At 47.1% G+C, this 143,405-nt stretch overlaps 2 protein-coding genes across 2 annotated transcripts; one reads left to right on the top strand and one right to left on the bottom strand.

Moving 5' to 3' along the window:
* The first annotated feature begins 31,716 nt into the window (after window positions 1-31,716).
* CCDC149 (coiled-coil domain containing 149) lies at window positions 31,717-133,362 on the top strand. Its single transcript, XM_048211873.2, has 12 exons — window positions 31,717-31,822; window positions 65,627-65,788; window positions 68,197-68,235; window positions 82,957-83,064; window positions 98,220-98,336; window positions 99,126-99,298; window positions 100,010-100,082; window positions 101,564-101,648; window positions 103,747-103,891; window positions 111,976-112,052; window positions 118,047-118,163; window positions 128,485-133,362. The coding sequence occupies exons 1-12, from the start codon at window positions 31,775-31,777 to the stop codon at window positions 128,904-128,906; spliced, it is 1,566 nt and encodes a 521-aa protein (XP_048067830.2). The 5' UTR covers window positions 31,717-31,774; the 3' UTR covers window positions 128,907-133,362.
* A 263-nt stretch (window positions 133,363-133,625) lies between these two features.
* SOD3 (superoxide dismutase 3) lies at window positions 133,626-141,995 on the bottom strand. The gene is made up of 2 exons (XM_026514529.4): window positions 141,788-141,995; window positions 133,626-138,325 (listed from the first exon to the last, which is right to left on the bottom strand). The coding sequence occupies exon 2, from the start codon at window positions 138,307-138,309 to the stop codon at window positions 137,572-137,574; it is 738 nt and encodes a 245-aa protein (XP_026370314.2). The 5' UTR covers window positions 138,310-138,325; window positions 141,788-141,995; the 3' UTR covers window positions 133,626-137,571.
* Between the last annotated feature and the right edge of the window lie 1,410 nt (window positions 141,996-143,405).

The raw sequence follows: 143,405 nt of genomic DNA, 5'->3' as shown, positions 1-143,405 counted from the left end.
CCTGGAGGGAGTTATCGTGGCCGCTGGGAGCTCTGGCACCTTCCAGGGCTGATGAGAACCTGGGACAGCGCCTTCAGAAATCCTGGCAGTGGGAGAGGAGGTTGGAGCGAGCTGTGCCCCACAGCATCGGCTCTGCTGGAGACCCCCACCCGAAACTTCGCTCGGTGGACCAAGTGCTCTTCGTCCCTTCCCCAGCTGTCACCCACTGGCCAGTCCCTCTAGACCAATAGATGGTGGACGATGACAATGGGAAGGGGCCTGACTTCTGTCACTGGGGGAATGAGCCTTTTCCCAGAGGGGCAGGTGGATGTCTCAGAGCAGCTCAGAAGGGGCATTTCTATCCCCAGTCACGTCGTACCATCGCCTGGCAGAAATGCTCGAATCCAGCCTTCTGATCAAAAGGCATTTCCAAAAAGACAAATACTCCACGATTCCACTTACAGGAGGCATCCAAAAAAGTCAGAGTCATAGAAAGAAAATAGAATGTGGGTTGCTGGGGTTGGCGGGAAGGGGAAGTGGGGCAGTTATTGTTTAATGGATCTAGAGTTTCAGTTTTAAAAGATGAAAACGTGCTGGGGAGGTGGGCTGGGGGGGCACAAAGAGGGTCCAGGGCAGTGAGACTATTCTGTATAAAACCATATTAATTGGTGCATGTCATTATCCATCTGTCCAGACCCACAGAATGTCCACCGCCAAGAGTGAACGTGATGCAGACTGTGCCCTTTGGGTGATGATGACGCGTCACTGTAGGTTCATCTGTGGTAACGAAGGTCCCGCTCCGCTGGGGGATGTGGATAATGGGGGAGGCTGCGCAAGGGTAGGGGTGGGGGGACATGGAAACTTCGATATCATCCCCTGAGTTTGACCGTGAACCTAAAATGACTCTGAAAAAATAAAGTCTTCGTTTTTAACAAATTTCCCCCCAAAGAGCTCCGGAGATCTGTTTCACAACAGTGTGTAAATACGCTTAAGGCTACTATACACTTAAAAATGGTGAAGGGGGTAAATTTTAAGTTACGTGTTTTTACCACAATAAAAGACATCTTCAGAAGTCATTGAAACCTCACTACTTCAAACCCAGGGGGCTCCAAATGGCTAATAACAGGAGATGCAGGCGGATACAGAAAGCTGGATGCTCGCACACCCTACAGGTGAAGCTGTCCAGCCCCCGGAACACTTGCAGGAGAGGGGAGTCATGAGGGTCCTAAAGCCAGGTGGAGAAAAACCATTTGGGACGCTGGGAACCCGTGCTCCTGTGTCCAAGGGACAAGAAGGAGGAGGCCCCGAGAGACTGGGCCAGGTGAGCTCTAGGGGAGCTGGGGCGACTGGCACCGAGGGGAATGGGAACCCCCCAGAAGGGGATTGCAAAGGAAGAGAGGAGAGGCCTTGCCCTTCCTGGAAACTTCTCGTCCTCGAGGACCAGGGGAGCCACATTTATATACAGCGCTGACCCTCTGCAGAGTTTTGGAGGATACATCGGCAGTGTGGGCTTTCGTGAAGATTTGGGTTATTAAGATGTAAATTAGTAATCATAATTCCTGGCCCTTGAACGGCACCTCTTCCTGAAAGGCCTCAAAGAGCTTTACTATTTACTGTTCCACACAAAATGCTGCTTTCTCCAATAACACCGTGAGGTATAAATGGCCACAAAACCGATATAAAAAGAAAACATTTTAAATACAGTCACTATCGCAGGTGCATTTTGGATAGGAAATGTACTTGGTCGGATAAATTGTTATCAGCTAGGCTTTCCCTACTTTTCTCCCTTTTTAAGCCACCATAAAAACCCAGAGTAAGTTACCATGAAAAGCTATAATAATGCTAATTTTGTTCCCATTTCCTGGCTTTTTCCACTAGACTTGAGGCTCTTTAATATGACTTTAAAATTTTTTTCCATTAATAATACCCTTTCTTTTGGGCTCTGCTCTTTTGAAGTTGTATTATTATTTCCCTCTATGACTGACTGTGGCATATTTGCTGTTTAAAATCAACTCCTAATGCATGAAAGCACATTCCCAAGGGCCACGCTATCTACCCTGAAGTTTAAAAGCTTCCAAAAATGAGTGGGGATGCATCACTCTGAATGGAAACATTCGGGGCAGCTTGCCCTGAAACCTCCTTGGGAACAGGCAGATCTGGAGCGGGGGGGGGGGGGGGGGGGCGCATCTCAATGAGGAGGCGTGCGTCTGATCTGTCCCTCGCTGCCTGCAGTCCTGGTCACAGCCTGGGCACATGTGACAGCCACATGTGTGGTAGCGCCCACCGAGGGCAGCGGTGTCCCGCACACTCCCACCCATGGCCCCCTTCCCTCCTCCCCGGCATGGGAACGGCTGCTTTTTCTCCAGAAGGGGTCCCCAAGGGCGCACAGAGGCTGAGCTAGGGTATTAGAGAATGGGAAGGCTGAATTTAAGACATTCCTGGGGCAGCATCCAACTTAGACGTGAGAATGATGTCAACTCACCTTTGGCTGGGGTCTGCTCATCAGCGGCCCCAAAGGACCAGTACATGTGCCGTAGACCCTCCCCGAGCTGGGAAACAAGTTTGTGACCTTAACACGCTCAGCGTGCTTGGTGGGAAAACATCTGTTTATTGAAGAAATGAATGAACGCTGTATACGAAAAGTAGAGAAGTGGTTGGCATTAAGCCCCAGCACAACCCTACGAGGTAGACACTATCATCATCCCCATTTTATAGATGAGACACCGAAGATCGAGAGGGTAAGCTCTTGCCAAGATGTTAGGAGGGTAAACCCTTCCGATGAGCCGGCTCATGGCAGAGCTAAGATTCTAATCTCTGTCTTACTCCAAAGCCTAAAATTCTTCTCCTCTTCCAACCTTGTGCTCATGCCCATTGGCAAAATTCCCACCTCCACTTGATTTGGGAACCATCTTGAAGGTTTTTTACAACTTGGCCGCCAGTGTATGAAAATCGTAAAGTGACGTGGAGTATCGTAACCAAGACTTACATACCACTTACTCTGCACCAGGCACTGTTCTGAGTACTTTCGTATATTAATTCAATGTTCACAACCCTCCCAGGAGGTAAGGTTAGAACCCGCCTTTACACGGGAGGAGAATGAAGACAGGTGCATTGCGTGTCAGCAAGTGGCAAAAACTGGATTCCAAGCCGGACAGTTTGGTTCCTGAGTTCACGCTCACCAGTTTGGCGTTGCCGACTGTGATAGAGGCCCCTGTTCTGGTGCATTCCCTCTGCAACTCGTGGGGCTGAGGAAGGAGTGTCAGGGTCACGCCGGCATCAGTGCCCACAGGAGAGAGATGTCACGTTCCCATGGGCAATTGAGGAGACTTTAAGGAAGAGATGATTGACAAAGGTGTGGGTGGGGGTTAAAGGAAGCCCAGAATGGATGATGAAGTTCTAGAGACGGCAGTTGCTACCCACATCTGAAGGGGTGAGGTCGGGGCATGGTTCTGGAAGACAGTGGGAGAGAAAGAGAGGTGTGGTTGAAGGAGAGGGACACCAGGCAGGAACACAGCCACTGCCAACCAGCAGCCCAGCAGGGAGGGACCTGGGGAAATAAATATCTTGATTTCTGCCCCCGACCCCGACCCCAGGGGCTCCTCCTCCCGGCTGAAGCCAAGTGGAAGCAAGGGGTTCTCCTCAGCATCCCAGAGCTCGGGGCAGGGTGAAGAAGGCTGGTGTCATAATCCGTACAGGCCGCTAAACGAAAGCATCCGTGCACAGGTGGCTTAAACAGCAAACATCTATTTTTTCCAGTTCTGGGGGCTGGTGAGTCCAAGATGAAGGGGCTGGCGGTTTCAGTGTCTGGGGAAAGCCTGATAAGATACATTCAGTAAGATAAATCCAGTGACTAAAAAAAAAAGCTTTCTGTGATTGAAAAGACAAAAGAAAACAAGACTTTGGAAACCATGATGCTGATCCAACCCCCTTCTTTCACAAGTGAGGAAATGGAGGTAGAAAATAAGGTCTTGAACAGATCAGAACTGCAGCCTAGAATCCTAGTCACCTGACGGCAAATCCCTAATCTGTCCTCAAGAATATCCTTCTAACTTTTTCTTGCAGACATACTTCAGAGTCACATGTTCCTCCGAGCACTGGTGTTCGCGACCACTTGCTGATTTTTCGTGATAGGTCCCTTAAATCACCCGCTGTAGCCCACTGCCTGGCCACTCCGAGGCCTCTGAATTTACAGTTCCAGTTAAAGTCACGTCCGTGAAGGGGGAGGGAACGAACAGCTCTCCCACCCCTTCGAGCCCCAAATTGATTTGGCACTCGGAGTCACTGTTATATTTTATACTGAGTCTTCTGAATCAGTTCATTGAATTTTAGCTGTAGCTATTATAAAATCCTCTCCAGTGAAATTATTTGGCCATATTGCAGATGGTTCTGGCATGATCTATCAATGCCACTAACTATCAGCAATAAAAAAAAAAATCCTTCTTCTCTTTTCATTATAATGAATTTTCTAAACTTGGATTGAACCTTGCAAGGTGCTTTACTGGATTTTTAATTTTTAAAAGGTAGCATTTTGTATTTGTATAGAAAACACACAAGATGGGTGATGGCAAATTTTGAATATTTTTTATGCTGCAGGAAGGTTGCTGGAAGATTCGGGAAAGTTGGCTTGGATTTCTTGGGAGGAAAGGATGGGTTTGGGGGAGTCCAGTTGGACTTGGACACCTGGGAGGGGTCCGGTCAGGGGAATGGAGTTTAGGCAAAGGGCAGCTGTGAAAATCTGGCTGGGATCATTTCAGTGCACTAGTGTGTCGATAAAGAGGCATGATGCATCCAGTGGTTGCAAAAATATACATCATTGTCCTGCACAAGAACCCGATTTCCAGGTCAGAGCTCTGCAAGCCCACATTAGGGAAGCATTACAAAATGGTGTAGGTGGAGGAAGCAGATGGCATCACAAAGAGGCAACAATTCACAGTTCGGGGAGGAAAAGCCATGAGCACAGATGAATACTTAGACACCACGAATAATTCTATATTAAAAACCTAAGTCTTATACCCAAAAAAGTGCATCTGGAGTTAACATAAATGAGATTTTTAAGCAAATCTTTAGGTAATGATGAAGCTGGAGTTAATATTAACTTGCTCAAAAAAAATGTCAGACAGGAGACACCCCCCTCCACCTCTTGCGAGGGTAAAGTGGCCACATATTTACCAGTGCTTTGGTCTTTTTAGACAGACATTTAATATATATGTTCCCTCCTCAGGGGAAAGCCCTTTAGTTAGTCAATATTATGTCCTCTATCTGTTCAATGGCATCTATACAATGACAGTTTAACCAATGGAAAGCAACACAGAAGGATTGAAAAAAAAACACCAACTTCAGAAAGCACTCTTTGTTGCAATATTTGCATTACTTTTGTAATTGTTGGGGGGGACCCAAGGTGTTTCGATAGAAAAAATGTTATGTTTGAATGATAGAAAATTTAAAGTAAAAAAATTAAGTAATTCCACTCCACTTTCAGAGAAGAGTAGACACTTCAAGGACCAAATGAAGACAACAGATACTCGATTAGTTTGGCTTCTTTGGTTGCACGCGATGGCCGCCGATTTGATTCATTTAACAAAAAGGACTTACTGGAAAAACACGGGGGCCTCCCAGAATCTCCAGGAGGCTGGAGAGCTGGTTTGTAAAGTGCAGGGCCTGGCAACCAAACCCTAACACCCATCTTGTGGTGGTGCTTGGTCACAATGCCAGGAAGAGTCAATGCTGTATGTGTGTGTCTGCATTTCTTGCTTACAATCCGAAGTCCAAGAAGAGAGGGTGATTGGCCAAGCAGGGGCTCATGCCCACTCTGCCTATATTAGGTCAGAAACAAATAGGGCCCAGCTTCAGAGTAAAGTCTCCTGAAATGACCATTTCAGTGACAATGCCCCAAAAGCAATATGAAGTGCTTTGGTATGACCCCAAAATAGCACATGTCTGCTACAGAACCCAAAAGAAACAAACAAACAAACATGGCAGAACTTCCCTTTTCTCAAAAATATGTTATCACCCAAAATCTATACTTTCTGGTAGAAAGGTCCTTGACACTTTTTCCCTTTTTTCTAGAAGAGGAATTCTCAGCAACCACTGGTGCATTAGTTTTCTAGAGCTGCCATGATGAATTTGCATCAACTGAGGTGGCTTAAGAAACAGAAATTTATTCTCTCACAGTTCTGGAGGTCTGAAATGGAGGTTTTGGCAGGACCATGCCCCCCTCTGAGGGCTCTAGGGAAAACTCCTTCCTCGTCTCTTCCTAGTTTCTGGTGGTTGCTGGCAATCCTAGGTGTCCCATGGCGTGTTGATGTATTCCTACAATTTCTGCCTCCATCCTCACATGGCTTCTCCCTGGCTCTCTTTGTCTCTTCTCTTCTTACAAGGACACCAATCATTGAATTGAGGCCCACCCTAATCTAGTAGGACCTCATCTTAACTCATCACATTTGCAAAGACTCTAATGCCCAAAAAAAGGCCATTTTCTGAGGTTCTGGTTGGACATGAGTATCAGGGTGGGGGACACTATACATCTCAGTGCACCCAGGAAAATGCAAATCCTCAGAAATGCACATTCTTAGGACCCCACCCTAGACCTATTGAGTCATAAATTTTGGGAGTAGAGCCCAGTAATCCATGTTTAAACAATATGTCCAGGGGATTTGAAGCCCTCAAAAGTGTAAGGACCAATGTCCCAGAAGGAGCCACACATGCCTCTCCCAATTCAGTGCTTGGTCCTTCCAGAAAACATGGAAGGTTATCATTTTAAGGAGAAACAAGGGTCTGATGAGAGAGGGAATGTGGTAGTAGGGTAGCAGAGTAGGAGGAATATGGATATGTACTTTGAAGGAAGAGTGGACTTGCACTTGAACTCTGATAACTTTGCCAATGGTTGGAAGCTACTGTGTACCTACACTTACCAAAAATAACCATCGTCATATTCCTTATTGTCATCATCCCTTCAAATCACATATGGCAGAAAACAAAAGTCATCACATAGAAGATCTCAAAATTGTTTATTAGAGTCAAATGATGGTCCTTCTACCTTAGCAATAGATTTAATTTCTTTAAACTATGTTTTAGTCCTTACTGTTGTTTCTTCCTTCCAGAGAAATTAAGAATTTTCTTAATAGACAAAGGAAAAATAAATAAAATTCTCTTAAGATTTCTGCACTCTTAAGAATCCTCCTGGTTAGGGCTCTCTGTCATTTCTCTTCAATGTTAGTCATTGATGTATGGTATAGACTCATTCTCGGGGGTTGGCTGAATTGAATTTACACCATTTGAGGATCTTGGTTCAGATGAACTATAGCTATTTCACCGTGATTAAACTTTATGCTTCATATCAATCAATCCATCAGTCAAGGAGAAATTTCAAGCATATTCTCTGTGCTCCAACACTATGTAAAGAATTTTTAGAAAGGAATAAAAAGTACATACAGAAATATTAAATACCCCCTACATGCCCCTCCCCTCCTACACATATAATCCTTAAGAAGACGGTGTAGTATTTAGGTAAGAGTATGAATTTGGTGTCTGAAGACCTTGGATGTTAGTGCTAACCTCCCTCTTTCTGCTCTAAAACAGCCTGTGACAGAGACATTTACTGCTCACTGAATGCCATGTGCTACCCCATAAGTCCCCGCCTCCTTACAGTTAAGCAGTCATGTGACTGATTCTGACCAATAGGTGTTAGCAGAAGTGATATATGTCCCTTCCAGGCCAGGGCATTTGAAAGCCACTGTGCAACCCTCCCACTTTTCTCTTCCTCTCCTTCAGAAAGCTCTGAAGCGATATATTGAGGCAGACCTACCAATAGAACCTCCCTCAGCCCGAATCTCTAAGTGACCAAGTGAACAGAGACTCCTACTTACTTACAAGAACTGAGCAAGAAATAAGTCATCATTGGTTAAGCCATTGAGATGTGTGTGTATTTTTTTAAAGATTTCATTTATTTATTTGAGAGAGAGAGAAAGAGAGAGAGAGAGCGCAAGCAGAGGGAGGGACAGAGGGAGAAGCAGACTCCCCGCTGAGCAGGGATCCCAATGTGGGGCTCGATCCCAGGACCCTGGGATCATGATCTGAACCAAAGGCAGACGCTTAACCGACTGAGCCACCCAGGTGCCCCGAGATATGGGTTTTTAATGTTACTGCAGCACAGCCTAGGCTATACCGACTAATAGAGCCACTGGTCTACATTCAACCAGTAGTTACCCTCCCAGGACTTTGAGTCTTGAGTGAACACCTCTATACATGAATAAATGCTTGGAGAACATTCGTCATACTCATGGTTAGTTCATTAGACTGTTCCTGCTATGAAACAATACCACAGTGCCCCCTGCCCAGCCACCCAGATTCTACTTGTTCCTGTCCCTTTCCTAGCCAGGTTGTCCAGATTTTTGTCAATTCTGTGGGTCTCTTCATATCCCTTTAATAAGTTCACCTTTGTTTAATTTAGTTAAGGTGTGGTGTTTTTTTTTGTTTTTGTTTTTGTTTTTTTTTTTTGGCCTTGGTAAGAACTCCTCTCCTTGGCCTTGGCACCAGACAATGGGACTTTTAAGTGACCCACCTGTGCCCCTGATGAGACACTGCTCTTGCTATGGGCACTGCCCACTGCATGCCAAAGATTATCTCAGAGACCAGGCCTAAGAAGGGGTTTATAATTAGAACTGGTTATTTTCTTCCCCTGGGAGACCATCAGAACCAATCTCATTACCTCAGACACCCCCAAAAAGCACCAGCCTCCCAGGCCATTCCTGACTCATCTCATTCCCACACAGCTCTGGGTATTTCCTAATGTGACTCAGGCTGCCAACACCCCCCAGATTGTTCCAGCATACCTCTGAAACTCATGTTTGATCAGCAGCAAAATCCCACTATCCCTAGACTCTTCTCTTATTAAAGCCCGCCTTTCCCTGTGAATGTGTTTTCCCTAAAGTCCTCTCTAATCATCACTGGCTTTCTCCTAGAGGCACAGGGCATTCTCCTCAATTCTCCTTCTAGATCACTGCTTTCCAACCTACCCCAGCCTCCCCATCCTGCACACCCTTCAGCTCTTTGGAAGCACATAGACCCACTCCTTTCCTATTGCATTTACCTACCAGCCTCCCAGACATGTCTCCTTATTCAGGGAAGAGTTGGACCAGCTTGGTCCATTGTGTTTTCTCTCCAACATCCTTGGAGGCTTCAGTACCTATGGAGATGGCTCATCCAACACTCCGGCCTCTCGTTTCTATCCCCTACTTGTCTTTTTTTCCATGCCATCTCAGCAACCCGTTCCCAGAATCATATTCTAGACTTTGACATGATCAATAACTCTACCCTCTCCAGAATCTCTATTTCAAAAAGCACCCCACTCTCTAATTACATCTTCCCATCTCTCCAGCTCGTTCCTTCTATTATCCTGAGTCCAGCCAAACCTACAAACGATTTGCTGTCCATCACTTGCTTTGTGTCTCTACTTCCCTCCTTACCCATCCCTACAGCCCCTGTCCTGTACACATTCTCTGGAGAAGCATTGCAGGGCTTAGCAGCACAGGCTCAGAGCCAGACTGCCAAGGTCAAATCCTGGCTCTGTCACTTATATGCTATGTGTCCTTGGACAAGTTAATCTTCTGTGCCTCAGTGTATCATCACTATAAGGGGGGGGATAATGGTATCTATCTTTCTCAAAGGGCTGTTACAAAGATCAAATGGGTTAATATTTAATATTAATATTTAATACAAAGTACTTACATGTGTCTGGTAAATAGGAGCCACTATATAAGTGCATGAGAAATAAATTTTTTATACTGCTCAACCATTTCTGAAAAAAAATGCATCCCATTTCCTCCCTTTTTCACACTTGGCAAAAACCAAACTCTTGGATAAACTCTCTTCTCCATTTACTCCATATATGTACCTTAGCAGGTACAAATGGCTAGAGAAAAACACAAAACTGTATTTTACTCTAAATTTATGAATATATAACCACATACCTCAAGTGGGCCAGAATTCTGCCTCATTCCCTAATGAATAGGTTCTTCTACTCTATTTTTAAAGGATTCTCCTCTCACTGTAAATCTTTAATATCTCTACCAACCTTTAGCTGATGACCTTCTTTCTCCTTTCATTAAGAAACCAAAACAGTTAAAGAATGTTCTCATATTTCAACCACCATATCAAGTAAGCCATTTACATCTGTATCTACCTAATCTTCTGTTTCAAGCCAAGCCTTCCTCTTGGGCACTGGATCCCACTCCCTCTTATCTACTCGAAAACTTGGTTTATGAAACTATTTTCTTTCTCCCCTGAAACAAAAGTTTCTCCCCATCAATAATATACATTCCATTCCATGTAAAAACATGCTCTACTATTGCTCATCTTTAAAAAAACTTAAAATCACCCTTACCTGCAGCTTCTACTGACCCATTTCTCTCCTACTCTTTCAAGCAAAAGTCTCCGCAAGATTTGTCTATGTCAGCTGCCTCTACTTTCTCATCAGTTCTCCTCTCCCCTTTACTCATTGAACTTGCTCTTGTCAAGATTGTCCAAAATTTCTGCACTGGCCAAAACCAGTATGTCCTCGTCCTATTTGACCAACATGAGCAAATTGGTGATGACTGCCTTATTCTTGAAACATCTTTCCCTGGCCTCTGGGACATCACTACCTTTCTTGTTTGTTCTCCTCACACTGGTCAACTTTTTTTCTGTCTCTTCTTGGCCTCTCCTCTTCCTTACCTCTGGAAGCTGAGAGTCCCAGGTCCCATTCAGTGTCATGGTTCTGAATACCAGCTATACTTTGATGACTCTTAAACTTATACCTTCAGTTTCCTGTCTCCCCTGAAATCTAGACTCATGTATCTGACTGCTTAACTAAAATCTATATTTTGATTCTGAAGAGTCACCCTGAACTTAAAATATCTAAAACATAACTCCTTATTTTTACCACCCCACCCCAAACCTGCTCCTCTTGGGTCTTTTCCATTCCAGCAAATAGTAGCACGATTGATGCATTGGCCAGACCAAAAATCTTGAACTCGGCCTTAATTCTGTCTTTTCTCTCACTTCTATATCCAATCTATCAGCAAATGTTGCTGGGACTAACTTCAAAATATATCCAGAATCTAATATATTCTTGTGTGCCCATTGCTACTATTCCACTCTAAGCCACCATCATCTCTCACCTGGTTGACTGAAGGGGTCTCCCAGCTGGTCTCTCTCCTTCCGCCTATACTCCTTCTTTCCTCTCATTCATTTTTCACACAGCAGCTAGTGTGATCCTTCTGACACATGAGCCATTTCATATTACTTTTCTATGAGAGCTTTTTGTCACATTTGGAGTAAAATATAAAGACCTAACCATGACCTTCAAGGCCACTGATAATCTGACTGTATTTCTGTCTCCATCAGCTGCCTATCTACTCTATTGCTCATTCTTCTTTAGACACAACCCCAGGATCTCTGACCACTTTGTTAATCTTCAGACACGTTATGTGCATCCCATCCCAAGACCTTTGAACCTCCTCATGGTTCTCTCTGTCTAGAGCACACCCCGCCCCCAACACACACCCATCTTTGTCATGGCTCAACCTCTCTCCTCATTCCAGTCTTTGTTCAAATGTCATGTCCTAAGACTATCATATCTAACACAGCCGTCTCCCCGACTCTATTCACTCTCTGTTGTAGACCATTCCCAACGATAGCTGCCATCAATCCTCCCCACTGGGAGATGGAGTCTATTTGCCCACCCTTGAATCTGGGCTGGTCTTGTGACCTGATTTGACCAATAGAACACAGAGGAAGTGGCAATGTGCCAGTTCCAGGATTAGTCTTTAGCAAGCCGGGAAGCTTCCAGAATGCTTTCTCTGGGGAGGCCAGCTGCCATACTATAAAGAAGATCAAGCTAGACTACTGACTGATGAGACACCGTGTAGAGAGAGAGAGAGAATGCATGGAGGAGCATGGAGGCACCACACAGATGAATGAAGTCTTGGACCTTTCAGCCCAGCCCAGTGCCAGTGAATGTGGCCAAGTGCTTGACCCCAGTGGGTCAAACAAGCCAGCTGAACCATCCCCAAATTTCTGACCCACAGAATCATGAAAAATAGTAAGTCCTTGTTTAAAGCCACTAAATCTGGGGATGGTTTGTTACAAGGCGATAGGTAACTGAAAAACTTCCTAATATCTCACTCTGTGCTATAGACTTAATGTGTCCTTTCATATGTTGAAACCTGTTCTCCATCGTGTTGGGGAGGCAGGACCTCTAGGAGGTGATTAGGTCATGAGGACAGAGCCCTCACAAATGTGGGATTAGCACCCTGATAAAAGAGCCCACACAGAGCTCTCTTATGCTCCTTCCACCACATGACAACACAGCAAGAACATGGCTCTAATGAACCAGGAAGTGGACTCTCACCAGACGTCGAATCACCAGGCACCTTGATCTTGGACTTCCCAGCCTCCAGAACTGAGAGAAATAAATTTCTGTTGTTTTTGAACCACCCAGCCTATGGGATTTTGTTACTTCATATTCTCATGGTGTTTTGTTAGAGGAGTCTGAGCAGACTAAGACACCATTTACCTTTTTTTCCATTTATTTTTCTTCATAGCAAATATTTCAGCAAGAAATTACACAATTATTAGTTTATCTGCTATGTATCATCTGTTCTGCCTCCAGCATATAAATCCAGAAGGAAAAGGACTATGTCTGGCTCACCATAGCATTCCCAGTGTTTGGAACAATCTCTTGCCTATTTTAGGACTGGATTGATATTTGTGGATAAATTAATATACCAAGAACCCTAACTGATAATGAGCCTTACTTTTCTACAAAAATCATATCCATCCCCACAGAAACACTTTCCTTTAAATCCCAGCATCCAATTACATTTGCCTTTTAAACCAGAGATCTCTAACAGGTGAGCAGGAAAACATCGGGCTTTTTTTTTTTTTTTTTTTTTTTGCCCCCAGAGAATTCTTTGGGTCAAGATCGGCAGTGCATTCTAAGATGACTTGGATATTGTTACCACTCACTGGGTAGTGCAGAGCAATCCTGTGGGTTGGCTAATGACAAAGTACCACTTAGTCCCCTCATCTTCCCAGGACAGACTTCTTGTGTCATCTAGCCCCTCCCATTTAAATACATACAAGTCCCCATTTTAGGACAGAACATCCCAGCAGGGGCTGATAGTTCTTATTAATTCCTGAGATCCCACCAATTTTTCCATCAGGGCAACATGAGAACAGCCCCCTCTGTGTTAGTCATCAAAGATCATTTTCTAGAATGCTTCCTCCCTGACTCACTGGCCCTCACCGTGCATAAGATAGCGGACACTGCCACATCGGGGAATGGCTTTCTCTGAAATAGGTTTACTGTGATTTCTTTCATGCCTGGTTGGAACACAGAGTCATAATTAGAATGAGGCTCCTCTCCCAGGTCATTGTTCTGATGGTTCTAAATTGGTTCACACAATCCCATTTCTTTCTAAATGAACAGCACCTTTGCCTTTCCGATTGGAGACATGTGAGATGGACCACCAGGTCCCCAACACCTCCCTGTGACTACCACTTTCCCTGGTGTTTTCGGGTACTCTGCCCTATCCATTTCATTTGGGGAGCCACATTGCTGGGTTGTAATTTAATTTTTCTAAATTTAGTCTGTAGAAGGCTCACGGCCAACGGAAGGGGATTATAACTTACTAGGAATCCACATTTAAGCAGGAGAAAGTCCTCTCTGGGGATCTGGATTTATTTACGGAGTTTGGGGACTCAAATGAAGACCAACTAGACTTAGCAACCACACTTCCCCACTGCAATTTAACAGTCTCTTAAGCACAAAATCAAACGCAATATAAATAAAGTGGCTTGAGTGTCTTACCTTAACTTCTGCTGCCTTCTGTCTTGCTGTCCCCTAGATGTCCCCAAAGATCCCCGTCGTTCTTCTTGAAGAACTGTAGCTTTTTAAGGAGAAACAATCGCACCTCCTGAAATGCTTCCTGATACCTCAAGAGCAATTCAGCAACGCAGAAAGAATTATTAAAAGATCATATCTGTTGACTATCTTAAATAGAAAAGGTACTAGTTGTGTGCAATACCTTTCAGAAAACATGTTCTTGGCTTAAACCTGCACTTGGCGTTATGGGAAATAAAGAAATGAATCAATTTTATATCTTACTCTCTGCTAATAAGAAGTTAAAAAGACAAGCCATGATGTAGTAGACTAGTTCAGAGCACACACTGGGGAAGTAAATTGGCTGTGCTAGAATCCTGGCTGGAATCTGGTTAGGATACTAACCTTTCTGTGCCTCAATTTCCTCATCTGTATATTGGAGACAATAAGAGGAGGTACCTCATTGGGTTATTACGAGGATTTAAATGAGTTGATACAAGTAAACAGGAGACTATCTCACATGTAGTAAGTGATTTCTATTTTATATAGACAAGGATGTGTGTGTGTGTGTGTGTGTGTGTGTGTGTGTGTGTGTGTGATCTTCACACAATGTAGAAATTACCCACCGCAAGGGAGGCGCACATATAGTGCTCTCAGAATCCAGAGGCAGGAGACATCATTTGCCACTAGAAAGAACCAGGGAGGCTTCCTGGAAGAGCGGCAAAGATGGCTGTGCTCACTAAATATTACCTTGCTTTGCCCACTGCCCAGTTCTTTCGTCAGGGTCCCGTGACAAGTTCTGGCGAGTGGCATGTGTGTGAAAGTGCCAGGCTTATTTGGTCCCTTCCCTCCTGCTGCAGTCAATGAGAAGGTCTGCACCCCAGATCGTGCAGCTACAGATGGTAGAAAGTCCATCAGTGCATCAGCCTGAGTACCTGAGTGTTCAGCATGGAGTACAGACACCTCCTCTGACCAAACACACCCATTCAGGCCCCCCCACGGGTATACAGCATGAGCAAAATCTAAATCTTCCATATGCTAAGCCACTAGGAGTTTAGGCTTCGTCACTGTAACGTAACCTAGCCTGTCATGATTAAGTATCTCTCTCTATATATATACATATTATATGTGAATTATATAAATAAATAGACAAATACAAATATACAGTTAAAATTATATAAAATTCAAAGTATATATATATATATATATACACACACACACACACACACACACACACACACAAAATGGTGGTGGAACAACCCAAGAAAAAGAAAGGAAGTATGACAAAGTACAACATATCGAACAAATGTTTGTTTGATAGGAAAGAAAAACTGGGGTCAGATCAGGGAGGGCCTTATATTCCAGACTAAAGAGTTTAGACTCTATTCCACACGGGAACAGGGCAGCATTCAGCATGTTTCCTGGGATAATTCCGCCAAACAGGCGGCCCCAGTGAGAGTTTTTTGAAGAGCAAGAGGCTGTCATGAAGTCCAATACTTTCAGGTGGTACCTGCTTGAGCCAGAGAATCCCTCCCTTCCCCAAACAGCTCAGAACACTGAAAGTTTGTGCTATGAGTCGACATCAAGAAGAACTGGGTTTTATGATCTCTAAGAAATTCTCTCTCATGATTCCTAACCCATCTCCATAAACTCTCCCAGTTCAGGGTACCAGGAACCCCCTCTGCATTTGCTATTGGAACTGGAGTAATGTTTCAGTGTGACAGTTTCTAGAAAGAACAACCAGACCTCTCATGCTCCCCTTCCTGGAGTGGGGCTTTGCTGAGTGAGAGCATTTCTGAAAGTGGAATGGCTTTAAATACCTCCACAACCAATATTAAAAGACGGTACGTTTCCACCCAAATAGGGGGAAAAAGAAAGAAAGAAAGAAAGAAAGAAAGAAAGAAAGAAAGAAAGAAAGAAAGAAAGAAAGAAAACCCAATTGCCCAAGAAAACCAAGAATTATAGCTTTTGCATTCTTTCCCAGAATATTGAAACCTATTATATTGGTCAAGGTAATCATAGCTACCATAACAAATAAACCCCAAGCTGTGTAATGGCTCGAACATGGTGGACGTTGATTTCTTCTACAAAATCCTTAATGGTATTTCTGATTTGGAGGTAGCTTCTCTCTGTGTGATGATTCAAGAATCGTGGCTCCTTCTACCTTAGGGCTTTGTCATTGTCCAGATGTAGTGTCCAAGGGTCCAAGGTCACCGTGCTAACCACAATCTAGCTGGCAGGAGGGGAAAGAGAACGGAGGGTCACCTGTGGAGGCTTAACGGGCCAGCTCTTGAAGTGGTCGCCATCATTTCTGCTCACTTTCCATTGACCAGCACTCAGAGGGTCTCTTCTAACTGCAAAATCGGCAGGTAGATGTCATTTACCTCTGTGTCCAGGAAAAAAGAAAAGCTATTTGGAGAATAATAGCCAGCTTTGCCACACCTGGTATTGTTCCCTTTCCTCCCATATATGTTAGTGAATTAAACTTCTGGTAGCTCATTCTTTCGACAGATATTTATCGAACACCTATTGTGTTCAAAGCGCATGCGTGGTGGCCAGGGAATGGGGGACGCAGAGAAGACTGTGACAGAAAGCATCCCTGGAAGAGTTGATGAGACAGAAAATGACAAAAGCTCCAGGAGAGGTTCAGACGGGCTTTTTGGAAGTCCAGCAGCAGGGTCAGAGGGAGGGTCCTGTGGTAGGAGTGGGGTGCTGCTGGCCAACAGGAGCAAAGAGGCACAGAGCAGGTGATGAGGGTGTCCTCTCGGCAGGAAGTGGGAGATTCAATCCGACCAGAGCGAAGGGTGAAGGAGACGAGCGAGAAGTGTAAGCTGGACATGTTTGTTAAGGTCCACTGCCCTCAGACTCTCACCCATCGCAGGTGATGATGTGCCCTTCTGAGAAAGGCTATTCAATCACCTCTTTTTCCCCCATCTAGTTTTCATTAAGCAGGTACCCTGCTCCCTTTCCACTTCAATTAATTATAAAGATGATTATGGAAATGATAGTGGTGGTGGTGCTAATGATGAGGAGGGAGAAGAGATTTTGTAAAAATTTCCTAATCTCCTCGGAAATCTTTGCTTCACTCTGAAGAATGCTTGAGATCGTCATTCATGAGCTGCCCTGGGCCGATTTCCACTCCCTGGGAGCTCACGAGAGAAAAAGCGCCGCAGATCGGGGACTGATTTGAGAGCCCACTGAGCGGGGTGGCTTGGCAGTCAGTTTGGAAAACGCAGACGTCACAGAGCAGTACGCTGCGGCCAGCGCTGGAGGAGACCAAACATCTTCCCCAGACCATGGGACTGAAAACCTCAGCCTTTCAGAAAATAAAACAAAACAAGAAAAAAACCACCAATGCCTAAGGGGTAGAGCACAATGCTGAGAAGGGTGCTCCTCGTTCATGTGAATCAGACAGACCAGGGAGTGCATGACACTGTAGCAGCCTGACGATGACATTTAGCCATAATCCAGATCGTTTCGGTTGACCACCGATGTCCTGGAAGGGAAAGGGTGTGGGCTGCCCCGCCTGCTCTGTGGAGTGCCATCTGCCCTTCTTGTCCTTTGCCTGTCTTCCTTTCCGGACTCATTTCAGCTCCCAGACAGATTAGAGAATGCCGGGGAAGCAGCTTCTATGCTGTGAAGACCCTGAAACATTTGTCGTAGTTCGCAGGTGGGGCTGCCACAACAAAGTGCCACCAACTTGGTGGCTGAAAACAAAAGCGCTTATGTTCGCAGTTTTGGAAGAGGACTCAAAATGGAAGCACAAGACTTGCTAAGGCTCTGGGGTGGGAGGTTGCATGGCCGGGGTGATGGCTGTTACGAAAGTGGGAGAAATACAGGAGATCAATGCCAAGCCTTCTTCCATTGCATATACCATACTATCCACTCCATTGGCATCCTTCAAAATCAACTCGTGCCCATTTCCCTTGATTCTGCCTCCTCCCTGGGCCTCTACTCCTTCTACACACACTACCAGTCTTGCCCTCTTTTATGCCAAAATCTCTAATGTACGTATCTCCAGAAAAGCACTAGCTTGTTGCTTTGGATACAGTAAGCGTTGAGTGATGTTTCCCTTTCTTAGCTCTTCAAATCCTTACCACAACTTTTGGGATTTTCACTGCAAATCAAATCTGCACTGAGTTTTTAGGGAAGACCTGGTTTATGTGCAAAGACACAGAGATGCAGCAGAATCCTTTCAAAGAGCTCTCTTGCTGAATCTAAGTCATAGGAACAATGCATTTCTGGACGTTTTCAGACTCCCAGACCAGAGATAGAATACGATCAAGGGGGAACAAGGGTGAGCAGTTTTGTAAAGGTTCTTTTGTCCCATCCTTCTTCCAGACTCTCTTTATTCGTGGGGCAAAGGGAAGGAATGCACTTAGCATTCGTGGATGTACACAGGTGTGTCTGCCCTGACTTTTGTCCAAGCCAAGTCTTATGGAAAATATACCTGTTCTGTACAAGAACCATAAGGGACTCCGAGGGGATAGAGGAAATTCTGTGTATGCATGTGTGTGTGAATGTGTGTGTGTGTGTGTGTGGCGTGAGAGAGAGCATGTGCAAGCTTAAATTCGTGTATGTTGGACAGGGGAGGGAGTGGTGGATCAAGTTAACGTAAGAAAATTTAATCCGCATTGGACTGCTTAGCCGAATACAGAAGTAATACCTAGGGGATGACATCATTATACGGGAAGGCGCTTGTTTCTAAGTGCAGCACTTCAGGCTTGGAGAAGGTGTCAGCACCTGCTTTAATCAACCTTACAACTATTTTTATGAAGATTTACACTTATAGAAGTTTGAGTAGTTTTCTCGAGTTCCTTCCTTTTGCGTATAGTTTGGAATTTTTCCATGTTTTTGGACGCAAATAAATGCAGCTGTTTGCTCTGTGAGAGCAAGGGAAACATATATTTATGCCGCATTTGTAATAGAGAGAATGTTCAATTGAGACTGGATTTGGCTTCTTGCCTTATGTTTCAACTTTTCTTTTTAATAACATAAGATCCTTTATTCATGCAAATGATACTATTGACTCATCAGCATGGTTAAGCAAAAGAACAGGGGTCTGGGCATAGAAACAACTGAATTTCAGTTCAGCTTCATCAGTAATGACCTTCCTGGATGTGGCAGATTATATTTTCCAAAGATGGTCCCCAAATCTCACATCATTACATCTTGACAATGTGACCTTGATCCTGTCCCATCAGAAGAAGGAGTCTGTGTCCCCTCCTCTACAATCCAAATGGGCTTGTCACTTGCCTGTAACCAACGGAATACTGCAGAAGTGACCATCGTGCACTGCTTCTGAGGCTGGGTCACAAAAGACAATGCAGTGTCCTCCGCCTTGCTCCTAGAACATGAACGTCAAGCCCTGAGCTGCCATGTGAGAAGTTTGCCTCACTGAGGCCGCTGTTCCGTGACGTAGCTAAGCAGTATGGAGTAACCACTGACAGGCACTCGAGTCGAAAGTCCTGGTCTTTGCTGGGTGACGATGTGTGGAAGTGTTGAATTACTATATAGTACACCTGAAACGAATGGGACACTGTATGTTAACTACGCTGGAATTAAAATAAAAACTTTAAAGAAGTCCCGGTCTTTGAGAAAGACAAATACCATATGATTTCACTCATATGTGGAATCCAAAGAACAAAACAAATAAATAAACAAAGAAGCAGAAAATAGATTCAGACCTGTAAATAAGGAGAACAAGCTGATGGTTGCCTGGGGGGAGGGGAGCAGGCACAGCAGCAGGACTATAGTCAAGGATATGGCGATGGTGGCATATGGTGACAGGCGGTAGCCACGCTGGTGGTGAGCATCGTGTAACGTATAGAGAACATGGGAAACTGATGGAATGTGGTGTGTCAACCACAGTCAAATAAAAAAAAAATTTTTTTTTAAGTCCTGGTCTTTGCATTCTTGCAGCCCAGGGGCCAGACAGATGATTGAAGAAGCCTTCAGATGATCCACGCTCTCACTCATGAAATTCCTCAACACCTTCCAGGGTTTCCAGCTGAGGAACCAGACAGGCCAGAGACCAGCGATCTCCGTCATGCCCTTTCTGCCCTGCCAGCCTGCCATGTGAAGGAGAAATTCAATTCTTTCTCATTCAAGTCCCTCTTTATTTGGCTCTCGACTACTCAAGCTCAGCTTTGATCTTAATACACCCATCCAAGGCTCCTGGATGATAAATTCCCACTTTCAGAACGTGGCTAAGGCTCTGGTCCTACTTCCGGCCTGGCCTCCTGTGACAGTCTTCCCCACTCTCTGTGCTCGGGTTCAGGTAGGCTTCATAAAGTTTCTTTGTTCTCACACCGTTGTCTCTGCCAGGGCAGCCCTCCTTCTCAGCTCCTCCTCTTGCCCAGCTAACTTCAGGTCTTACGTTCACATGGATTCCCTATCATGTATTCTTATAGCACCCCTGTATTTTTCTTTCACGGTGCTTATCACCTTGGTGATGAAATAATCATTTGCATAACTGTTTGGTATCTGCTTCACCACTACCCTGCAGATCTTATGGGGACAAGGCCCGGGTCCTTCATGTTTCCTGCTCCATCCCCAGTACCCGAACCGGGCCTGGTACATAGTAGTTTACTCAAAGAGTATTTGTTGAATTTTATTGAATGAACTTGTAAGATAGCTGACCAAAGTTTGCAGGTTAGGCTTATGGCTGTAGAAGGAAGCAAAAGCTGAACCTGTCCATCCTGGTATCAACCTATGACCTTGGCTTCATGGTTATTATGCTCACAAATCAGCTGAGCTCACCCCACCAGGCTGCGGGCGTTCTGAGTTTGTTCCCTATAGGCCATCTTGAGTGTCATCAGGGACACTGCTGATAATAGAATCTCTCTCTTTAAAAAATTGGTTTATGGATGAAAAAGTCCCAAGTATATAGGATGCTGAGTTTAGCAGAATCTGTATGTAAATTGGTATTTTGCTGGTGATCAATCTTGTGCTAAAAATGGAAAATCAATAAAAAAAAGAAAATCTAAGGGGAAAAATAAGTTGTAGACGTTTTTGGTCCAATGAGTTTCCAAGTCCGAGGACACTGCATCTGAGACCAAGGTTACTGTCTGCTTCGAAGGAGCGTGCAAGGAAACCGGACGACCACCCATATACACAGAATATGGCGGAAGCTCTCAGTGAGAGAAGAGTTCCGAAGGCAATGCTTCCCCTCACCCTTCCTGGGAGAGGCCTTTGCAGTAGCTTCTTGAGACCGAGAAGGGATTCATCATGCACAACCAGCGGTCCTGGGATCTCTCGAGCTGCAGAGTTCGCAGAACTGTTGAAGGGACGAGAGCTGAGACAGCAGCGAGCTTACGGACCTTGAAGTAGCATGAAAAAGAATAAAAGTCAGTAAAACACACCTCAACTCAGATCCTTCAACTAGATATCAAAATGGGTTGGCACAATAGAAAGAGAGGGATGGCACTGGGCAAGAGCAAACGTCGCCAAGTAGTGGCAATTCAAACCACTTCTGACTGAAGTAAGGGGGAAAGCCTTGGCAACGGTGAAGCATTAACGGGGGAGCTAGTAGTCCTATACACCCTGAACTTTCTCCAGATAATTTATGCAGATGCTTAATTAACTTTGTTAGACAGAGATGAGGGAAGTCTCATTCAGAAAAATCGCTGTTAGAATTGAACTCTGCTTCGTCCCCCAAATCATACGTTGGAATCCTAACCATCAGTACCTCAGAACATGACCTTATTTGGAAATGGGGTCATTGCAGATGTAATTGGTTAAAAGGAAGTCATACTGGAGCGGGGTGGGCCCCTAACTAATGCAGTATGACTGGTGTCCTATTGAAAGGAGAAATTTGGACACAGGGACAGGCACATATAGAAGGAAGACAATGCGAAGTGACGCAGAGAAGTTGGTCATCTACAAGCCATGGAGAGAAGCCCGGGACAGATCCTTTACAGCCAATTTTGATTTCAGACTTCTAGCCTCCCCAACTGTGGGACAGTACATTTCTGTCACTAAATCCACCATTTCCATGTGGTCCTTTGTGACAGCATCCCAGCTTCCTAACACAGTAGCACAGCCCAACAGCAGAGTGCACAGGGCTCAGAGAAAGTGTAGTCCCGGATCCACCCTTACGAGCTACGTGACCTTGGTCAGTCATTCAAAAACTCCTTGACATGCTCAGCTCCCTCTTCTTTCACATGCAGGTAATCAGGAAGGCTATTCGAAATTTTTAGCAACCCCTAAGGTACATGGCCTGCAGAGGTGCCAGTCCCACAGGCGGCCGGAGGAGGGTGACTTCAGATGCATTAGTTCTTAAAGACTCACTCCAGGCTTGCACAACGAGATGGGCACGAAGCACTTACCTGTCGAGATGCCAGCACTACCACCACCACCCGGCACCCGGGCTCCCTCCACCCATTCAGCATCTGGTCAGCTCAGGCCAGGGAAACACATGGGGCTGGGAGCCACTATGGGGGAACCGCATAGGACTCTCAGAAAGTGATGAGAGCTCCCTGGTGGTGCCCGCCTGGGTCTCTCCTGGGCTGAGGTATTTGGTAAGGGAGAGGTATAAGGGTAGGTGGTCCATTCCAGGGGCACAGAGCGTGTTATTTAACCAACCTGGATGGAAGTATTTTACAATTTCGACTACCAGTCGGGTCTTCCTGGCTTCTACCTGCTGAATATCATTCAATTATCCCAATTATCTGGGATAATTCCAGATTCTACATGGTTTTGTGAAAATCAGGTGAGGTGACATGTGTCAAGTGTTTAGCAAAGTGCCTGGCATATGGCAAATGCTCAATAAAAGCTAGAGGACATTATTATTATTTTTTTAAGATTTATTTATTTATTTTAGAGAGCAGGGTGGGGGGAGGATAAAAGGGAGAGAGAGAAAGAATCTTAAGCAGACTCCTTGCTGAGTGTGGAGCCCAACTCAGGGCTCGATCTCATGATGCTGAGATCATGACCTGAGCCAAAGTCAAGAGCTGTACACTTAACCAATTGAACCACCCAGGCGCCCCATGTTTACATTATTATTGAGAAGGATGGTATTTAAATAGAACTCAAGGAACATTTATTAGGCCCCTGCTGTGTGCTGTGTACTGTCCCCGGCACTAGGGATCCCGAGACAAATATGATGGTGCAATCCCTGTCCTCAAGAAATGTATTTTTATTCTTTTCTACATCCCTGCTCTTCATAGTGAAGGGAGGTTGAGTCTTTCGATGTTTCAGTGCCTGTCATTATAGGTTCCATCTTCCTTTCCACACAGGTTGTACTCATACCGTCATCATTTGGGTATTTCTTTAGGGACTCCTCTTTGCCATGGTTGGGCTTGAGTGATTCTTGAACTGATAGCATCTAAAACAAAATGAAACAAAAACTTGTATTGAGGCCTGAATTCAACTGATTTTGTTTGCATTAAGATAAAAAGAAAAAAGTCAACCTTGGTTAATATATGCCCAGTGTTGTTGTTTTCAAAGAGGACCTCAAAGGATCATTTGTGATAAAAATCAGAACTGCTGCTGTGGTTGTGTTTCCAAAGATGGAATTCTTTGGAATTCATCTGTCATTATGTGCACACGGATGACTCCGTCCCGTCCTTATCTAGAGGTGGCGTCTCTTACCCTACTCTCTTGAAACTGGGCTGACTTGTAACTACTTTGACCAAAAGCTTGTGGTGGAAGTGATTCCATGGCAGTTCCAGGGCTGACCTCTTATAGGACAGGCACTTTCCACTTTGCTGTGGTCTGAATATTTGTGTCTCCTCAGTATCCAAATGTTGCAATTTTACCCCCAAGCTGATGGTATTAGCAGGTGGGGCCTTTGGGAGGTGATTAGACCACAAACACTCGGCTCTAATGACTGGGATTAATGTTCTTATGAGAGATGCCAAAGACCCAACTCGCCCCTTCCACTGTGTTAGATCACAGTGACGACTTGGCCGTCAAGGAACTGGCCCTCACCAGACACCGAATCTGTCTGCACCATGATCTTGGACTTCCTAGCTTCCAGAACTGAGAAATAAATGTCTGTGGTTTTTCAGCTACTCAGTTTACGGGATTTTGTTATAGCTTCCTGACTGTACTAAGACACACTTCTTCCTTGAAACACTTGCTCTCGAGAAACTCCTTCTGGGAACCTGGCTGCCATGCAATGAAAAGCCCAACATGGCGAGACAGGACTAGGTGTTCTAATCGCCAGCTTTAGCTGAGTTCCCAGCTGGCAGACAGCATTGCCTGCCAGCCTCAACTGCCAGCCATGGTAACGAGCTGTCTTGGACATCCGGTCCAGTTGAGCCTTCAGAGAACCGCAGGCCCAGCCTCTGTCTGGCCTCCACAGGGGAGACTCCACATGAGAACGACCCAGCTGATCCCAGTCAACCCACAAAACCCCAGGAGACAATAATAAATCAATGTTTGAGCCACTAGGTTTGGGGTGGTTTGTTGCATAGCAACGGGTGACCAGAATTCTGCTCTTTGGGAACTTCAAATATTCTCAACTTCAAAGCATTGTGAAGAGGCTGGAGCATGGGAATCAGAAGCTGGGCTCTGGCCACAGCTCTGGTCCTAACAGGCTCCGTGACCTTGGGCAAGGTGCTTCATCACTTTGGGCCTCTATTTCTTCCCTTGTAAACTAAGGGGTCCAGATCTCCGAGATTCCTCATACTTCTAATGCTTCACGGTACTGTAATCTTTCTTGGATGATGAACTAACCTTTTGCGCAGAGCTCCACCCAAATGTAAAATTCTGCTTAATTTCACAGAGCTGTAGACCCTTGAGGTCATCTGGCTCAGTCTGCTCATTGTATAGATGAGGACCCCAAATCACAGGGTGGTGAAGGTGTCCCAGCTCCCACATTCACTGCTCCAACCCACTGCTCCCTTTCTCAAGCTTTTGTCCGACTATTACTTCCTTCACCTTGGAAAGGACTCATTGCTTCCTCTTTTTCAAATGATCTGGGATGTGGTGAGTCAACTTGCCAACTCATGTTTGCTGTGTCTTTATGGTCTTTGATTCTGCCCTCTCACAGCTTTCTAATTGGACCTGGTTTTTCTTTTTTCTGTGTTTTTAATTTTTTCAAAGCATATTTGTTTTTGTTTTTTTAACTTATTTTTATAATGTAGGCTATATAGAACATAAAATTTGCTGTATTAACCATTTTTAAGTGCACCAAGTGGATCTAGTTTTCATGATTCATTCCCGGTTCCTGGGAAGGGTGACTATGTGACATAACATAGCCATAGAGGCGGATTCTGGAATATTTCTCCATATTTCTACAGCATTCAGCTGTTTGGGGAACTTGGCCACTAGACTAAGACCCTTGAGGACAGAACACAGCACCTCAACCTGGTTGTCAGAAGACCCTCCTAAGATCTCTTTTATCACCTTAAGATTGTTTTTCCTGGGCGCCTGAGAGGCTCAGTCAGTTAAGCAGCTGCCTTCGGCTCAGGTCATGATCCCAGGGTCCTGGGATCGAGTCCTACGTTGGACTCCCTGCTCAGTGGGGAAGCTGCTTCTTCCTCTGCCCCTCATTCCACTCATGCTCTCTCTCTTTCTCGCTTGCTCTCTTAAATAATAAATAAAATCTTTTTTTTAAAAAGATTGTTTTTCCTGCTTCGTGGGAATAAACAGCGTTCGTCAACAGCAGCTCTCGCGTCACAGGTGGGCGTATATGTGACTTTTTCCCCCAAAGGTAAACTACTCAGTGGAAAAGCAGGGCCACGGTGAGCTCACAAGTACCCTTGTTGACGGTCTGCTTTAGAAATCATGTTTATTCTCCAAGTTGTGTTTCTGCTAGAGAACAAAGAGAAATTTGCCCTTTGGTGACTGAATGAGGTCAAAGCATTATATTCGGTGTCACCAAGGCCTGACAATTTCTGCCCCACGGATGTAATAAAAGCGAGCAGATCACTGCCATTCTTTGAAACATTTGCTCCAGTACACCCACAAACCATGGCTGCGGACTGCAGGCAAACACCTCTTTGTCTGCCCCCAGCCCCGGGGAGCCACAGCAGCTCAATCGTTTGGACACTGAGAGAGATCACAGCTTTGGTGGAAAGCAGGAACCAGTACCGGTACCATTCACCTCTGATGGGAACGAAGAAGCAGTGAAACCCTTCGGTCGACCTTGCATCCTGGAGTCTTGAATCTCTAGTCTCACCGCGGTTGCAAGTTGCAGAGGAAGGCCAGGCTCAGAGAGAAGCTATTTTCAAAAACCGTGAAGGGTTGGTTCTCTTTGCAGTCACGGTCATGGCCAGGCTGGAGAGGCCGCTCCCAACTGGGAGAGGCACGTCATTAGATAATGTCATGACCCTGTATGAAGGGGGATGATAAAAATCAACATCCAGGGTTCTGAAGGACAGCCTAATGGACAATAAATATTTTACCAGCTCCGGCCATTTATATGGAATGCCACCTTTTCACCCTATCAAATTGTTTTCTTTGTGTTTTCTTCCCTCCCCCAAGTCCCATTACTTTCCAAAGAGCAGAAGAGAAAACAACAACAACAACAACAACACTGTTGCCGCTTCGCTAGTGAATTCTGTACACGCAGTAGGTTCTAGATAATGTTAGTTCTCTTCTTTGGGTGGCCCTGTTCACTGAAATAAGCCTGCCCATCTCCACTGGGGAAAAACTGTCCCCCCACCCTAACAGAAATATCAGACCGGAGGACAATGTAGGTGACCCTATTTTAGACAATCATCAGACTTTTTTTTTTTTTTTAAATAAGCCTCGCAGAGCGACAGGGTCAGTCCCTCTCTTGGCCTGCAGGAGAGGCCAGTGGCCCCCAAGTCAGATGTTTCTATTTTCGGATCCCCAAGTCCAGAGAGTGCTACCCTCCGCTGTGCTGAGGGCCACGCAGCCAACCTGCCCTGCTGCTCAGGCCTGCAGCCTCTCTGCATTTACATTTCCATAAATTTACATCAAATTTGTGCTGAGTCATATCCCCCCCCCCACGCAGAAGAAATGAAATACATTATCAATAAGTACAACAAATTTGAATAATCTGGGAGCGGAGTGACTTTCCCTGTCTCTTTACCATTTAACTCCTTCCTGGGACCCCAACTCACACCGCTTCCCCCACCAGCCAGGGTCATTTTTTCCCCCACCCAGCCCTGCCCCTCCGGTTTCCTGCTTTTCTCTCCCCCACCTTGATTTTCTGGCCCCTGATCAGGAGCCCCAGCGGGCCCTGCCTCTCCCTTTGTCCCTTCTTTCCTTTCTGGCCTCCTCCGGCTCTTGGCCCTTTCCTGCTGACTTCTCGGTCCCCCTTCTCAGAACCCTTCCCTCGCAGCAGCTGCCCCTCTGCCTCGGCGGGTCCCCGCCCCCTGCCCCCCATAAGGCCCCAGCCAATCACGCCCACGCCTGCCAGGATGGCAATTGCGGGTCCAGGCCTGCCAGGCCATCATCAGCCCCACTCATTCATTTGAGCACCTCAGCAGTGGTTCAGCGGGGAGTGGAACTTCCTGCCACCCCCTGCTGCCGGGCTGATTGGCAGCCAGCGGGGCTGGGGGGTGGGGGGCCATGAGCAACTGATTGTTTGCTGCTGGGCAAGGAGGGCTTAGTGGTGGCAAAGAGAGGGCCCAGGAGCTCAGGAGGCAAACAGGCAGGATGCTCTGAGTCAGGAGCCCCGGGCAGAATCCAGGTCTATCTGATGTCTGGCTGCCAGCCCTGGGAGGGAAATGATGGCTGGTGCCTTTGCAGAGCGTCTCCAGGTAGGGGGAAGAGAGGAGGCTTATCTTTTATAGAATTGAGGTCAGGGGCCCAGTGGACCTCAGGTCTCAGGGCTCCGTAGGAAGCCTGACTGCCATAGTCTCTGGGACCTACGGTCCCCTGCAGTCCTCTGCACGCCCCCCCCCCCCCATGGCATCCTTAAAATCAAGAACAAAGGAATGCACTTAGCAACCAGGTGGGGTGGGGGAGGGCTCCTGCCAGGATCTGTCTAAATGTCCCTCCTTTGATAAAAGCAAGAATTAGGGACCTTGGCTCATATGGAGTTAATTTTTTTTAATTATATAAATATATAGTATATATATGTATAATACATCACTATAAACCATTATCATTACGAATCATTTTCTTCCCAGGCTCATCAGACTGGATCTCCTAATTCAGGCAGGAGAAAGGTGACCAGGGGAAAGGAGCAGTCATGAATATTGCCCCGATTGTGTAGAGAAAAGCTGAGCCAAAAATCTCAACTAGAGATTTGCTAAGTTTCCTTTAATGAGAACACTGACATTTTTGCTTGGGCAGCCAGAATTTGAATTGAAAATACTGTCTGGAGAGGTTGTATCAGAAGCTTTAAGGCTTTCCTGGGTGTCTGGGACTGTTGGGACTGGGCCAAAGTCATCTCGCAAGTCCTTGGAGACACGGTGATGAGAGGCTAGGTTTCTAACAACAAGTTCAAGTCGTCCTTTCGTTCCCAGTCTCTCCGGAGATTTTTTTGTTTGGTTTTGTTTTCATCAGTATCGGCTGGTTCAACTTCTTAGATTAAGCTATTTTGGGGTTGCCACATCTAAAACCCTCTCAAACTTCCGAAAGTGAGAAGCATCACTCAAAGCATCTAAGCCCTTTCTTCTAACACTAGATGTACAAATACATAAATAAATAAATAAATAAATAAATAAATAAATAAATAAATAAAGCTGTGCCTGGGGCTATGAATAGATATGGAAAAATTGGGACCCTGGAGATTTTTTCAGAGCGCTAAGGGAGTGTGAAATTAGAGGCTAAAGCCAACGTTTCAGTGCTGAGTGCCTGGGTGGCAACTTTAAGACAAAGGCGCCTGGTTTTCCATCGGTCCCGTGCAAATGGACTGTGGGCTGGAACATTTAACGTCCTGCTTTTATCAGCTACAAGGACAGTTGGTGAGCTGTTTTAGTTTTTTCTTTGACAAAAGTTCACCACAATGTAATTAGCTTTGTTTTTAGCAGCCTGGGCTGCTGTTGATGAGGTATCTAGAGGCCTTCTGGTATAGGTGCCTAAAAGCTTAAACTGCATTTAAATATTATTATTACTCAATGTCAGGCTACATAAATGAAAAGAGATAAAAAAGAATCACTTGCAGCTCCATTGCCTCGGTTCGTGATTAAATCACATCTCACAAGCTAAGCAGGTTCGAGCTGGCACTCGAGGCATGGAAACCTCTAAGGAAAACCCCAGGCCACCACAGAGGCCATTCCAACGGAGTTGAAAGTCTGCCCCCATGCTGGGGTGGGTAAAGGCTTGCCACTCTTTGATTTTCCTCCCCAATATTATTTTTAAATACCTCAATAACTGGCCGACTGACTGCAGGGAAGGAAAGCACATAGGGGAAACCAAGTCATACAGAGGGTTGTCTTAAAAGTATGTGGTCTCTTAGGTGAAGATTCCTGGGCTCGCAACTGCTTCTGGATGTTCTGCCACCTGAAATCACCAGGGAATTTTCCAGAGCAGCAGCTGAACTGAAAGTCTTAGCTGCATATGGTAGCAGGAAGGGAAGGGCTGCCTGTCTACCTGAATGCCAGCCATGAGAGAGGCACAGACCAGGAGGCAGTGGAAGGCAGATGGACCAGGTTATGCCTGCTCTTCCTGCGGTGTCTATCAGCCACAGGTCGGATGAAACCAGATGGTTTGCCAGAGGGCAATATATTGGCAGACAGTACCTTGCTTCGTAGCATGAGACATTGAACAGGCCGTTAGGAACAAGTGTTTGGTACTGAGTTAATCCTAGACACTCAGCTCGGGGATGAACCTTCTTTCCACCTCCTTGGATTAAAAAGAGAATGGATTAGGTGGCCCAGCATGGTCAGGAAACCAGAAGCCTTAGGCTGCATTCTAGCTTCTTCTTTCTTCTCTTCCTGTTCGCTAGAACATTAGTTTGCAAAACCTCGATGGTAAGTCTCGCGAACCCTCCAGGACAGGGACCATGGTCTGCAATGTTACTGAACGTTCCCAGGATGTGTACAGTATTTGTACACAACAGGCAGTGAATAAATGTGCTGCCTGGTAGACTGGCTCCTTCTTGTAGCCCCTGGCCTGCCGGAATCTGTTGAAGAATTTTCTTTAGATGAGGGCACGGAAGGTCACGATGCCCGGGGCTGTTGCTTGTTAAGGGCTGCCGCGGGCAGTTCCGACCATCCAGACTCTTCATCAGTAGGTCAGCAGATCTATGTCAGTTGTCTGTTGCATAGAGCAAACCACCCCAAACTCAGTGGCTTCAAACACAATGGCCATACATGTATCTAGCCATGTGATCTGTGGGTCAGCAAATTGGGCAAGGCTCAGCTGGGTGGTTCTTCTGCCAGTTTCAGCTGGGCTCATGCATGAACATCTCCTCTGTGGCAGCTGGGGTCATTGGCGTCACTCACATATGTGGCAGTTGGCTGGTGGGTGGTTGTGAGTCTATCATCCAGCAAGCTATCCTGGACTTGCTTCTACAGTCGTGCTCACAGGTTCCCGAGAGCATAAGCAAGGATTAGCCCTACTGCACAGATGCTTTCCAAGCCTCTTTGTGTGTGCACTGGCAAACATGGCATTAGCTAAAGCTAGTTATGTGGCAGAGCCTAGAGTCAAAGCTACAGACAATGGCTGGGTCACGGGCAGGGAATTAACAACACCATTTTAGAAGCAGTCTACCATGCCGACAGAATGAGGCCAACAATAAAACGTGGTATGTCCTTCTCCCAGGTGTGGTATTTCATATTTCAGGTTTCTGAGATGCTGAAGAGACTCTCTGGGAGCCAGACGTCCTAACCGAGTCTCTCTTTCTCCACTTTTCAGATCTCCATTTCCACATTGGATAAGTGAAGAGAACACCCATCTCACAGGGTTGATCCAGGATCCACAGGGACTAAAAATAATAGGTGAATGTTGGCAGTGATGCTCCCACAATTGTAACATGGGTCCACTTCTTCTTCTCAACCTACCTGCTTGTCTCCACAGGGAGGGCTTCTGCAAGACTGGAAAGCTCACACTGGTGGTGGTCCATGAGAGGATTTTAGGAGACCTGGGAAAACCATCTTGACTATTAATGGCTTGTTTGTGAAGATTCCCTGCCCTCTGTAATTCTCTTCAGTCCTTCCTCTCAGGAGACAACCTCAGTCTGAAGCCAGCCAGGTCTTTAACACGTCCCCTGTCAGAGCGCAGCAGCCCACTCAGAGCTTTTGGTCCTATTTAGAATTCAATATTGTTTTATTTTCAATTTTTTCATTTGCTTTGTATTTATGACAGCTGATAATTTGAGAAATAAACATAAGTAAACATGAGTAGCTTCAAAAACATTGTTAAATATATAATAACGTGTGGTCCCTTCATTCCTGTGACCAACAAATATTTGTACAGCACCTACTATGTGCCAGGCCCCGCACCGAAGGTTCGCTGGAGAACAAAGCCACTGCCCTGGCCTGGTGGGGCTTACTTTCTGGAAGCGGGTCAGGGGCTCGCTGGATTTGGGGCCTGGTTCTTGCAGGGGGCCTGCAGGTGTTTGTGAAGGCCGCCTCCCGCCAGGGGAGGGCAGGAATCCCGGAGCCAGCAGTGACCAGCAAGCTGAAACCCCTCCGGTCCCTTCCCAGCGAGGGTCGTGGGCGGGAGGTGGGGGGGCGGCGAACGTGGGGAGCGGGGGCCGGGCCCGGGCGCAGGAGTCAGAGGACCGGGGCTCAGGGGCTGGGTCCCGCGTGGCAGTCGGGGGTCGGGGAGTCGGGAGGCCGGGAGGCGCGGGGAGGGCCGCAGCTGGCCGGACTGGGGCTGCGGCCCGGGGCGGCCGCGGCTCCTCCTCCCCATCCCGCGGAGGCGGACGTTGAGTCAACAGCGCGGGCGGCCGCAGGCGGCGGCGGCGGCGCGGCGGCTCGGAGGCGCCCGGCCCTCTCGGGGCCGCGCGGGGCTCGGGTGGCGGCGACGGCGGCGGCGCGGCGGGGGGAGGCGGCGGAGGAGGCGGAGGCGGAGGAGGGCGGCGTCCATGAAGCCGGCCCGCGCCTGCAGGAGGAGGCCATGAACGGCGACCGGACCGAGAGCGACTGGCAGGGGCTGGTGAGCGAGGTGAGGCCGAGGCGCCGGCCGGCGGGAGGGGCCGGGCCAAGCGGCAGCCCCGGGCCGGAGCCCGCGCCCCCCGGGGTGGCCGAGCGGGGCGGGGACGCGCGGGGGACGCGCCGCCCCCCGCCCGCGCCAGGTGCGCCGCTCGAGCCGCGCTTGCCGGGCTAGCCGGGCGCCACTGTGCTGCGCGCCATCTGGCGCCGGCTTCTGGGGAGGGGCCTTCCCCCCCCGCCGCAGGGTTTGGCCCCGGATTGGAGAGCGAAGCGCGGGGATCCGGGAGGAGAGGCGCCAAGCCCCACCTGCTTGCCTGGTCACCACTGTTCTGGAGCCTAGCGATTGGACGGCCGCTGCCAAAGCGGAAAGCTAGTGCCCCGGGGCGGGGGGAGGGGGTAAGGGCCTTGGCGTTCCACCCGGGCCAGGTGGAATTACCTGCCATGGAGGTTCGGGTGGGGGAGTTCGGGGTCCTCCGGAGCCTTCGTGCAGTCACTTACTCATTTCTGTCAACACGTGTGTATGGCGGGCCTACTCCGTGTCAGGCGGGCAGCCGTTTATCAAAGGCGTGAGAGACAGGTGCAGAAGTCATTCCATCTGGGGAAGCAGAAAACACCAGCCCTCTCCTCCCCCAAGCTCTTGTCGCAAACACGCCTGGGGTCCGCTTGTAGTCTCCTAAGCTATTCCCTCTTCTGCCCAGCCTGAATATTTGGGCCTGGGAGGGGCTGTCCGCGGACTTCTCCAGGTGAGAGTGGGGGCTGATGTCTCCCTCTCACAGATAGGTTGCTGGTCCTGCCTTACCAGTGTATGTGACGGCCATTACCCATGTTCCCGAGCATGCCGCCAAAATTTTCCATTCTCTCCCTCCTGAGAACCATCCCCCTTGCCCAAGGCCAACTTGGACTTCACTTCTTGGACTTGGCTTCTGTGCACACAATGTGGGTGTAGTGGTTTGCTCTGTTCCTTCCCTTGTGGGATGTTGGAGGGGAAACCCTGTATTGTTTCTCCTTTAATCATTTTCTGGGCCTCTAGTCAGTCTGATAACAGTACTTAATGTCCAGTGTGTGTGAAGCATTGTATTTCTGAAGAGAAATAAGATGCCATAAGGTCTCCCTGGTTTAGTTTGTTTACTCTTGGTCTGGTAGTTGAGAGTTCCTAACCAGACAACATTCTGATATGTTGTTTTGCCCGGGTCTCCTCTGTCAGGCTTTATGTCAAGGGACAGATTCTCTAGAAGACTTTTCTCTTGGCCCTTCAGAAATCATACCCAGTCGAAGGAGCCTGGAGGTGGGTCTTCATAAAAGTCCAGTGTTGGGCTCTGAAATGGCAGCAGAATATTCACCACTATAACAAATATTTATCAAATGTCTATTAGCAGCCAGGTACATGGTGCTTGGGATTCAGTGGCAAAGGAGACAGACGACCCTTTCTGCCCTCCAAGAATTTCTGGTGCATATGCTACAGTTTGGGAGAGTCCCACAGTAGACACGAAGAGAATGCTAAGGAATGAAATGTTAGGGGATGGAAAACCAGAGGAAGGAAATGCTTAATTGCATTCGAATGTGCCTCTCCGTGGGGGGCTTACCTCGGCCTTGCACTGACCACACTATATTGTAGCCTGGTGGTCGCCTCACTAGGGCATGTGTTTTCCTTGGCTTTGTTTCAAGTGCCTACACACTGAGCTCCTTACACAGCAGATGCCCCCAGAATGCTTATGGAATAAATCAAGATCCTGAAATGGGGCTTTCAGGAGTTGCCATGCCTGTCCCAGCTGCATTTCTTCAGGATAATGCCTTCTTGCCTTCCACAGACATTCATTAAAGGCTTTAGGATGTGGAAAGCACACAGCAAGGAGCCATGTTTCCCGCTTTCATAATAGCTAATGTCTATTTCTTGAGTAACATTAAGCATTTTACATAGCCTCAGTCTCCTAATGGTATAAAGGAGGAATTTGTTCTTATTTTACAGATGAGGAAACTGGCTCAGACAGGCTAAGGAACTTGCCCAGAGCCTTGCAGCTTAGAGAATTTGAGCCCTGGTCTGTCTGACTCCAGAGCTTAGAATCTTTAGACTATACTTTGTATTTTAATCATTGGTTCATCAGTCTATATCTTGAACTAGATAGCGGGTTCTCCAAGGGAGGGGATCATGTCTTATTCATCTTTGAATAATCAGTGACTAAATCAGTGTTTTTCAGAGTAGGGTCTACAAATTACCTACACCAGAGTCATTTGGGGAGCAAAGAGTGCAAAGAGTCACTCTGCGTTTTTGGGAAAAAATGCAAGTTTCAGAGCCTCTCCCCAAATCTATTGTGTGGCCCCCACCTCCTCACCATGGATACATCTAAGTCCTAACCCCCGAGTACCTGTGAATGGGACCTTATTTGGAGATAGGGCCTTTGAGATATAATCAAGTTAAAGACCGTGAGATGAGATCATTCTGGATTTAGAGCGAGCCCTGAATCTAATAACTGGTGTCCTTATAAAGAGAGTAAAGATAGATTTCGGACACAGAGATACAAGGGAGAAGGCCATGGGAAGACAGACACACACAGAGGGAGGCCATATCAAGATGGAAATAGAGATTGGAGTTGTACAGCGAAAATACCATAATGTCAAGGTTTGCCAGCTGCCACCAGAAGCTGGAAGAGGCACGGAACAGGCTTTCTTCCTCAGAGCCTCTAGAAGGAATCAGTTCTGCTGACACCTTGACTGTGGACATCTGGTCTCCACAGCTGTGAGAGAATAAATTTCTGTTTTAAGCCACCCAGTTTGTGGTAACTGGTTATGGCAGCCACGAGAAACTGATACACCCATGGCATGAAAATGCCCAGGAGTGTAGCCTCGAATGTGCTTTTCTCAGAAACTGAGCTACCCGGGGGATCCCCGTGCCCACTTAAGTTTAGCTGGCTAGGTGTGGACTGAGTTTGGCACGGAGAAGATGTCTGATACTCAGCCAAGCAGGATTCAAGCGAGAGAGTGGTCAGTGGCTGGTGGTGTTTCACAGTGATTTTGGAACCCAGCCGAAGGAACTGGGGAAGATGTCACCAGACATCCGACCTGAGCTGACAGGGCTTTTTGACAGCTCCCACTGGTTTTCTGTGGAAGACCTGGCTTCTGCCTCCCACCCTGGCTGCGCAGTCCATTACCCCTCCTGCCCAGAGCCCCGTGCTCTCTTTCAATCAGTTTGCTTCCTCGGCTTGCCTCTAGGAAGCAGTTTTCATTTAAAATGATCCTACAGAGATCAGTTTTATTTTCATATTTTTAGTATAACAAGCTGAAATTACAGCCTCCTCTCAGGCCCCGAAGTCAACAGGGCCATGCAAGTGAAAAAAAGCATGGCTGGTGTGCTATTTTGGAAATTAAATGTCTGGGGAGGGGGAAATGTTCTTCTTAACACCACCTGAGGTGATCTTTCCAAATCAGGGAGAAATCTTGAAATGCAGCAGTGCAGACAATAACTTGGTATTTCTAAAATAAAAATGTTAACCACCCCTCAGCCTACTGCCCTATGATAAATCATGCCAAGTTCAGTTTCACTATTTTCACTATTTGAGTGTTGGTTAATTAATTAGATAGCAATCAGTGTGTCGTATAACCCTGACCTCTGCCCAGAGTGGAGCCCCTGACATTTGAAAGAGAGAGAATGAATAGACAAATAGTCAGCCCTGTGGTTCACGGCACAGCTTTGGGTCTCAGTTGTCGACTGAAATCTGGGCGTGAATCTTGGTTACCTCTTTCTGGGTGCAAATGATCAAAAACCCAACCCAAAGTGGTTCAGCTCAGGAAATTTATTGGCTGGTGTTGTGGGTTGAATTGTACTCCCCCAAAACATGTGTTCAAATCCTACCCCCCCACACAGCTGTGAACGTAACCTTATTTGGAAATAGACTCTTTGAAAATGTAATCGAGTTAAGGTGAGGTCATTAGAGTGGGCTTCTAATCCAATGACTAGGGTCCTTATAAGGAGAGGAAAATTTGGATATAGGGATACACAGAGGGAAGACACTGTGAAGTTATAGAAGAAAGGCGGCCATGTGATGAGTTAGGCAGCTAACAGGAGTGCCCGAGATTGCTGGCAACTACCAGAAGCTAGGGAGAGGCAAGGAACAGGCCTCCCCTAGAGTGTTATTAGGGAGCATGGCCCTTCTGACACCTTGAGTTTGGACTTCTAACCCCCAGGAGTATCAGAGAGTTCATTTCTGTTGCTCCGAGCCACTGGGCTTGCGGCAATTTGTTGTAACAGCTCCAGCAAACCGATACCGCTGGCCTGAGGACCAGTTCCAAGGAGGGGGTGGTTTGGGGCACAGCTGGGTTCCCTACTCGCACGGATGCTTGGGTCTCCTTGCTGTTTGTCTTCAGTCTCAGCCTCCCGTACTTTCAAGTTCAGAGGGGAAAACAGAAGCTCTTATGTAGTACATTCCATAAAACCGCAGGAGACACTCCCCGTGAACCCCTCAGATCACTCGCCTGCCCTGGAACGTGGGAGCTGCTCCGGAGCACGGTGATCTGACGGTCTCAGGCTCCGCCCTGGAGGCCACATGGCCCGAGAGTGGGTCAGGGCAGTGGGGGCTGTTTGCCAGAAGCAGAATGGACTTGAAAGAATCACTTCTCTGAGCCTCGTTTTTTTCTCATCTTCAATAGAGTAATACAGCGGCCCCTCCTGGGTGCTGTGAGGCTCAAAGGAAGTAATGCTGGGTAGCACTGCGGCCTCTGCCTGGCAGTGGTGGTCCGTGAATGTGAGTGCAGTGAGCGGGAACCTCGGGACAGGAACTTGTATTCATGACATGAAAACTTCTGTATTTTCCTACAACGCCTGCATTTTGATTACAGGTTCCCATTGTAAGGGTGGCCGAAGGGTCATTGGATTGGAGTCACGCCTCTCCCTTTCCCTGAGCTTGTCTTTAAGTTCTAGGGGGTCGAGCAGGACTCCGCCGTTGGCAGGGGTGATGGGGTGGGGGGCATGCATATGGTGTCTCCTCATTTGGGGCTAGTATCTGGTCAGAGGTCACCGTTGTGTCCCTCCTTGTCCCCTTCTCATTCTACTCACGTCATGTATTGCTCGGTCACTGCTCTGAGTGTAGGGGACTTCGCTTTCCGGCCCAGGCTAGGACAAGGGGTTCCTATTCTGCTGCCCCCGAATCACTCCTGAGCTGAGGGGAACTTGTGGAAACTGTGTCGTGGTTTGCTTAGATGTACCACACGACACCAGGCTGGGTCCCAGACCCTTGGGAGTATGTCCTACTTCCTCAGAAAAAAAGGGTCGATTTGTTAGGATAAAGTCTAAGCCACTCTAACAAAGATACCTACCCTCAAAATATATCGTTTTAAGTAGATACGTAGGTCTCATTACAGTGTGGAGGTCCAGCTGGGGAGGGTGGCCCTGCTCCACGAGTCATTTAAGAACCCGGATTTTGGGGCATCTTGTTACTCCAGTGTGTCTTGGGGAGGGCGGTCCTCAACCGTACGTGTAAAGCTGGTGGCTGCCGTGTTTTTGCCCCAGCCCATGAGAATGGAGAAAAAGAGGGCAGGGGGAGTCCAGGGCGAGGGGTTTTTCTTTAATGAGGGATGACTTCTGTTCACATCCCCTCGGTCTGAGCGTAGTCACATGGCCGCACCTAGCAAGGGAGGCTAGGGAATAGAATCGTTACAGTATGTGCCCGGCTTAAATTTGGGAGGGTTCTCCTTATCACCACTTGAGATAGTTTTTTCACAGTTTAGGAGACTCAAAAGTAAGAAGGGTACATAGGACATGAAAAATACAAACCATAAAAGGAAAAAAGGATAAACTGGACTTTATCAAAATTTAAAACTTCGGCTCTTTGAAAAACTCCATTCAGAAAATGAAAAGATAAGCCACAGGCTGGGAGAAGATTTGTGCAGAGCACATCTCTCCTATCTAGAATATAGAAAGAAGTCTCACAACTCAAGAATAAGAAAACAAGCCACCTAATTTTTAAAATGGCAGAAGAGTTCAGTAGACACTGGACTCAAGAGATCTGGATGGAAAACAAGCACATGAACAGAAAAGCACCATCATCTATTGCTAGAGAAACGTAAGTTAAAACCACGGTAAGATCCCCCGACACACCTGCTAGGATGGAGGGACAAAGAATGGATAAACCAAGCGCTGACAAGGATGCCGAGTGCCCAGAAGCCCCATGCGCCGCTGAAGGAACAGGACAGGAAAACAGTTTTGCAGTTTCTCATCAAGTCAGAAATACGCTTAACCGAACAACCCAGCAGTCCCACCCCTAGGAGTCTACCCCAGAGAAACGAAGACGTACGTCAACACCAAAACCTGCGTGTGAATGTGCATAGTAGTTTTCTTGATAATTGCCGAGAATGGAAACAGCCCCCACGTCCATGAACTAATGAGCAGGTGAACCACTGCACATCCGTGTAACGGAACCGTGCTCAGCCTTGAGATGGAGCAGATCACTGATCCGTGCAAAAACATGAATGAATCTAAAACATTTAGTACACCTGAAGCTAATGTAACACTGCGTGCCAACTCTATGAAAAAAAAATTGGCAAGTGAAAGAAACCAGAGGCTCAAGCCAAGCGTACCTACTGTAAGATTCCATTTATGCGAAATTTCTGGGGAGGCACAGCTCAACAGGCAGGAAACAGACCGGCGGGTGCCAGAGCCTGGGAGCGGGCTGAGCAGATTGACTACAGAGGAACGCGAGGGAACTTTCTGGAGTGATGGACATATCCTGTGCCTTGATTGAGCTGATGACTATATGACTGTATACCTGTGCTCAAATTCATAGAGCTGCATGCTCAAAAAAGAGGACTCTTTCTCTGTGTGAATTATGTCTCCATAAACTAATTTTTTTTTTTTTAACAAGGGAGAGATGGATAGTCAAGATTGCCATCGCTCTAGAGAGCTTTACTCCTTACCTCTCCAGGTCCCCACCTCATCAGGTTTCCATCAAGACGAGCTGTGCTCCCCATCCCGGTCCCCTGGTTCTCACTCCGCTCTCCCCACCCGGGCTGATTGGGCAGAACTCCGCGCTCATTCTTAGAGATTCCCTAATAACCAGGCTCTCCTTCCTTGCACTCACTGATTCCTGCCCTTTCCTTAACTTTGGAGATCTTTCTAGTCTTTTGGGGGGTCTTGGAGGAGGGAGCTCCTGGGGAGACTCTTCTGTGCCCTGATGTCTAAAGGACCAGGCTTTCAACACTGAAAAGCCAATCACTTTGTTACCTGTGTTTTGCTGGGTGCTCTCTTCCTGGGAACATGAAAGCAGAATGTCTGGCTTGTTTAAAAGGGAGAGGGATATGTAGTGAGAAACGGGGTAAGTGTTATAGGAAATGGAGGCAAGGTGGGTAGATAGGACATCAGTTAATATTTCGAGGTATTATTCATATTAGTAATTTTATTATTAAATGAAAAAACATGCTCAACAGTGAGCACATATATAGGGAATTGGTAAGGCTTGAGAAGTGGGAAAAAGCTTCTCAGAGGCAGTGGAACTCGAACTGGGTCTCTCCCCTTTGGTGGAAGAGGGCTTGGGTGATCATGACAGGAAGCAGGCATGAGCCGTGGGCTGGTGGTTGACTTTTGCAGAAATGCTTCTGGTAAAGGCTGGAACTAGTCGGTTGGGGTATAGCAGACATTAAGCCTGGAATAGCCAGGGTAGACTGTACAGTGAACGACTTCAAAAGCAACACAGAGGGTGTGCTCTAATGTAGCTGGTAATAGACAGGCACCGGGTGCTTTTTTAGCTGGAGTACAAGTTGATGAAAATATTTGGAATAGATTTATTTCCACTGAACTCAGTGATCGCTGAGCCCCTTACATCTACAAGGCACGATGCCAGGCAGTGGAGATGTACAGACAAATTTGGTAACTTTGCCAGGCATCAAACAAACCTAGTCTTTTCTGTCACCACCAACGTTCCTGATTATTCCTTTCGCACTTAAGTCATACCACTAATCATATGGTTTTCTAACTAACCCATAACTTGTCTGTCTCTCCACTGAACCCAAAAGATCTTGAACTCCTTGAGAGTAGGGACCATGTGTTATTAATTTGTGGCCTTAGCTCTTTGCACTATACTTTGCCCTTTGGAGGTATTAATTGTAGATATATGAAATCGGATGTCTGAATAAATGAAGTGATAAGGAGACAAAGCGTCAGTAGGGATAGAGGAAAAAGGATGGCTATGAGGAAGACTTTTTAAAAACACCCTGGCAGGATTTCATAGCCAGCTGTATTGGGAAGATGCCGTCGAAGGAGTCTGAGATGACCTTTGAGAGTTGGTGGCTCTGGGTGTGATAGAGGGTTGGGGGTGGCCAAGTCCGGTGAGAAGGGGTGAGTTCCATTTAGAACTCTGCATTGTTCAGAGTTTCCTGGGAGTACTTGAACTCTTGCAAGGCAAGCTTCGTGCTCACTGGGAACATTTTGGTTGAGCAGCGATCTTCCTAGTGGCAGGCTAATTTCAGAGTAAGTTTATTAAAATTAGCATGTGGGGGAAAGTGAGCACAACTGCTATTTTTAACTAATAGAATTCGTGTTCTCTCCTGTGCAGGGAAATTCGCATATGTGCTTCTAAAATTGACAATTTCTACTCTTATTATGTTAAAAAATTAATTTAGTGGCTTTCACATTGAATAAAATACTTTGGCTGAAGATGCGAAGGGGACTTCGCTAGTCCCTGAATGAGAATGACCAGAGTGAATGACACTTCTCACTCACCGCCTGGTTTTCCACTAATCAAACCACACGGGGGCTTTGGGTGCCTCGCGGCAGGAGACTTAGCTTAGCGGAGTCTGCATCTCTCTCTGGCCCATCAGGTAACATGGTGCCAGTGGGAGGGGATGCCTGGTTTCCAAGGAACGCAAAACCTTTGGTTGGTTTTTTTTATTTTGAAGCCTTCCCATTTTCATTTTCTATGGAAGTTTGCTAAACAGTCTACTCTGTTTCCACTGCCTTATGTTGTTTTATTGTAACAAACATCTTATTTACGTGCAGGATACCAGATCTTCTTCAAGCCAGTCTACCCTCTATCAACTATCAACTAACTGTTACGCCACCCTAAAAAGAAAAGCCCTTTTCACTAGGTCTTCTTACTCAGAAGCCTTCTATGGCTTCCCATTACCTGGTATTCAAAGGCCCCCTCAAATTAGCCTCGACCTTTCAAGCTTCATGTCTCACTGCCCCCCTCAGAAATTGGCTGCCACAGACAAACTGACCTGTGATGCGTTCTGGCTTTTACCTTATTCTCACATCCTCATCTCATCTGGGCGGGCCCTTCCCAGACCACAGCCTTTCCTAGTCCTTTCAAGTGGAACAGAAGCCCACATCCCTCATAAAATCACCCATGACCACCAGCTTGAAGTGAGCTCTTCACCCTGTTGCCTTATGTAAGTCAGGTTCCAACCCACTCATTCAGCATGAAAATGCTCCCAGAGAAAGGAAGGGACCTTCTCTGTGTGTGGATCTTAACTCCTACACCAGTTAGTGAGCTCCTCAGAGAAAGGACCATGAGCGCCTGTGTTGGGTAGGAGATGGGAATGAGTTTCATGCAGTGACTCAAGAAGAGCAGGAACTGAGTGAGGATACTGAGTAATACCCAAGAACCAACCCAGTTCTGGCCCACAGGCAGGGTCTCTACTTCGATTTCACGTCCTCACTTACGGAGAGTAACTCATCCATGTGCCTGGCCGCCTACAGCTTTGTTAAATGGCTGACACATGGGTAGCGTGTTAGTGACATTAAGAGGGATCTGTTTCTGCGTTAGGTTGGTTGGTTGGCAGGAAGGAGGAGTAAAGGACAGCCGGGAATATTAAAACGGGACAGGGGATAGCGGGGGAGAAGTCCAGCATTCAACATACCAGACACAGGTGAGAACTACTGTGTGCAGTGCCCTGGACATGAGACAGTTGCTCTTGAAGGCTTTGCAGTCCAGTGGCGATAGAGAATGGGAATAAGGCCACTCCCCCGTGACGTACATTTTGGTAAGTGCTCTGCTGGTCAAAGGGAAGGTAGTGTAAATTGGGGGATTGAGGGAGGTTCTCGGACCTGGAAGGTTGGGCAAGATTTGAGCAAGTAGAAGTATAAAGGAAGGGTGTTCTAGGCAGAAGGAACAGAAATAGCAAAGGTGCAGAGGTGGCAAAATGCAGGCTTGTTTGGGAATTACCAGAGTCTGGTCTGTGGTTGGCAATGCATAGTGGGGCTTGGGGTGGTAGTTGTTAGGCAGACTTTGAAGGCCCTATTAGCTATATTGTGCGTGCTAGGGTCCTGAGTGTGGCCATTACTCTGGAGGTGACTGAAAGCATGACTGTACCCTTTGAGCAGGGGAGAAATTACCTGGATGCGCTGGGAAGCTACGTAAGCAGTAGAAATGAGGACTGAGCGGACACAGGAGCCCACCTCTACCTCTTCCCTGTCCCCTGGCTCGCATCACTCTCAGCCCACCCGAGTCTGCCTTCTGCCCCATCCGTGTTCCTGCAAATGCTCTTGCCGAGGCCACGCAGGACCAGCCTTCTCTTTGCCGTACACAGTGGTCTGTCTTCAGGCTCCAGGCTTCGTGGTCCTGGCCGTGCAGCCTCTGACACTCCGCCCTTCCTTCCCTACACACTGGGCTTCTGCATCCCTCCACGTGGCCCCTGGACATGTCTCCGGGCATCTCACACTCCATGTGCCCTAACCTGAATTCATCCTCCCTCTGTCTTCCGCCGGTCCTACCTCTCTTCCCTTCTTCCATCCCATCTCAATTAATGACGTCACTGCAGAGTCTGTGATTCTTCCTCCCAGCGGAACCCAATCTCATTATTAACGAAGGCCCCTATTTTCTGCTCAGGAACAAGTCTTTAATCAGGGCTCTGGGTCACCACTCCCACTATCCCACCATGGCCCAGGTTCTTATCCACTCTCCCCAGAGTATCTGCCACATCTTGTAAGATCTTTCTTCCATGTCCAGCTGTCTAGCTTGAGTTGTCATTATAAGCGTTTGATTTACTGCTCCTTTGCTTTAAGTTCTCAGATGGCCTTTCAGGCCCTGTGGAGTGAAAAACCAGGCCCTCTGGGGGCCCTACTCCCTCCTCATATCCAGTAACTCCCCTTTGGTGACCACCTCCTCCACTTTCCACAGAACTCCTGACCGACACCAGATCATTCCATGCCCTGAGGCATCTCTAGGCCTTTGCTTGTGTCCAAGGTGACCTCTCACGCATACTTGGAGGCCCAGATCAAATGTCACCTCCTCCATTGAGTTTCATACCTCCCCTGGGCCTGGTATATTTTACTTGGGAAGTGGATGGTATATTTGGGTTGGGAAGATGGTGTGGGGGACTGTTGGCAGCATGACAAGGCAAGGTAATGGGGTTCCTGAAGCCAGGGACCCTCAGAGAGGTGGGTGGCCAACAGTATCTAATACAATTCCAGGCATGTGAGACTTAGCAGGGACTCCGGGAAGGAAGGAAAGAAGGGAGGAAGGGAGGGAACAAAGAGAAGGAAAGGAGGAAGGAAACACAGTTCACATTGCCATTTCTGATACTCTCTTTGAAGCCAGCCCTGCTCAGCTGCTGCTGTGCCCCACTTTTAGCCTCTCCCCCAGACCGATCATGGCCCCGAAGACCCTGAGAGTGAGTGTCCACATGGCCTCAGCCCATGGCCAGTGTCCTGGCCAGCTCCTGGCTCAGGCTGCAGTGGGTGACATAAGTCGTCAAGCTCCACCAAATCTCATGACTTCTCCAAGACCTCAATTTTCTGGACTTCATGCAATGAGGATGACGTTATCTGTCTTGTATCTTTCACCTTAGATAGGGGGGATAAAGCAAGGAGAGATATATGAAAGTGTGTCTTCAAGTCCCCAACCCTTTCTGGTGGAGGTGGTGGACCAGTCCTTGCCTGGGCTTTAGGAAGACCCTTCCCAGGGCTTCGGAGATGCTTCTGCAGAGAGAGATGATGTGGTAGCTACTGGTTGTCAATGCGATGCCATTGACAATTCCTACCGATGGGGTGCCGGTGGACGTGCCTGCGCGTACCGCCATCTGCAGACCCCGTGACCAAGGCAGTATTGGAGATGGCAAGGACGGAACTCCCTTCTTTCTATCCAGTTCCAATTTCCTTTTTAATTTGCTGCCGTCTGGTGAGTGCCGTCGGGGTCCATCTGTAACCTTTTCTTCTTTCCTGACAATCTCCAGCTTGGCCAGACCTTCCAGAGCATTTGCAGGTAGCTCAGTCCGTTCCTGGGCACCTTCCACTTCCCTGGCCTCTTCCGTGCTCCTCTCCCTCGCGCTCCGGCCTTGCATCCTTCCTGCTCTCCCTGAGTCCAGCCTCCTGCTCGTACCCCTCTCTGGTCTTCAGAGCTGTCTGCTGACCGCTCTCCTTCCCTGGCTTGTTTGGCCATGAAGAAGCCTGTTAGTGAGCTGACTTCAGGGCTCAGGACACAGCACTGGCTCATAGAGAACTAGCAGTAGCCCCCTCTCTGGAGGAGGTGCGTCCTCACCAGCCTCCCTGCCTCCTGCACCCCCTTCTGCCTTTCCACCCTCTCCCTCACTGCCTGGTCCAGCACCTGGGAGCCAGACTGGGCTTCTGACCCTTCCTTGCTCAAAAGCCTCCATCGCTCCTGCCAACTCTCCCTTTGGCTGAGACTCCACTGTCCTTTAAGGCCTTTCTTACCTTCATCCAAAGCAAATGTTCCAGCCTTATCTTCTCTTCCTGCATTTCACATGTCCTGTGCTCCTGTTACCCAGAACCACTCTGGGTCTCTGCCAGGAGCCCGTGTTTCCGCACACCTGCTCTTCGCCCAGGCTGGGCCCTCTGGCAGGAACTCTGGTTCTCTTGCTTCTCCTCATGCCTCTTCCGAGGCTCATTCGTAACCACCTTCACCTCCAACTGGAAGGTCTTCGGCCTTCTGTGATCCCGTGGCATCCGGGTGCCCCTCTGTGACCAGCATCTCCCTGGGCGCCATAGGTGGGAATGATTTAGGGCCGTGCCTGGTCTCCGGCCTGGAGTCACTCAGAGCAGGAACGGGCGGATGCAGTTTTGAATCTGCCACCGTACCCAGCACAATGTCCTGCTCGTAGTAGACAAATCCGAAAGAGAAGGCAAACCTCTCGGGGTCTCCGTGAATACCTCAATTGAAAAACTACTGAATTAAAACAAGGACATTCGTTTTTTTGTTTGTCAGAACAACATTCTCATTTGTTTCTTTCCCCAAAGCCCCCTTTTATCCGTTTGATCTCACAGACCTTCTGACTTTCAAAATACAGATTGTGATCTTTTAAAGGTAGTAAGTCAAATCTCCTTTTAATAAGCTCCAAGGGATTTATGAATTCACTAGAAGTCCTTTCCTCTGGCCCCCTTTGCCTCTCAGCTGCCCCTTCTTTCTCTCCTTTTCTTCCAAACTGAAATTTTATGGTATCAGATATATTGCTTAAAAGGAGTCAGGCAGAAGCCGCGGGTGGGAAATGATTCAGTTCTAAGGAGCTGCTTTCTGTAATGGGCTCTGACCTGTATTATAGCGCGTCTGAACACTCACCGGCCCCGGCCTCTGCTGTGGACTAGACGTGAAGCTGGCTGCAAGGTTGTTCACTCCCATGGGTGCAAACTTTCATGCAAAGAAGTTAGGCAATTTCTTTGGTCCCTGCGGTTGTCTTCTCATCACAAGAAATAATTGATAAAAACAGTACCTTACATCGGTCTGTCTTCCACTAATATTTAAGAGGATGAACGCAGCCTCAGGCACTTTGCTAAAAGCTGGGACTCAGAAGGCCACGGGGTGTGGTCACCTTCTTCTCCCTTCCCTTACCCTCGTAACTGCCTTGTCAGTTAGAATGAGCAGGGGCCAGTGTCCTTTTATAAATGAAGAAATGGAAATTCAGAGTCCTTATTGATGGTCACTCGGCAAGAAACGAGTGTGTGGAGCCATGTCTCTTAACTTGAAGAAGGCTGGGTTCATACCCTCTGCACATTCTTGCCAGCTGACCTTGATCGAAGCCCCAGGAACTGGATCTGGAGTCTAGTTCCAGATCCCTGCCCAGACTTCAGTAGAGGCTGGAAGTTGAGCAGAAGTGGTGTCTGGGACACCTGCCGGTGTAACCATAGCTGAAGGGCAGTCAGGATGCCACCTCTGCTGTGTAGGCTGAAGGCAGGTGCACCAGGTGACCCAGTCCTGTCCGAGCAGAGGCTCCGTGGAAGTGTGAGAATCTAATAACGCCAAGGAGCCACCCACCCATACCCTGCCTACTTGACCCCATCACAGAGGGTTCCTCAGGCAGCAGTGGGGGCCCTGCCCTTGCCAGCCTGAATCTACGAATGAAGAAGAAAGGACGGCAGGTGGGGAAGACAAGTGAGTGGCTGAAGGTTTTACCTAGAGATGGCCAAACTTTGGGTCAGGATGGATTTAACCCTAAATATCTGAGTAGATTGACACCCTCCCCAAATTTAGAAAATATAGGTATGTTTGAAAGAAAATAACTATAATTCCAGTACCCAGAGCTGACTGCTATTAATATTTTAGTGTATAATCTCTCAGACATTTTTCCATGCCTTTCTTTTTTCTTTCTTTCCTTTTTTTTTTTTTTTAAGATTTTATTTATTGATTTTAGAGAGACAGAGAGTATGTGAGCAGGGGGAGGGGCAGAGGGAGAGGAAGAGAGAGAGAGAATCTCAAGCATATTCCACACTGAGCATGGAGCCCAACATGAGGCTCCATGACCTGAGCCAAAACCAAGAGTCGGACGCTTAACCGACTGAACCACCCAGGTGCGCTCCATGCCTTTATTTCTAAAAATGAGTTTATATCATATGCTGCTTTATTTTTTTCATTCGCATGGAGGGTAACACACGTGCAGTGAATGCTCGATGCCTTTTTGCATGTGCATGCAAAACCACCACCCAGGTCAAGATCTAGAACATTCCCAGCTCCCCGGCAGGCTCCGTATGCCTTTCCCAGTCGACTCAACCTCCCCCTCACACTGTAACCAAGTATGCTATTTTTATAACTTGTTCTTTTTCCTACTCAGCAATACGTAGAGACTAGTTTCCGTGTCCCTCACTCATCAGCGTCACCACCATCAGTCTCTATGGCCCCATGAGATTCCGCCGTATTGACAAACCATATATATTTGCTGGACTTTGAAGCTAGGTGTTAGAAATTCTTATTGCATTTGTTCCCACTATCAGAATGCCCAGATGTCTGACAGCAGCATTCTCTTAAGCTCTAGAACAGGCTGCAGGGGCAGTGACTTCGAGATTTTTCCTGTGGTTTTTTGCAAGGCCGGTTGACGCCTTCCCTGGCTCACTTAGTTTCTTCGAATACACATGGGTTATTCTGAATGTCCTAACAACCACCCCCGTGCATCAGCAAGGACATCTCGCACCCTACCATGTGGTGTGTAAACGGCTGTACAGGAGAGCAAATTCTAGAGTGTTCGTTCATCTCATCCCTCAACTTCTTCTTAAAAATTCAGTTTTAAAAGAAGAGAGGAATTCATTGGACAATTTAAACACCTGGGTTTAGAGAGAGGTTCTTTTCCAATTACAAGATTGCTTAGTGAGCGAGGGAAACGGCTGTTTTGATTGCTGGAAACAGTCATGAGGATTCATGAGAAAAATGCCACACTTCCCCCAGAATCAGTCTCCTGCCCAGTACTGAACAGTTCCATTTTGATCATGTAGTCATTAACTGTGCACATTTGGGGACCTTCCTGGCTTTCACCCTCTCTCGGTTTGGCTTTCAATTATTTTACTACCACTGTTACTGCGACCACTGCCGCGATCATAATCGCTACTACTCTCTCAGTATCGTTACTGTGACTAACAGCAGTAAGTTATTCTTACGTTGTTTCCATTTGTTAAGCCCTTGTCTCGTGCCAGGCAGATAAGGTTTGGTCCAGGCACACGTTGGAAGGAAAAAGGACACAGTCACTGGAGCACTGTTTAATGTGCCGACACTTGATATATGCCTTTTATTTATTCCTCCCAACAGCCTTGAGGGGCAACGAGAGTTACCACCATTTCACTTGCTGTGATCAGTATGGCTAAGAGTTGATAAGTAAGCATAAGAGAATATGCTGGTAATGTAAGAGCTGGGATCTGAACCCAGGTCCTTTGGACCCCAGAGTCTGTGTTTTCCCCGCTTGCCCCCAGCCTCACCATACGAGCGAGTGAGGGAGCGACCAAAGCTGCTACAGTGTCGTGCCCATGTTTCCAAGGTATGTAGTTTGAATGATCAAGCCGAAAGGGAAGTATTGTTTAATTTAAACCCTATTCAGACCTCGGCGTAGGGCTTCTGTGCTCTCAGGTCGTGGATATCCGGCGGCACCGGCCAGCGGTGACATAGGGCTCCCTTGTGAACTCGGTTACGTATCTTCCATTAAAAGGTGCCCAATTTCCTCAATATCAGTTGTTTGGCCATGTTGGCCTATTATTTGGGATTAATCCCAGAAACAGCAGTGGTTTAGATAAGATGGAGTTATCTGTATCTCTCCCTCGAGTACAACGTCTTGAGGAAGACAGTCTAGGGCTGATAGGGCAGCTTGCAGTTTGTCAGGGACCCAGGCACCTGCTGTTTCTCTCATCCACCATGCCAAGTATGGAGCTTTCCATCTGGGGACCAGTATTTTGGAGGAGGAAGAAGACCTGAAGAAGAGGGGACTCCTTCCTTTAGGGAAACTTCCCAGAAGTCTCCCAGGACACTTCTGCTTCCATCACCTTAGCCAACACTTTTATATGGATGAGGGGATCAGACTAATACCTATTCATAGGGCACAATTGGGAATGTGTGTGAAGTGCCCAGAACGGCGCCTGGCACACAGTGAGCGGTGGAGGAAGGTCTGCCATCAGTGTTTTGTCTGATGCATCCATGGTCCTAGCTGGGATCTAGGCCCACCAGGCTTGGTAGGTCTTTCCCAAGGACTCGTTTTAATGACTTCAGTCTTTGCACCCTCGCACACAGTATGGACAACAACAGTCCTAATGATAGGCATGAATGTGATGCTTATGGATGATGATGATGATAAGATAATTTCTCAGGAAATGCCAGCTACATGCCAGTTACTGGGCTAAATGCCTTGTTCATCCATTATCTCTTTTAACCTCACAAACCCTACGAAGTAGATACTATCATGGCCCCCATTTTACAAATAAGGTGTCTTTGGCTCAGCAAGAGGTAGATTAACTTGCTCGAGGTCATTCAGCTAGAAATGGCAAGGCAGAGACTGGAATCCAGGAAAGTCTGAGCCCCCTCCCCGCCAAGCTCACGGCCAAGCTCAGGGTCTTACTCAGATATCCACTGCCATCCATATCCTTTTAGTCCTCTCCGCCCCTGAAATTTCCCCTCCTTTTGGAATGGTCACCTGGCCATATATTTAGTCAGTCCTTTTGACACTACTGTCTAAAGTGATCCTAATCGTCACTGTATTTCCTTACTGAAAGAGAAATGCCCAAACCTTGCCACTACCTTGCATCAGTGATGTCTTCTCCAAAGGATTTCTTTCTAAGAGTCAGGTCTTATGTCTTTACTTGCGGAAGAATAAACTGGAACAACTCATTTTATTGTCATTTAAATGCTCTTCTGATGACCCATGATGGTGGTGGACAAATGGACTATGAAGGCAAGCAAGAAAAATATTCCCAGTATCGGCGGGTGGCCTGTTGGCGACGTGGAGCCAATGAGGATTTTGCCCTCCTCCTTGAAAGCCACCATAAATTCAGATCATCCCCAGGAGCCCTTTGCTAGCATAATCGACCCATGTGCGCCACTAGCAGCCAGAGAAACAAACGTGGACAGACAGAGCCCTCGCCTTAAGAAGTGTTCACAGTTTAGTCCATCCTCTGAAAACTCCTATGATTGGAATCACCGGGATTGCACATCCTCCCGTGTTCCAGAACACCTCTCCACCCAACTTGCTGCTGTGGGGCTGAGTTCTGAACTGACGGGTCTTGTCAAGGGAAATTTCCCACTTGTCGGTGCTGCCCGGAGCTGGTTGAAGAAAGTGGCAGGTGCAGGAACAAACGAACAGTGCTCAGAAGAATATGAGCTGGGCACAGAGAGAGGGCAGAACCGGCTCCCAGCCGCAAGCTTCAGCTGCGGACACCTTCATCCTGTGGCCAGAAATGTGGGCCCAAGTTGCTCCTTGAACGATGACTCCGTGGTTCTCACACAGCGAGAACCGCTGGGAGAGCCGTGATGATCACGACTGGTTGGCATCTTGGCAGATGGTGGTAAGGGCCCTATTTACTTGGATAATTAAAACGGTGATGGATTTGCATGTCTGATTTCGAGAACTCTAGTCTGCGGATGACTGCCTTGTGGGGCAGACAGGGATGGAACCCCTCCTTACTTTGGAGTATCTGCACCTGACTCGAGTATCGGAGGGATGGGAGCCAGGGAATAGTCCCACAATTGCTCCATCTTGAGTTGCATCTTCATCTTGAGCGCTCTGACCCTCGTATGGAACCATTCATCCCGGCAGGGAGATGATATTTTTCAGAAAGGCAAGGTCTGCTGACAAACTTAGGAATAAAGATGGTTTTCTTTCTTTGAATAGGACAGATGCAGTTCTGTGGATTATTGTGATTATTAATAAGAATAGTGCCTTTAGAATTTATCGAGTGCTTTTTAATTTTTTTATTTTTAAATATTTTATTTATTTATTTTTAGAGAGAGAGAGAGCATGCATGCAAGCGTGGGGGTGGGGAAAGCACAGGAGCAGAGGGAGAGGGAGAGAATCCGAAGTAGGCTCCACACCTAGCATGGAGCCCAACACAGGGCTCAATCTCACGACCCTGAGATCATGACCTGGCTGAAGTAAGAGTTGGATGCTTAACCGACTGAGCCACCCAGGCCCCTCGAGTGCTTTTTTACACATGCATTGTCTTACAGAATCTGTATGATTCTTCTCTGAGGGAGGCGCAGGGCACTGTGGCAAGAAGGGCATGGGACAGGCCTGGGTTTAAATCCCACCATTGCCACTTACAAGTTAAGTGACCTTTTTTTTTTAATCTCCCAGAGCCTCAGTTTCTTCATCTGTAGAAGGGGATAATGTCTACATGTTGGGGTTGTGATAAGGATTAATGGTTTATATATGTGAAATGCTGAATCACCTTTGGGCACAGAGTAGACCCCAAGATGTTGATGGTCATTCACAGAGCATTTATAGAAGAGGAAACTGAAGCAGGGGGTGGGGGTGGTGAGTGGCTTCTCATGGCCAGTCATAGGTGATGGCCGTGAGAGCCACATCATTTCACTCTAAATCCCAGCTGCCATGTTTGGTCTGTTCATGGTCCCTTTGTCTCTGTGCCTTCCAAATTCCCTTTTGTTAAAGGATAGTCCTGGAGTCAATTGTAGTCCTGCAAATGCTACCCCTTGAGCCTTGTCTGTTAAGTGGAGACACTGCTAGAGGTCCCGTCTGCCCCACGGCGTTTGGGGACACATCTCAGAAGCTGGGAGCAGGTGGACCTACAGTGGCCACTGTGGCTCATCTGTTGTAGGAGTTTTAAGGTTTTTGTTGTTGTTGTTGTTTTATGATTTCTTTTTGAGACCAGGGGAAGATAAGCCACGGCAATTATATAGCTTTTAAAGACAGTTTGACCAAAATGTTATCCATGCTTTGCCGGCTTTTTATTGCTACCCAGCCCTCAAGAAAAGCTTTCTGCAACTGAACTGAATCATTATCCTATAATGAAGTGACGAGTGAATCTATCATCACATTCCACATGTGACCGTTGCATGTTATAATATGTCATTGCATATGTGAGCATTGGTGACATGGGCTGTCACCTGTATCTAGCATATCCCAGGCCCCTGGCAACCTGGGTGGAAAAGGGAGAGTTCAGATGTATGGGTAATTTTAGTGCCCGATCCCGAACACTGGATCTCTGAAACAAGCCAGAATCACACACCCTGTCATCAGCATCTCGGCTGGAGGCAAGATCGGATCAGCCCAGCACTGGGGAGAGCGCAAACTCACTCTAAGGCAAGCAACGATTTTTAAAAATATATGCTACCTTCACCAAATGAGAGGAATTTCCTCGCCCATTTATGGCCAACTAGAAGGAAAGCCAGTCTTTTTTCTTTGCATTTGCTCCTCATCTTTGTAGACCTGCAGAAAACAGGGGCACACCCAGACAGTATAGAGACTGAGAAGGTGGGGAGAGGGGGGAAGGGAGAAATAACAGGAGCAAAGGATTGAAATAGATATCCAGGCAAACCTTCGTTATTCCTAACTTAACCAAGACTGTCAGTGAATTTCACATACCCCCCAGCTACTATAGTTCACATTATAAACTCTTGCAATTACCTGAAATCTCACTTAACTTAAATTTCAGCACATCCCCTGGGGCACTCAAATAATCAAAGTTTGCCTGTCGAAAGTAATACCAAAGAGGGAAAACCACCATGGTGACTCCAAGAAAGATAGATCATAAAAAAAAAAAAAAAAAAAAAGTCATCTTAGAGAATGGCATTAGAATCATTAAGTTACCAACCTGAAATTGCTGAAATGTTATCTAAAAATTACAGAGGTGAACACAGATTTAGAACAGGGCTGTGGAAATGCTCGGGAGCCACACTGTTGGGAGACTGGGGTACGGTCACGACCAGTGAAGCCTGCTCCCGCAGGGGCTGGCGAGTCAGCGCGGCTCCGTCCGGATGCCTGCGGGCTGCAGGACCTCAGCGACGTGACCGTCCACGTGGGCGTGGCCTCACTTGGCCTCTGACTCCATAGATGCCCAAACGTGGCCTGGCAAGGTTCAGGGTATCTCCGAGTGACAGTCCTGGATGCCTATCCAGAGAATGAAGGTGGTAAAGGAAGGTTATGCCATAGTGATGTAGGGAAGGGCTCATTTTAAGCGATAAAAAGGATGCAAATTCCATTTTGCTAATTCTATAGGAGCCGTCTTGTGACCTTTCCACACATACCAAGTTTTGCAAACAGAATTCTTTTTCTAAATGATGCTAAATGCAATTTAGAGATTTAGGCTTAACGATAAATAATAATTGGTTAGCTTACTGAAAGACCTATTACAAATACCAGTAAATAAGTTTATATATATTATATATATAATTAAAAATTTTATATATATAAAATATATAAAATACTTAAATATAAATATATAATATATATAATTAAAATTAAAAAATATATATAAAATATATTATATATATAAAATTCAGCATAGTGGGAACCAAAGTTCATTTATTTCTCAACTATTTATTAAGCACTCGTTCTTGGTCAGGAGCTTAGCTCTGGAGATGCAAAGGGGAATGTGTTGGACCTTGGCTGCAGGGAGGCCTCAGTCTGTAGCGAGGCGGACAGGTGGGCAGGTGGCTGTGATGCTCTAATTAAGGTGTACCCAGAATGTCACATGGCTGTGAGGAGCCGGGAAGAGTCAGAAGTGGATTGCAGCCAGATATCGAAGAGCCCTTGTTTTTCGATCTCCTTAACAGAGATATTTTAAAAAACGAGTGAGTGGCAGGACCTGATTTATGGTTTTCAAAGCAACTGGTACCTGCACTAGACAGGTAGAGAGATGAGGAGGCTATCGTGATGGTCCCGACCAGCTGTCACCGGGCAGGGCAAAGTAGGGGTTCCAGGAATGGGGGGAGTGGCTTATCTGAAGGTGAAGTTACATTGCTTGTTGAATACTCTTTACCTGAAGCGGCAAATTGGATGAGAAAGGAGGTATCCCGGATGGAGGATGGAAGATAGGGTAGAAAGAGAGTGTGACTGGGTAGAGGGGGACCAGGGGAGAAGTTTCTGCGAATTGAGAAGTTTCTGAATTATTCCTGAATGTGAACCCTTCAGCCACATGTGTTTATCCTCACACTGCGAAGCCTTTGGGGATTGGCAGGTATGTTCTTGCAGCAGCTAATGAGAACTAGTCTGATCCCATCAGTAAAAATCGCCAAGGACCACGAGTCACTGTTTGAGGGTGAGAGTCACTTGGGGGAGAGGTCCCCTCCCTGACATCCCGGCTACCTTCATCTGTTTCAGCATTTATCTGGTTGTAAAGCCATCTAACTAGTAATGTAGTATGTCAGATAGACATTTAATTATTATGATCTTCCTTGTAGCAAATTATGATTTGCTTTATTGCAGATAACAGTAAACGGGTAGATAAAAGCCACTCAGTGGTGAAAACTGCGAGTCTGAGTTCTTAAGATGATAAGCACAAGGCTACCTTCATGGTGTTTGCGTGCGGGCATGAATGAACATCGACAAATGACTTGGGAGTTGTGCTTTAAAAATATAATTGAAACAGAATTCAAAAGAAATCTATTTTTGAGAGGATAATAATATTTCACAGTATCTAGTATACATGCCGAAAACTGGGTGTATTTTACCAAGTTTATTCCGTTCACGTTTCACTGATGACCCGGTATAGTTGGTGTGTGGTTCTTTCCTTTCTCCAGTTGGTAGGTGTGTAACCCACTGCAGCCTGTAAACTTCACACTGTATGTGTGTTTCTGGATGTGATTAGTAGAGCCTCAGGGGTTCATTAAAATAAAAGGAATTCTTAGTAAATGCCCACTGTTTCTTTTTCAACCTTTATTCGTAAACCACTGGAAGGGGGACCGTAGCAAAGTTGAGAAATATGCTCAGTAGAATGGCTCTACCCAGGTTAATGTGGTACACGCATTGTTCTCTCACTTCCAACCACACCCGCTTGGAGGGTATTAACCGCTGGGGATAATCTGCAAGAGAGCAGAGGACGACAGTCTGGTGCCCTGTGCTCCCCCAGGCGATGGTACATGATCTGCTTTAGGCCGGCTGGAGACTCCCTTGAACAGAGAGATAAAAAGTCTGAAACTTAACGGAGTCAGGTTCTATCCTGATCGATCGGTAGCCTCTGACCTGATCTTTCCTGCACTAACACCTCATCTTTTCTCCAGCCTCCAGAGTCACCTCATTGCCTCCCTGTTTCTAAGCCAACTCCTCTGTCCTCCTGCCAATTCTGTGAGTGCCAAAGTCTTTCTAATACAGTCCTACGTGAGGGGATCAGTTACTGTTGCTTACGACCCATGGATCCTGATTGATAAATGCAGAGACCAGTCTGGCATTGCTACTCATGACATCAGTAACGAAGGATAAGTTGACCTCTTTGAGCTTCAGTGTCCTTCTCTCTAAAATGGGGTTAATTGTACAACCTATTCCATAGGCAACTGTAGGGATTGAATGTAATGTTTCAAGTCAAACATTTGGTACAATTTGGAAAATAACAATGTTCACTGAATAGTGGCTGCTGTACTTACTGTTATAATTAAATAGAAGTCTCCTTCTCCTTAGTATTACCCCTGACAATGCCTCGCACATACCAGACATTCCAAAAATACGAATTTGTTTTCTCCTTCCTCTTTACTGAAAACAAACCCAAACCCTCCTTTCCTTGGATAGGGAAGAGAGCAGATATCCCTGTCCCCTCCACCACACTTGAACTTAACAGGCAGAATTACACCTTGACTAGGGAGCAAAATGGAAGCATATGGCAAACCAAGTGCATATCCCTTGGCCCCACCCAAGTGACCAGAAAGTGGGGGCATTTTCCTGCAGCTTTCCCCCTGGGCTGAGCCCTTTGCCAGGTGGTTGGGCAGCCATGTGACCCATTCGCCCACCGATAGGATACTGATACCAGCTGCCGTGGCCGAGCCTAAACCCATGGCTGCTTCTGGTTGCCTGGGTAGCACCCTACCTAACAGAATTGCGTTAGACAAGGTGATAACAGAATCCATATTAAGAAACAGCAAAGTCAGTGTGTTCTTTGTGGGCTTGACAGATCAGATCAAACCGCAGGATCCAGAGGGGTATCTGCAAAGCAGGCCCTGATCCCCAGCTGCCTTCCCCTCCCCCTGGGAGCCTGGCAACCAATTTTACCCAAGCTGTAGAGTCAGAGGTAATTTACACCACATGATGTCAGGACGAAATTGTCTTCCTCAAAGGATTCTTAATGTCACTCCCCTATTCAGAGCCCCTCAGGGCTCCTGCCTGCTGCAGGAATAAAATCTGAACTCTCCAGCATGACTTCCAGGCCCTTTCTGACCTGACCACCCATCTGTCTCTCTCTCCAGCTTTCTCTGATGCAGGCTTCACTCCCACCCCAACGCCGGAGATAGCCCAGCGTGTCGCTCGCTGTTCCGACAGCATGTCTTCCCGTCTCTCACCTTTGTGCTTTGCTCTGGCCGTTTCCCTGCTGGGAATATGGTTTTCCCATCACCACTACCTGTCACAACTTCATCGGCTCCCCAACAAAACGAGCCCCTCCACCTGTCCTTTGGGATCCATTTCCAATGTTCACACCTTCCTCCAGCTCTTTGAGCCCCTTCTTTGCCGAGCTGTGATCCTCTCCTCATGATTAAAAAGAGTAGAATAGCAATACACAGACAGCACTTATGATTTTAAAAATTTTATGCATACTAATTGTTTTAAATTCTTGCATGAGCCCTATGAAGATACTGTAACTGTACCCATTTAACAAGTGAAGAAACTGAGGCACAGAGAGGCTAAGTAATTGATCACGTAGCAAGGGAGTGGTCAAGCCAAGATCCAAATGCAGCTATTGCAGCTCCTTCTGGCTGGAGATAAAGAGGCCGATCAGTTCCTGCAGTTTGATCTGATCTGTCAACGGTTACTTTAAGCTGCCTTCCCCTGTGTTTCTGGGAGCTTCGTTTGTATCTCTTTGTAGCATTTAGCATGCTGTAGTTAGTAACGATTAGTGAATGATGATCAGGTGACATATTATCATCTATTATTATCTCTTATATGATATTAATAATTTTTATTGCTATAAAAAAAAGTACCAGGCACCATTCTAAGTTTATAGGCATTTACATCTCACCAGGGATGTGTTCCTTGATCTGGGGGGTGGAGAGAAATGCACTGGACTGAGAGGAGCGCTCAGCTTAGGTTTTAGCTCTGGGTCCTATTCGTCAGCCCCGGGTAAGCCAGTGTTCCATGCTGAGTCCCAGCTTCCTCATCTGTGCAATTAGGGGCCTGGCCTAGAGGATTCCTGAGGTCTTTAGCACCTGGGAGTTTGAGAATCTGTCAAAAGGGGACAGAACCACATGTGTCACAGGATGTCGAGGTAAGAAAATGTATGCCATTTTCTCATTCATCATAAGTATGTATTGAGCCCCAGCTATGTACCCTGCATTGTTCTTAGTGACGGACAGCAGGAGAGAGATGTTGAAAATAAACCAATAGTTATATAACTCAAGGTCAAGTAATAAGTGCAATGAAGGAAAGTAACACAGTGTAAGAGGATTGAGAGTCTGGGTGGTGACAGACAGGGATGAGCTTCCTGAGAAGGAGACGTTACAACAGAGATCTGAAGGAAGCCAGGGAACGAGCCATGCAATCCAAGCAGAAGAAACAGCCGTGCAAAGGCCCTGAGGTTGGAGTGGGCTGGATGTAGTCCTAGACCAAGCTGCCTCTCAGATGTTCAGGTGGAGGCATCCACCTAGATCTGAGAGTGAGTGCAGGTGAGAGTCTGAGCTGGTGACACCAATTTGGGTGAAACCGGCACAGAGATGACAGAAAAGCCATTGGAATGACTGGGATCCCCCTGGTTGCGGTGTGGGGAGGATTTGAGTTACCGAAGAGGGCCCGGGGCCTAAATCACAGCCAACATAACTGTGCAAGAGCCCTTTGAAACAGTAAGTGTTTTGTCCCCATGAGTCAGCTGGTGATGAGCCTCGTGTGGTCATCAGCACGCGGCCAGCCAGAACTCTGGGGGATCGGGGTTGGCTGATGCCTGAGCAGATGGCTAGGTGGCCTCTTGCGCCTCAGGCCTTCCCCGTGGATATGATTGAAAAGGCCCCAGGAGAGCTGCCTGTCTTCCAAACAGGGCCTCAACATACTGAGTCAAAGTGCGCTGCTCTCGGTACATGATGATTTCTGAGAGTGTCTTATTAGAAATGTGGTTAGACCCAAGAGAGGTAGTATGTGGACCTGCTAATAACGTGTTTGATACCGATATAAAATACTAAAAATGGCCTGGAATTTAGAGTTAAGAGTCCTGATTTGAGGGGCCCCTGGGTGGCTCAGTGGGTTAAACAGCTGCCTTTGGCTCAGGTCATGATCCCAGCGATCCGGGATCAAATCCCCGAGTTGCTCTCCCTGCTCAGCGGGGAGTCTGCTTCTCCCTCTCCTTCTGCCCCTGCTTGTGCTCTCTGTCTCAAATACATAAATAAAATTCTTAAAAAAAAAAAAGAGTCCCTGTTTGAGCTGACAGTAGTTAGGTACGCGACTCTGGGAACGGCAATCGCAGCTGCTTTGTCAAATGAGAGAAACCGTTTTTGTCCCACTTGTCATATAATGTGAACCATCAAATGAGGGAGTGTCTGTGAAAGCGTTTTGTTCCCTTTAAATACAAGAAGAATAATACCTTTAATTTTGAAAAAAGTGTACAAAGTCACATTTTCGCATAGCGCCTTCCATTTTGAGCTCCGTGAGGTGTGGGCAGGGCAGGTATTAATTAATCGGGGCTGTGCCTTAATCCCAAAGCGCTAATTATCTACATTACATAATGGCTTTTATTCGGGTGCTGTTATGGCCGCCCATCTCTCAAAACCCACCAACCTCCATCTCCTCCCCGTAGTTTTCCTCTCCTGCCCCTAAAGCCACCGCCCGTCCCACCGTTGCCTCTCTCGGTGACCTTCATTAACTGTTTGTCCAGTGAACGAGTCAATGTGCAGAGTGACCACTACAGAATAGTAGCGACCAAGCTCGTAGAATGACGGCCCGCAGTACGGTGTGACAGTACGCAGGGCGGTGTGTGTTTATTCTTACACACGTGTTCAAAAAAGAAAAGTGTGATGAAACTGCATGGGATGCGCACTGTTGTCTTCTGGGTTTTTTGTTTGTTTATTTTGTTTTTAAGAAAATGAGAGGTTGCAAGTGAATTGATCTTGCCACCCGGATGAGGGTGTCACGACTCACGACTTGGAAAACACTGTTAGAGAATATACAGCAGCCAGGAACCTTGTTCTTTGCGGGTTTGGGCAAGTCGCTTGGGTTATCTGTGAGGTTTATCCCAGTATCAGCATTCGATGCTAATTCTAAAGAAAAAAGAAAATCGGAAGCTATAGGAATAGTATAGTAACAGTATTACGGCAGCTTGAAGATTTATTGCACGTAACGTACATATAGTTTCTCCTGGTCTACGTGAGGAAGTCAAAATCTCATAAACGCTTGGGTTTGGGACAATGACTGTTGGAGAAAGATTGGGTGTTAGTCACACACGTGTCATTGAGACTACGTAGGGATTTGCGAGGGTGACTTTCAAGTAAAAGTCAGGTTCCCTACCCAAAATCCTTGGGCCCCAGAGGCATTTCAGCTGCAGGAATTACTGGAATCAAGAGGTAATGCCATAAGCATGCGGTACACTATGTATCGGCCCCAGCAGACTCTAGGGTGGTGACTTAGTCAATAATCAAACACATGGATCTGTCGTCAGCAAAAGTCCGAATATTCTCGTGTAGTGGCCCAAAGACCATAAACACCTTCACCGCACTGAGGTCACTAACGGGACCTGAACACGTTTTCGGTTTTCAGAACACCGGGGGATTCAGAAAAACCCATAAAGGATTGTGGAAATTAAGTTTGTTATTCAAGTATCATGTTTTTCATTTTCAAAATCAACAGGACCGTTTACCCTTCAGGAGACCAGTGTTTGGCTCCTGCCCCACACGGAGAAGGCACCTAGAAAATATTTGTTGAATGGGTGGCCGAGACCAGCTACAGCTTACAGAAAACTGTTCCAACCTAGCCGCTTCGGAGGAAATAGCCCTTCGGTTCTTTTCTGATGCCGTGTAGTTTATCCCATTTCTTATAAGTGGGTAGAAACCTTATTGCTTCCTCTCGGCTCCTCAAGGAGCACAAGGGAGAGATGCTTGTGGAGGCTTTGTTTTTTCCCTTCTTCCTTCAGGCCTCGTCTGAGGAAAGGAGAGGCCAGTCCCCGAGATGTGGAGGGGAGTGGGTGAAGAGATAAAGGTTTCACTCTTTCGTTCCAGGTCTAAAAAGTAGCCAAGTTCAAAACCGCCTCCCTTAGCTTCCTTGTGCTGGGAATACCAACTCAACGAAGGAACCGACTCCATGAATATTGTGGTATTTTTCTTTCCTTCTTTTATTTTTCACAGAATGCTTAGTTTTTTGGGCATTGGGCCTCCTCTGGGTTGGCTCTACAGAGACCTGGGTTCAAATTCTGACTCTGCCCGCCCCTTGGCACGTTACATAAACCCTTCCACGCTGGACGTGATGATAGCAGAGTGACCTCACGGTGTTGGCTGTGAGGGTTGAAGGCACCCAGACGCGGGAAAGCATTTGTCACAAAAACTTTGTGTTTGGTTAATAGTGATGATACTAGCGATAACGGATCGTCATCTTTGTGGTGGCTCCGCGGAAGCAGGGGCAAATATCCTCTCCACCGGTCTCCCGACGCTCGCATTCTTTGATATGGACTCCATGAGTCAGGACAGGCTAAGTTAGGCTGTGGTAACGAACACCTTCCCCAAATCTCCGGACCTTAACACCGCAGAACCTTACTTCTGGATCATGTCAGTTTCTCCATGGACCCCAGTGACTCTCCAGGGCAAGTCGTCTCCTGTGTTGACACCACACTCCAGGCCGTTTGGTTCTTGTGGCCTGCCTGCCCCCACACCCGCTGCAGCAGGGGTGGAGAAGGCACGGCGATTCCTACCTTGACTCTTGAGTGCTTTCACCCTGGGAGAACCTCCTGTCCCCGCCAGGCCCGTTTTAGGGGGAATAAAGCAAGTTACATGGCTCTACCCTGCTCCAAAGCACAAGCAGGGACAGTCCTGCCATGGGCCTGGAAGGAAAGGAGAGCTGGAAATATTAGAGAGAGACACTCATGTCAACCACACAGGCATTAGCCTTTTCTCATTCTGCCATAAATTGTTACTGCAAACTCAGCTTCAGCCTGGCGCCCGTTGCAGCCAGGTGGCGCCAGATAGCCCCCTGCAGCGTAGAGATTCTGGAACGGCCACTGTCACGGGTGATCTTTGGAAACCATAGAGCCAGCTCTACCCTACAGAAGGCAAAGGAAGCGATTTCTGGGTGCTTGGAGTGAGTCCTACCTCCTGGACTAGAGCCCCTCCCCCCCCCCACGTTTTCCTGGACACCCTTTACCCCCAGTGATATTGGATAGTGGTGGTAAAATCGTGGGTTCCTCAAGTTGCGAGGCACCCTGGGAACTCCTCTCATCTTCCAGGCCGGGGTGGTGTGTGTGTGTGTGTGTGTGTGTGTGTGTGTTCTGTTCTGTGGCTTTCCGGGGCCCCACGGTTTATGATTAGCTCCTCGCGAGACCTACTTCGGGCTGGAGGCCTCCTGGCTCTGCCTGGCGATTTTCTGCTGTCCACCTCCTCCATCCTCTGCACTGACCCATCCTCCTGGAGAAGCTGAACTGTCTCAAGCACAGGAACTTGGTCGGTCCGGCTTTCTGTTCTGTGTTTGGTCCCTCCCGAGGCTGGGGCTGGGTCCTTACACTTGCCTGTTGTTCAGAGGGGCCAACAAGGAGGCTCTTCAGGACCTTTTCCTTTCCTTCCAGTTTTTTTGTTTTGTTTCCAGTTGGAAGGCTAGGAAATGGGTCATTTTAACAACTACCACCACAGGGACTAAACTATAACCATTTTAGAATGAGTACAAGAAATTTCTTCCCATTCCCCAATATCACCCCCCTCTGATATGGTTTTGGAATATAGGTGAAGTCCGGTGGGGTCAGGTCTGGAGCCGACGACCAAGAAAGAATTCTTGAGACGTCTTTGGTGCAAAAAGGTTGTTTTATTAAAGCACAGGGACAGGACCTGTGGGCAGAAAGAGCTTCTGCAGTGGGGTTGAGAGGGGTGGCTGATTATATACTATGGGGTTGGGGGAGGTAAGGAAAAAGGGAGGTTTGAGAAACAGCTTTCATAAGTTAAAGAAGACTCACAGGATGCCCCATGCCTTGCTGTTGTCAAGTTACGATTGTTTACCCCTCTAGTAAGGCATTAACAGTAAGATAGTCGGGAGCTTCCTGGAGGAACATTACACTTTGCCCGCCTCACTATCTGTCAATGGGCTGTAGATTATAAGGACATTTAATTGTATTTACATTCTCTGCCGGAAGACCTTTGATAGAAATGCTTTGTTCTTGTAAATTGCTAAGACTTTTGTAAGCTGAGGGAGACTCACATCTTGTAGGATTGTGATCTCTATAAGATCTTAACTCTTAACTATTTGTTTTTCCTTTAGGGCAGCCAGGAGTGCAGGAGCAATGTCACATATATCTCATGGGAGGGAGGCTTGTGGGGTGTCAGCTGCTGCTCTGTCCTCAGCTTGCCTTCTGTTCCTTTTCCTTCACCTACACACACACACACACACACACACACACACACACACGCATGCACACCCCCTCCCAGAGTTTTCTGTGGTTATTTTGATAGCAGATGTAGGTTTGGCCGGGTGTAGGAAAAACAGCCCATGCTTGTAACTTGTTCAGAACCCCTCCCTCTGATATCCCCAGAACAGTTTCTGAGACGTGCCTTGCCCCTACGCCCGTGGGCCGCTGCTGGCCTAACTAGTGCAGCTGCGGCTCTAACTCTCGAGACACCGTGAAGCTGGAGGTCTCTGTCTAGAGCCTGGGTTCCTGTGCCGCGGGCTGACAACGCGGATTCCTGAGCCAGTACCAGGGATTCCGACTCGGCGGGGCGGAGTTGGGGTGGGCATCCACATCTTCACAAGCACCCCCTCCCCGGGGCAGGGCGGGGGGGGGGGGCACAGAGCAGTGTTTTCTAGCCTGCCTTCCTGATGCTGCCATACCAGGGCGGGGGGACTACGGGGGAGCTCTCCCATCTTCGGGGCGAGCACCACTTGGAGCGGCTTCTGAAATGAGGCTTCAGCCTGAGATTCATTCTCTTGATAAAAATAAATGGCACGGAGCCCAAGTGTTGCAGTTTGCTGTTCGAGACCAGAGTAAGCAGAAGAAAGAGCGGTCGAGCAGTGGCTTCCTAATGACCACCCTTTTGCTGCCGTGGCTTTAGGTTCAATACGGAAGGTGTTTGCTCTCTGACCCTTTGGGGCAGGTGTAATTGTCCTGTTTTCCGTGCCCTGGGGGGAATCAGACTGCAGAGACACCGCTCAGCAAATCCCGGGTCACTGTCTTCACAGAGACTGGTGAGCCTGTTTTTTCTGCCAGGCACTTTGGACCTGAGGGAAGGGAGTCCTATTCCTGCCCTTCGCAGCTTCCGAAGCCCCTACGTGAACCAGGCCTTGGGGGGCAAACAGCTTCTCGCTTGGATCCTAACAGACAGCAGTTCAAGCTCAGGGAGCCTGGATTTCCACTTTGCCGATAGGGGTGGCCCCTACCTGTTCCCCTTCAGGAGACCGGATGTTACAGCCAGTCTCGCCTATGGCACCTTACAATGTCTCCGTGCAATTGCAATTTTCTTCCCCAAAGTTGGAAGACAGTATCTTTGGGGTCTCAGAGTTGGATCTGATAAACGGAGGGGGACAAAGATGGCCATTTTTGTGCCACCAATACTAACAGCACTGACAACCGAGGCTGTCGATCACGGGCAAAGATCTGCAGGCGCAAGGGCAGATCTGTTACATTGTGTGTAAATGGGATTTTTTCCTGTGAAATCTCAATACCTCCCTCAGGACATTGCAGGTCCAGGTTTTTGAGCTACTCTCCTCTGATATTTAGCTACTCTCCTCTGATATTTACTCGTTGGGGATTTTACTCCCGAGAAATCACAGTGGCAACAGAACCATTTTGCCTCCATGAAGACGATGTCAGTCTTAAAAATCCAGGACGTTTTAAGGCAGGATTCCAACCTCATTACTGCCAGAAATAAGATTCACCCAAGGTGGAAGTGTCCTCTCTTAGAACTCAAATCCGTCTCAGAATGGCTTTTCTTTCCCCTTTGTTTTTGAAGCTAAGCAATTACTTTTTTTTTTTAAGGAAAAAAAAATTGTGCTAATGCACAAAACTCTCTTTTCCCCCCTTTCATTTATTTGAAATTGAACTTAACAAAGTCAGTTCCAAGCAAGCACTATATATGAGTAATGCTTTTTGTCCATAAAAGAGCATTGACTCCAATGGTATGGGAGCGCTGATGCTCTCTCTGCTTTGTGTCCGCGTCCATAATGACAAAGTGCTCATGTCAGAGTGTATAATGAAACTATAAATTGTTTTCATGAATGCTCTGAATTTGGTCTTTTACGGGGCAAATTCAAAAGGTATTTAATGCCACATTTCACATACGCGAATCATTTCACATACGCGAATAACGCCAGACGGTGCAGTATATCCAGTAAAAGTAGAGTCCCAGTCAGGCTCACACTGGCCCGAGAGGTGGGTGATTATCAGGTTAGGGTGGTTCAGGGTCAGCGTGAGGGTGGGGGGATGGGGAGAAGGGAGGACCTGGAAATCCTGTCTCTCTGAGGAAGAGTTCCAGGTGGGTACACCCAACTGTTTGGGGGTAATCAAGGTGTAGCTAAAATACTTAGCTCATTTGGTCCCTGGGTAGTGGGTGCCTGCGTTGGAATTATGGAAGTTGTACACATCTTGGTGGAGTCAGTGAACAAACTTTCTCAGGTGGGCAAATGCTGGGTTGAATGGGCAAGTGAAATCTACTGCAGTGATTTATAGTTCAATTAAGTTATTTCTAATAACACTTTTTGTATGTCTTTATTATAGTATAGCCATATGGGTTTATTCTAGAAAATTTAGAAAACACAGAAAAGCATAAAGAGTAAAATTGTAAAAAACACCTGACGAGTTGTTACTGATATTTTTACAAAATTTGTATTGAATAATCGTTCTGTGTATATCATTTCATTAAATTTTAATAATCTTACCTGAATATATAAATCCTTTTAAAACAAAATTTGGGTCCAACTATCTATCTATCTGTGTCACTTAAAAATTGTTTTTCTTTTTTACTTCTATGTCAGTTAAATTATTTCAATCTGTTTATCCTGATGAGGTTGTGTAATATATAGGTAAGGTTCGGTGGGGTAGAGTCCAGAGCCCACGACCAAGAAAGAATTCTTGAGACGTCTTTGGTGCAAAAATGGTGGTTTACTAAAGCACGGGGACAGGACCCGTGGGCAGAAAGAGCTGCTGCCCCCGGGGTTATGAGGGGTGGCTGATTATATACTATGGGGTTGGGGGAGGTAAGGAAAAAGGGAGGTTTGAGAAAATAGTTTCATATGTTAAAGAAGATTCACAGGATACCGGAAGCCTTGCCACTGTCAAGTTAAGTTGGTTTTTCCCTCTAGCAAGGCGTTAACATTAAGATGGTTGGGAACTTCCTGGAGGCTTCAGATTATAAAGACATTTAATTGTATCTACATTCCCTTCTGGAAGCTAGGTTATTGATAGAAATGCTTTGTTCTTGTAGACTGCTAAAACGTTTGTAAACTGAGGGAGACACAAGTCTTGCAGGATTGTGGTCTTAATAGGCCAACTATTTCTTTTTCCTTTAGGGCAGCCAGGAGTGCCTGAGGAATGTCACATACATCCCATGGGGTGGGGGGTGGGGGGTGGATTGCGGGATGTCAGTTTCTGCTTTGTCCTCAGCTTGCCTTCTGTTTCCTCATCAATCCCAGTCTGCTAAAGTTCACGAACATCCAAGGTTTTGGTTCAGTCATGAGGGGAGTGTGTCAGGCACCAGCAGTCTGTATATTGTAAACCTACTGCACATGTCATTTACTGACCGACTGTTAAAAACAAAAAACTCCACAAAACAAAACCAACCATGCAGGGCATGTGTATTTCATACACATGAAATACATGTGAAATACATGAGGTCTATTGACGTTTTTGACCAGCTGCTTGGATTCGTTTGTTTTGCAGTACCTAGTGTGTAAAAGAAAGCTGGAGAGTAAAAAGGAAGCCCTGCTGATCCTCTCCAAGGAGCTGGACACATGCCAGCAAGAAAGGGACCAGTACAAACTCATGGCCAATCAGCTTCGAGAGCGCCACCAGTCCCTGAAGAAGAAGTACCGGGAGCTAATCGTACGTGTTACGTCACAGCGACGTTCTTGTGCCCTCATTAGGATAGAAAGTGGGTTAAGCTGGAATTAAAAATTTAAAAAGAAAAAAGAAAAGAAATAAAGTGAGGGTTTTAACATGCCAGTTCTTAAAAAAAAAAAAAAGGATCGCATTCAAACAGTTCCAAAGTGGAAAAATGAAGTGAAGGTTGTCACCCCTGTTTCCTCCCAGTCGCTAGCGAATATGTGTATGCTTCCAGACTGCCTGCTCTGGCACCTGTGAAATATGCACACATACATAGTGTTTGTACGTGCCTCCTGATTAATTTGTTTGTATGGAGCTTTTATCCTTTTTGTTGTTGTTGTTTTCTTTTCTTTCCTTCCTTTCTTTCCTTCCTTCCTTCCTTCCTTCCTTCCTTCCTTCCTTCCTTCCTTCTTTCCTTTCCTTTTCTTTCCTTCCTTCCTTCCTTCCTTCCTTCCTTCCTTCCTTCCTTCCTTCCTTCCTTTCCTTCTTTCTTTCCTTCTTTCTTTCCTTTCTTTTCTTTTCTTTCTTTCTTTCTTTCTTTCTTTCTTTCTTTCTTTCTTTCTTTCCTTCCTTCCTTCCTTCCTTCCTTCCTTCCTTCCTTCCTTCCTTCCTTTCCTTCTTTCTTTCCTTCTTTCTTTCTTTCTTTCCTTTCTTTTCTTTTCTTTCTTTCTTTCTTTCTTTCTTCTTTCTTTCTTTCTTTCTTTCCTCCCTCCCTCCCTCCCTCCCTCCCTTTCTTTCTCTCTTTCTCTCTTTCTCTCTTTCTCTCTTTCTCTCTTTCTCTCTCTCTCTCTCTCTCTCTCTCTCTCTTCTCTCTCTCTCTCTCTCTCTCTCTCTTTCTCTCTTTCTCTCTTTCTCTCTTTCTTTCTTTCTTTCCTCTACACCCGGGTGGGGCTGGAACTCACCACCTGGAGATGGAGAGTTGCATGCTCTACCGACTGAGCCAGGCAGGTGCCCCTGCATGGGACTTCTTAAAGAGGATTCGTATTTTAAATCTACACTAATCCAGAAGCCACTAGCTACATGTGATTATTTACATTTCACTTCAAATTAGTTAGAATTCACTCGAATTGAAAACTCCGTTCTTGAGTCTCAGCACATTTCATGGGCCCAGTCCTCTGCAGGTGGCCCATGGGTACCGTATGGGATTCTGTGGATATAGATTTCCGGGATGGCCACTGTATTGGGCAGCGAGATAGAGAGCGTTTCCATCATTGCAGGGGGCTCTTCGTCAGCACTGTATAAACGTTGTTCCAGCACCTGCTTTTCACTCAGTACTTTGTCTGGGTCATCTCTCTAGGCCATACATACAAATTTAATTCACTTGTTAAAACAGTTGCATTATAAGATTTCCCTAATTTCTGTAACCTTTCCCTTATCCCGGGCGTTTGGATTCTCTTTGGCAAGATTTTTAAGCATACAGATTATACTGAGATGGGGGGTACCAACCGCAGAGCAGTATTTTGCATTCTCCTTTTTTCTTTCACAGATACGATCTCTGTTTTTGAGTGCAGACCCGATGGCTAACATTCAGCTGTCGGTGCTGGGATCATCCAACTGTCCTGGAGCAGAAATAGAATAGGAAGATTCCATGGGTTAAAATAATGCTGACTTACATTCGGGCTGCATGGGAGAGAAGAGTACTCGTTTACTGAGCATTTATACCTTCACCTGAGCTCTTCCTTTTCCCAGGTGGCACCAAAAGGGGCGGAGGGGATTAAATCCTTTTAAGACAGAAAGTCTGATGGGACTGGAAATTCTCAGTTAATTCTCTTTCATTTTGAGCATATCCCATCCCCTCTTCCCTACCGCCCTCCAAAATTGTTCGGCCCCGTAGGGAAAACTCAAGCATGTGTGTGTCCACTATTATTCCTTTGGATCTAACTATTTAAAAGAGAGAGTCAACTCAAACCAGATGAAATATTGTCTCAGTTTTGGCTCTGCTCAAAAACAATATTCATAAATCTAGTTTATTCATGCATTTACTTGGTTCATAAGGTTTTAGAAAGTATATAGGTTTGGTCCTAAGTGGAACTGATTTTCTAGAGGTTTTTCCAAAATAACTGGTTCGGTTTATACTTAATTTTTTTAAAAGTATATTGAGGGGCGCCTTGGTTAAGCATCTGCCTTTAGCTCAGGTCACGATCCCAGGGTCCTGGGATCCAGCCCCACGTTGGGTTCCCTGCTTCTCCCTCTCCCCCCTGCTCTTGCTCTCTCTCTCACTCTCTCTCAAATAAATAAATAAATAAATCTTTAAAAAAAGTATGTTTGAATTTGGTTCAGCACACTATTGATAACAGGGGGCAGGAGTGGGAGGGTCTGAATTTAGTTCAGAGTTTGGTTCAGTTCCTTAAATCTAAGCACACCTTTTTTTTTTTTTTAAGTAAAGTGTAACATTTGTTTCTTTGTAGGATGGAGACCCGTCACTTCCCCCTGAAAAGAGGAAACAGGTAAGACTATTCCTGAAGTTGGTAACTCTTGGATTGTTCATACTGATGTCTAACAATGACTGGGGGGGGGGGAGTCAGAGGATCCAAAATGTATAGAGAGCTTCTCTTAGCTTCCCAGAATCCTTTTGTGTTACATAGGGGGTTAGTAGAGAAACGCTTTTTGAGAAGAGGGGTTGGCGATGGGGGAGGGGGTGTGTGTGGAAGGAGACCCAGTAAGGTCCAGAAAGGGGGAAGAGCGCACACGAGTTGACACGAGTTGACACGATTCCCTTTCTTGTTGGGAATCCTGTCAGGAGCCATGAGTTGGGAGCTCATATTGTTCATGGATGGATTCTGTTCTCCTATTTTGCTTCTATCACTTCAGGCTTTTAAAAGCCCTCTTACCAGCAAAACTCACATGTTCTTTTCTACTAAATGGTAGCCAACATTATGGGTGAATCCATTCTTTCCCTACAGATTTTAGATACTTACTTGTGTCATTGAACAAATCCTTACTTATTTGTGGATCTGTTTCTGAACTTTCTGTTCTGTTCTGTTCCAAAGAGCTTCCTGTGTAGTCCTGGGGTTGTACCACATTATTCCAGTGGTTTTGGCTTTATAATACTTGTGACATCGGTTTAGGCTAATCTCCTTCCCTTTGCTCTTGCTATGCACGTGTTTCTTATTTGTTACTTTTCCCAGATAAAACTTACAAACATTTTATCAGCCTTCCTCTCTTCCACCAAAACAAACCAACCAGCTTATTGGTATTTTGATTGGGGCTTCATTAAATTTATAGACTAATTTGGGGACAGTGAAGATTTTCATAACATTATGTTCAGGATTATCATAAATCGTATTTCTTTTACTCCAGCTGTGTACAAACATATATATGTTGTTGTTTTCCAAAGATACCTCTGTCAGACCTTTCTTCAACTTGGTAATTGTTCTCTACTGACATGCCCTGAATTACACCTTTTTATTGGGCTTTAAGGGAGCCCAGATGATGGTGATGTTAATGCTGTGTGTTCCACGTTATGGAGAAGCCTCTGCCCCAGACCAGGGCTTCAAAAGTGGGAGATGCAAATAAAGATACAGGAATTGTTTTGTCTCTTCATAGCCGTAATGGCCAACTCAACATCCTGTTTTTGTTCATTGACGATATACCCGATGTCACATGTAAACTCGTTGGGTCGCTTCCTTGAGATTTTTGTTGCTGGGTAAATAGTATGCCCAACACACACACACACACACACACACACACGCACACGGGACTTTGACCCTTAAACAGCAGCGCAACTCAGTCCTACGGTTACCCATCTGGTTATTTAGTTCTGCTCATTCCTATACTCTCTTCCTATTTTATTTGATTATTTTATAATCCTCCAGGTTTGACCTAAAGTCAAATTTTTCTATGGAGCTAATTTTTTTCTAAACAAAATTACAAGGGTAATTTTATCATGAATGTCTAAAAATTGGGCTCCTTAATCTGGAATTGGTAGATGTTTTTGTGGTTTTGGTGGCTCTGAACAGTCATCTTTGTTGAGATTTTCGAGTTTGTTAGTATTCATGAAGGGGTTTTACAGTTTAAGTGAATTCACATTCCGTGACTTTATAATAAAAAATTTACATTGACTGAGGAGAATCTGAAGAATTCCAGTAAGTCTGTCAAGCTGCATTCATATAGCTCCGAAAAAACAAGTTCAATGTCCTAAGCGCTGGCTTTTTAGATTTGAATATGGCATTCAGTGTCTGTCCCTTTGGGATTTGTACAGTAGTGAGACTTTGGCTGTGTATCCTTCCTGCCTGGGTTGGAACCTCTGACTTGCTGCATGAGGTAGGAAGGGTTGGGGTACAGATGACCAAAATTCTAAAGTGTTTAAACAATAAAGAAATCAATGGCCTTGCATAACCGGAAGTTCAGAGGTAGTGCATCCTAATTCTTCTCCATTGCGTATACTCCTTCTCTCCATTGTGCCGCACTTGGCAAATAAAAACACAGGACACCTCGGAGGTGACTGTGGGAGGGCACAGTTGGTCAAGCATCCAACTCAAGCATCGGCTCAGGTCATGATCTCAAAGCGGTGAGATTGAACCTGGAGTTGGGTGCCACGCTGAGCCGCTGCGTTTGTCTGCATGCACATGCTGTCTCTCCAAATAAATAAATAAATCTTAAAAAAAAATACAGGACACTTGGGAAATTTGAATTTCAGATAGACAATTAAAACTTTTTTAATATAAACGTATGGCTCTTGGGGCACCTGGGTGGCTCAGTCGGTTAAGCACCTGACTTTTTTTTTTTTTTTTAAGATTTTATTTATTTATTCGACAGAGGTAGAGACAGCCAGTGAGAGAGGGAACACAAGCAGGGGGAGTGGGAGAGGAAGAAACAGGCTCCCAGTGGAGCAGGGAGACCGATGTGGGGCTCAATCCCATAACGCCGGGATCACGCCCTGAGCCGAAGGCAGACGCTTAACAGCTGTGCCACCCAGGCGCCCCATGCACCTGACTTTTGATCTCAGCTCAGGTCATGATCTCAGGGTCCCAAGTTTAAGCTCCCTGTTGGGCTCTAGGCTGGGCATGGAATTTATGCCAAAATGTTATTTGTTGTTTATCTATAATTCAAGTTGAACAGGGCATCCCATATTTTATCTGACCACTCTACCACTGTGCCAATTTTAACACCATCTTTCTCTCTTGAAGAGAAAGAGAACTCTTGAACTTTCTCTTCTTCTTTGCTTAGAAGAAAGAACTTCACTTTCTTCTAAGGCTGGTTCCCCTAAGCAGGAGAGGCAAAAAACCCAGCTATGGAATGGAAGTGTTTCTCTCCAGTCTAATTGGGCTAGTGTAGGACATGCTCCCGTTCCTGGTCTGCTAACATTCCCCAGGAGAGTGCCATGTGTTGATTGGCTTCAGTTAATCACCTAGGATAGAAGGGCTGTGAGGAAGCCAGCAGTGACACCCAGGAAACTAATTGTCTGGCATTGGGAAGGTTCCTTTGGGTGTCTGAGTCTCTGCAGTCTTATCCATAAAATGGGAATAAGTATGGAACCCACCACATAGTGGTACCAGCAGAGCCCTCCCCACGGTACCTGGCAAAGCATGAGCACCAATAAGTATTTATCATCCTTTTCTTCTCCTCCTCATCCCCCTTAAAAATTTCTTTTTAATCAGTTGTATATTAGTGTGTTGACTCTGTCTCTCACACAGCCAGCCGTACGAGGTGGGTGCTGTCATTAGTGTCGCCATCTGACAGATGAGGAAATTGAAGCATATGGTGGTCAAGGAAATTACCGCAGGGGAATGACGTAATTCATGGGTGTTGGGGCCAGAGTTTGAACCCCTGCTGTCCGCTCAGAGCTCATGCTCAGAGCCACCATGACTCAGTCCCTATTTATGGAGCACCTAATGGGTGTCTTGTGCTAATTTAGACAGTAGGGACACGGGTGTGAGAAAAGTCAGACCCAAATCCCCAAGTGTGGAACTCGCATTGTAGTTGGGATGACAACACCCTTGTTTCCCCGGGAATGTTTCTGTTTTGTCCTGGCATAATTTGTATTAGCGCTCCTTTTTACCCTGCAAAACCCCTTGGTTTAGATGATAAATAACATAGTCACCTTAATTCTAGTAGACATGCTATGAACAAACAGTAAACAAAATAATTAAAATATATTGGATGTTAATGGCCTTTGGTGGCATGGAGAGAAAAATACAGCCCAAAGCAAGGGAGAGAATTCTGGCTTAGTAATGGAAGAGATGTCTTCAAAAATAGTGATGGAAAATAGTTCCAGGATTTGGAAAAATGAACAATTTTACCCATTCAAAATATGTTTTTTAAATTTTATTTTTCTTGGGGTGCCTGGGTGGCTCAGTCGTTAAGTGTCTGCCTTTGGCTCAGGGTGTGATCCCAGCATTCTGGGATCGAGCCCCACATCAGGCTTCTCTGCTGGGAGCCTGCTTTTTCCTCTCCCACTTCCCCTGCTTGTGTTCCCTCTCTCGCTGGCTCTCTCTCTCTCTCTGTCAGATAAATAAATAAAATCTTTAAAATAAATAAATAAATAAATAAATTTTATTTTCCTTTAATTTATGGAAGCATGTGACTGGTTTTGGGGGAGTGGTTGTTAAGGTGCCTTCTTCATGAGCTCGGTGTGGGGAAGAAAATGCACCAAGAAGTGTTTAGGTACTGGTTGCAATGAGTCTTTGCATTTAGCTGGAAGCAGACAGCTTTGCACACATGTGACAGGCCTGGAAGGGAGAGGCACCATGATTTTCCTCACTTTTTCATCTAGCAGGAAGTGGGTATAGAAGCATGCACTCTGACCTAGTGTCTCCTATATTATATTACATGTTTATCCCAAAGGCAAGACAGTGGGTAATGGGGCGCCTGGGTGGCTCAGTTGTTAAGCGTCTGCCTTCGGCTCAGGTTGTGATCCCGGGGTCCTGGGATTGAGCCCCACATCGGCTCCCTGCTTGGTGGGAAGCCTGCTTCTCCCTCTCCCACTCCCCCTGCTTGTGTTCCCTCTCTTGCTGTGTCTCTGTCAAATAAATTTAAAAATCCTTAAAAAAAAAAAAAAAAAAGACAGTGGTTAAAGTATTGACCCCTCCAGCTGCAAAGCAAGTACACTTTATTTAGGCAGAAGGCACTGGAACAAAAACCAGCTGTCAGGTTAACAGATGGGACATGGAGGTCAAAGATCCACATACTGGAAAAGGAGAAGATGCCACACGAAGCCATCTCATTGCCCATCAGCCTTGTTTCTTGACTGTGAAGGAGGAATTTCTATGGCCTCTACTTCACTCTTCCCCTGCTCATGTCTCAACTCAGAGGGAGACATTGCTGTGATCAGTGTTTTGGGTGGGATGTTTGTGTCCCCCCAACATTCATATATTGAAACTCTGCTCCCCAGTGTGATGGTATTAGAAGATAGGGCCTCTGAAAAATGGTTAGGATAAGAGGTCGAAAGTGGAGCTATCATGAGTGGGATTAGTGCCCTTCCAGAAGTCACGAGAGAGCTTGCTTTCTCTGCTCTGCTCTCTGCCCCCTGAGGGTGCCCCAAGGAGTCACTACCAAAGAGGGCTCTCACCGGAGCCTGACCGCACTGACACCCTGCTTTCAGATTGTCAGCCTGTAGAACTCTGAAAAATCATCTTCTGTGCTTTATAAGCCCCCCGCCCCCAGACTATGGTATTTTGTCATAGCAGCTTGAGGTGACCACAAATGTATCTGAGGCTTCTTCTGAAATGTAGGTAGAAGCAATAGCACCCCCTCAGCCTTGGTGGGGTTTTGTGTTTCTCAGAGACCATGTATGCATGCACGGGTGTACAAACGTGATCTCCCAACTGTCTTCTGAAGTCACACTGGCAAGTTAGGGCTTCCACAGAGTCGCAAGGCAGCCTCGTGGCTCACAGCAGGTGGTAAGAGCCTGGGTTCTGGCGTCCAATAGACCCGATGTGAATTTAACCCTTCCGCTTGTCAGTGGGTGATCTCGGGCAAGCTGCTTACCCTTTCTTAGATTCACATTCCTCCCCTCCAGAGTCAACGTAAAAATGAGACGTACTCAAAGCTCCTCTGAGGAATCGGTATAATGGTCATTGTGCTCATCGCCTGGTACTTGCTGAGTGCTCAGTGAATGTTGGCTAGTTTCTGTTTTTCCCGTGACTTGTCCAAGGTGACACAGCCAGTTCATAGAGCAGCACTAAAATCCAGATCTGCTAGCTTATACTTCTGTGTTCTCATTCAGGTTTTTTTGTTCTATATTTGACTCTTGGACCGAGTGGGGAGGAAGCATAGTCTACATTTAACCTAACCCATTTTGGAAGCCCAGAGACGAAGGGCTTTGTAGGGCTTAGAAGTGGTGGAGAACCAGAAACAGCTCGGAATCTTTACCTGGTGAAGCCAGTGTTCTTTCCCATGGCAACCAAGGGTCTGGTCATAAATATCTTCCTGCCTCTTTTGTCTCCTCCTCAGAGGACAGACCAGAACTTTCATGTTGGTAGTTCTAGAAATATAGTTGTCGAGGCTTTCTTTTAGAACTTAGAATCCCTTTTAAAACAACTCAATTTCCAATGGCAAATCATCCGTTAAGGAAGCTGTGAAGAAATTGTGACAACAGCGATGCACTAATCACTTCTCCTGGGATATTGAAATGAAAACATCTTCTTGATACTCTAGGCAGAAGCATACACCTCTTCGCCGCAGTGAGAGATCGCCAGAAGATCTCAGACAACCCTTTCAGTATTTTTCTTTCATTAAACAAGCAGTTCCTCCAAAGGAAGCGAAGGGAATTCAAATTATCTTGGGTTCATGTTCTTAGAAGATGGGACTCTTGGGGTAACAGCAGCACATTCTCCCCATTCAGACTCCTCCTTGAATAAACAATCAAATGCATCTTTGTCTTCTCCCGTTTTGATTTCAAGCCGACGTACCACGGGAGGTATTCCTGCTGGTTTAAGAGGGAGTCTTTGCTTTCTTCCCTTAAAGAGTGACAGCTTATTTCAATGGTGACATGTGCCAGAATGCCGAGCCTGGAGAAATCAGAGTGTAGAGTGGCCCTTTGTGGGATGGGGGGGGAGCCTTTTACTTCGGTAGAAAAGTCTTCTTAGTCAATCTTACTTTCATTCCCCGTTGACTGCGAATCAGAGCAACTTTGTACATGCATCCTGGGTTTGAGGCTCACAACCTAAAGTTTCCTTCAGAGATCTCAAGTGCTTTGAGATGTTTCGTTTCATGACTCCGAACTGTACGACTTTCCCGATCCACCAGGGAAACTGGGAAGAGATCAGGTGCAGCTTGTGGGAGCCCCTCCCAGGTCCTAGTAACTGTAACTTCATTCTGAGCATTAGAGCCTCTTGCTATCAGCTCTGTGGATCCTTGCAGGGAGTTTGCGAGCAAGGCGGGAGCGCCCCCCAATTTATAGGTGAGGATGTTTAGGCTCGAGGAATCTAGAGAACTTGAGAGGAGGCAGGTGCAGAAACGTAATGGCCAAGATGAAGCAAACATCCGTGTCAACAGCAACCTCCCAAAACCTGAGGACAAGCGTTTGCCTGTGGGCCTGGAAATGCTTTCCTTCCAAGCCTGTGTTTTGAGGTTATGAGGTGGGAGCAGGCTGCTGAGGGCTCCTTGCACAGCCAAAAAAAAAAAAAAAAAAAAAAACATGGAATGAGCTCTGGGTGGTGGTTTCTGTGTAAATAAGAAAACTGTCACTGTGGCACTTGCTATGAATAGGGGGCCCTTGCTCAGCAAAGCAAGTCTCGTCTATTACTATTAACACAGGAGTCGCCATAGACCAAAGCAGTGGAGTTGAAATTGTAATTAAATTTGCTGTCAATCACACTGCTCTAGGATACTTGATGTTTCATCAAACATTTTTAAAAACATATTCTTGCTTAATCTAGTACTATGCCCTATTGAGGTACTTCTTTAAGGAGTCTACAGCATCTTTTTTTTTTTTAAGATTTTATTTATTTATTTGAGAGAGAGGGAGAGCGCACACGATAGAGAGTGTGAGTGCAAGAGAGAGAGAGAGAGAGAGAGAGAGAGAGAGCATGAGAGGTGGGAGGGGCAGAGGAAGAGGGAGAGGCAGACTCCCCGCTCGAACCCAGGCCAGGACCCTGGGATCATGACCTGAGCTAAAGGCAGATGCTTAACCCACTGAGCTACCCAGGCGTCTCAGCACAGCATCCAACTTTTTAACACCTTGTCCAGCAGCATAGTTTCTAAGTCTGATCTCGGTCTCTTCCCCCTCACCGTCTCTTTTCCTTACTCTTCTTCAGGAAGTGCGTACATCAAGGTTTTACCTGTCTCTCTCTCTCTTACTTTTTTTTCCTTCCCACTTTTGATTCGCACTTTTGATATGTCAGCAAATTGAGAAGTAAGTTACAGGACTTTCTGGCCTACATCATTTTTACATTGTGATGTAGACTAACTTTTCTGTGGCTTAGTTACTGCAATGATATGTATCTAATAAATTATAGAGGTTCAGGATGACATGAGGGATTGTCCCTGGAGTGTTGCCCCCGGCCCCTGGTCGCGGGTCTGAATTATTTAAGGACTCAGGTGGAAACATGTGGCCCGCCCCTTTTTCTGCTCTTCCCAGTGTCTGGGCTAGTGCAGGGATGAAGGGTTAATCTTGAACTTTTCATCGCTTTCTTTTATTTTGTGTTTTCTTCACCCTGTACTCTTAGGTTCATTACATGGGGGCCTGCAAATTTAACTAACAAAAGACAGAAGGAAAAGTGTACAATTTTATGGCTATTTTATGTGTATGGGAGTTCACAGAAGAAGGGAAACTCAAAGAAGTGGTTGGCACGGGGGCTTATATTCCATTTTAATAAAAGAAAAGGGGTTTGGGCTTCAAGGGATAATCAGCTATGGGAAAGTGACTAGGAAATGTACAAGGAAATTAATGGGAGCTAAGGGCTATTTTAGTAAGGTTTGTTTATGCAGACTACTTGGGGTGCCCGGAGTGGCTCTCTGGTGATGGGTTGCTTTCTTCTTCCTGGTATGGAAGAGGCAGGTCACCTTCACAATGGGAAATTTATGCCCTGCTTTTAGGCAGAAAAAGGGAGGAGGTAAGGGAACTCTGTTATCTGTTGATTCTCAATTGCCTTCGGCTCAAAATGTCCTTATGGCAAAGTGGAATATTTTGGAGTCACATATTCTGATCCCCTTCATATCCATCTTTACTTTTCTTACTTCTGGGAGAAAAATGGTATATAGTGGATCCTTTTCTCCCCATCTGAAGGATTCAGGGTGGTTTCCTCTAACTAGGGTCGTGAAATCCCCTCCTTGTGAGCCAATGTTGATTACTTGATCATTGAAAACAAGAGTCCTTAACAGTGGTTGTCATTGCCGAATGTGATATATCGTTTATTTTTTAAATCTCCCTGCCATCACTTCTTATAAGTGTATTAAAAGTGTACTGCATCTAGAATGTAAACTGTTCCGACATATTTTATGGCTCTCATAGAGGAATCGAAACCCAGTGGTAGAGGCAAGAGCTAGAGTCTAGGATGCAGTGGGACTCGAAGAAAGCTGGATGAATAGCTCCCTTGGCCCACGTGACTATCTGCCTTAGTGAGAATGTCTGCCCCCCAAAAGGCGGAAAGGTTGGGGTGAGATCCACATTGCTCTTTCACCTTCCAGATCTCTGCTTTCACAATAACTGTCAGGATTTGTGTCCTTCGTCTCTGTGCAGAGAGAATTGCCATGAGCGTCACGGCGCCCACACCAAGGGCTGGCCTTGGCAGCACGCTTGTGCAGACATCGCTGGTAATTGGGGGTTGAATTGTTCCTTGATGAAGGTGTGTCTGAATCCTTTCCGCCTCGGGTGTCCCAGCTACATTCTCATCCAATCTCGCTCGCCTCTCTTCCCCCATCACAATGTTAGTCAACTTCCAGCTAGAAAGAGTCACTTTGGTATACGGGTCCTACGATATATGCCACTGTATTCATTCCCCTGTTACCAAAGCTAAAATGTCAACCTTTCACGTTGGCCCCGGCTAGATCTGAATATTTAAAAGAGGCTTCTTTTTAAACCTTTTTACGGTTTGCTATTTATGCTACCTCCTGCCCCAGAGATTTAGACGAAATGATCTCTCAGTTTGGTTTTCCTTCCCTGTGAAAGCCTTCCCAGCTTTAGGCGGTATGCCACTTTTTCTTTGACATTTCCTGTACATAGTGCCGCTATTGCCCACCGATGGTCACAGAGTCCTTCTCAATAACATGGAGACAAAACGCTGTGCATAGCTGATAAATTATAAGCAGGCGCCACGTGTTCGCTTGATGGATTGTTAGAGGGAGCGCGTGTGAGTCACGGGTGTTATTTTTGGTCAAAAGAATCGTGTGAACTTTTCTCCTCTATTTTGAGTGCTTTCAAATGGACTGCTTTTCTTTTCTTTTCTTTTTCTTTTTTTTTCCTCCTTAAGGTATATGTCAAGGAATTAGGTACCCTATCAGAGCAGTCATTTTCCAGTTCCCAAAGTTATTGTTTTGGAGTTGAGGAGGCGGAAGGACTGAAAAGACTGAATAGAAAAGAAATGTGTGTTGACAAGTAACCCAGCCTGGGAAATGTGAAATTATAGTCCCCAGCTTTGAAGCGGGGTGCCTCCCCCACCCTACCCTACCGGGAGGGTCAGTTTCAAAACCGGGGTAGATTTACTAGAACCCAGCATGGAGGCTCTGTGCTCCTAATTGACCGCATTCTGCGGCTACTATAGAAATGCCTGGCTTTATTTTGGTAGAATTCTTTTCAGCCGGCTGCAGGGTAGATAATGGTTGGCAGTCCCATCGCTGGCTCCGTAGTAAATGTTGTTTCCTGAAGCAGCCCTGTCCTCTGCTTCGCATCGCACTGGAACCTTTGATGTGTATACCGGATGCCTGCCCTGCGCTAATAGCCAAATACCTGGGAGCTCTGTCGAGGAGCTCGGTGCTTTTCAAAGTGAGGCCCAAGGACCATGCCGGGAGGTAGGCTGCTTGCTTCTGGTCCATGATAAACATAGAAACTGAGGAAGTGTTTGGAAACTTCTATGGCAGTTTGACAGCATGATTTTATGTCTGTTGAATGTACCAAACACTTGGGGGTTTTATCCTGATGTCACTTTAAATTCATCTTTTTAAAGATTTTATTTATTTACTGAGAAAGAAAGAGACAGAACACAGAGGAGAGTGAGAAGGAGCAGACTCCTTGCTGAGCAGGGAGCCCAACGTGGGACTTGATTCCACAACCCTGAGATCATGACCCGAGCCAAAGGCGGACGCTTGACTGACTGAGCCACCCAGGCGCCCAAGTTCATTTTTCTAGTAATTGATTTTCATTGTATTTTACAAAAGTTCTGCTCCGTGCCGGGTTGGAGGTAGAGAACCAGCCCTTCCCCACTGACAGATCGAGTTGTACTCGTTCACCAACTGCTTGAGGCTGGCGAGTGGACATCACGGTCTTCCCGCTACCTGAGGGGCTCAAGCCACTGTTGGTTCAAAGAGGAAAGATTGGGGCCCGGGTGGCTCAGTCGGTTAAGCATCTGCCTTCGGCTCAGCTCATGATCCCAGGGTCCTGGGATCGAGCCCCACGTTGGACTCCCAACTCAGCAGGGAGCCTGCATCTCCCTCTTTCTCTCCCCTGTTTGTGTTCTCTCTGTTGCTCACTCTTTCTTTCAAATAAATAAATAAAATGTATTTTAAAAAAAGGAAAGATTAAGGGTATTGCAGATACTTTTTGGGGTGTCTTTTATTAAGTTTCCACTGGTACTCTTTTTTAAATTTTATTTTAATTTAATTCTGGTATAGTTCACATGCAGTGTTATATTAGGCTCAGGTGTGATTCCACAACTATGCATTACTCATTGCTCGTCATGGTAAGTGTCCTCTTGATCCCCTTCCCTGTCACTCTCAGAAGCATTTGTTTCTGAGCGCTCCTTCCGCTGGTTAGGAAGAGGCAGGTCCCGTGAAGGTGAATTTTGCTGTGTCTCCTGCAGAGGGGGTGCTGAGATACTGCTTCCCCTCCCCTCTTTGGGGCCGGTCTCTCCGGTCTGTGAGGGAGCGATTATGCTTGCTGAGCTAATGTCTGGGAAATGGTCCGGGGTTCCGTGGCGGGAAGGCAGAGGCAGCCCACTTGTGCTGCCATGGGCTGAGGAAGGAGAGCTGCAGTTGGAGGGGAGGAACCAGGAAAGGGAAGACAGGGGTTGAATCATCACTGCACTGCGGTCCCTGAGGTCGGCCTGCTCTTGTGGCCTTGAACTGCTCTCCAAAATGTAAATCGTGTGATTTGATAAGAGAGGGAGCAAGGTGCCTTTTCCCCTAGCTGGAACGTTACCCCCCTCCCATGCACAGGGCTCACGCCGGCTCTCTCTGCTTTTTTAAGTCTTGGTTTAAACGTGGTCCTTTCCTCGGGCACATTCTGTTCCCTTTGCCCACTTTATTTTTCTCCATAGTACTCATCATCCAAGCACTGGGTCATTCTCTATTTTATAGCAGCATAAAGTAACTAATGTAATATCATCTATTCAGATGTGAGTTACAAGGGCAAGGTGTTTTGTCTGTATTGCTCACTGCTGTATCCAGACTCTAAAAACAGTGCCTAGCACATGGTAGGTGCTCAATAAATCTTTGTTGTAAAGCAAATGGATAAATAAGAAACAGTGAAGGGGCAGGATCCCAGAAGAGCCAGTTGTGTCCAAGGAGGCATTCAGCCGCGTCTACCCAACTGTTCACTGACTGGCTGAGTTGGGGCCACTGGAAGGACACAATCAAGAGGAGCTAACCGACCCTTTAACTGTCACCTACTGTATACCAAGCACTGTGGGATGTGTCCAGTGTTATTCAGTTTAGGCATCCCATCACCACAGGAGGTACGTGTGGTGAGCGACATTTATGAATGGGGAAACTCGGGAGGTTGCGGAATTCACCCACGGTCACCCAGCCTGTAAGTGGCAGAGCTGGGATTCAGCTTAGTTGATCTGATTTCCAAAAATTTCTGAAAATAGTCAGTGGGTCACAGTGTCTCTTGGGTTTTTTTGCTTTTGTAAGTGTAAGATGGGAATTAATTTGCCACATCCTTCACCAAATTTTATCTGATAAGAATGGAAATCTGAGAAAATCAGAGTACAACTATTCTAAAATATGAATTGTGCACATATGAGGTTGCAAATGGGATCACATTGTTGAGTAATACAGGGCTTGGTTAAATCCAGCCAGTGGGGATGAGTCAAGACTCTGTACCCAGCACTGGCTTTGGTGTTGGTACCTATTGTTACTATTCCATATTCTTCCCTAGGCTGAGACCACAACCTCCAGACTCAGCCTATTGTCTCTCATTTAGAAAATAGTTACGGAGCGTCTACTAGATGCTTGGGGTAGATCCATAGAGAGAACAAAGTTCCTTGCCCTTCATGGCACTTCTATTTCTGTAGGGAGAGTGAGGCAGGAAATAAGTAGTAAGTAGTAGGCCATGAAATAAATTACATGGTATTTTAAAAGGTGGCATGGGCTACAAAAGAAAAAAATAATGTAGAGAAAGGGGCTTGGAAGATTAGGGTGGAGGAGAGCAGGTTGCCGTGTTAGCTCGAGTGGTCCAGGTGGGCCCTGTTGAGACTGTGGCTTTTGCACAAAGGCCTGAAGAAGGTGAGAGGGGGAGGGAGCCAGGAGGTATTCTGGAGGGAGAGCATTCCCATGAGAGAGCATAGAACAATGCACTGGGATGGGAGCATACCTGGTATGCTTGGGGAACAACGAGGCAGTAAACCTGGGGGGAGCTGACCTGGAGTAGGGAGGAACCTGAGGGTAGAGACAACCTGATACCCCAACGGATGGGACGTGGGAGATGAGATAGAGTGCCGGTCAGGGAGGAGCCAAGCCAAGGCTGAACTTCTTTATTCTTTCACCTTCGTTCTTTTTTTAGTACCTGACATAATTGAGTATTCCCCAAAATATTAGCATTTAAAAAATTATTTTTTTTCAGGTAGGCTCCACACCCAATGTGGGGCTTGAACCCATGACCCTGAGATCAAGAGTCAAATGTACCCACTGAGCCAGCCAGGAGTGCCCCCAAAACTATTAGCCTTGAGGTCTTTGGAGTTTTGACCACTGCACTTATACCAGTCCCCTAATGCCTCTGGATTTGGGTTTCTTCAGCTATAACATGAAGGGAATCTTCAACATGATCTTAAAAATCCCCTGTACAACTATTTCTGAATGATTCCCCAAAGGCCATATTCTCATTGCTTGCTTATTTCTCTCCCTCCTTCTTTCATTCATTTATTCTCATGAGTCTTTAAAACATTTGCTGGAACACGAGCCCTTCTTGAAGCAACAGACACGGGTGCTGAGGAAGGAGAGAACGGAATCTCTGCCTTTCCGTAGCTCGCGGTCTTCTTGCTGAGGTTAGATATGAATGCAGGAAGCAAGGCGCGAACCAGAGCAAGTTGCAGCTACCAAAATACAGACAGTGCTGGATGACAAGCAGCCACGTGGCTGCATTTCCAGGCTCAGGGCACCTGGGAAAGGGGTGGGAACATGGTAAGAGGTGCTCACGTGCTCTGGGAACGGGGGGCAGTGATGCGATGAGGGGCAGCTGGCTTGAGAGGGGGAGGCTGGTCCACACGGGTCAGAGGGATCTGGGTCTGAGCAGGAGTCCTACCCTACGGAACGGATGACGTCATGAAGCCAGGACCGGCAGGTGAATGGTCCTGGTACTGAGGGACCCAGGAGACTGTTGGATTACCTCTGGACCCCGATTTCTGAAGTGGTTGCTCATTCCTCGTTCCTTCTCTGGCTGCCTCATCTTGTGATCAATATAATGGGCTTTGAGGTAGCAAAGAAAAGCTCACTAAACCAGTTCTATTTGAAAGGGAAGAAAACTGTTTAAACAAGGAAATGAAGCTTTTTCCTGTACTGTTGGCTCAAATTTTAGAATTGAACTCTTATATCCACTTGCAAGATTTTCACTGCGGAGCTCTTAACATTTTTTTGCAAAAAGTCGAATATGACTGATTCCTCCATTACTTGTCCGTGAGCCCTCCTGGAAACAAAGAACATCCCCATGCTGAGGTTCACAGCCAACACTGCTCCCCTCCGTGCAGTTGTCGTGGTGTGATTTGCACACTTGCTGCGCTCGTGTATGCATTTATCTAATGGGCTTTGCGTGGCTCCGCTCGGCCTGGACGCCAGCCTCGGTAAGCCGAACAAAGCCCCACGTTTATCCACTCCTGCGTTTCTGATTGTATTCCATAATGTGTTGACATTTCCAGGCTAATCTTGCACAACTACTGAGAGATTCTCAGGACCGAAATAAACATCTGGGAGAAGAAATTAAAGAACTTCAGCAAAGGCTTGCAGAAGTCCAGGGCGACAATAAGGTACTGCGACTATTTAAAGGGAAAAAGCTCTGTTGTGTAATTGTGTGCTTAGAGGTTTATGGATAGCACATCAGAAAAATGTAATGCCGCATTTGCTGAAAAATTTGTTATAGATTTTTACATTTGCAGTGAAAATTCACAGTTTAGCATTTCTTATCTTTATGACATTCCCTTTGTGTGTGTGCGCACGCCTATGTGCGTGTTCCTGGGTTGCGCTAAAATATTGCCACAACCCATCGTGGAAGTTTCATTATGTTCAGCTTGGTGGTGAATAACATTGCGGTTGAGGGCAAAATAAAACCCAAAATGCTATACTTTCCCCCTTCTCTACAAATAATGGATCTGTGGCTCAGATGATTTGAAATTATTCACATTCAGTTTTGAATTTTAAGTAGTCATCCTACTAATTATGTTCACATAACCAATTTATTTTATTGCTAAATTTGGCAATTTGTATGGAACATTGCTCAAAATCCACTGCGTGGTATTAATCAAACTCCCCTGTTGGCAACGTTAATTATAAAATATGAACTCATAAACTCCAAACTAAATGTGTGCTCTCTCTCTCCCAGCGGAAGCTATGAATACAAGTACAGTTGAGAAAAGGAAGAAAAACTATCGAAGTTTAATTCTGTCCCCCCACCCCCCCAAAATTTTCTGTTTTGCCACAATAGATTCATTTTCAACTCCTTGCCAGAGGCAGCTTTCCCGACAGAGATGGCCATTGGAGTTTGACTCAAGAAAACTCCATGGCAGGGAGGAGGTCCTTTCTTGGGAAACGTCTTTGAAATGTTACCAAATTTTCTTGACGAATGTTGATGGCGTTCACTGTTTCTGGGAGTTGTCGGTTATTGGAAGGCGCCATTTTGAAAGCTGCTGGCTCGTAAAAAAATGCACACCAGAGTCTGGGTTATCCATAACAAAAGATCAGAAAGGATTTTCTGCTACTGCTGATTTGAGGCTCAGTCTAAGGACCAACTGGAAGGTCTTCCTACATAGCTTCTTCTCCACTTAATCTGCCTTTACATTTTTTTTAAACCTCTTGCATTTAACATATATTTGAAAAATTAGGCTTGACTTTGACTATTCTGGGTCATGAAGTAGGGGGTAGGACAGAATGCCTAAGAACGGTTCTAATTAACACTGGACAAGCTAATCAGGCGTCTGGTGTGGTTTTATGCACCATTACAAGGATTTAAATTCTGTAACCTAGGTGTTCGGTCCATAATTAAAGGCCAGACCTTCTTAGTCACTTCCTCAAGGTTTTCTAGAGAATACAATGAAGAATACAATGAGATGTGTGTAGTAGTTTCCTTTAAACTCACAAAATACTACAGTAATTTTGGAGATATAATAAATCCACAGAATGTTAGAACATTTTGAAGAAGATATGATTTTTGGATTCATGGTTCTTGATTGACTGATTTTTCTTTGCTTATGTCTTTTTTTCTTCCTCTTAAATGAGCTACCCCTCCCTAACTTTCCGAAATATACTTCTACCTCATCTTTTGGTCGCTTTTAATTTTGTCACCTTTTAGACATGGGGTTTATTAGGACTCGACCTTTGCAACTGATATTTCAAGGAAAGAAAGGGAGGGCATGTGTGTATGTGAGTGAGTGTGTATGCATGTGTGAGTGTGTGCAGGACTGAGTGTGTGTATGTGTATGCGCGTGTCACACTAAGCACAGGTCTGGGGCTCCTTGTGTGTTGGCACAGTCTGAACTTGATTTGTTTGTGCTCTGGGTCTTTATTCCAGTAGCTGGACACATTTATCAAACTTTGTTTTCTTGCCCAAGGTTTAGAATTTAGTGACTCATATTCATGGTCTGTGAAGTAATTCGCCCGCCAAAAGGTACGGGGAAGATGTTACAATGTTCAGCAGACCCCGTATCTCAGTATCCAGCCTCTCCTCTTCAAAAAAACGAACTGCAGTGAGCCCCAGAGAATCCATTTATTCTCATTTGCATCTATAGTTACAGGGCTGATTTATTTTCAGATCCCTGTGAGTCATAGCCACCCTCCCCCAACCCCCACCCCCGGCCGTCAACATTAGGGCCAGATTACTCATTTGATAATGACACCAGGCATCTTGGGAAACTCAGAGGCCCCTGTTCCTTGGTGTTTGGTGAAGAATGGGTTAACCCTTCATTTTTTTTTTTTTTTTTTATTCATTATGTCTCTCGCTACTCCAACCTTTCTATCACCTTCCAAATCCAGTTCAACATACTTGCCATGGTGGGCTAGGCCCTCCAGTATCTGGCCCCTTACTGATTTCTCCAGCCACGTCTCTTGCCACTAGTCACCTCATGCTTCAGCACAGCAGCACTAATTTCAGCCCCTTTGCTGAGCTATACTGCCTTGTGCCTCAGGGCCTTTGCACCTGCTGTTAGCTCTGTCTGGGACACTCCTCGCCTTTCCTTCCCTCTCCAACTCCTGCTCATCTTTCAGGTCTTAGGTCAAATGTAGCCTCTTCAACTCTTAGGGGCAGGTCCTGTGCATGCCCACAGTGCTCTGGTCTTTCGCTCTGCTTAAACTTATATGGCACCCTCGTCCCCAAGAGTAAGCTCTTTGTGGGCAGAATTCCTGACTGGTGTACTACTTTATTGCTAGGAATTAGCACTCTTAGTTCCTGGTACATAAACATTACTTAATAAATCTTTCTTGAAGGAATGGAATGGAATAAATGAGTGAATGAATAAACTGAGTGAATGAAGAGAAGGAAAAGAAGAGCAAAAAGGTTCAAGAAAGAGGAAGAGGAGAACAAAAAGGGCAAAGAATACAAAAAAAGAAGCAGACTGGGAAAACAAGGTGCGGTCGTCATCAGGAACTCCATTCACGGGCCGAGAAGTAGTTTCGAAATTTGGAGAAAGGAGTTAGAAAAGCAAACTTTCATCCAAGAAAAAGCAAAACCAAAGCCAACCCCAGGTATGAGACCTTGGGAAGCCCTTGGTGGAGAGAGCAGAGTGTCTGAGGCTGAGCCTTGCTGGACTCAGGGTAAAAGCCCTGCTCAGAGGCTGCCTCAAGCCTGTGAAATTCAAGAACACTTAGTAACTGCTGTTGTTGGACTCCTGACTACCCTCCCCCCAATTCCAAACAGAAGAGCCGATGGCATCATTTTATGAGCGACTGTTAAAGCAGAAGATTTTTATCTCCAAGTTGCCATTTTAACTGATGACCCTTATCCATATTTTGGGAAGCCCAGATTCTAGATGTTAAGTACATTTAAGAAACAAGGTGATAGGAAATTACTTGCCTTGGATATTTTAAGGTAGACTAATTTTTCCATTTGTTCAGCTAGAGCCTTGTAACCCTATGTGCCATAAAGCATTTTCAAACAGCCTCTTGAAAGATTTGTTGCCACCTTGGCTTGCAAGCAGCTTAGCCCTCCCATGGGGTTGGGAGGTTGGGGGGTTTTCTGTGATAGGGTGGGGGTCTCATGATCAAACACCACCTGCCATCTCTTTGAACTGTGCCCAAGAATTTCTCGGAGTTCTTGGGTAGACACAAACCCCCAGTCCAAGCTAGAAGAGAGGCATGAGAAGGGAAACTTACCAGGCACCCTCCATTTCCTTGATAATTATAGTTCTGAAAGGTTAATGAGGAGAGAGGAGGCACATGGGGAAGGGAGGACTCATATCTCCACAAATCACCCTGGGAAAAGCTTTTCATGGGTGGTAGATTGCCCTGGGCTCTCAGGGTGTCAGTCTATGAGGAATAAGGACCAGTTATAGGGAAAGACCCAGACAACGTGGGGCCTCAAGTTTAAAAAGAGCCCGCTAAGAGAAGTACAGCTTTCCTTCCTGCCCTAGAGGATTGCCTGCTCCTTTTCTGGGCATTAAAAGAGTGGATTTTGGGAAGGAGGACCAGGAGAAAGAAGGGGTTCCCTGAGAATTTAAGGATTAGTAAGAGTCAATCAACAAAACTAGCAGAACACACTTGGATCAGGTAGCCAGAGGTGAGCTGGTAGACCAGCTCTCCGAAAGAGGAAGGCTGGCTAAAGAAAGAGGAAGGCTGGCTGATAGTGCTTTGCTGATTTCCATAACAAATCATGAGGGCACCAATGTGAAGGCACGGAGCTGGGAGCTGGAAAGATTGGCACTCCAGGAAAGGCCAGCTCCAGCCTTGCCAATGTCAAGTGGTATAGAGAAATATAGTCCAAGAGGTCCAACTTTGGAAATTGTTAGACCCAGAGTTTTAGTCTAGCTCTGCCAGTGGTTGTTTTATGGCCTTGAGCAAGTCAGTTTTCTCTCCAGGCCTCCACTTCCTCATCTGGAAAATGGGAGCAATCATACCTCACATAGAATTGTTGTCAGGTTTTATCATTTATTCATCCACACAAAACTGGGGACTTGCTACATAGTGCTTAATGTTCCAGGAGCTGTGGACACACCAAGGAATAAGAAAGACAGGTTTCCATTCTCATAGAGCTAATATTCTAGCTGGGGAGACATACAGTAAGAAAATAAAATACATAAGATCATCAGACAGTGGTTAGTGCTGGGAAGAAAAGAAAGCGGAACAAGGAGATTTAACAATGGGGTGTGTGTTTGTGCAATACTCAGTGTTTGTAAAGGGTGTAGCATAATGCCTGGCACCCAGTAAGTGTTCCATGAAGGGTAAGTGTTGCTCGTATCTTAGCATGACCTGGGGCCAGATTGGCTTAGAATTCTCTTGTGCAAGTATCCTACCAGGAAACTCAGTCTTCCTTCCTGTTGATCAACTGTTTTCCAGTGAACTGGGTATGTGCCTCCCACTAGAGACAGAAATTGTGGTGAGAAACCTGGCCTCTGGAAGATGGATCCCCCAAACTCAGCACTCCTTATAACCCCCCCCCCCCCGAGACTTCACCAGCACCAAGCGTGCTTGCTTGGTACAGAGCTCCTGGAAGCTTCCTTGCACTTTGCATGCCCCTTGTAGAATAAGCACCTAATAGAGGATGCCAGGAACAGGAACTCATGTTCCATTGAGACAGCCAGAACTTGGTTTTCTTGTCCGTTCGCTTTTGTTCTTCTTCATGTGACAGATTATGGCACTTTATTGCAGAAGGACAATAATGCAACACCAGGTATTCTAAAGCAAGGAAGCTCAGGTGGACAGCGGCTCCTCCCAGTGTCCTGCATCCGCATTTCCTGGGCCCCCGCTGGCCAATTTAAATGTAGCTGTGTGTGATGTTGCATAAACACGGGGTTTTGCCCTTAATAATGAGCTTTATGTTACACCAGCTGATGGTCTTTAAGCACCTCTGTTTTATCTGGCGTTGGCACCATAAAATGATAGAGCCCTTCTGTGAACATACCTCTATTGACGTGGGACTTTTGGATGGATTCGGAGAGGAAACCAATTAAGTCAAAGCTGCGAGCCCATAAAGACAGACCAATGAGTATGCAGGTGACTAATTATTCTTTTTTTTTTAAGAAAGAGTGCCCAGCTGTGGCTGTTTGTAATGGTCCAGGATGAGGTATCAGAAAGCTCTTTGTAAACCGTTCCTCTTTATGCTTCAAAGGAACAGAGAGATGTCCTCTATAGGAAACCCAAAGGAAGAGAGCGCTCTAATGAAAAGCGCTTACCTTGGGGCATTCTAGAAATTAATTACAAAGAATTAAAATGAGTGATAAGGGCCCGTCGCCTGCTCCAGCCCCAGCATATCTTGTTCTGACTGGGATGTTGATTATGGACTATAGACAACGCTCAGTTAGTTCAGCAAGCAGCCAGACTGGTTCAGTATTCCCTAGTGTTTTACTGTCAGGTGAATTAGACACATTGGGTCTCAGAGACCATATTGGAGCCTGTCCCGCCCTCTATGAGCGCATAGCTTGGGTGGCCCATGAGACCAGTGGTTTTGGACATTCATCCCATAGACCAGGCATTGTACTTACTTTTTAGTTTTTTGTTTTCTTAAGTAATATTTACTCTTTTTTTAAAATTTAAATCAATTTAATTAACATACATTGAGTTTCAGAGTAGAGTTTAGTGATTCATAGAGAACTGGTTCTGAGAGATAGCTGCCCAAAACTCCTTTTACAGCACACCATATCCCAATCACACTCAAGTACAGAGACACTGAAGCACCTTCCATCTGCTTGGTGGGGCCCTATAAAGACTGTGGCTCTGAGGTTAATGTGTACTGAATTGGCTGAAGGTAATTCAGGGGCTCCCTAACTGTGTGGTCTTGGGCCAGTTGCTTAACTTCTCTGTGCACAGTTGTTCTCTTTGGTACAATGGACATAACAGGAGTATTTGCCTTATAGTTCATGGTTCAGTGCAAATCATTTCAACAGAGCTTTATTGAAGACCCAACTATATGCTCTATGGATTGGGCAGTCAACAGTGAGTCCCTGATTTCATGGGGATTCCATTCTAGTAGGGATAGATGAACAGAAATCAACTAAACAAATAAATATATTCTATTTCATAGATTCTGAGATGTAGATTTTCACATCTGAACATCTCTGATATATAGTCAGTGGTATCGTGTTGCTATGATGGACAATTTTTATTCTTTTTAGAAGTATGTAATAGTGGGTCTTAAAGTTGATGGAGTTTTTTTGTTTAAGATTTTGCTTATTTATTTTAGAAAAAGCTGGAGAGTGTGAGCAGGGGGAGGGGCAGAGGGAGAAGGAGAGAGAGAATCCCAAGCAGACTCCGTGCTGAGCATAGAGCCTGGTGCGGGGCTCGATCCCACAACTCCAAGATCATGACCTGAGCTGAGGTTGAGAGTCAGACGCTCAACTGACTGAGCCACCCAGGTGCCCCTGGAGTTTTCTGTTGTATGAAATACAGTACGATATATCAGAGGGTGTCTAACGCTAAGTGGAAACATGTCTTAGAGCACTATGGGGTGCAGCCAGGGCAGAATGGGGACGTTATTTATATTGCGTGGTCGGGAAAGGCACATCTGCTCACATCCCCTTTGCCGAGAAACCTGAAGGGCGTGTGGCAGGAGGTGGTCAGGTAACCTAAGGATAAGGTGCACAGCCCTGAGGCAGGGACAAGCTTGGGATGATAAAGGCATGGAAGGGAGGCCAGTGCACCTTTTATGAGAATTAACTGTGAAAAGTTATGCAAAGCACTTGACACAGAACACGCTTCACTGGGGGAACAGTGCGCGGTAGCTGTCGTAGTTGTTGTGGAGCGAGGGATCAACTCCAGGACCCAGGACTGCCGGGGTGGACCTCCCAGCCCTGCCATTTACCAGGTTTGTAACGTGGGCAGGTGACTTTAGCTCATCGGAAAACGGGGCTACAACAGTACCTCACAGGATGCCTTGGACTTCACCGGGTTCGGGTGTGTAAGCACTGAGGCCAGGGCGTGGGGTGTGGGAAGAGCCACATACAGGTTTGCTGTAAGCGGTAAGAGATTGCAACCTTCGGAGAGGGGGCGCTGTGGCTCACTGACCTCAGCAGGGACTCAGGGCAAGAGTCTTGGCTCCAGAGCCTGTGTCAGCCTCTCTGTGGGGTGGGGTGGGGGGGTCTCTCCTGTAGAGGACGTGACAGTGTTTGCCTCTGGGAATCATGGCAAGCATCAAATGCGAGCCCTCCTATGTTTAAGAAGCATTTAAGGACCTTTTAGCCAGACACTGCTATGGGTACCGGGGATTCCAGGGCACGTGATAAGGGAGGTTCCTGCTGTGGTGGAGCTGATGGTAGGGAGGGCACGAGAGATGGCTGAGATCATTTCTGGTAAGATGAAGACAGTGGGGCCGGGTGGTATGAGGGAGAGCCACTTTGGGGTGAATGGGTCTCTTGATGGTATCCAGGGAAGACTTCACAGAGGAGGTGACATTGGATCTGAGACCTGAAGACAGGAAGGAAATGGGTTCTGGATAGACCAAGAGGATGTGCAAAGGCCCGGGGGCAGGCACAAGCATTTATGTTTGAGGCATTGAAAGGGAGCCAGCCACGCTAGAGAACAGAGAAAAGGCAAGTGGCTGAAGATAAAGTCAGGAGGCAGGTGGGGAGCAGCTCACGTCCTCATGCTGTGCCTTGTCAACCTGACTAAAAACTTTGGCATTTGTTCCAATGCAGTGAAAAGCCACTGAAGATATGATGTGTCAGAAAAGCTTCTAGCACATTGTTTGGCTCAAACTGTGTGCTGGTTAACCGGGAGACATTGATATACACACTAATGAGTGTGTGTGATCATCTCCAGAGCCTTGGGAAGAAGACAATGAAAACAACTATATATATTTTTTTGGTTTGGTTTTTTTTTTTTAGTGACAAATTCTTTTGTTTAAAGCTAGAACTGGATTGTCCCATAGATCTAGGAATTTGGACTCTGATATACATAATAGAGTTGCCCACTGGAGCCTTTTTAAGCAATTATGTCCTATTTTATCGAGGGTATTTCAAAAGGTCAGGGGGCAGTTGGAGAGCATATGGAGAAAACCAACAGGAAAAGTAAAGATAGGCAGGGCCTTGTTTATTAAGTTGGCAGGCACGGCACTACGCCAGATGAATGTCTAATAAATGCCTTTTGATGCTGACCTCTCCCTAGGTGAGCTGTGTGCAGCAGTACACAAGACCTGGGGGTGAGGGAGGGCTAGCGTCCACTTCCTGTTAGCAATTCTTTCAGCTGATCTTCCCAGTAACCCCGACAAATAGAGTCTCTGCCTAAGAACGGTAACCATACCAACTGTACCTGGGGACTGCACTTTAAAAGCTCTTCGGAGAGTTACATCAATAGTGATCATGGCATTGTAGCTGCACTTCATGAGGATAAAGCCCTCCCCCCAGAGCTGGCATTGTGCAGTGCACAGGCTGGGCAGCTATATGTGGCTGTCCTGTTTACAAAATAGCTTTTATCCTTCTTATAAACTGAAGGTGTCCCCCCCAGATTCATATGTTGAAACCTAACCCCCAGGGATGGTATCGGAGGTGGGGCCTCTGGGAGGTGGTCAGGTCATGACAGCACAGCCCTCATGAATGGGATTAGTGCCCTCGTAAAAGAGACCCCAGAGAGCTCTTTTGCCTCTTCTGCCAAGTGTGGGTACAGCAAGAAGATGGTTGTCTATGAATGACAAACCAGGGACTCATCAGAGATGAAATCCACCAGTGCCTTAAGCATGGATTTCCTCACCCCCACAACTATGAGAAGTGCATTTCTGTTGATCATTAGCTCCCCAGGCTATAGTGTCCTGTTATTGCAGCCAAAACAGACTAAGGCAGGGGTTGGTCCTGAGAAGTGGGATATTGCTAGAACAAATAACAAACGTGGAAGTGAATTTGGACCTGGATAATGGGTAGGGCTGGGAGAGTTTGGAGGTGCATACCAGATAAAGCCTACATTGCTGTGATTGGACCATCAAGGGCAATTTTGGTGAGGCTTAGGAAGAAAAGAGGAGAGCTGCAAAGAAAGCCTACATGTTCTTGGAGAATACTGAAGTAACCCTGAGGAGGATGTTGATAGAAATATGGACAGTGAAAGCCATGGAGGAGGCCCCCGAGAGAAATGGGGACGTATTGGAAACTAGAGGGAGGGCCTTCCTTGTTATGCGCTGGTCAAGAACTTGGATGAATTGTGTTTGAGTCCGTTGTTTTATGGAGGGTAGAACTTGTGACCAATGAAAATTGATATTTAGCTGAGGAGATCTTGAAGCAAAGTGTTGGAGACATGGCTTGGTTTCTCCTGATTGCTTATGAAATATAAGAAAAATGATTTGCAGATGGAATTGTTAAGCAAAAAGGACCCAGAACATAAAGATTTGGACAGTCCTTAGTCTATCTGTAGTGTGGAACAAATGAGACCACCAAGGGTATGGCCGAGGTGACCATTTGATAAGGAGATAAGTATTGACCAGGCAGCTCAGACAGAAGCCAGGTGTTGTTCTTACAGATAATGAAAGAACGAATATGAAGGCAAATCTGAGATAACCCAGTCTGGTGAGTATGGGCCTGGGGTCACGGTGGCCTGGTTACAAAGGATGGGGCTGCTCAGGCCCGTAGGGCCAGCAGAGAGCCCCTATGGGTTTGTCCTGCCGAGTCACGGGAGTGAGATTGCCACCTCTAGTGGGTCCAAAGGCAGAACATCGAGCCAGAGAGGATGAGTTTTGAGCCTTAAGGTTTAATGTTGTTCTGTTTGGTTTTTAAACTAACCTAGGACCCATCACCCCTTCCTTCTTCCCTGTTTCCCCCTTTCGGAATGGAAGTGTCCATCCTCTGCCTGTCCCGCCTTTGTATTGTGGAAGCACACGGCTCGTCTGGTTTCACAGGCTCACACCTAGGGAGGTTTCCCTCAGGACACTCATAGCTGGAGTCTCACCCGTATCTGCTCTCCATGCTATTTCAGTGAGGTGCTGGACTTTGGAGTCAATGCTGGCCTGAGTGAAGGCTTTGGGGGCTGGCGAGATGGAATGGATATACTATGTATGTGAGAAGAGCATGAATTTTAGGGGGCTGGGGGTGAACCGTTGGAGACTGAATATTTGGGTCCCCCCACAAATTTGTATGTTGAGATCCTAACGTGCAATGGGATGGTAGCAGGAGGTGGGGCTTTTGCGAAGTGATTGGGTCAGGAGAGGGGGCGCTCTGATGAATGGAGTCGGGGGTCCTTATAAAAGAGGCCGCGCCATCTCTGTCATCTCCTGAGCCAGCAAGAAGACCGCCGTCTCTGAAACAGGAAGCCGACACCACGTCTGCCAGCACCATGATCTAAAGCTCGCAGCCCCCAGAACTGCGAGAAATAAATGCTGCTTGCTTCTAAGCCACTCGGTCGGTGATGGTCTGTTTCAGCGGCCTGGATGGATGAAGACAATCCCCATTTTCAGGAAAACAGATGGCACCTGGGGCCCAATAAGGTTAGGTGACGTGCCAAGGTGGCACGACGGGGAGGAGCAGCATGGGGATCCGAACACAGGTAACACCTGCGGGTAGCAGCCGCTCCTGCCCCTGGCTACCTGTCACCATTGACAGGGGAAGACGGGTCCAGGCAAGCGAAGACCAGATGAGGAGAGGATGTGGAGGGCCGAGGAGCAAAGCCTGCGACGAGATAGTGGCAGGGAGCGAGTCGTTCCAACGGGGGCCCCCCACGAGGACCAGAGTTTGAACCGGGCCTCGGCGGAGCCGTCGGACTCCATCCGCGGGGTGGGGGAAGGGCACCCAAGAGCCGTTTTGCCACATGGTTTTGTGGCCGTGTCCCTCAGCCACATCCCAGCTGCAGCTGCTCTGCAGCCATCAGCCGACGACTCACACCCATAATTCATTCATAAACGTTTATTTCCATCTAAATCAGCAAATGAATACATCTATTGGAGGCAGGCACGCGCCTCACAGGGCAATGATCCGCTTCTCGGGCTGGCACGGGGAGGCTGGCCCTGGAGTTCTGATGGCCCCGTTTGGGGGAAGTAAGTGCCCCGAGCAGTCGCTTCATAGCCATTTCCAAGGTGGGAAGTCAACATCATCGCCTGCGGTCTACAGATAAGGTTGGCTCCCGAGCTCTGCTTCCGCCCCTTGGAGGACTGGACCGCCCCAGTGGGCGTATGTATGGGGACACTCACGTGGAGGATGACAGTGATGACAGTCATAATAATCATGACAGCAGCTTACACTGCACGCTTCTTGTGTTTCAGGGGCTGTGCTCAGTATTGCAAAAAAATCCCTTCCTCTCTTAGGATTAGGTCCTGAACTCAGCACGAGAGGCAAACACTTGCATCTAGCCACCGTTCTCCCGATGGTCGCTTAAATTGTCCGTAAAGTTCAGGGCACGTGGCATTTAGGTTCCCGAACCGGGTAGTATGGACAAATATGAACAATGTGAGTGTGTCTAAATGCATTAGCAGTCGTTCTCCCATGCCCCTCTGTCCAGGACCCTGAGAGCAGGGGTGCGTAGACACCCAACTTAAAGCATTCTGCTTGTTCATCCTCTCTTCTCCATCACTCTCTTCCTCCACTTTTTACTTTCCTGCACCTCTCTGCCAAGCATGGAAATTTGAACCCCAAGTTAAATGCTCACTTAAAGCAACTCCACTCCTTCTCAGTTCATGCTTATAGCAGCCCCCCGACCCCCACCCCCCGGGAGCTATACTCTCCTGCTTCAGTGGAAGATACTGCAGCTCAGGGAAGGTCAGGCCGGTGCACAGTTGCACAGCCAGCAGACCGTGGAGCCAGGACCCAGACCCCAACCAAGACAGACTCCAGAGCCTGTGAGGCTGTCGCCCTGGAAGGCAGGGGAACTCTTCCTGCTGCATCTCTACCGCAACCCCCTCCTTGGGCCCCTTCAGCTGGTTGCACTTGAGTTTCAGACCAACTAACGATCCAGCTATTACCAGTTTGGGCCTCACTTTTAAAAATAAATGTTTCAACCAGTCCAGCCCTGCAATTTAATAGGCAATATTGTATGCATATTAAACACCAAATGATTGTTAACATATTTATTGAAGCTTAACAGGCATGGGGCATATAAAAGATGACTCTCTTATATGGCTGTCAGACCTCAATAAACATGTTTAATAATTAATTGGCGTTAAGCAAACATAATTGTGTGATTCTAAATTAGGTGTTTGGTGAAGCGTTCTGTGCGTGGAAAACCGCAGTAGTGTTTTATTACTTCGAGTTCAGGCTGTCAGTCTGGCTTTTCACATATCGAGAGAAGTGGCCCCCATTCCACGCCGTGTCCAAGGCCTCCTGTGGCCTCATGCCAAAAAAGGCCCAAGCCCTCTTGTTCCTAGACCCTTTGATCTGAGAAACGTTTCCCATTTGGTTAGCTGTTCGTCTTTCTGCATATCCCCTTAGGGTTCTGAAAGTTCTGAGCCAAGAAATTGTGTGATGTAGAAGATGTTTTCACTTATCAGCTTCCAGTTGAATGAACCAGTTCTGCCCTAAACTCCACTCCCCCCCACCATGCAGGTGATTCACATTATTCACAATAGCTCTGCTCTCTGAATTCTGTGCGAACAGCGAATTAGCAAACACCGAACCATTGCTCCTAGGGGAAATGCAAGACTAGGTTCCTCTGAGCCTCTGGTCACAATATCTTTTTTATCAATTCACACAGAACTTTGTTTTATGTGTGTTTCTGTGTAAGGCCATCTTACTTACCCTGTACGGTTGATTCTTTCACGTTGAACTCAGGGCGCATAGCACCGTAACTCACACCTGACGAGTATTCTCTGTCAGACACCTCACAGCCTTCATGTGCTGGGAACACGAGACATCGCTTCAGCAGCGTGCATTTTAAACAGCAAAACACCAGACAAAAAGCACAAAAGCATGAACAAACAGGGCAGTGAATAGACCATGAAAGGGACACTTGTTTGCAGTATGAGAACTGAAACAAGACGGTAGAGCGTCGCCTCGTGCTACCTCAGCTGGGAACACTCCTGTCGGATGAGTTACATTTTTTGCAACTCCGTACTTAACCGGCACATGTCTGCCTGTGATGCGAAAGTGCCACGAATGTTGATTTTGAGATTACAGATAAGTGTGCAGGTAGGTAAAGTCACACAGATGGGATCCTTGAGTAATGGCAATCAGCTATAATCAGATTCCATGAAGCACGGCCGTCTGTATACCTCAGTATCCTCCGTCCTCTGCCAGCCCTTTGTGCGAGCTGCCCAGAGCATTGTCTGCTCAGTATCAGCGATGCTTTAGTGCACAGTCGGTGCACAGTAAATATTGGTCACATTCAATTGGGTGGTTTTCAAATAAGGACCCCAAATCGACGTTGTTTGAAAATGCTCTTTGCTTTTCTTTAGGCACCATTGTTTCTATATCCGTTGCTATTTATTGTCCCAATCTAGTTAATAGTCCACCTTGGCTTTTAACTTTCTCTCACCTGCCCCTAAATACTTCAGAGACTCGAAAATCCATGTTCTTGGCTAGCCACGAACCCCATGCTGGAATGAGGAAGAGCTTTCCCCAAGGAGGCGTTGCTGGCTGGGTCATAGAAATCTATCTCCAGGATGTCCTCTATCTACAAAGCCGATCCACACACACCCTACGGGGAGGTGGGGGAATCAGGCTTACAACCTTTTCAGAAGCAGCTCAGGAAGCAGGGCCATAACTTGAAAAAGTCGGTCTCGTGGCCACCCGTTTGGCGCTGAGCTGCGCACTTAAGGGCTCTTCTGGCCCCATCAGATCTTCTGGAGATCACAGTTTCCATGATGACCCTACCGCAAGGTTTGCAGTTGTGTGTGGGGCTAGGCGCCAGAGTCTGGGGCAGCTCTGGGTTCTGCAGGGATCCTTTGGAAAATTACATTTTGAAGACTGGAATTTTATCCATAGGCATTTAAAAACCTATAAATACAAGTCTGTTATGAAAATTGTGTGTGCTTATTTGAAAAGTTAAAACATAGAGCATAGAGAACACACGGTCTCACCATGACCAAAACACACACACTTAAAAATTTTGGTATATTGGGTCATTTTTTCTTTTGTGCACAGGTTCTTTATATAATTTCAATTTTACTGCAAATGAAAGTTAGTCTTCTGCTTTTTGTTCCCCGCTTAGCATGCTATCATAAGCATGTTCTGTGTTATTACACAGTTCATCACCCTTATTTCCAACAGCTGCAAACTAGCCCATTGATTGATTGCACTACACTTTGCTAGCCATCTCGCTCTCATTAGACGTTCTTTCTCATTCTTTAGCTCTTTCTGGAAATGAGAGTACAATCCACTTTTTCTTTTTTCCTAAAGCTAGTGCATGTCTGGGATTGTTGTTAGCCCAGGTTGTCAGAAGCAGGGTTACTGGATCATTGGTGGGGACATTTTTAAGGCCCTGGATGATGTAGTCTCATCGTTATGATGTGGGAGCACACACCCATCTTACTAGATGCTTCCAAAAATTGCGTTACCATTTTGCTATCTTTGCTAAGTGTAGAAGAGACCCAGAGTTTTTTCTTCACTGTGGCAATGCTGCAAAGGACCTCCACCTTCAAATGCCCAGGCCTACGTTCCTGTTAGACTTATACTGTGTATGCACACAGATGTGGATATATGCATGTATGTACAAACTACAATATATATTGTGTTGTTTTTTTAATTCATGATATTGGCAAGGAATTTCTTTGTCTTGTGCCTTTCCTTAGTATTACTTGAAAAGTCTTACCTTCCACAAATTTCTGCCTAAAATGCTTGGGTTTTTGTTTGGATCTATTCATTTTAACACACACACACACACACGTTCTCTCTCTTCCTTCTCCTACTAATGGAAAATGCAGCTCCTGAGGATGACAATTGCCAAGCAGAGGCTTGGAGACGAAGAAATTGGCGTGCGGCACTTTGCAGCTCATGAGCGTGAAGACTTGGTTCAGCAGCTGGAGAGAGCTAAGGAACAGGTTATTGCTAACATCTGTTAAGGGTGGGGGATAGGTTTGTACCATTGGACTGGGCCCCCTGTTTCTCAGGGGAGGGGGGGCGAGGTGCCTGGGATGCCAGTTGGAGGCCGAAGGAGGGTGTGAGTTGAATGCTTTTACTTTTTCTCCTTACTCTGCTAGTTCCCCATCTGCCTCTTGTGGTTCTTGCTTCCAGCAGGTCTGTTCTAGTTTGGGGTACCACTGCTCTGAATGCAGGAAACCTCCCCCTACTCAGGATAGACAGGGAAAGAACAAGATGTGACAAACTGGCCTTAATTTGCAAGTTTCCTGAAGTGCTGAGTGATGCTTTTTAGGCAAAATCTCAACGGGTACAGAGCCCTAGTTAGGAAACAGGGAGGAGAGCCTAGACTTCATTTCCCTTCTCTCGCTAATTGGTTTTGAAGAGCGGAACAAGATTTCTGGGTCTGGAGTAGCTGGAGAAAATGTGCACGTGCAAGACCCCGGTTGCTGTCGCCAGAGTCTGGATTTGCCGTCCCCGAGCCTCTGGCCTTGGGGCACGCGGCCGTGGGGAAGGGTTGGGGTCTGCTCCCGAGCTGCTGTCCCCCACCCTATCTTAGACGTAACGAGTGTCTGGCTGGGAGTTGCTCCCTTCCCTTAAGCTTTGATCCAGCGCGGGGTGCTTGTGTTTTATAGCGTCCTCGGGGGGCATGAATATGCCCTGTCGGGGTCGGTCAGCCAAGCGGAAGGCCCCATCTGTGGCCCTAAGATGACGTCTGAAGAACTTCAGTAAGGACACTTCCTTGGTTTCAGATTGAGTCTCTGGAGCATGACCTGCAGGCCTCCGTGGATGAGCTTCAGGACGTTAAGGAAGAACGGTCTTCCTACCAGGACAAGGTGGAGAGGCTCAACCAGGAGCTGAACCACATCCTCGGTGGGCACGAGAACCGCATCATTGACGTGGACGCCCTCTGTATGGAGAACAGGCAAGTGGCCAGGCCCGGGCGCACTCAAGCAGGACGTTGGCCGGGAGTTCTCTGGAGCCCGAGCTACGTTTGCCTTGCAATGAAAGGATGGTCCCACCACCGAAATGGTGATAGTAATGCCACGCATTAGCTGTGAAAGTCAGAAAAGAAGCAGCACACCCCTACGTGCGTGCATCCCCAACCCCTTTCTCTCTCCCCCTACCCTCCCCACTCCCCAGCTGGGCAAGAAGGGTAGGGAGCCAGTGAAAGCTGCTCGGTATTGCTATCAAGGAGAGGGAAAAGAATAAGAAAATAAATTGAGAAATTCCCTTAGCTGTTTCTTTTCCCCGAGGCAAATTTCAGGGTGTGTGTGTGCATGTGAGTGTGTGTCTAATTTAATGTTATGTCTGGTGTCGCCTCTTCCTGCCTGCCTTCCCAGTGGAATCATCTTAATGAGAATTATGTGAAAACTGTGTTGATATCCCTTAGGGGCTCTCTGCAGAAGGCTGTTCTAAAGTGGGGTTTCTGTGATTTGGGCATATTTGCCCTTGATCGCATCCATTTAAGAAGAGGTCACCGCGATGTACTTTTCTCCTCCTTTTGGTGGTGAGAAGGCGTTGTATGTACACGATGGCCCTGGGGGCGGGTTGTTTTCTTTTTTTCTTCTCCTACTTGCATGTGTGTTTTTTATTTTGCCTCCAACACTTCCTAGTTGCCTGTTTTCTTTCCTAGGTACCTTCAAGAGCGATTAAAGCAACTCCATGAAGAGGTCAACCTCTTGAAATCAAACATCGCCAAGTACAAGGTAGAGAATCGTGATGATCCTGGTAATGATTCACTATTAGACACCTAAATGCCATCCTATTTTAATTCCCTCTGATGTGCCAAAGACATTGGAGTGCTCGCCTGTCCTCCCAGATAGACGAAGAGCTTTCACTGAGGTAACCAGGAAGAATTAAGCCCAATACGACAAACACAACAAAAATAGCTTTTGCGAGAGCATGTTCGTTGCTGTCACCTGGACAGGGCACATGGAGCCCGCCCGGATCTGGACGTGGCCACTTCACAGCTTCGGTCCACATACAATTAGGTTTCTTATCAGCTTTTCTAAAAAATGTTCCATCATCAGACGCTATTTGTCTCATAATCATCCATAAGAAAATGGTTTCCGAGCGACAGGAGGAAACCAAGATGGGGAAATCACAGTCTAGGAGAGAATGTTCACGTCACACTGAAAGGACAGAATATTTAAATTCTCCCACTGTTGTTTAGACTCATTCCAGCCCCATTAGTTTGATAATATCTATTTCTGCAGATGTTCGTTGTAAGCGTTATAATTAGAAACATCTCCTGGGTTTCTCTGCTTTGAAAATAGATTGATTTCTCTTCCTGAGGGGTAAAGTTTTACAGCAGTCTAGATGCTTGGGAGAACTTTCTCGTTTTCCTGGCTTTGACGTTAACTTTTTTCCTCCGAAGTCTCTATGCTCTTCTTCTTTTTCCACGCTGTGGGGGCCACACTTTATGCCAGTCTATATATATGCACACGGAGCCAAAGAAGAATGCAGCTTTTAAAGTTGTATAATTAATACATACATTTAAAAAATGTGTGTATGCATTCACTTAACAGCCTTTATTTGGTTCTTCAATGTGCCAAGCACTGGCTACACAGTGCATATCAGTTGTAATGTAAGGGTCTGAGATAGGAACGGCACTTTGGGGGGCACCCGTGCACCTCCTAACCTTGTGTCCGTGGCACACGTCATTCTTCGGTCGTGGCTTTTTCCAGTCCAGCCACGGAAGCCTTCCAAAGACCAATAGCGATCTTTTGGCATCAGCAAATGCAAGTAAACCTGTTCTCCATCTCATGTCTATTCAGAAGGGGTTTCCATAACCAGTGACTTCACACATTAGACGGAGTTCTTGCTTTCAGATTTGATTTAATTTAATGAATACGCATTGAGTGCCTTTTATATATAGGAGAAAGTAATTGCTATCATTCTACTGGGCACTAACTTTAAAAACAAACAAACAAAAAAAACAACTCTCGACCAGGTCCATAAATTTCATAACTCTTTGGCGGGGACTCAGAATCGTACAAGTTGGGTCAGCGTTTGGGGTTTGCCAAGGGTTCTTGTGTGCCTGAAGGGAGATGCATCTACTCTAAGTAGGTATTTTTCTTTCTTTCTTTCTTTCTTTCTTTCTTTCTTTCTTTCTTTCTTTCTTTCTTTCTTTTTTTTTTTTGGCTTTTTTGATAGAGATTTGTATTTTCTCCCAATGCTGCTTTAGAATGCTCTCGAGAGACGGAAAAACTCGAAAGGCCAGAGTAAATCTAGCAGCAGTGCGCTGACTGGAGTCCTCTCTGCGAAGCAAGGTAGGATTTGTTCTCTGGAGGGACCTCTTAGGACCACAAAATGCCGGAGCTCGGGGTCCGCATCTCCGTTTGTGGATGGGAACCAAGGTGATTCATAGAACAGCCCTTCCCAGACCTCCAGCTGCATCAGCATTGGCTGGAGGGCTTATTTGAAAACAGATTACTTCCCCCCCCCACACAGAATTTTTTATTTAGTAGGTCCAGTGGGGCCCCAGAGAATATGCATTTCTAAAAAGTTCCTGGGTGTTGCTGATGCTGGTTCTGGAATCCTGCTTCAAGAACCGCCATGTTAGACGTCTTTCTAATAACGGGACCCCCTTCACATCTGGTCCCCTATCCTGTGCTCTTCCTTCAAGAATGCTTTCCCTCCTCTGATCACCCGTTTAGCATCCCCCTGAGTCCGTGTTCCAACCTCGCCGAGTTTCTCCTTTTTCTGGCCTCTGTGACCAGAATAGAAAAGTCTCACAGCTGCTGAAATCATTTTATCATGGAACATGTGCCTTTTTCAAAGAAGCTTTTATTGATTGCAATTCTGTTCCTCCTCCTTGTCGATTCTGATGAAAAATAATGATCTTCCAGGAACAGTCCAGGGGAATAAATAGCAGAGAGCTTGCTTCTGACACTTAATATTTGGGAATTCAGTTCTCAGCGTAAGCCGCGGGTGGAACATGCTCGCCTGGCCCGCTTTCGGGTTGTGGGCTGCGTAGACCAGCGGCCATCACGCGGGAGCCGTCATCAGAGCTGGAGTGGCTTGGGGGGGGGGGGTGCTGAATCTCCAACTGGCCTCATAAACCAAGGCACTTTCCCAAGCAACTTCTGTTTTTCCACTCAACTAAAAAAAGGATACCCTAGAATTGTTTTTAAACAGAAAACCACACTACTCCACAGAAAGGTGGAGTAGCCCATGTAAGCTTAGCTCTGGGTACGCTTGACGGCCAAACCGCTTTGAACGGCGAGACCCAGTCTTATCACTGATGTGAGGCGTGCCAGCCACGCTCAAACGCCACGGCAGAGCCGTAAGCCCAGCACGGCCTCTCTGGATAACCCTGCGGCAACTTATTTTGTAAAACTTTGAACTCATCCCCTTTGAGCAGCAAGAAATAATTACCGTTGTACGAAAACATATTGCTTGAGGAAAGTGTTTCCTACATTAGTTATAAGAAAAAAAAACATAGGAAGTAACCTAAACGTCCAGCAGGAGTTAAAGAAATTATTCCGTATCTCTCTATGGGCTCCCAAGCTGCCTTTACATTTTATGTTTTAGGAGATATTGATGATGAGGAATGGGGTTAAGTGAAAAAAGAAGAGCTTTTTCTCATTTCAGAAGGAAAATGTATGAATCTGTATATCTGTGTATAGGCATATAGAAAATGATGTCCAAAGATCTAGTGAGAGGTTTATTTTTTTTCTGTCTGATAAGAGCACAAACGGTGTCTTTTTTGTAGTAACTCTTGGTTTCTAAAGACATGCAGACACAAAATATATTTTGTATTTTAAATGATGTCCCGTATGATCTTGCCACCCACCGAGCATAGCACTCCGTAGGAAACTCTGCCACAAAGCGAGGAGCTCGGGACCAGAGTCCTTGCCATTTGCACGACTGTGTGACCTTCAGCTGATGTGTCTCATTCATCAGCACCTTGCTTTCCTGTCCATGAAATGGGAATAAATAATACTCCCCAGGTGGGGTGTTGTTTTTTTAATTTGGGGCCTCAAATGAGTTAATACAAAAGTGTTTCGAAAGGGTAAAATACTGGACAGATGCAAAGGATTATTAACCCTTTAAAAAATCAGCAATAAAAGTCCACGAGACTTTCTTGTTTCTGCTCAACCCTCACACTGAATTTTATTTTGTTTTACTTTTGACACCTGGAGTGGATTCTTCAACACAACCTCGTAGCATTTAGAAGCGGGGAACCTAGCCCAGCTTCATTTTCCAGGAAGAACGGACATTGGTTTGCATTCCAGGGTTCTAGAAGGACTTAAGACTGAGTTGTAAACCGGGGATGTACTGTATGGTGACTAACATAATATAATAAAAAATCATTATTAAAAAAAAAAAAAAAAGACTGAGTTGTAAACTTTATATCCCACCTAGTTCAGGATCTGTTATCTGAAGATCACGGGTGCAGTCTCCCAGCTACTCCACAGTCCATTTCTGATCTGAAATCTCTGGCAACGGCCCTGCTGGAGACAATCCACGAGAAAAACATGGTCATCCAGCACCAGAGACAGACCAACAAGTAGGTGGCTGGACCCTCGGGTGGGTGGTGCATGGGAGAGACATGGGATGCTGGCTACCAGTGGTGGGTGGCAACCAGGAGGGACAGCAGGCCTTTGGGGAGCCAGGAAGGGGGCCCTTAAGTCTGGAAGGACACCTCCTAAACTAGAATGGGGTGTGTGCATTATGACAGCATCTTAGCCATTGGCCAGAGTGGGGGAGGGGGCATACTACCCGCCATGACGTATTGAACGCCTACCCTGATCCACCCACCGAGGAAGACAGACGTCATGCGCAGTGTTGACAGTACAATTGCCTGGGTAACTTAACCTCCCTCTCCTGCGGGTCTTCTCCAGGGAAGGCCCCTCCTCAGTGCCATCTTAACCTCCAGCATGGCAATGAGGGGTTCTGACCAGCAGGAACGCCAAGCATGAGCTTCCACAGGGAGCTAGCTGGGCCTGGAAGGGAGTGCCATGCCACTCTTCCAGAGAGGCAAAAAGGTGGCGGGACGGAACAATTAAAATAGGGTGTCTTCCTTGGCTTTTATAAACATATTGACTAGGTGGGGCAAAATCAAGTTAAAGTGGCCATTAGGGACACATGCAAAATTGGAGGTGTTCAGAGAATGGTGAAGAAACTATAAGCTAAAGCAGCAGACATGGCCAACAGGGCTGGCTTTGAGGGCAAGCAACCGTGGAAGAGCCCTGCCCTAGGTTTGGAACTCCCCAGTTGCCCTCTTGAGATTCTTAATCATTTTTGAATGAGGAGGCCTGCATCTGCATTTTGCGGTGGGCCCCCAAATTATGGAGCTGGTCCTGCTTATAAACCTACATGTAGCACCAAAACGAAGGCATAGAAGTGAGCAGGCTCCGAAAAGCTGGGCTTCCAGCAAGGACGGGAGGGGTGACGGACTCAGGGTCCTGGTGAGAGGGAGGGGCCCAGGGAGAGAGGCAACTGGAAAATGATGGAGAGTATTGTAAAAACAAAATAGAAAAAAGAGAAGCTGGGAGTGAAGGGAAGATCGCGCAGGAGATTAAGATATATATAAAGAAGGCAGGGAGCAGTGGAGGGAGTCTGGGCAATCTCGGAGGGATGACAAGGGTAATTTATTGACAGAAGAAGTTTTTTAAATTCTTTTAAAAGAAATCTTAGCCAAGGAATGAAACAGTCAGGTGCTAAAATGCAGATACTTCTCAGGGGAGGGAGGAGAAATGGAAATCTCCCCAGAATAGGTACGAGGTCTATTTTATCCAGGCAGAATCCCCTGTAGCCGGTAGTGTTCCACACGAGCCTCCTTTGTCCTCACTGACTCCCTATAAAGACCCCACTGGGGCTCTTTCAAACCTCCTCAGGTCTTCTAAACCCTAGTCTGTTCTCAGCAGGTAACCTCAGCTGCTCTTTCACTGAGAAAATAGATGTTCCTCGCCAGGAACCCCAAGACTTTCTCTCCCCTGAAGCCAGTGCCTTCCACCCTCTCCCTCCTGGCTCTGCGAAACACACCCGCCCACCATCCTGTGGGTCCACACCATCTCCCCTCCTCTGGCCCTGGCTCCCCTGTGAGCAATGCTTCCCACCTGTTCCAGTCCTGCCCCACCCAACCCCCAGCTGCAGCCTCTTCACCCAGAAACCACACGGAGCTCCTTGAACCCCCAAAGCCTTTCCCCAGCTCTGCAGCACCCCTGAATTCCACTCACCCAGCATCTTTGTGAATAAGAAGACCACCTTTTCTTCTTCAGCAGCCACCCCCTCAAAGTGTGTTCTGGGGACGCCCATGTCAGAACTACTCGGAGGCACTGGTTTTGAAATGCAGAATCGGGGGTTTTCTGGAGGGTTCTGGATCTGAACCAGCCCCAGGGGATACCGTGCACAGGAAAGAAAGCCCACCTTGGCTTCAACACCTCTTGAGACCTCTTCCCCGATCTTCTACGGCAGTCTTCCTTTGAGGGTCTCCAGGACCCCCAAGCCCCACTTTGTGAGTCCGTTTCTTTTATCATTCCTCTGCATCCCAATTCCCACCCTGCACTCATCTCCTTGGGTTCCTCTGACTTTCTCCTCATCCCCCCAGTTCCCTCCATGCCCCTCACTTCCAGCCCAGGTGTCCGCCAGGCCTTCTGCTCTCCTTCCCCACCCCTGGGGGACTTCATCTCCCCCCGATCTCTGCCTCACACTCTCTGCAGGCGGTTCTCAAAACTCTTATCCCCGCCTCATCATCCAGAGCAGGACCCACGTTTCCAGCTGCGAGGTTGGCGGTTTCCCTCATATCCCTTCAACTCTTCACATTTAAGGACTCTAGACTGTGGGCTACCCACTCCTTAGTACGTTTTAAAACCCTTGAAAATGCTTGTGCCCTTTGACCCACATGGTCTGCATCTAGGAATTTATCCTAAAGAAAAAAATCAGTATGATGCCCTCAGGTTCACATAAACGGATTCATTTATAATGGGGAGAAAACAGAAACAACCCAAATGTTTTTATTTATATTGTATTGTGTTGTGTTGTGTTGTATTTTGAGAGGGAGAGAGTGCACAAGGGCAGAGGGAGAGAATCTCAAGCAGACTCCGTGCTGAGCATAGAGCCTGACGCGGGCCTTGATCTCACAACCTGAGATCATGACCCGAGCCGAAATCAAGAGTCAGACGCTTAACCAACTAAGCCACCCAGGCGCCCCCTCCAAAATGTTTTTAAGTTGGAGGCTGGTTGGATTATAGTAAATCCATAAGATAGAATATTATGCAGCCATTTAAAGCATGACTTGAAGAATATTTAATGGGCTCTGCCCACCATCCTCATACTCAGATTCAACAAAGCTCCATGTCACACGGGTTGAAGCTGTCCCATTAGAATCGCTGTTCTCTCCCAGGACAGAGGACAGTGCTGGGCCTACAGTAGTGCTCATGCTTATTTAATGAACGGATGATGGAATCATCTTCTGATCCTTTTTCTTGTTCCCTAGTACTCTTTACAGCTTTCATGGATTCAGTACATATGTCAGGCCCTTGTCGTGGGCCTTCCATGTACTCTTCCTGGCTGCCCCCTCTGCTTTGTTCCCACCAGACTATCACCTCTTCCTTAGGAAGACCCTCCCATAGATCCTCCAACCACAGACCCCAGACCCTCCACCACCCCCAACCCCCGAACTCTCACACCTGCCCACCAGCTACAGTTCTGATCACGTCACAAGCCTCCATTAAACAGCTGGACTTTTCTTTTTGTGTTTGTTGCAAGTTTTTATTTAAATTCTAGTTAGCTAACATATAGTATAATATGGGTTTCAGGAAAAACCAGGACCATTAAAGCAGAGACGTGCTGCCCACAGAGCTCAGTAACCCCAGGCCAACAGCCTGACACTCTCACCTCTCAGGACAGATTCATTTCTTAACGTGTTCCTACCGTAACCCTACTGCGACCAGCATGCCCCAGGCTCCACGGGCTCTCACCCTCCATTGAGAAACAGACATGTCTGTTTTGCCAGGTTTAATTTTGGGTTTTTTCTTTGTTTGTTTTTGTTTTTTCAAGTTTAATTTTATTTTAATGCACCTTGTCATTTGTAACTATTATTTAATAATTTTGTACCATCTCATGGTTCAGATTTTTAAAGGTTAAACAGCAATGTGTCTCTCAACTACTACCACCTCTCAGCCACATCTCTCCTTCCCGGAAGGAAGCACTGTTCCTTATTTGTTACGTATCCCTTTCCAAGGGTGCATATGTAAATACACGTATAACACATTTCCACAGACACATAAATATGCTCGTGTATACTTGTATAAATATCGTCTTTTCTCTCTTCCTTCCTTTCTTTCTTCTTACAAACGGTAGCTCATATTCACCAAAAAAAAGGGTTCTTTTTCACTGTTCTGCACCTTGCTTTCTTCCCCCATAACAATAGATCTTAAAGATTGCTTCATATCAGTACATAAAGTACCTAATGTGCCATTTTTAAAACTTAGAAGGTGTTTGGTTTCATACTTTCAGTAACTGTTTTATTTGGGGGCATGTAAAAAAAACTAATTATACAACAAACGGTGTGGGGCTAGGAATAAAATCTGAATTCGGTCTGCTTCCTCTGACACCTCCCCCTTGACTTAACCTTTTGTAACTAAAATAACACAATAGTTTTGTGTTGGTGGAGCATGATGAGCGAGAACAAAGGTGTTCTGTTCTGTAAGCCTGTGCTCCCCCTGCTGGCTTTCCACCTCCTGACACCTCCCCCCCCCCCCCCCCTTGAGAAGACCCAATGGGAGCCATCTTGAAGAACTGAGGAATCCACTTAGGACTTTATTTTTTGAGAGGATTTTCAATCAATGGGCATTTTGCTTGAGGTGCTCAATGCCAAAGAGTTGGCAGTTGTCTGACTTGCTAAAGAAGGGATGAGCTTCATGTGACTTATCAACAGGAAGCAAAGCAGTAACGGAAGAAGCAGGTGTTGAAATCCCGTTTACTGGACAGCCCTGTTTAGTTCTCCAGTCAACACTTCGCCGGTGGAAGGGTGCTGGTGCTGGTGCTGGTGGTGGATACATGAAGACATACTGGCCTTTCACTGCCCTTCCTGCCATGCTAACTCTGTTACTGCTCTCCCCCACCTCTGGCCAATGATAAATAACTTGAAAGTTCAAGATACTGGGAACAGCATGAGCTGTCATGGATGAGAGTAGAGAGTCAAGGCCACCGAGGGTGGAAGTGGGGGCAGGGTAGAGCCACAGTGATTTCTTGATGACCGGGTTTTCCCCAAGAACCCTCACTTAGGGATTTCTGCTCCTGCGTGGTCTGGGGAACCGGAGCGGACATAGAGTGGTGGCCAGCTCCCAAATCAGGTCTGTGGTTACAGATCCCCTCTGACGTTCTTACTATCAGAAACTACTACTGAAAATCTATCTGGAGGCCTGACATGCTGAGGATTTTCCTAGACTGCTAGGTAGACATATGCTGAAATCCCTCCTATAGCTAAATAAAAACCTTATTTTAAAATCTCCCCCCTCCTACCGAAAAAAAAAAAAAAAAAACAAAACCCTCTCAAACCTGTTTATGCCTCAAGCTACTGCCCTCGCTGTCGCCTTCGATTCCCTGCTGAACTACTTGAAGAGTCATCTGTATTCACCTCTTACGGTTTCCCCGAGTCTGCTTCTCCCAACCCTGTCGCTTGGATTCTGTGTTTACCCCCTGCACTGTCCTGAAACATCCCTCTGAGGGTCAGGCATGTCTTTGAGGTGGACTTTTTCATCCAATGTGACCAACCTTCCAGAGTAAGACAATATTGACCCACCGTCCCACCTGGGTCTCTCTCTCCCCTTGGCTTCCTGGCCGTACGTGGCCTGGCTCCCCTCTTCCCTGTCCAGCTTTGCCTCTAGGGCAAGGGGGTTCTCTAGGCTCCTCTTCTTCTGACTTCTCATACTCTGCTGGTGAGCGGGCCTACTCCCCAGCCTCCAGGCTCATCTCTGCACTCCCAGACATTCCTTCTCCCACATGGTCAGCTGTCTCCATGGTTATCCCACAGGCACCTCGAATTCCTCACCTACCTCCGTATTATCACTCCATTCGGTTGACTTCCCACATCGCCCCTTCCCCCCAGCTTGTTGGGGGCCACCACCATCACTGACTTGGACATCACCCTTCTGACTGGTCTTTCTGCTTCTACTCATACTCGTTCCAGTCCATTCTCCACTCTGCATCAAGAATACTTTTCCTAAATGGCGTTAGGCTGCTTCTCTGCTTAAAACCTTCCAGTATCCCCTACGGCTTCAATAATTGTGTGTTGAATTGGTCAAATTGAATTCAGCGGACCCTGTGCCTCTGTTTCCTGCCTTCCTCAGTGCCTACTGCCCTCTCTCCCTGGGCTGCACCACCCCGCCTTCCGTGGACCACCTGCCATATTTGTTCAGCGTGAAACCCATCAGAAAGTGTCTTTTTGTCATTTGAAGAATCTTGGGTCCTAGCGTACAGGTCAGCCCAGCTGCAGCCACATTTCAATTAGGAACAATTTTTAAAGAGCTCTCGCTCCAGACGCAAGAATGCTTGGTTTAAAGCGCCACTGTGAGGTGTTGGTTAAGAGCATGCACTTTGACAGCAACGGAGCTGTAGGCTCAAATCCAGAGTCATCACCAGCTGAGTCCTGCTTGTGGTTCTGGTCAAGTTAACTAATTTCTATGCCTCTGTTTCCCAATGGGAGGAGTAGAGCGGGCTGGATGAGAGCACGGGGGGCGGCAAAAGACACAGCTTGGAGATAAACTGTGTGCCCTTGGGCAGGTTGCTTAATGCCTCCTTTCCTTGGGGTCCACATTTGTAAAAGGAGGATAATAATACAATGTACACCGCAGGGTTTTTGTCAGGTCAGATGAGATCAGGTAAGCTCAGTAGGTGTTGAGCAGGGGCTCTCGCTGTTCCTGTGAATGGTGTTTCCCATTTCTGGGAGACAGGGCTCTGTTATCCGGGAACATCAGGAGGAAAAAAAAAAAAAAAGGCAACCAAATGTCCTTTCACCACGCCTTCAAACGTTGCCCTGATGGCATCCTTCAGCATACACAGAACGTTAAGCCTTATCTTTGGTTTCCAAGAGGCAGCCACACACAGATGATCTGATCTCGTTAAGAAACAGGCATCAACTTGAACTCTGCTGTGATTGCATCTCAAACCCATCAGTTGGTGAAAAGGGAGCTCGGATCAGAAGGTCTGAGCAAAATATTGAAAGCGAGATTACGACGAACGGTGTTTATTGAAGGGTCAGGGACATGAAAGCAGAATAGACCCAACAAATAGGGTGAAAATTGAAAGTAATTGATAAAGACTATGCAGAATTTAAGACTTAAAGAAAAGAAGAAAAGCTCACAGTACCTAGGTGAAGAAAACCACATATAGTAACGTCAGAGTTTTCTGGGAGCTCAAAGGGAATATTAATTAAGATGCTGCGAGTCAATTCAGGTAAAATAAGGATGAATCCAAAGCCATATATATATATGTGTGTGTGTGTGTGTGTGTGCAGATACATACATATTCATGCCTCTGTGTGTACGTGGGTGTGCGCAGCTATCTCTGGAATATAAAGAGAGGTAGGAGAACAATTCTAGCATTCTGATTTCTCCTGCTGAAGGGAATTGAAACTTTGCTATTAAGGTGATTTCCGCATCATTTTAGCATGGCAGAGCCAGGAAAATCCCCCAAATAATATAAAGCCTGGTTTTTCAATTTCCAAGCCAATGGAAAGTGATTCAAGTTTGAGATGACTATGAAATCATTTCCCAACTATGTTTAATTTTGTGTAGAGTGGAAGAGGGGTAATACATGCCCACATTTATGTCTTTCCATGCATAAAGTTTGGCTTCCACGTAAATGGTATAATCTTTTCAGATACACGTTCGAGAAATTATATGTCCCAGTGCATCAGAATGGTCACCTTGGAAAGCAATATAATTCTTCTAGTGATCCTACAATGAGTGGAAGTTCTTATGAAAGGCCTGTTTCTTCATTCTGTCCATAGATAATTGCAAGCCTGGAAAAAAGGAAAGCATTTTCTTTAACCAAATATGTTTATTGAACATCTACAATCAACCAGGTGTTGTGCTGGGTATCAAGGATATATGGATACCAGTAAGACATAGGTTAGGTCAAAGAAGGTAGCTCTTATTATTTTATTGACTCAAAACAACTTTACCACGCATGTTCACCATCTTATTGGTTAGACTTGGTGGTTTCCAGAACTGAGGTCCACCCTCAAAGAATCAGGTTGATACTACTAAGGGTATTCAAACTGAATTCTAATCTTTAGCAATGAGCAGTGCCCGATAGAAACTGTGTAAGACGTTTGGGCAATGGTGGAGTACTTGTTTAGCTCCACCTTTATGGGAGAGGACTCACTGGAATGGCAACATTTAATATTTTTTTATCATTCCCTTTATATTTTCACGTGTACATTCAACAAAGTGTGTATAATATATATATACATGTATATTCTTTGTGCGTGCACACACACTATGTTTCCCGCATATACTTTAAATCTCAAAACATTTTCTATCCAGGTACTCTAGGGGGTTCCCCCAAGTAGCTTGTTCATAGCCCCAAGAGCTGATGAGATGCCCATTAATTTGTCTGTTGTCATTTTCTTCCATTTTCTAGAATCCTAGGGAATCGAGTGGCTGAACTAGAGAAAAAATTAAGAACTCTGGAAGTTTCTGGTTTGTGGAGTCTTCCAGGTAAGCAGAACTTCCTGAAAGTTATTTTCCTTTTTTTAAAAAAGGCAGCCCTCAAATCATTTGCAAAGAAGATTCTACTTTTTAAATATCCTTTTATTTGAAGATCATTGTTAAAAAACCTACAAGGGCTTTAAACTTAGAAGCCATCAATTTTGAGGAAATCAGAAAAACGCATATAAATATGCAAGTTCCCATCTGTGAAACTATGAAGTTTTGCTAGCCTAAATTCAGAAATTGTCAGTGTATGTGTCTGTGTGCGCTTTATTTTTCACCTTTGGGAATATAGTAAATTGTTTCATTTTTTTTTACCTCTAGGTATCTTACAAAGATTTGCTCATTTTCATGATCATCCCTAAAAATGAATATAAGAATGTACAAAGATTTGTTCAATTTACTCCTCAATCCTAAAAATGAATATAAGAACTGACAAAAATTTGTTCTAGTGAATTATCATTCCTAAAAAAAATGAATGAATCATAACTAAAAATAAATATACTGACAAAAATTTGTTCTATTTAGTTACCATTCCTAAAAATGAATACAAAAATGAGTATAAGAACCTTCTTCTCCTCTCTTCCCCTATTCCATTTTATGCAGCTTAATAATCAAAATTTCCTTTGGAGATTTTTTTTTCCCCCCACAATTGTACACGTTGTGAGGAAACTCTGATGTTTCACTTTAATTAGCTATATTTAGCCTGTTTGTCTTGGTAAAATACCCCCTTCGTGAGACCCCCATCAGCTACTCCCCTTGTCTTTGCTCTCCGGAAACTTGTATGTATCATTTCCCACCCCCTCCTCTTTCCCTGGAAGCAACATTGTATATATATTTTTAGTTACTTAACCTTTCTGCACAAACCAGCCTCTTCTACCCTTGAATCGTATCTGTTGCTGCCCTGTAATGTTCAAGAAATGAAACTTGCCATAGGGACATGGACAGCAACGTTTTCTTAATGTAAATTTGAATAGCTGCCTTAGGTTGCCTGCAAGTGCGTTTCATAAATTGGTAGTTTTAGCAGAGATTCCTTGAACTTGATGTCAAAAGACCTAACAGAACTAATTAGTGGCAAGTGCCATTCTGGGGATTTGAATGATCCATTTTGCACAAGAACCTTTTGATGCAGTTAAAACCATATCTTCTTTGAAGGCGTTTCTTGTATTGCACTGAATTTCAACACAGGCAAATTTATCATTTATTTGTGCAGTCAGATTTCTATTTCTGGGCATATACTAGAGTTTTGATTTTTTTTTTCCCTCCAAATGACTTAGTGAAATTTCACGATGTTTTATTTCTCCAATTTATGTAAAAAAAAAAAGATGGAAGTTGAATAAGGAAAGGAATGCTGAGGATTTTCTCTCTCTGGTGCTGTTTGGTCTGGGCTGGAATGGCTGTTATGCATTAACAATTCTTTCTTTCCTCCTTTTTGCTGCCTGAAGGCCTGAGCTACAATGTTTCAGTAGGATTCGGGAGTATGTTCTATTTAAAATATCTGTGTTTGTGGCTAAAATCAGCATTAATTTCACCCCTGCATGTAAATAAATAGAAATGCATTCTCTATGTATCATTGCACTTTTCTGATTAGAACAGTCCATTGAAATAGAGAATTCAATTAGTACCAAGCAAATATTAAATGGTAAAATGCGCTTTGAGGGACCCGGCTAAATGGATTTTATGCCATGGCTATGTTTGTTCTGGTGTCTGGCCTCCACACACACACAGAGTGGGAGCACAGGAAAACGGTGGGCTCCCCAGATCTGCTACAGTTGATGTAAGGGAAAGAGCATTGCTTTGCTGCAGTTGTGAAGGATGTCACGATGAGGCATCGCCTTGTGATCGTTTTTAAACCACGGTGAGAAATACTAAGGGAAGGGCCTCTTGCAGTATCAGTCCAATCAGCCCCTTGCATCTGCTCATTGTTTTGCGGTCCCCATTTAACCTACCGAATAGTGGAGCAAGGGGCAGTGTGCTCTCTTCCTCCTCCCTCCCTCCCTCTCTCCCCTTCCTCCACCCCCACCTCCTTCTCATCCTTTCTTCTTCTCCACCTCTTCCTCTTTCTCTTCCACTTTTTGCCCTCTTCTTCTTCCTCTCCCCAGGTAGAAGCCTGGTGGGGACTGAGTCCCAATAGTTTCAGAGAGCTGCTAGCTGTCTCTTATTTACTAACATCTGAAAGGATCAGTGTCTTCTTCAATAACTCAGTCCATCAGTGTGTTGATTCCTTTTCGAGCATCCACTTTGTGAATTCAATTCTATACCAGGCATTCTAGTCATGCCCCTCACCCCCTCCAAGAATCTGTAGTCCCATTAGGGAAGCAAGATGCATACACCTCTAGCAGTGAGCAGAAAGCACAAAATGATATATAATTAAGTGCTGAGTGAGAAAGGTGTTGGGGTGTAAGTGAAGAGTGTGAAGAGTCATCAAATGTCAGACCTGGAAGGACAGTTGAGAGCGAGGAGTTCAAGGATGGCGAATACTTGGTGTGTATTACAAAACACCCGTTCCCACGCCAGTGGCAGACATTACTAATCCATCCCAGGGCTCTTGCATGCTGCTCTCACCGGTCGCCCTCAGAACAGACGTCCACACTGGCTTTCCAGGAAGCCCCCTCCTGGGTAGAGTTGACATCTGAGAGAAAACATTTTCCTTCCCTGATCTAGTCTAATCCCCTCATTTCAGATGGAAAAAACAAAGGATTAGGAAATAAGAGGATACTGAAGGGACAGAGGCTGGTATTAGAACTCAGGTGTTTCCACCTGTGCTGGGGAGCTGTCGTTCAGAGAAGAGAGGACTGAGTGGGGGGGGGGGGTTAGATCAGCTGGGGAGTGGAGAAGAAGGATGCAGAAGCCAGAACAGTCTCCTCTGAGACTCCGAAGGGCAGGGGTAAATTCTGCTTTATTCCAAGACAGAACTGTTGTTGGACTTCAAGCACCTGATGAAGATTCTTTGAGTCTTTTCTCCCTCCCTCCTCACTCTCTCAGCCAACAAATATGTAGTTCTTCATGTTGTTCGATAGAGCTGGGGAGAATTTGGGATCTTGCTGGGAAGTAGGCCAGTCTGACAAATGCCACAGTCCACGTGGAGAAATCATCTGGACAGCAGAACATATTCCAGACTGTTTCATTGGCTCCCGAGAGGTGGGAAGGCATGGGGCTCCCGTGAGAAAGTTGGGGGGGGGGGCGACGGACCCGGTCCCCCAGGAGGGAATGACACCATCCCCCCCACCAGCCTCAGTCCCCCAGTCCTTTGCTGGCCTCTGCAGGGAGAGTGGTGCCTGGGGGCTCTGAGGGGAGATTTCCTGGATGTGCTTCTGCTCTAAAAAGAAACACTGAAAGCCAGAAAAAAACCTGGCAAGAGCAGAGCCTGGCTCTGTGAGTTTTTCATTTTAATTCTCTCTTCTCCACTTGGAGCATCAGCCTGAGGAAGAAAATGTGCATTTTGAAAGTACTTGGTACATTCGGGAGAAGGGAGGAGGGACGCCATGTCCCAGGGAATTGGGAAAGTTTCCAGGCACTCACATGCCCAGCGAGTGGAGGGGCCTGTGTGGCTTTCCACACCGGCTGCTGCTGGACTCTTCACGGGTCACCTCGCCCCACCCTTTTTCCTCCAGGCGGAGGCACCAAAATGAAACAGCGAGACAGCCGACTATCAGATTAGAGCTCACATTCATCAGCGTAGATGGAATTCAGACTTAGAAACAATAGCACAGGCTTCTAAGGAGGCCTTTGAATCCTTCAATGAACACTTTGCAAGAGTGACCAAATCTTGCCATTTTACCTTCAGATTGGGCATGATCTCTCCAGGCAGGAATTTCAGGAAGTGTTCAGCCTCTCCCCAAGCCCCACCTTGATTGGCCACGGACGAGTCGTGGCTTCGGTTTTCCTTCGCTAATGCTTGTTGCTCAGACTCTGGGAGAGGTTTCGTGGTGCTGGCTCCGGCGTTTTTGCGGCGCTACTATGGAACAGATGATGCTTTGTGGCCGGAGAGGACCAGGGACGCCTTGCCCCTAGAGAATCCCTGGTGACAGGAGGGGCTGAGGGCCTCCCTCCGGCCACCTTTGTCCCTTGGCCGAGGCCAGCTCCCAGCTCTGCCCGTAGTTCTGAGTCTTCAGCCGCGAGGACACAAGGGGCTTAGGGGGCTGTTTGGGACACAGAGGGCAGAGTGTGCCTCTTCCTGCAAGAGCAGCCTGTCCACCTGCTAGAGAAAGATGGCTCACAAAACGCAGTCTCTCCTGACTTGAGGACAGTAGCTGTTGCCTTGATCTGAGAGAAACAAAAGAAGTCCACGCTGAGGCGTCTGCTCTGGGTTCACAGGAACCATTAATCCCTCAAAGTGTCTCCAGATTGTATCTTTACAGTCCAGAGGGAGACCCTATTGTGTTTATCTCTTTCTGAGAGCCTCTTAACCATATCGCCACCTACAGATCTACAGTTCTCTTTGGGACACCTCTCCAGACTGTGTCCCTGAAGATGGGGGGATTTTTTCTATGTGAGGCAATAGCCGTGCTGGTGGAGAGCTTGAGGATGGGCTCCTATCAGATTTCTGTTCTTCCGGGATGACCCTCAGCAGAAACCAGAGGGCTGCTTCTGCCAACAACGTATTCCACCTGCTGGAGGCAGCAGCGAGCACCTGTGCCCACCAGACGTCAGGGGTCCCAAGAATCCTTCACCCATGTATTCAGATACTTGTTGGCCATTTATTAAGCACCTACTGTATGCCAGACTCTCCCTTACAGTCCTGGAAACGAAGCTCCCTGTTGGCAAGACAGTATTGTGAACAAACGGAGGGCTCAGAGGCGCAGTCCAGGGTTCACCTGGCTCTCTAAAGGTGGGAGCGTCTTTACAGAAATACCATTCTGTGCCACTGAACCTGAAACCGAGTAAAATCACAGAGCTTTGGGGCCCCTGATCTGAGCCCCAGAGAGATTAGGGGCTTGGCTTTAGAAAAGGTCTTACTCAAAGTTAGACAGCTAAGGCTGGAACATAGGCTGGGCCCACAGCCCCGGGGTTTTCATTTTGGGCACGGCGGCTCCTACCGAGGGAATCCCAAGGCCTCGTGGACAGAAGTCAGGGATCAAATGCTGCTTGTTGTTGTCCCTTGACCACTGGGCAGCAGCCCTTTCTGTCCACGTGTTTTGTGTCCGTGTGTCTGTGTTCACGGTGCTTGCATATCAGAGCCACACTTCCTGCTCCTGACTTTCAGAACTTGCCGTTTCCTCCACAATAGAGTTGTAATGGTCTTCTTTCCCTCAACCTCTCTATCCACTTGGGGAGTTCATACAACGAGATACAAGGGTTTGGTTGGCATGGAACTATATGTTCTAAGTGAAAGTTTAGCTGTGACAATTTGGGGGACCTGATACTACCTGCCTTATGACAGAGTCATTAGTCAGTCTAAATGACCGCATTGAATGAAATCAAAGATAGTGTATACGGCAGTGCTGTCTACACCGTAAGATAAGAATTTTAATACATGACATTTATTGAGTGTTAGTGAAATGCTTACTGGCATGAAATCGGTTCATTTCATCACCACCGCCCAATGAGGTAGGTACTGTCCTTCTTCCTCATTTTACAGACGAGGGTTCCAAGGCTAAGTGACTTGCCTGAGCTCAGCCCGCTAGCAAGGGACAGAGTCCCGAACACAACCCCGTAGTGTGGCTCCAAAGCCCACACCCCTCAACCCTCTGCTTGTGGGTGTGCCTGTTACCATCTCACCAGACCAAAGCCATTTGGTTTTTGGCCAATATACCAGGCTGCTCCCTCATGGTGGCAGTTTTGGACAGCCATGTCCTGAGCAGACTCACAGACTGGCCCTGGACCTCACTGCCTGGTCCTCATGCTACAGAAGGGGCCGGCTAGCCATTGTCCTTCCACAGCATTCCCTATGATTAAAGAAAGCGCCTCGTTTACCCAAACAGCCAGTCCATTGTGTGGGGAGAACATAACCACAACTCCACTGGTGACATACTATGTCCATTTTCCCCTTTTCCATGACAGGGGGCAAGGACACCATACTGTTCGGTGACCCTGCTCTTCCCACCATACAGAGATCAAGATCCCCAGTGCTGAAGTTCATCGAGCAGCCCGCTGAGAAGAAAGCAAATTTCGAGGATGGTAAGCACACCTTGATTTCTCTGTCTCTGCCTGACCTGTACCTGACGGGGCTGTCCACAGAGGCGGGGCTCAGTGGACATCAGTTCTTCTCTTCCTGTAGCTTCTGGGGCACTGTGGGGTCATCCCTTGCATTTCCTCCTGTTGCTTATATGGGTTTGTCTTGTTTGGAGCTTCCAGCAGAAGAACGCAGGCCTCTGTACTCAGCACATTGGCATGGAGGGTAAGAGAAAGGGGCTCAGGGTTTGAACAGCTCAGGTTCATAGTCCACACCCACATTGTGTTGACTCTGAGAATTTGGACTAGTAACTTTTGCCTGTCTCCTTACCTATAAACTGGCGAGATGATGGTGCCAACCTCGGGGAGATCTTGGCACGTTACCGGGCGTAGGGGAAGTGGTCTGGGAACCAGTTGAAAGGAGAATAAAAGCTTCTCCGCTACCAGGCCCACTTCCTGGAGGCAGAGTGTTTTGAAGATCACAGGCCCATTTAGGTGCCAGAGGAGCCCACAAGCATGAGAGGCAGCTGTCTTCCCATGTGACAGTCTTGTTTCCCCAGCTAAACCATCCCTCCCATCCTTCTGAGTTTTGTTTGTCTTTGTTGTCTACCCCCAGTGTGATTGCCAGCTTCCAATATGGCCTCAAATGATCGCCACTTCCTGGTATTCATGCCCTTGCATATTCCTCTCTACATTGTATCAGGGTTCAACTGTGTGACTAAGAGAATACAGCACAAGTGATGTTATGTGACTTCCTGGGCTTCCTTGCTCTCTCTCTGTCTTGGGTCATTCTCTCTGGAGGAAGCCGGCTGCCATTCCTGGAGGATACCCAAGCAGACCCACATGCTGTTCATGTGGTCTGGGACTGAGGCCTTCTAGCCACCAGCTGTTTGGGTGCACCATCTTGGAAGCAGACTCTCCAGCCCCAGTCAAGCCTTCAGATGACAGCAGCCCTAGTTAACATTTTGATGACAATTTCATGAGTGACCACTAGTGAGAACCACCCAGATAAACTGCTCCCAGGCTCCTGAGTCTCCACTTGCTAAGTTTTGAGGTAATTTGTGGCACAGCAGTAGGTAACTAATATACCCAGCATGCAGGTGCCACGGCTCTTTCCTTAGTTTCTGTATTTTCTCTCCATTTTCTCTTGCTCTGAGTCATGCCTGCAACCACCACCTCTATGAAAATATTCTCAAAACATTTTTCCCCCCATTGGGTGCCATCTGCAGAGCTACAGTCCCTGATTTCCCAAAGGGCAAACTTTATCACCTGAATATTCTGTGGACTTCTCAAGTATGACATCACCAACTCACCATACTTCCTCCCTTTTCTGTCACTCTCTCAGCTACCTCTGGAGTCATCATCGACCACTGTCAACTTCCCGTCCCCATCCATATCTGGTCTGTGGCCACTCTTTCTTCAGAATTTCTCACACCTCCATTCCTCCCACATTTGGCTTTGGTTGAACTGTCTTTACTTCCTCTGCACAGCTTCTGTCCCAGTTTCCCTGTCTTCTAGACTCTCCCTGATTCATTCCCATCTTCCCCCTGCAGCTGTAGGATAACGCTTCTGGAGAACTGCTCTCCAATATGTGTGTACCCTGCTCAGAAATTTCTAGTGGCTCCCGACTGCCTTCCACTTAAAATCACAACCCTGCAACCTGGCCTACCCTATCTTTCTAACCTGATGATTATCTGACATAAAAATTGTGCTTGTATCAAACTATACTAACTAGTTGAATCAATTGCTACCATTGTGTAAAAAACCACCCCAAAACGTAGAACTGAAAGCAGCAGCTGCGCATTATTTATCATGAGTCTTGGGATCCGACGAGCAGTTCTGCTGATCTGAGCTGGGCTCAGCAAGGCTCACTCGTGCACCTGTACACCTGTTTTGAAACTTGTCTCAATCACTCACAATAGTACCTAGAATGGTAAGAATAGCACAGATCTGCGATTTCAACAGAGAGGATCCCCAAGCATATGCAGGGAGAATTCTTAGAGAGAGCCGCTGACTCAGGTGGGTTTCACACTGGCCAGAAGGCAAGGCTGGGTCTTTACAGACAGCAGCATGTGGCTCTTTGCAAGCCTGGCCTGTAACACGCCATGGCCCACCATGCAGTCTGGAACGTGCCTTGGCCGATGGTCACCCCGTGCCAGCATCCAGTGTCCACGTGGAGACCCGAAGCCCTCTGACTGCTCTGAGCATGTTTAGCCCCTGGGTGGGCCCGGGGCCCCCTGAGCTGAAGCGGAACAGGAGCCTGGCTTGATTTTCACAAGGGTTGCATAAGTAATGGCCTGATTCAAAATGATAGCTTCCAGAGTTCCATCATTAGCTCTCATTGTTCCAACCCTGTCCTTCGCCAGTTCGGGTGGGAACAAGGAAGCATTTATGTAGCGGCTGGCAGAGGCTGGGGTGGTCTCATCACCACCGCATCTCTGATTAATTCCAAATGAAAGAAGCTCACACTTGGGAGGACAAAGCCCGTCAGAGATCAGTTAACAAAAGAAGACGAATGTCCCCTTTGGGCCAATGTGGGAGGGTGACACATTTTTAGGAGACTAACTGTCTTTCTACAAAGAGCTACTTTTTCTTCATCTTTTCGAGAAAATATTTCTTCTTTCCGTACTATTTGTGTCATAATGCGTTTGTATCAGTTGATTGCCTCATCATTATTGATATGTGTTTTGTTATTAGTATGTATTAATGACGCTAATTCTGTTTGTACAACAGCACAGGATAATTACTATTATTTTCTAATAATATTTTCCCATGCTGAGCTAAAAATCCTTCTTTTTTTGGAAATGGTAATGCCATGCGTCTGTCCTCAAAGGAGAATGAAAACTCCTGCCGCTAAAGAGTTAACATTCCAGAATCACAGAGTTAAAGGAAGAGTTTTGTTCCCCAACAAGTATCAGAGGCCCTCGGTATACAGATCAACAGTTGTGGCATTTTCAGTAACTCTCCTGATAATGACTTGCGTATCTTTTTTAGGTATCTTTTGGACAACAAAAGGGGGGAGAGGATTGATAAATCTTGCTGTTGACCCGTAATCTAATCTAATCCCAGATGGAGCCTGGCCCCTATATCTTTATGGTGCCGAGGCTCTGAAAATCCAGACTTTCTCGAAAAAAAATAAATCCCTGATAGGACCAAACAATAGAACTACAGCCTTGCCCATTCTCTGTTTGCTGCTGGGTGTTGAGCTCTAAGGATGGCGGCAGTGTTGCTCCCCACCCCTCACCTCCCCAAAAAAGGTTGAAAAGTTCTCCCTGGTAATCTCAGAGGTTTGCCATTTTAAAAAAGATTCATGCGTCTGGACATGAGCAGAATGCCATCTAAAGAAATGGCACAAGGCAAAGTACCAGCAACCGAAAGGCCCCAGTGTAATTTGACCACCCTTACTTAGATGTAAATTAAGGTAGAGAAGATTAGCCTGACCCACAGTAAAAACACCGCAAATGGTTTAGGGGTTAGGTTGTTACAGGTAAGGTTAATTAATTTTTCAGGGGCACCAGAATATACTATTAAGTGTCCTGGAAGAAGTAATTTCATAAGAGTAATTTCCAGAAGGAGTTTATTCATCTCACGTTGCTGAAAAATTTAACTGCAGAAAGGACCATAATTTACTCCTTTTGAATAAAGCTTCTCGCACTCTGCTGGAAACTTGCTCCTTTTGACTCCGTGTTTCCCATATCCCCTGTACAACTACCATGAAAATTTTCCTTCGTTAGTATGAAAATGACGTTATTGCTTCCCTGAACTACTCAGATGTAGCCAAATGTTTGTGTGAGTTAGAAATGTTTTTTTTTTTCCAGATTTGCCCTTTCAAGAACTTTCAGGGTAGCAACCTGAGTGCAACCTAGAACAAATACCATAAATTCAAGGAGTGCTTTCATGTTCTGCTGCATGGCGTTTACATATATGTACTAATATATTTGTTTGTTCATGCATTCATATGTATGTCCATAGAGCCAAGCATTTAATAAGCTATTTGAGTCCCGCTATAGAACACTGGCAAAGTGTATCAGGAAAGATTTTATACTTCAGGTGATTTTTATAAGCTAATTTTACATAAGGAACAAGGATAAAAAAAGTAAAAAAAAAAAAATACCCAGTTTCCTTGGCGGTCTAGACACAGCTTTGTGGAGATGACGGCACTGTGGAGATTCCTTCTGTCTGGATTTCATCAAAAAGGCTTTGTAGTGGAGATGGAGGGAGAGTTGACTGTCGAGGCTGACCATCTGCATACATAAAGGAATCATAGCCATGGCTGTAGCATCCACCAAAGGCTCAGAGGGCATGGCTGGGATGCCATGAAGGGTTAGGGGTGGCTGGTGTGTAGGGATACAAGAGCAAGAGTTGGGATGTCAGGTGGAAAGATAGATGGAGGTTGCATCATTGAAGGCCTTGAATGTCAGGCCAAGAGCTCAGTCAGTGTACTGGACACAGTAACAGCCTTTGAAGGGTTTACAGCTGGGGAAAGGCATAGCCGATTTGTGTTAAAGCTCCCAGTTCTTCTTACACTGTCACATGCACCCAGTTGCCTGGAATCTTGTTAAAATGCAGGCTCTGAACCAATAGGTGTGGGGCAAGGCCTGAGATCCTACACGTCTAACAAGCCCCCAGGTGATGGTGCCAGCGCTCTCCAGGGACCCCACCTGGAGTAGCAAAACTTGAGGCAACGCCCCTCTCCAGGCCATCTGGACTGGAGCAGGGGGAGACTAGAAGCAAAGAAACTTGTTAGGTACGAACGTACATTATCCTGGCTGAACCGATCTGAATAGTTATTTTCTCAAAAATCAAGGCTTGCTTCATTCACTCATTTATGTGTTTGTGAATTTCATTGTGAGCACAAGTCATGGCCTCATTTTCAGTTACAGTACTTCCCAAAGTCAGTGAGTTCTTACGACAGTAATACGTAGCTGTCCGTAACTACGTACAGGCTTTAGAAAGTATAAAGTAGATTTGGTCGAACTTCTGTCCCTGGGACTTTGTCTGTGGACATCAAAAAGGCTAAAGAGAAAGAAAGTGGCTCTTTTTGAATGTGAGAGGCCAATTTGTACCAGAGGAACTGGAGTTATGGGGCCTGGGGTGTGGGGACAGTGGTCAAGGTTGAGTTGAGCGCCCCCCGTGATTCCTGTGTACCGAGGTATTACATCTGCCACTTCTACGTTCTACCACCATCTCCTCCTGCACCCCTTCTTCTCAGTCTCATTTCAGACTTACAGTGCATCTAAGCTCACTAATATTTCATTCCTTCTGGAGTTTCTCAGAGTTTTTACCGGGGTTCAGCACTTGCAAATTCTTGATTAGGTTAATAAAGCCTCAAAATCACATGCAGTTATTTAATTAAATAAATCGATGTTCAAAACACATACTTCTCTCTTTTTTAAGATTTTATTTATTTATTTGAGAGAGAGAGAAAAGGAGCAGAGGGAGGGGCAGAGGGAGAAGCAGACTCCTCACGGCGCAGGGAGCCCGATGTGGGGCTCGATCTCCGGAGTCCAGGATCATGACCTGAGCTGAAGGCACACGCTTAGCCAGCTGAGCCCCCCAGGTGGCCGCACATACTATTCTTATTAACAAATACCTTTATGCACTACCCCACAGTTAGAATGGAACGCACAGAAGTAATACTGTTATGTGCTGCAGAAATTCTAGGCTGCATTTTAATTCAGACTTTTGAGGTCTTATCGACTTTTTAGGCTACCTGTAGTTAGATGTATACACTTTTGAATACTCGGTCTTTCTAAATGATATAAATAATCCTCAAAAATTCATATGAATCTTATAAATAGTCACCACGTAGCTATTGCCTGCCAGGGTGTGGGTTTATGAACTATCAGGAGTGGTTTGCGCTCGCTTTCTGAATGCTTCCCTGCTCATTGGCTGAGGTGATGTTAAGTCAAATGCAGCTAAAATTTTGGGGAAATGCCCCTTCCCTTTTAAGGGAAGCCTTAGAAATCAAGCCGTGACTGCGGAGGGTCTGCCTTGGGAAAGGAGAGGAGAGGCAGATGCAAGCAACTGTGAGTGTTTTAATCAGCTGAGGCTTCTGTTACAACATACTATCAGGGAAGTGTCTTGAACAACAAATATTTATATCCCACAAGTCTAGAAGCTGGGAAGTCCAAGATCAAGGTGCCGGCAGGTTCAGTGTCTGGTGAGAATCCTCTCTTCCTGACTTGTAGGCAACCACTTTCTTGCTGTGTCCTCAATGGCAGAGAGAGAGACAGACAGAGATAGAGACAGAGAGAGAGTGGGAGAGGGAAAAGGGGGGGGCGAACAAGAACTCTGGTATCTCTTCCTCTTCTTTTTTTTTTTTTTTTTTTTTTTTTAAGATTTTATTTATTTATTTGACAGAGATAGAGACAGCCAGTGAGAGAGGGAACACAGCAGGAGAGTGGGAGAGGAAGAAGCAGGCTCATAACAGAGGAGCCTGATGTGGGGCTCGATCCCATAACGCCGGGATCACGCCCTGAGCTGAGGGCAGACGCTTAACCGCTGTGCCACCCAGGCGCCCCATCTCTTCCTCTTCTTAAAGGGCACTAATCCCATCATGGGGCCTTCACCCTCCTGACCACATTGAAGCTGAATCACCTCCCAAAGGCCCCACCTCCTGACACCATCACATTGACGATTTCGGGCTTCAACGTATGAATTTGGGTGGGGGAGAGGATACATTCGGTGCATAGCACTGAGGGACGTAAGTAGTACTTGGCGGTTGACGGGTAGGAAAAGGAAGTACACTAATGTGGGTGGCTTCAATGTGTAAAGCCCGTATTGCCATGAACCAGTACTGACATGGCGGGCACGAGGACATCTACTGGGGGCAGTTTGGGGAGGGGGGGAATTCCAGATCATCCAGGTGGGGGAACCCAGTTGGCTGCTAGAAACCTGGGTGTATATCTCCCACAGAAAGGGGTCAGAGCCATAAATATAGATTTGCGAGCTGTACTCATGGTCAGGAATTAAGGCTATGAGCTGGCCAGTGAGTGAGAGTGAATGAAGACAAGAGAAATGCATAGCAGGTAGTTGGGAGGGGGGCCTCAGAGAGGCTGGAAGGAGATTTGGGATGGACAAGGGAAACTAGAAAGCATGCAGAGTAGGCTGAATAATGGCCCCCAAAGACTTCAGGTCCTAATTCCTGGAACCTGTAAATGTTACCTTTGATGGGCAAAAGGCCTTGCAGGTGTGATTGATTTACCTGCTTTGAGATGGAGAAATTATTCTGGATTATCCAAGTAGGGCCTCAATAGAAGCACATGTCTCCCTGTAAGAGGGAGGCAGAAGGAGAGTTGACAGTGAAGAGAAGGCAGTGTGACCGCAGGGGCAGACATTGGGTGGATGCTGCTGCAAGCTAAGGAGTGCTGGCAGCCACCAGAAGCTGTAAGAGGCAGGGAACAGCTCTTTCCCTAGAGCCTCCAAGGCCGTGCGGCTTTGGTTCCGGCCCGGGGAAATCCATTTTGGACTTCTGACCTCCAGAACTATAAGAGATAAATGTGTGTTCTTTTGAGCTACTGAATTTGTGGCCATTTGTTACAACTGCTGTGGGAAACTAATACAGCATGCTCACTGACCTAGACTGGAGGAGAAACAGAAGAACACGGTGTTTTGGACACCAAAAGGAGGGAGAGCTAGGGAGGAGGATGTGGCATCAGAAACATGCTACAGAGGAGGCAGGAGGGGACAGAGAAAAGGGCGTTGGGTGTAGTGACAAGAGCTTGCTCACTGGTAGGGAGGGTGCAAGGCAGACTGAAGGATCTGAGTTGTGAATCAGCACTGGGACTGGAAGCAGTGGATTTAGGCTCGTAGGTCTACAGTTTCGTGCAGAAAAGGAAAGATGCGGTGGTAATTGGTGAAAAAATCTTGGGGGTTGCATATGTTACCTTTTTAAACTAGTAATATAAGCACATGTTTAAAATGTAAATGACACAGAGGGGAGCCTGGGTGGCTCAGTCTGTGACACGTCCGACTCTTGATCTCAGCTCAGGTCTTGATCTCAGGGTCTTGAGTTCAAGCCCCAAGTTGGGCTCTACATTCAGTGGGAGTCTGCTTGAAGCTTCTCTTCCTCTGCCCCTCCCTTCACTCAAGCACTCTCTCTCCCCCCACCCCAAATAAATAAATAAATAAATAAACCTTTAAAAAAACAACAACAACGTCATAGTGAGCCTCCAGGTACATATACCTTGAAATATTTGGGATAATATCCTTAGGTTCCTAATCATGAAAATACTGAGTCAAAGGGTAAATGTATTTAGGATTGGGATAGATATTGCCTAAATGCCCTGTCAAAGAGTTTTGCTCATTTTTATTCTCTTCACTAATGTATGATTGTACCTATTTCCCCACATCCTCAGGAACACTGAGCTTTACCAAACCTTTTCATTTTTGCCAGTCTGGTGGGTGAAAAATTGCATCTCTTTGCAATTTAGAAATCTTTGGTTAGAGTGATGTCATCGTTTCCCATGCTTGCCATCCATTTGTATTTCCTTGTGAATTGCCTGTTTTCATTCCATACTTGACTATTTGTTGAATACTGGGGTACCGTCAAATGAACCAACTCCACAGACAGTAACATGGATCGATCTCATAAACACAAAATAATGCAACACAAACCAGCATATACAGTATGATTCTGGTAAACGAACTCCAAAGACCAGGCAAATCTCATCTTTGGTGTCTGAAGTAGCATCGAGGTCACTCTTGGTAGAAAAGTGACTAGGATGGGGCCTAGGGGAGTAGACTGGGAAGTGTGTTTAGAGGGTTGGATATTTTGCTTCTTGTCCTGGCTGCTGGTTCCATGGGTGTGTCCATGCTGTAGAAATTCAGTGAGTCGTAGACATAACGATCAACGCACTTTTATGTATGTTATACTCCCATCAAAAGGAAAAAAGAAAGCAAAGCCTTTTTATAAACATTCTTGAATCCTTAGAATGTGCCAAGCACTGTGGAAAAGTCAGGTGAGGCCCCCGCTTACATTCTAGAATAAGATAAACGTGTAAAATGCTGAGCACCGAGCCCAGCACAGAAAAGCACCTAAAAACATTAGCTGGTATGACTCACTTTAGAGAGGGAGAAACCACAGGTGGCTACGGAGACTGAAAGATAGCATAGAATGGACAGAAGGACACACAAACATGAGAGAACCAGAGGAAATGAGGCTGTGGGCTGAAGCAGGAGCAGGTCGGTAGGACCCTGTCAGAGACCTAAGTGAAAGGAATTAAAATTTATCCTGGAAGCAGCTAGGCTCCGGCGAAAAATCCAGCAGGAAAATGCATGGTCAGAACAGGTCAAGTTCTTTTAACCATCCTGAGTTCTCCCTCAGCTTCCCCAAGTCCCAGCTGTCAGCCTGAAGCCATTGCATGTATCTGGCGCCAGCCCGATCATATGGGACTCTACCCTGGTCCCATTGGGGGTACCTGGAAGTATTCCCCAGACCCCTCGCCCCTGAAATCAGCCCCGTGAGGCTCTTCCATGCATGTCACCACCGTTTGGCCTGAGGACCAAGAAAATCTGGACTTCTGGGAACCTCAGAGTCTAGTGTCGAATGCACATGACCGGGTGCTGAGAGGCGGCTCCCCGAGCATGTGTCCGTCCTGCAGAGCCACCGGTGCTTAGGTCTGGAAGGGACATCAGAGAGTCCTGCCCCTCGTTTTGTGTCTGAGGAAAGGAGGCCAGACAGGTTCTTCTGATCACAAAGCAATGAGTAAGTAGGAAAATGGGGCTAGACGCCAGTTCTCAGGACCCCATTCTCTCCCATCCCCCCTCCACTCGAGCTGGGCAGAACAATTTAGTTCAGAGGGGTGGGGAGCTTAACACTTCTTCTGCATATAACATTTTATTGAAACTGAGGAAACATTAGCAGTCTGCATCGAAGAATGGGGTGCTATTGGAGAATGAATGGGGAGGAATGGGGGACCCTAAACCCTCCCACGCTGTTCTTCTCTTACCCACGCGGAAGGCCGCCAGCCCCTCTTTTCATGACTAAAGATCCCAAGCCTTTCCTGAGCTGCCGAATCTACAGAACCCTTGCCCTCAGTTTAGATGCTTACCGGGCACGAGGAAGCATGGTTAGAGCTGGAAGCAGGAGATAACTAAGCACCCGGAAGGGATGGGTGATGACCATGGCCACGCGCTCCCTTTCCCTCCGTGAATGACGCTGCCGTCACCAGGCTACCTGCTTTCTTTGTTAACGTGGGGCCCGTGATCGCCTTTGGCAGCATCGTCTCTGAGCCCCTGTGACGGGGGCCTGAGGTTGGGAGGAGAGAGGACGTGAGGGCTGACTTCCCGCCGGGGGTCTGATGCTGTCCTGGGTCTGTTTCAGGGGAGGTCCAGAAGCCAGAACGGGATGAAAGGCTGGCCGCCACCGAAGCGTTGACAGCACGGGAGGACGCTGGAAGGCCCGCCATCCGCTCCCCAGCAAATCAGAGCCACGGGAGCCAGCGCAACCCCTTTCATCCTTCGTCACCCCAGGCAGTGTCCGAGGAAGAAGGAATAAACAGGCTTGGAGAGGAAATCATGAAACTGACAGAGGCAGAACCAGAAGGGGTCAGAAGAGCGAGTCCTGGGGAGGCTTGGAGGAATGACATGGGGACAGCCCTGCCGGGCCAGGCCTCCAAGGGGGAGGCCCCGAAATCTTGCCCAGGCTCCTTGGAGTTCAGCCAGGCGGCAGCCGAAGCCTCCACCCCGGAGGATGGCAAGGAGACCCCAGAGGGTGGCGGCACGAGGAGCGCCGTGAAAACCTGAAGGGGAAAGGGATCCGCGTGGTGACACGTCTAAGGCGCAGAGGACGGTAAAGAATGAAGCATCAGAGCCCCTCTCGGAAGCTGCTTTCTCCTAACACACTTCCAAGCCTGCACGTGAGAAGAGACACAGGTCCTGTGGCAAACTGTGAATATCCTGATGGCGTCCGCACAGTCTGATTGATTAAATGCGGGTCCTCAGCTTCTCGGTGTCATCTCTTTCTGCCGGGGACGCGCTGCTGTGAACATGGCCGGGCAAGAATCGTGTCCGCCATATGGCTGGTTTTCGGCATCCGTCTTTCTGTCAGCATTTGTTTTATTAGAGAGAAGATGTTTTCCTATTAGCGTTTAATGTTGTCGATCAAAATTACGGGAAGAGCTTGAAACCGATGGGGTGTTTAATCAGGTCCCCGTCTTTGTAATGGTGAGGCGGCTGGAGAGAAAGGTGTAATGGAGCATAATGGGTCCAGAGGGCCCAGGGCTGTGCTTCATCATGTCAGGGCCCGGGAGGACCTCCCAGCGTGGGTGTTCTTGGCACCCTGCCCGCGGCACTGTCTGTCATGCCACCGACTGGCAGGTGGAGAGGGGCTTAAACGGGCTCAGAAGGTTGGGTTTCCAGTTTGAAATCCACAGCCCCTGTGGAGACCCGTTTGCCGACGGCTAGAGCCAAGTTTTCCAGCCTGTAATTCTGAAGGATTAATCGACCTGGAGTGACGGGAGGGAGAAGAAGGGAGGAAGGGGACTCCAGTGGTAGTGTGATTTTTCGTTTCCGAGATAAGAGCCAGAGCCTGGGAATGCTGGGTCACTGTGCGTTCAACCCATGCTGCATGTTTATGGCCATGGGGGTTTGGGACAAGATAAGCAGTTGGGGCAGGAAACTCTAAGGGCCGATACAGTTTCCTGTGCCACGTGAAACCTTGAACCCCTCGCTCTTCCTGCAGGGTGTTAAAGCTGCCTCCCCTGTGCCGCCAGGTACTGGGATCTTAAGAGATGAGACACAGAGCGCGGGGCCTGGTAGTGGAAAGAGAGAGGAAAACAAAATAACTTCATTACAGCCTGTTTCGGGGGACTGTGGAACCAAGTACCAAGGGTGGGAAAGGAGGGGATATCAACCCTCCTGGTTCTTTCCTTAGGGATAAAATTAGCTCTTCTGGGTGGCCTCTGGAGCTGCAGAAAATTGAAGGGTCATCAAACAATAGACTTTTCTTTGAGTGAAACTCAGTTCATTAGTCCAGAAAGCCCTGATACCAGATCCCAAAGCTCAAAACACTCCTGAGAACCAGAATCGCTCCTTGGAGAGGCTCTGCTGCAGGAAAAAGAGAGGCTCCCGATGTGGGAAAGTTGAAAATTCGTCTGAAACACCAGATGCCTAGAGCAGGCGTGTGATCCCAGGTGTGAAGCCTGCACGGGGCCGGCCAGCCCGCCCTGACGCTCCCCTGCCTCATTTTCTCTCTGCCGTTACTCTGGGAGCCGAGAAGGAGCTTGGTCCGATTTTGCGCTCGCTCACCCTGAAGGAGAGCAAGATGTAGCAGGAAGGTCCAGTTTGGGGCCTGGGTGGGCCTCCAGCTGCTTTTTCCCCCGCTCACCAGAGGTCACCCCAATAGTGGAAGAGGGGACGTGCCCGTATCAGTGCTCTGTTGCTCCCAGACCTAGGAGCTGGGATCTGAACACACCATCTGCCCCTTGCACGTCAGGCCCCAATGCCCCATCCAGCCCTCTGTGCTTCAGCCTCTCCCTGCTCCCCAGACCCGCCCCCTCGACTTCCTCCCCGGGGGACTTGGCTCCTGCAACTGCCGTGGAGCTGGCACAGGCCAGCAGCCACAGAACTCATGTCCCTGCGGCACGAGGCCTTAACTGTCTGCACGTGTTCAGCGCTACTGCATAGCACGCCAGGGCCACCAAAGGAAATCCCAGCCGGATTTAATCCAATAATACTAAAAAGAAAAACCTCTCCCCACGGAAGCTCTGGTTATGACACACAGTCGGCCAGGTGCACATCTTTAGGGCCCATTCCATCACCTTCTGGAATGCAGCGCTTATAATAAACGCCACCATATTCCATCAGGGGCAGGGAAACTACTGTGAGTCCAGAGAGCGTGGAGTTCAGGGTGGGGAGGTCAGAGGGAGTGGTAACCGAAACCGTGCCTGCAGTCCGCCTCAGAGGGTTCTGTGTTGTAAGATGGAATTGGAGCCAATGAGTTGATCTGTCACATGAGTAACCTTGACAATGCCCCATACACACACGTGACACTGTCCCACCCCTGCTGTTCCAGCACAACGTGGTTCCTCTGTTCTGCAGACGTTAAAGGGAGTTTCAGCAATTACGGCTGTCTTTTGTCTTTTTGAGAGTCATCGTGAAAGTGCACAACATTCTTTCCCCTGCTCCACCAGCTAGCTTTGCATCAGTCCGATCACTCTCAGCTACATTTCACACTTTGAGAAACTTAAACGATAGGAAAATGAATTATATTGCATAACAACTTCATAAGTAGGGTATTCCAGGGCTGGTTTATTCAAGAAGTCATCAAGGATCTGGGTTTCCATCTTTCTGCTCTGCCTGCCTCCGTGTCAGCTACTCCCTCAAGCTGCCAAGATGGCTGCCACAGCTCCAGCATCGGTCACTTGTTTTCACATTTGTGTCCAAGGCAGGAAGGAAGTCTCCCCCCATGTGTGTGCATGTGTGTGTGTGTGTGTGTGTGTGTGCATGTGCATAAGAGTAAGAAACCTAGCTCTTGTCACATTTCACTGGTCAGAATTATCGCACGCCTACGTCTAAACCAACCCCTGGCAAGGGAGATGGAATTGCTGAGAAGGGTTTAGGCTCATCAGGATCACCATGTGAGCTGCGGAGGGCCCGTCCCCCGACAGGCAGACTCTAAAAGGGAGAACAGCAAAATAAAATGGAGCAGTATAGGGAAGTTCAGAATAGATTTAAATAGGCCACCAGCAGCACTGTCTCTGAACCCCACATCTGATTTTGTTTCATTTTCTTCCCTTAAAAAGCCAGAATATTGTGTTACTCGTGAGTTTTGAGTATTGAGTTACCCCTGGGTGGGGGCGGGGCGGTGGCAGTTTGTTAAGAAGAATGCCATCGCGTCTCCGCTCTCTCCGGGCTGCTTGATCATCTGTTCTGTTTTGTAGCTGGGACGTTCCCACCTTTGTTTGCTTCTTCGAGTGTGTCTGTCCTTCCATTATTTTTCCAGCTCGGTTGCCAGCACAATGAGCAGTCTGCGTAAATGAAACAGAGACGACAGGTCTCTTAATGAAAGCTTGTTTGCACACACTGCATTTCTTGTGACCGCTCTGTACCTGAGAGCCTTTAGGTGTAGATTTTTACATATGAGCGGGTGTCGTTCTTTTAATTAAGGCTCCTGGAAATGGATTGGCTTTTTAAACCAGGCATTTCTCATCCCTAACGCCTCTTTCCAAGTCTCCTCTGCCCACCTTCCTCTCCCCTCCCTCCGTCTTCTTCACCTCACACAGCTATTCCAGAAGCCACTCTAGCTAGGAGGCTCCTGGTGGCATTCAGCTTAATCCCGGCTGGAGCCGCCTTCCACTTGGCAATCTTAAACTAAATGCATTTTCCCGTCGTTGTGCCTCTTGTGCCCTCAATCCCCAGCACGCACCACCATCACAACAGGGAATTCCAAAAAGGGGTTCTGGCATCAGTCATTCACGTGCTGGGGTGAGTCTTTGCATGTGTTAGTCCCACGGGGGCATTTACACCCCGACTCACCATGTGACACAAAAGGTTCAATCTCTTCTTTAAGGAATTTCAAAGACTGGCTACCTGCTCATTGGGGTTACCTTCCTTGTTTCTTAAAAATTACAGCATGACTTCGCCCCTTTTGGTTTTCTGCTCCTCCAAAAAACAGGGCCTCTTCTGGCTTCACTGCTTTGCTGCAGCCCTTTGGACCGCTTGGTATCCTACTTCTCCTTCAAGAAGTCCTCTCTTGGGGCACCTGGGTGGCTCAGTCGGTTAAGCATCTGCCTTGGGCTCAGGTCATGATCTCAGGGTCCTGGGGCCTGGCATCAAGTCCCATGTTGGTCTCCCTGCTCAGCGGGTTCTGCTGCTCCCATTCCCTCTGCCCCTGCTTGTTCTCTCTATCAAATAAGTAAATAAAATCTTAAAAAAAAAAAAGCTCCTCTCTTTGAGTATCTTCTCCATCTGCCCTTTGCTTTCATTCTGAAAACTTCCATTTGGAAAAATCTCTTTAATAAATATTGAGGGTACCATGACACGGCTCAGTTAGGATGTCGAGAATCCAAGATTCCCCTTAACTCGCTGCTTTAATATACTCCTTTTTTTTTCCAGATGTCTTTCTGAACAGAGAAAAATTTGAAAATCAGAGATGCAATAGAGAGCTCAGTAGTGAATCTAATTAGAAATGAGAAGCAGAAAAAAAAAAAAGAAGGACCTGTCTCTTGATATTATGATTGCTCACAAAAACAAAACAAAACAAGTTGATACAGCATGAAGGGAATTTAAAATGATGGATACAGATGTGTTGCCTTACATTTCACATCACCTCTTGACTGAGTGGGACTTTTTTTTAATAGATAAAGTTTGTGCAATACGGACAAGTTCGACTTTCTGGAATCTATGTGAGCCCAGGAATATATTTTGGATCTTAGCCGAGGCCAGTGATAGCCTATTAAATTTAAAACAATTGGTTTAAAAAAAAAAAAAAGCAAACCAGCTGCTCTCTTAGAGTTTAATTTAAAGAAAGAAGTAACTTCTATTCATTTGCAGACCCTGTGTTATTGATGTGTACGGTCATCATGTAATGGAACTGTATCTTTTTTTTTTTGTTACCTGAAATAAACATGGGGTAATTTTCCTGATATAGGTGATTATCTTTATTATTTGCACCATTTTCCCTCTCCACCCTCGCTGCAAGCCAACGATATAGGCTTCTAGCATATTGTAACAACTTACCAGTTACAATCTGTCACCTAAAAATTATTAGATCATACGGCAGTCGTGAAAATTATGGAGAATGTAAAGATTTTATGCATTCAGTCAAAAATGCCAGATCTAAAATCAGTTGGTTTATTTCCTGCAGTCTTTCAAGTTGACCAAAGCACTCACTGATTTGCTCTATTTTCTTACGTTTTTAGTATTTCTGTATATATACTCACTGAAAAGCCCCACTCGGAAAAAATTCACTGCAATTCTGAGAAAAAGCTTATCCTAAACGTCTAAAGATAGCATTTCTAATTATTGTCTACATTGTGTTTAAACTGTGCAAACTTGAGCATTATTCTGACTTTACCAGCTGTGTCTAGGTAGAGTCATTACATCAAACGCTTCTAATTTTACAAAAAGAAATCAAAACAAGTGTGTGTTTAAGTCTCAGTGACAAATGCAAACCCTGTGAGTCAAACAGGCAAACTGATTAGCAAGCTGGCTGGGAAGTCAAAACAGCGAATATAAGGAGATTAACAAAACAGATCTGTAAGATGAGAGGAGTAAAAATAGCCTCCAGGGGCCAAGCGGGGTCCAGTGGGCGGGTTTGGTGGCACACATCAGGTTCTGTGCCCAAAGCCAGATGCTTGCCTGGACCGCTCGCCATCTTCCTTCGTCTCAGAACTCCACCCCCGCCCCGCCCCACCACCGCCACCCCCAAGAGCTGGGGTCAAAGTGCATCCCAGCCAGCCTCTTCACAGAGGCAGAAACTTTCTTACAAACCTAAGTGGAAGCAACCTTTCTTTTACTTGAATCCTTCTAGTTGCAGGAGCCTCGTTACCTTACAAGGTAGTCCAATCCATTCGTAGGTAGCTCTTTTTCTGACCTTAGCCATTGTTATTAATTAGACACTCACTAGATACTTAGGTCTTCACGCTATGCTATACAGCTGTCACAAATAACACTTGATGTAATCCTCACAACAACAAAATGATCTTATTTTACAGATGGGAAAACCCAGGCCCAGAGAGGCGAAGTGACTTACTCAGGTCACACAGCTTCTAACTGTGGCAGAGCAGGGGTTCCAAACAGGCCTTTCTACTTGAGCCTGAGCTGTCAACCGCTCTGCAAGATGTAGTCCTTTGCCTTTACAGTGAACTGTAATTTACCCTTCTATTACTTCCTGTCTTTGCTTCTTGTCTCTGGAGCCCCACAGAATATTTTATCAATCCAATTCCCCTTAATGGACAGAAAGGAAATGGAACGAGTCTGCTAGGGTATCTCTTTAGTCTTGGGGGGCCAAGGGTAGTGAAGAGTGAAACTAAGAACAGAAGGTACTATGATCTGAATGTTTGTGTCCCCCAAAAATTCATACATTGAAATCCTATCCCCCAAAGGTGGTGGTAACAGGAGGTGACACGTTGGGGAGGTCCCAAAGTCGTGACGGGGGGAGCCTTATAGAAGAGGATCCAGAGAGATCTCTAATCCCTTCCTCCATGTGAGGACACAGTGAACGTCAATGGTTGTGAAGCCCAAAGAGAGCTCTCACCCGACCATGCTGTTCCTGTGATCTTGGACTTCCAGTCTTTAGTGCTGTGAGAAACAAATTTCTGTTGTTTATAGGCCACTCGGTCTGTGATGTTTTGTGATAGCCCAAATGGACTATGACAGAAGGTTAGTGATGACAAGTACCGGTCTCCTTCTAAAATAAGTCCAAATCTCCCTCGCCGATCCTGAATTAACCTATAATAGGGGAAACAGAGTCGAAGATGGGGTGTTGGGCATCCATCCATGGGGTGTTTATGCCTCCACTGTATGTCCTAGTGATTCCTGCCTCGTTTTCACAACTTTTAATTGTGGGGATAGGCACACACATCTGTTGAGATCAGGATATTTAAAGCCTCCATTTGCTAGTTCGCTATCAGTGCTGATCTGCACAGTTCAAGTTCATGCTTCAAACCAGTGAGGACCAGCTGGTGGAGCAAAGTCACCAGGCAAAAACCTTTCTCTCTGGTTGTCACTTGGGTTCAAGGAAAGATTTTTAAATAACAAGTTAGTCCTAGTAAGGAGCAAAAAATAACCACTGGGGATGGGTTTCTGGCTAAGGTTCCATTTGACTCACAGCCTTTGAGAGTCTGGGAGAAATGGAAGCTGCCTCTGAGTAACAGGGAGGAAAAGCTACAGCTACAGAGTGGGTCTACCCCAGGAGCTTGAAAAGTTATTATGAGTGCTTGTATTCAATCAATGAACGTGGATAGGGGCTGCTGGGTGGCTCAGTCAGTTACGAGACTGACTCTTGATTTTGGCTCAGGTCATGATCTCAGGGATCTGGGATCGAGCCCCACGTCAGGCTCCATGCTCAGCGGGGAGTCTGCTTGGGATTCTCTTTCTCCTTCTCCCTCTGCCCCTCCCCCTACTCGCACGTACATGCTCTCAAAATAAAATAAAATAAAATAAAATAAAATAAATGAAGGCGGATACACTGTCTGATCTAGTCTGTGTCTAGATTATAATTTTCAAAAAGAGAGGCTGAACCTTCAAATCTTAATCAAAATCAGCCTGTCATTGGGCTCCATGGTTCCAACTGCCTTTGTGTCAAGAAGTTAAGAAGAACAATGTCCTTGTCTGGGTCATGGAGAAGGCCAGCAACTTCAGATAGCAATGGCAACCTCCCTGTAAACTACACACTCGACTGCTTCACAGGCCCTCTCTCCACCATCTGGGAGATGGACCTCAGGCTGCACTTAGAGGCACATGCCAGGAGACACAAGGCTCAGTGAGGTGGCATGAGCCATGTGCCAGGCCTGTGGTTCCATCTTGGGAAGCACCAGGAAGCTTGTTGCAAATAGATGTCCATCTTTCCCTTTGGATTCCAGCCCAGGAAGCCGTCTTTTTTTTTTTTTTTTTTTCCCTCACTTTCCTGAGTGATCCTGGTGCCCTCCATCTTGGGGATAAACAGAAGAACATGACAACCAGAGACTGAACACCGTGGTTAGCGACTTGGAGAGAGGAGGATAACGAGAAATCCTGCAGGGATTTGGGAAATATCTTTGCTATTTCCAAAGAGGAGCTGAGCCTGGGAGCAGAGCCTCAGACAAACAAAATAAGTAACCAAGGCCCCAGCGCAAGTCTGAAATTGCTGAGTTTTAATGTGCAACACAAAGACTGCCAAACAGCCCCCAAAAGGAGCAGCTCTCTGCGGGGTGGCAGTGGGCGAGCGACAGCTGAGGACACTGGGCAGGGGCGCCTAACTGCAGGCTACGTGTGCTGGCATCGTGCGTGAGCGGCGGCGGGGCGGGCGTGGGGGCTGGGTAACCTCAGGAGGGGTCTGGGAGCTCCTAGAAGGAATCTAAGGGGTGGGAGGGTGAGTCCTTAGGGCAAAGAGGGATTTCAGGGCTCCTGGAATGAAGGGAAGGGTGTCAGGGTGGAAAGGGACGGGGAGGGGGGTCTGGGAGGGTAGATGGGGTATTTCAATACCTCCAGGGGTCCTCAGAGCTCAGGATGAGTGTCTCAGAGGGCGGGCGCTGCCTTCTGGAGACAGAGGGCTGTCCCAGCATACGTGGCTGGAGGCCTCGGGGTGGAGGGGATTTTCGGGGCGACCTCAGCCACGGCAGCCCTGGGACCCCGGGCGGTGGGTGTCTCCGGGAGCAGCGGGAGAGACTGGACGCAGGCAGGGGGCAGGTCTCTGGGAAGGGCCTCGGGGCCCCGCAGTGGGGCGGGGGGAGGGTCCCCCGTGACCCCGGCGGGTGGAGGGGCGCGCTCAGGCGGCCTTGCACTCGCTCTCCCGCCGCCGCTTCCTGCGCTCGGCCTGCTCCTGCGCCAGGCGCGCCCAGGGCAGCGGCCCGCACACGCCCACCACGCAGCAGGCCAGCCGGCGGCCCGCGTTGCCGTTCTCCACGCTGGCCGGGTTGCCGCCGCGGCCCAGGTCGTCCTCGCCCGCGTGCACCACCACGGCGCGGCCCACGATGGAGTGCGGGCCGGCGAGCGAGGCGGCTAGGGCGCCGCGGTACTTGAAGAGGCGGCCGTCGCGCACAGCGAAGTTGCCGAAGTCGCCCGGGTGCTGCGGGTGCGGCACGGCCAGCGGGTTGTAGTGCGCGCCGGTGGACTCGCAGCCCTGGCTCAGGTCCCCGAACTGGTGCACGTGGATGGCGCGGCTGGAGCTGTTGGCCTCGGCCGGGAAGCCCTCCAGGTCGAAGAAGGCCTCGAGCCGGGCGCCGGGTGCCAGCTGCCGGAAGAGCACGAGGCCGCTGACCCGGGGCTGCGCGGCGTCCAGCGTAGCCGACGGCTGCACCTGGCAGGCGGCGTGGAGCGCGGCGTCCGGCCCGTCGGCCGCCCGCCGCTGCGTCAGCTCCTGCCAGATGGCGGTCACTTTCGCGTGCATGTCGCGGATCTGCGCCTCCGTGCTGGAGCCGGGCTCCTCCGGATTGGGGTCGGGCCCGGCGCGTGAGGCGGGGGCCACCAGCAGCACGTAGACACACAGCAGCGCCGGGGCCAGCATGGCCGGAGTCGGGCACCTGCGGGCACCCCCAGGGGTGGGGCAGAGCAAGCCTTAGTCCCTGGCACCGGGGGGTCTCGGGACCCCCGGCCCCCGGGGCTTCCTGGCCCAGTGGGCATTCCTGCCTCCGCCCCTGCGTCTCCCGGCCTGCTGTGTTCCAGGACTTGGGTTAGGTGCTGAGGGCGTAAAGATGGATTTGGCACAGTCTCGGGCAACTCATGGGGATCTTTTTGAGCCACCAGTGTGATCATGGTCCTCTCCAGTCCTGGCTCCATCACGTGGAGGGAGGCCTGGGGCAATCGGGGGAACGTCTCAGGGTGTGTAAGGATGGCCCTTCCAGACCTCCTCCGTCCCCTGACCACCCCACCGCATGCCCTGCCACCCTGGCCAAGCATCCTCCCTTACAGACATACTAAGACTTGCTGTCCCTGCCTTCTTGGGCTTTGCACAAGCGGTGCCCTCTCTCTGAAGTGCCCTATCCCCTCTTGTCTGCCAAGCACAATAGACTTGAAGACAGAAACTCAGTTTTACTCATCATCCCCAGCACCTGGGCCCGCACCTGGCTGTAGGTGACATTTAATATGTGATTGTTGAATGAGGAATTCACCAAGGGACAGACATGTCATCAGATCATTCTAACACCATCCTGGGTTTGAAGATGGAGGAGTCTTGTGCTGGGGAAGGACAGAGGAAGGAGTACCCACCCCCAGGGGGATCTTCAGGAAGGCTTCCGAGAGGAGATGACAGTTGAAGTTGGTCTCATAAGGCAAGCAGTTTTTGAGCTGAGTCAGGTTGGAAGCCCATTTCAGGAAGGAAGCACAAGTGACATGTTCACAGCCTGTGAAAGGGCATGGTTTGTTTAAGGAATGGGGGGAAACTTTGTGTGGCTGGAACATGGCCTTTGCAGCCAGGGAGGAGAGGACTTAGAGCCAGGGGCTGAGGGCCTGGGTTTGCTGTGCTCAGGAGTGTGGATAGTGGGCTGGGGGGTGGGGGTGGGAGGTCTAGAGCCGGTGGAAATTTTAAAGCAGAGGACAATGAGATAGTCTTTAGTTCATTGACCTGGCCGGAGAAAGGATATGGGCTGGTCTTTGGGGATGGAGGGGACAGGGGAGAGGGAGTGGGAATAGCCCAGCCAGAGATGGAAACACAGAGAAGGAAAAATGGGGAGAGCCAGAGGGAGATGAGTTGCCTGGTTGCCTCAGCCCAAACCAGAACTGATGAAGGACTTCACCAAGATGGAGGCAGCAAAGATAGAGGGGCATGGATTGGGGAGACATCTTGAAGAGCGCTTACAGCCGGGCCGGAGAGGGAGCGAGAGCAGCTGTGATGCCTGAGTTCCCAGCAGGGGAGGCGGGCAGATGCATGGTGGTAGGAGGCCCTGAGAAGTCGGGAGACAGAGTGAGTTCAGCCTGAGCCCGCTGGGGGTGAGAGGCTGGTCAGTGCCCAGGTCGGGTGTTGGTAGCTGTTTGGAAACATGGGTCTGGCACCTAGGAGAGGCGGTGTCTTTGCAAGAGGTTTTCACTGTTGACTGCACATGCCCAAGCCTCGCCCAAGAGACTGTGATTCAGTGGGCATGAATTCTTATTTTTTTAAAGCTCCATCAAAGACTCTGGGAGTCCGCCATGGTTTTAGAGTCAGACACAGATTCAGACCCCAATCCCAACGTATGCTAATCGCGATATTTTGGGGAAGTGACTGACTCTGTCTCAGCCACCCGCAAAAGAAGGTCACGTCACCAAGGATCACGGTGAAGATTCAGTGAGATATTATACGGCAGGCCGTCTTCCTAGTTTTAAGTCTGTCCTCACGGACCAGTGCTTTCTCCACAGAACTGGTTGGCAGGTCAGCTGGGCTTTCAAAGGCAGGTGCCATTTGAAAAGCTAACTGCAGGGTGGAGTATTTATCCCTTCTGGAACCATGACGAGAAGGCAATCTAGTATGGCAATGAAAAGAATGGATTCTGGAGCTCACCGTTCGTGCGGAGTAGCAGAGAAACTGCTGGACTGAAAACTAGTTGGGCTCCACCTCTTTTCGGAGCCTCATTTCTTTTCATCGGCCAATAGGGATAAGATTCACGAGGCTTGCCGTGACGCTTCAGAGAGACATTTGAAGGGCTAACATTTATCGTACACGCCTATAGGCGCTGTTAGAAGCACTTGGTCTCTGTCGAGTCATAGAAGCCTCACCTGAACCCTGTGGGGTAGGTGTTACTGTTATTCCGCCTTCCAAAGAGCAGGAAACTGAGGCACGGAGAAGCAAGCGTCTTGCCCAAGGTTACATACTTGATAAGCAGCTGAGGGCCAGGTGTAAAAGCGTGTGGTCCAAGGGCACCGAACAGCGGTCACGTGGAAGGCATACAGCACAGATCCTGGTAGGTAGAAAGTTCCCAGTGTCTGGCAGCTCTTACAGACCAGATAGAAGTTTCAGGATGACCAGCTGAAGCCATGGGAAGAGGAGGTACCCAGGAGAGGCTCCAAGAAGGAGTGGCAGGAAGGTAGAAGAAGCCCAGAAAGTGATGTCAAGAGTACCACCACCTAAGACATAGCCTGGTGTGGGGTTCCACACTGGAGCACCAGGGAGCAGGTGCGGGCGTCAGGGACCACCCCAGGTGGTCCTCGAGCTCTCCATCATCATCAGCCTCAAGCTCTCCATCATCATCATCGCCTCCCCCGCCCCTGCCAGCAGTCCTGCCCCTCGGGAGAGCTCTGCCAGTTAGAAAGCTCTTCCTTAAAAACAGAGCAAAAACAGATTGTTCGGGTGTGTCAATCAATCTTTCTTTTTCGAGAATGCTCTAAGGAGATTCTTCTCTCTTAAGAGAAAAAAATTCTTCCTCAACCCCAGGTGAGCCCTGACTCCGTGGCTCTAAACCTTGACTTCTGCCTCCTGAGGCCAGTCGGCATCAAGCTCACCCATCTCACACATGCACACCGACCCCCTGAGATTGCGCTGTGAATGGCCACGTGGTTGTGGTTTGGGGGGCTTTGTGCCTGGTCTGGAAGGGAAGACAGGTTATCGGAGGAAGAGGACGAAGGAAGCCACGAAGCCTGTGCCTCCTTCCTGGGTCTGGATCTGGGAAGACAGTGGCCCTTCTGACACCTTCCCGATGTTCCAGCTCCTCGGCTCGTTGCTAGAAGGAGCCCTGGATGGGAGCCTGAGGCTCCCCTAAAGCAGGTGGCTCTGCCCTCGTAGGTCCCGGCACCCAAGGCTTGCAGCATCCAGAGAGGCGGCCTTCCTCCCTCCAGATTTCTCTTTTCTAACCCTGAAGTCCACTGGGACAGGCCTTCAAAGGTGAAATGTCCCCCTCGCCCCTCCCCCCCCAAGTCAACCCCTTCAGAGCAGCCAGGTTCTGTCCTTCAATGGATCCCTCGCAAAAAGATGACCCAGCACTTTTCCAAGCAGAGGTCAGACGCCCCGCCCCAGTTCCAAACGCGTAAAAAGCACCCTCTGAGAAGAAGCAAATGAACTTCAACTTGGCACCCACCTTTCCAGCTCTTCCAAGAGAGCTTTCCTTCTGAGAAGCAGGGAGCAGCACCCAGCGTTCGCAGGAATGCAGGCTGACTCCTTAGGCTGGGCCGTTTGTGGAAGCCAGCCGGCGGGAGGGGTCCCAGCCAGGGAGGCAGGCCACTGGGCTGACCGCGGGAGGCTCAGGAGGCCCTGTCTCCGGGAGAGGAATGGCCTGGCCACCTCCTTCTCTGACTCCACCCTCCTCTGTCTCCACCTCCGCCCTCCCCAGCCTGGGTTCCCCGGCCAAGTTTTCCTTCTTGTGACTTCACTGGTTTGTGCAGACATAGCCAGTGACCTTCAGCCTGCAGCCAGGAAATGAGAAGTCGGCAGAAAACAGCCTTTTTGGACAGGGGGACAATGGTCTCTTTCTTGCTCTCCCCTGATTTCCTCCGCTGTTGACTTATTTTTGCTGGATGCTTCTAAGAAGGAAATGGGCCCCTTGCAAATATGCGTGGTGCTTTCTCCCCGAGTTGGGGTGCCAGCCCTTTGAGAGGTGCGGGGCAGGTGGGTAGTGGCCACGTGGGCCAGGCTGCCCAGGCCCAGCTGTGTCACTTTCTAACTGTGCTCCTGGACCAGCTCCCTGGGGGTATCCCCTTCATCATCTGTAAAATGGGGATCTAATGCTAACCCCGCGGCCGGCACACAGTCACGCTCACACGCCATCGCCATCACTGTTGCGGTCGCTTTATTATTCAAGTTACGGAGGAGTCTTCTAAGAGTGTGTGGCCCAGGGGACCGTGAGCCTTTTCCACTCCTGGCGGCCTGCCCTGCCTTTGCTGCCATGGTCTTTTCTCCATCATGGCAGCCCCTTCCCGAAATAGAAGATTTTCTCTCCCAGAAGAGCCCACACGGAAGAAGACGGCTTGTCTGTCTGCCTGTCTGCCTTCCCGCCTTCCTTCAGCAAATGGGTTATGGGTGCTCCCTCCAGGCTGGGTACCCAAAGCTGCATGAGCCCCTGTGGTCTGGGGCTTCAGACTCTGGGAGGGAACGGTGATGTCAACAGGTCCAACCAGTGTGGAGTAGGGAGTGCAGCTGGGGAGGGATGGGGGGGGCCCCTAGAGACCCAAACACTAGTCTTGGCAGCAGGAAAGTTTGCTCAAACTCCAGACTTCTAGGCTCCACCCCAGGCTGAGTGAATCAAATGGCAGCTTCCTAGAACTGTTGTTGTTTTTTTAAAGTTGGTCATTCTGGTGTGCAGTCAGCTTTGGGAACATCTATTCCTGCTTCCTTTGGCAACAGCACCTCAGTTTTCTGCTTGGAAACCAGGGCTCATTCCATGCAGAAGACATTGACTCCATCCCTCGCTCCAGACGTGGGAGTGTGACTAATCAAAACATTGCATGGGTTCCAGGATAATTCATTCAGAGCCAATGAGATGCATTGACACCTTTCCTGGGACTGCTAGAAAGATTAGAGTTATTGTAGCCCCCTTGCCCCGCTAAGGGAGAACCCATTTAAGGAGAGGGCCAATGTGGAGGGAAGCAGAATAAAAGTAGAGTGAAATCTGGACCTAATGGCAGAGTGTGAGCGCCTGGATCTAGCCATACCTGAAGGTCTGTTTTTATGATGTCAGTCAGTGCATTCTCCTTTTGCTT

The sequence above is a fragment of the Ursus arctos genome, unplaced genomic scaffold (assembly GCF_023065955.2).
Source record: "Ursus arctos isolate Adak ecotype North America unplaced genomic scaffold, UrsArc2.0 scaffold_9, whole genome shotgun sequence".
Taxonomy (NCBI): Eukaryota; Metazoa; Chordata; class Mammalia; order Carnivora; family Ursidae; genus Ursus; species Ursus arctos.
This window is presented reverse-complemented; position numbering and strand designations above follow the sequence as displayed.

Excerpts from the sequence above, each read along its gene's own strand:
- CCDC149 (XM_048211873.2), top strand. The coding sequence starts at position 31,775 with ATGAACGGCGACCGGACCGAGAGCGACTGGCAGGGGCTGGTGAGCGAG. Across the intron at positions 101,649-103,746 it reads AGTCCTCTCTGCGAAGCAAG|TTCAGGATCTGTTATCTGAA; the intron begins GTAGGATTTGTT and ends TATCCCACCTAG. Across the intron at positions 103,892-111,975 it reads CACCAGAGACAGACCAACAA|AATCCTAGGGAATCGAGTGG; the intron begins GTAGGTGGCTGG and ends TCCATTTTCTAG.
- SOD3 (XM_026514529.4), bottom strand. The coding sequence starts at position 138,309 with ATGCTGGCCCCGGCGCTGCTGTGTGTCTACGTGCTGCTGGTGGCCCCC.